The 144,179-nt window shown below is 36.8% G+C and overlaps 1 protein-coding gene and 1 pseudogene across 1 annotated transcript; one reads left to right on the forward strand and one right to left on the reverse strand.

Moving 5' to 3' along the window:
• Positions 1–1,986: 1,986 nt before the first annotated feature.
• Positions 1,987–115,521, reverse strand: CDKL5 (cyclin dependent kinase like 5). The gene is made up of 17 exons (XM_008065469.1): positions 115,295–115,521; positions 112,258–112,292; positions 65,354–65,399; positions 54,572–54,708; positions 49,795–49,915; positions 47,815–47,874; positions 44,156–44,246; positions 40,546–40,735; positions 34,637–34,717; positions 31,115–31,266; positions 24,957–25,923; positions 21,274–21,375; positions 20,883–20,988; positions 18,010–18,133; positions 10,995–11,094; positions 5,226–5,345; positions 1,987–2,373 (listed from the first exon to the last, which is right to left on the reverse strand). The coding sequence occupies exons 1-17, from the start codon at positions 115,356–115,358 to the stop codon at positions 1,987–1,989; spliced, it is 2,883 nt and encodes a 960-aa protein (XP_008063660.1). The 5' UTR covers positions 115,359–115,521.
• A 28,031-nt stretch (positions 115,522–143,552) lies between these two features.
• On the forward strand, positions 143,553–143,981 carry LOC103267897 (annotated as a pseudogene).
• The last annotated feature ends 198 nt before the right edge of the window (positions 143,982–144,179 follow it).

Consider the following 144,179-nt stretch of genomic DNA (forward strand, 5'->3'; position numbering starts at 1 on the left):
TGATAGTACCCAGTTGAGTTTCATTTCAGTGTCTACTATACTTATTAAAATTAAATAAAAAGCACCTTAAAATTACCTCTATATATAATCGATACACATCATTATAGTATTTATGTAAAATGCAATATGCACACGATTTAAGCTTCAAAGAAACTAGGACCTTTTTCTTTATAATCTTCATAATCATCAGAGCTATGATTCTCAACATCTTGGAGGACGGTTAGTAGTAACTTGGCACATTTCAATGATTGACTCTCAGAATTTGGGGACAAGTAGTAAGTACTGAGGAGTTACCTCTTTGGGGGGCGGGAGGTACCCTTAAAAGTATTATTGCTAAGAGACTATTTCCAAAAACCTAATACTACTGATAGATGATGGTGTCCAAGTGACTTCTTTCAAGGATGGTCCAGAAAACATTGGGTATAACACTTGTTGGCCAAAGGCCTTGATGATACGCAGGAGTAACCTGGGAGTTGAAAGAGATCAAATGAGGGGAAGACAGTCCTGTTCTGATCAGGTGTGTGTGTGTGTGTGTGTGTGTGTGTGTGTGTGTGTGTGTGTACACATGTGTGCAAGATAAACTTCTATAAATGGACAGTCCCAGGAAGAAAAAATGGATAGAACAGTTTTCTCTACATCTGGAATTGCTCCAAGGAGTCTTTTAAATATAGTATTGGAAAGAGAAATAACAAAAAAGCATTTAGAAATAGAAATGCCACATGTGTATCTCACACTCCACCAGCCAAGAGTCTCTAGGATAGTGGACAGTATTCAGGAGTATAGAGCTGGTTTGCAAGATCTGCAGACAGGTGCCTCTTATGACTTAACAAGGAATGTTCACTGGCAAATCTTTGGTCTACGCTCTACACTAATGCTAGGGAAGAGCACACATTCGTTCTACAAAGACCCATGAGCAACACCTCAATCTATTCTCCCCTCGTGTGCAAGTAACATCCCTGGACACAAACAGGAGCCAAGTGTGTGAGGACGGAAACCAGGCCTGCTGGAATTCTCACTGGCTTATCCGACTTTCTTCCCCTGCAGGTTTGGAAACAGATGCTGCATTTCATCTGCTACCAAGGATCATGTCTAGAGGCTACTGCTGGGGCCTAAAAGTTGAGCAAGGTTCATACTGTTACAGTCACATATAGCCACAATTCAACTCCCTTTATTAGAAGTATAATACTCACTTCATATCACAAATGTATAAAAATATGGCAGATAGTGTCATAACGATACTTTCTTTAAATGAATATATTTATAAAACAGACAGATATTTACCATATATATATATTTATATATAGAATAAAATACTCCTGATGCAATATATAAATGTTACTGTTTAGTTTTTATAGAAACTACTGTAGCTGTCCCACTGCTTCACAATGTTTCAAACAGCTCAAAATAACTTTACATTATAACATAAAAGGTATGATTATAACAGTACAATATTAATTATAAATAAATGTTACAAATCCTATCAAATATGGAAGTTTAGAAAACAATTTAAGACATACAGTTCATCTGCTAACCCTTCAAAGGGATACTCTTAGATTACATAAACCCCACATTTAGTCTAGGCAGAAAAAAATATGTGGTAAGGGCATTGGTCAACACGACTTTTCTATCCCTTGCAGTGCCAGGACACATCCCGGCGTTCCCAAGTTCAAGAGAGATTGCACTAAAGCTGGAATGTAAGGGGGAGAAACTGGCAAGAATTTCTTCTTCTTCAATGGCACACTCTATCCATTCTCACACAAGACCTGTGGGGAGTGGCGATCCCTAAGGAACTCCTGTGGCTCTAACATCCCTGACTAGCATTTGTGGCCGTGAGGAACCTGGCGGCCCCACACATACAATATTGCACACACCTTCATAAAGCTGAAAATACTGGCTTACCACCCTGGCCTCAGCCCATTCCCCAACCCATCCCACCCCTCTCAATTGGCTTGCCCACCCACCCATCCCCCTCCCTCACCAGCAAAATTACAAGGCTGTCTCTTTTAAATCGTTCAGATTTGGCATTCGTGAGCGATTGGTTCTGTTATAGGGGTGCCCATTTGGCCCACTCTTGGCACCCAGCTGTTCAGAGTAGGAAGGCCCCTCTGTGGCACTCCTGGTCACAGAGGACACATGCCAACCAGGATCCATCTGACCTGGCAGCTGGAGGGCTGGCCTGCCCTTTGGTGTGGGCTCCTGCCGGATGTTGCTGCTTCCACCAGAGGCCTGGCTCAGAGGGTGAATCCGAATTTCTGAGAAGTTGTTTTTGGCTTGTTGAGCTGTTAAGGGTTGGAAGCGGGGATCTGAGGAAGCCGGGTGGTTTGAGGCTGAAGAGAGATGTAACAGCTTGCGCAGTGATTTTAATGGCTGGCTCTGAAAGAAAGGATAAGAACACAAGTAGGATTTAAGTTAGAGTAGATCATAAAACTGGGAGGAAATGGCCCTCAGATCTGAGATGACTGGATGTGGGGGGGTGCTAGCATGTGGGAGGAGGTGCTAGTCCAGCCCTATCTGTTCTTGGGTTTTCTTCAAACAAGACTATAGTTATTGTTCTCCAATGTCAAAGCCCAGAAATCTAGAGAAGACATTTAGACCTGGTATGGTGGCTGACCGGAGGCCAAGGCTCCTTCTACCTGGCTGCATCCTATCTTTCCAGGGTGTCTCATGCTTCAACCAGCAAGAAGAAGGAAAAAAAAAACAAAAGAAGGGATACTCCTCTTCACTTTGAGAAGACTTCCCAAAGGCTTCACAGAATGCTTTCATTTATATTTCGCCAACTAGAACTTAGACACGCAGTCATATCTAGGTATAAGAGAAGCTAGAAAAACATAATGTTTTAGTCAGGGAGCAAGGTACTCCACTAACAATTATATAGTCCTTTCTGTTATCATCTCCCTGATTTTCCCTCTCTCTTGATATTGCAAAATTCAAATGTTCCCTTGCTGCACTTTCACTTTTTCGTTTTTTTTTTTTTTTTTGTGAAGGGGGGTAAAGTTTGGACATTAAACATGCAACCACAGAGAAACACATAAAACCCCTACAGAATCCAAAAAACAATTCATTCACAGGCTTCAGTTCCTAACTTGGGCTCACAGCAGCTCTGCCTGCATGTCTGTCCACTGTGTCGCTGCTGGCCAAAGGCCCAACAGGGTGCTGATTGCAAAGGGAGACTAGCTTTAAGGCAGAAGGCAAGGTTTTAGAAGTGGTCTGCCCCTCGCTGGTCAACTACTCTCGGGTAACGCCTGAGTCTTAGGCTACTCAATAGTGAAAGGTGACTAACTCTCCTCTTCCTCTGCCTCCGTCTCTGAAGAGGGATAGAAAGCACTTGGAAGTTCACAGCCAATCACTACTGCTGGAGTCTGTGGGCTACAACCCAAGTCTTGGGGGCACATCTGAGGCCAGTCCTCAGAGTACCCTTATTCTTGAGTGTCATGGTATAAGAGATACACATCTAAGGATTCAGCAAAGTTTGAATAAAATGTTGAATATCTTGGCTGGGCACGGTGGTTCAGCCTGTAATCCCAGCACTTTGGGAGGCAGAGGTGAGAGGATTGCCTGAGCCCGGGGTTTTGAGACCAGCCTGGGCAACTTAGTGAGACCTCATCTCTGTAATAAATCACAAAAACTAGACGGGCGTGGCGGCATGCATCTGTAGTTCCAGCTACTTGGAAGGCTGAGGTGGAAGGATCGCCTAAGCCCAGCAGGTCATGGCAGGCTGCGGTGGCTGTGAGCATGCCACTGCACTCCAGCCTGGGCGACAAGAGTGAGACTCCAACTCAAAAAGTATTGAAGATCTCAAGGAAACATTACAAAATTTGAAGGAAAAGGAACAAGAGCATTGAAACCCAAGGTAAACAGCTTCAGAATTGACTCAGGTAGATATTGCTTTTAGGAAAGTATTCTCTACTGCCACTCCAAAATCTTTCCAAGAAAGCTCTGTGGTCAGTACAGGAGGTAGCATTATACACTGTACACTGTATGTGCTCAAAAGTGGTTTCTTTGTTTTTTTTATTAAATTGGCATAATAACACGAGATTCCTGGTGATTTTTACAGCCCTGATTACAATAATCTGAATTCAGCTAGAGATATATATAAAGTTACTCAAAAAGTGTTTCTTGGAAAAAGAAAATGTTTCACAAAGTTCTAAAGCCCTGCACAAGTGTTCTTTTTGTTTCTTTCAATTGGGAATAGAGAATCAGGCCCTTACTCATAGACTTGTGTCCTTAGTTTGGATACATATCCAATAGACTTAGATACCTGGTTCTCTATGTCCCCTCCACCACACCCCCAGCCTATATTATGGTAGAAGCAGAAGATATAAATGGTTGATTGGTCATATATAATGGAAATTTGGAGACCTCCTACAAGTAGCTCTAAGTTAAAGACAGTGAACAGAAAACCTATAAAAAATAGCCAGCGATCTGCACTCTCCCCCTGCCCTACCCAGTCACAGAATTCTGTGGTCACTTATAGGCACAAGTAATCCTACAGCCTCAAAATTCATATTGCCAGAATTTATAGCACAGAGGAATAACGGATTTATCAAATACTGAATATGAGGAAAAAATAAGGTAGATTATGTTACCATGCTCATTATGGGCTACTTGTTTACAGAAGATAAACCTCAGTTACCTGAAAAATTTACTGATTCAGTTTCTGCTTATTCCTCCATTAGAGCACATAAACATGACTACACAATACTATTTAATATGTAGTTCTTAATGCAACTGTTTGCCTATTTCCTGTCAAAAACAGTATGGGTTTCAGAAGTTGAAATATTGTTCCAAGAAAGCTTATAATACTTATCTTTTAAGACCCAAGTTGTAAGCTGCTACATTTAACAAAACCTTAACCTTTCACCATCTTTGTTTATCCTGTCTGACATTTTATGACATGCCTTACCTTTTACTATAAATTAGGGTTCTTTACAAATCTTCTGTCTCTCCTGACCTGTAGAATATTTGTGGGCTGGGACTATATCTTCTTCATCCTCCCAGCTACATGAAGGCTAATGAAAGCTTGCTTTTATCCCAGTAGGACATGTATCACTGAAGCAAGATTAATCCTGACTCCCAAGATGTATCTGATATTAGTGAGGGTCTATTTTAGGGAGGCTCTTAGCCTTGCTGTAAAATTGGGAGGGGAAGTTTCCTCTACCTTGCTCTCTCCTCAGGACAGTCACTAGAAAGTCAAAGAGTCTAGGAGTGGTGAAGGCTCCACTCACTTGGGTCTGCAGATCTGAGATCTTCTCAGGACGCCACTCCTTTGGTCTGCTGCTCGGAGTGCTAGAAGAATGAATGGCTTTCTGCAATGTCAGAAGATCAGGGCCATCAGAATTGGGCACCTAGAACAAAATATGGACAAAGATTCAATAAGCACACCAATAAGCCTAATTAAGATATGCAACTACACTCGAGGAGAATCAACCCAAAAAGCAAATCAAACCAAACCAAAACTCAACCCCCCCAAAAAAACAATAAAAAGAAACCAAATCTCTCCGAATGCTCACAATGCAAGTGATGCTAGTTAAATTCTTCTGCCCTCTTAATAATTTTCCCTACATTAGGAAAAATTGGCAGATGTCATGCAGCTCTGTTAAAACCTCAACCCTTTAAGCATTCCCATGCTGTTAGTTTTAGTCGCTGTAAGAGAGAGCAGTTAAATCGGGGTGTACCAGGAATTGCTGTCGTATCCTCATTTCATATTGCAGTTAGGTTATGAACCAGTTCAATAAAACAAAATTTTTTCCCACTGGGAAAATGATCCAAACACTGTATTTGATGGTGTCAAAGAGGTCTAGTAGGTTTTCAAGGATAGCAAAGTGGGATAGTATGGTTTGGAATTATATTGCCAAACCATTGCCCAGTAAATCTTGGTCTAGCATTACACACTAGGAAAATGCTGGAAATCTGTGCCACAAATTCCATATGAATGCAACTGGTCTGTTCTCTGGGTTTAGTGAATGCAGGGGGAATAATGTCAAATGCCCAGCAAAAGTTCTGGCCTTAAACTAAGTGACCAGCAAGAGCTAGAGCCAAGCAAGGAAAGAGCAAGTCACCAACTGAGGCTGTGTGTGTTTTTTTTTTCCCCATGAAGCCTACTAGCTCATTCAATTTGGTCAATTCAACTTGGCTTCCAAAAAACAAACTGCCAACAAAGTGTTAACAAACTCTGTGAGCCAAATGCAAAGATGCTTGTTAACTGTAAATGCTAACAGAATTATTTACAGGAAATATGGGATTTTATGAATGCTGTCTGTCAATAACTGTCTAATCGGACAATACAATTTTAATAGACTTTATGCTTTAACCTCCTTAACTAATTCAGAAAATCTAACTGGCAAACAATTACTATCCCAGTGAATTTATGGAACTGGCTCAGGTACTTAACTAGCATAAAGAGAATATGACCCCATGAAAATAAGACATGCTGTTGTCATCAGTAAAACAAGTTTACTGGAGCAGTTTTCAGGGCTACCATACATAAAATTGGGTACCATGGGTGGAGTGACTACAGGAAGCTTTTTCAAAGAAGAACTATGCTTTAAATGATTCTTTGAATTAAAAAGAGGAAAGAGGGATTTCTTGATGCTTGGATTCTCCCCGTTGGTGGAATCTGTCTGCAATATAAGATACAAATAAACTAATTGCAAAAAAAAAAAAAAAAAGAAGACGGTGCTTTTATTGAAACTACCAGTCCTGGAAGTCTTCAAATGGCTAAATATTAACAGTCACTGAAAAAAATCTCTGTGCTGTTCATCTACAGAGGATCTGTGTCATTTCTCACCTGGATATGAAGATGTCAATAATGCAAATTCAAGACAAACACAAACTTCTAAGTATATACCATGTGATCATGATCAATACCTTTGTCTAGAGACCTGCAGACATCTACTCACATTAGGCTTATAAAACAGTAAGAAGTTATTATCAGAAATATTATTATTATAAAGAATTGTGTTTAAAGAGCTATTGTTGAACTTCAAACTTCCTAATTGCTAAAGAGGATTTTAGCAACTAAAAAAAATCTACCATGTAATTTGCTTATTAGGAAAAAGAAAAAAGATACTGGAAATGCTTTTAAATTGTCAACTCTTGAACCAGAAAAATATCACTAGGAAGAGGAATATCACTGTGGTGGAATACTAATGTTGAGTAAGAAGCCTTGTTCTACGCCATTAGAAATATTACCCAATGGAAAATATCTGGTGCAATTCAGAATACTGGCTTTCAAAGGGAAGACACAGAAATTTCAATCTTTAAATTGAAGCATCACCACAAGTTGATATACTATCTAGGATACAATTTACCAAGTTGGCAAAGTCACCATATGCTCTTAGGGCTTATGTAACTCTGGATATGTAACTGAAGCCAGATTTCTCAAGGCAGCTTCCAGATTTGCTTGAGTCAAAGCAGGCACTTTGACAATACAGAATTATTTTTTGGCATCACTTTTCCCTGTTTTGGATATCTCAATCGTCAGGGAACAAGAACATATATGAAGGCGCTCAGATCATCTTTTAGGGGTGTGTGTATGAAGACATTTGAGCAAAACATCCCCTAGATGCTCCTATTCCAATGACGGGAACCCTAGGGAAGAGTTTTACCCGCATTGCTAAAAACCCAGAAGAAAGCTCCTAGAGGGTCTCCATAGAGGTGGGCCTGGGGTATAGGATAAGCCTGCGCTTGGTGTTTAGGAGAACCCAGTTCTGGTTTTTCCAGGTGACTGTGTAACTTTGGGCAGGTCACAACTTGCTTGGGCTCAGTTCCTATATTAGTGAAATTTAAAAATTAAACTAGATTTAGAATCCACCTTGGCTTAAAAATGTCACGCTTTGGCCGGGCTCGGTGGCTCAGCCTGTAATTCCATCACTTTGGGAGGCAGAGATGAGTGCATTGCCGAGCCCACGTGTTTGAACCAGCCTGGGCAACTTGGCGAGACCTCGTCGCTACAATAAAAAAATTAGCCAGGCATGGTAGTGCGCACTTGTAGTTCTGGCTACTTGGAAGGCTGAGGGCGGAAGAATCGCCAGGGTCTAGCAGGTCGACACTGGGGTGGCCATGAGTGTGCCACTGTACTCCAGCCTAGGCGACAGAGTGAGACTCTAACTCAAAAAAAAAAGTCACGCTTCACTATGTGCACTGAGCATCAGCTTTTAATTTTTTTGAAATCTTATGCAAAAGGCTACAATGCCTTAATTCTTTCAAAGCTTGTTTTATTTAAGTTTCTTTCTGCTGAGTACTAGACAGTGAAAAGTAATTAAGTTTAAATATGTTTAAACGCTTATTCAAAGAAGGCAGAGTTAACCCAATGCCAGGCTTAGGAGCCTGATGTCTGGCAGGTGTACTGAGTGCTCTTTGGAAATCATAAAGCCCTTAATATTTTTTTCTTTTAATTAAAAATTGCAGAGGTACAAACAACTTTTGGTATTAAAGGCTTAAGGCATTATGGCCTATACAGAGATATTTTGCAGTTACTTTATATCTCAAAAAGGAAATTTATTAAAACCAAATAAAATGTTTAAGTGGAGAAGATGTTAGAGAATAGCAGTTTGCCTATTTACCATAATCCTATCCTATTTAAATATTTGAAATTTAAACTAAATACTGAATAACAAAGTCAGTCACTCAACATGTATATACTCTACTCATGCCACAGTTGAATGTTGGTCTAAGGCAGATAGACATCAAAATCTAAATCTATATAACAAAATATCTTCAATTCCTTCATTCTCCCTAACCGCTTAATTACCCCACAATGGTTATAAACCTGTGTTTAAGAACAAAAGTCACAAAATAAAAATAACAATGGTCAGGAGGAAGTAGCTGAAGTTTAATGTTTATGATAGATAAATACGTTCTATGGATGATAATTAAAGCTTTATTTTATTAACACTTTAAAATATTCTAAACATCTCTAATTTAAATCAGGTCTATTTGTTCATCCAGTCTATGTCACAATTGTAGTAATAATATTTAGACAGAGTGGCATTTTGATTTGACATTCCTCTTTAAGTGAGCTTCAGTAAGAGATACAGGCAGCTTTTTTTTTTTTTTAATGAACATTTCAGGAATATTGTGAAGCAATTAGAATGAAGATAATGATAATAAAACTTGTGTAGTAACATACATATTGTGTGTGTGTGCATGTGTGTGTGTGTGTGTGTGTGTGTGTGTGTGTGTGTGTGTGTGTAGATAGAGATAGATAAGCTATGAAAAGTCAGAAGAGGGCAACCACTTCAGGTCCCCTCCCACTGTGGAAACTTTTCTGTCCTCTCAAGAAATTCTATTTTCTAAAAAAAAAAAAAAAGAAAGAAAGAAAAAAAGAAAAAAAGGAAAGAAAAACCAGAATAAGCTGGGTGTGGTGGCTCATACTTGTAATCCCAGCACTTTGGGAGGCCGAAGCAAGAGGATTGCTTGAGCCCAGGAGTTTGAGATCAGCCTAGGCAATACAGTCAGATCTCGTCTCCACATACACACCTACACAAGAATTAGCCAGGTGTGGTGGTGCACACCTATAGTTCCAGCTACTCAGGAGGCTGAGGCCTGAGCCCAGGAGGTTGAGGGTGGTGAGCTATGATTATGCCACTACACTCCAGCTTGGGCAACAGAATGAGATTCCAACAACAACAAAAAGCCAGAATATAAATTTATACTAGAAGAAGTATTAGTACTTAAAATAAACTTAAGAAAACACACACACACACAAACATACACACATACACACAAATACATACACACATCCCCTTCGTTTCATAAATATATGCATAGGCTAAAATACTAGGGAGAAATATACCAAAATCCTAGGTAGGGTGGTAAGATTAAAAATGATCTTTTTATTTTTCTATAATGAGCTCATATTTATTTTATAATTAAATGCATGTACTTAACAAACAAGCGAGTGAAAGACTGATCTAGCAAGGTAACCTAGAGAGGTTTTGTTAATATTTCTAGAACATCTGTGAGATAAAAATCCTCACTTTGGGTTATTATATCCTTTGTTATCATCATCTATCTAATCTACTTTCCATTGAGTCATAATCTTAGAATTTTCATAATGGAAAGGGCCTCAGAAATACTGCATCTAATCTATTCATTTTACAGATAAAAATCAGTGAAGTCCATCTGAACAGGCCATTTTGATTATCAAATAAATGAGAGTAAATCACATACAAAGTAAAATTAGAAACAAAATCATTTAAAATGGCTAACTAAATCTTGTCTTGTCTTGAAGGTATCATAAAGCAAAAGGCAAAAGGTGTCATTTGCGTGAAGAATTGCTGCTGTTGCTGTCCTGGAGGCCTGGTTTCCCCATGCCTTCTCACATCACTAACTGGCAGAATCCTTGCTTGGGTGGTTCAGTGAAGTGACACAAGGTCCCGTAGAGCCAGCCCTATGTTCAGACAGAGAGCTCCCAGGAGATAAGGCGCATTCCGTCCCACATTGTGATCAAAAGGCAAACATGTTTTCTTTCTAAAGTAAGCCCTGAAACCCCAGATATAATCTTTGTGACTAAACAGCCCAGAAACGCACCTGTCAACACGGGAATTCTAAAACCAGCCATGGGAGAATAAGAAATGATGGTTATTTATGAATTTCAAGATTTAAATGTAAACTAAAACCACTTTCTAAGTTTTCACATATCTTTAAACCCCCAGAGAGAAACAAAATCCTGCATCTTCAAAGTTTTTACACGAATATAAATCCACGCAGATAAGAAGTATATTGAGAAAGGCTTAAAGTGTTCTTTCTCATCCAAATTAAATTTCTTCTATTTCTGGAGAGTCTGTTGAATCTAGAAAAGGCTCAGTGAGAGAAAAGGATAGTTGTATAGAATTTTAGAAAGAGACATAATAAATACAAAGCACATACATGTCAAGTCTCAATAAGAAAATAATTAACGTTGATAGTCATGTACAAAGTGAAAAGTATCCATAGAATAATGCAGAAATATATGTCATGTCATTATATAGAAAAGTCGGCCATCTACTTACTGTTTGAGATTTCTTCTTTTTCTTTTTCATTGACCTGAAAAAACCTTGTTTCTCCTTCTCCTTGAGTTGCTCAGAATGACTAATATTTTCAGGACTTTTCCTAAATGAGAAGACAGTTTTATCATATTGATCTTTCAATCATTCTCCTGCCATTGTGTGACAAATATAATGAAGACTGAAAATGCATGACACCAGGTTCAAATAGCCACAAAGAATCAAGTACGTGGGTAAAGATCCTCTAAAAAAGCACAGGAGGAACTGAATCTAATCAACCATAGTTAATGATTATTCTTTGACACAGGCTCACTCAAAATAGCAACTTGATATGTAACTGTGCTGCAAGACCATTTTCATGCTGTTGAAACCTCAGAATTCAAGATTCCAAAAAGTACATGGCTTAAAGGATGCTTTTTCTGTAACCCTCCAAGAGAAAGAGCAGAAACATGTGCAATACTTTCATTTTTCTATTTACATTTTTAAAACCAGCTCAACAAATTTATTATTAGTTGCTACGATGCTGAACATAAAATCAATGCTGCTACAGAAACATTATAAATAAAAGTAAAAATTGCCTGAAACTGGAAAAATCCTATTAAACCTTTTATCTATTTATTAAAACTAAATAAAAAAAGAGTTGAGGAAAAAATTTAAATAAGATGAATGCTTTAATACAAAGCACTCATGAAGAAAAATGCTTCTAACTGAAAATACTGACATTAAGCTTAATACCACTGATACCACCAGATATTTTAATAAAAACAGAAGATATTAAAAGACAGGAAACAGGACATCTTGGCCTCAACAAGTTGGCTATTTGTATGTTAAAAGAGGACTTATATTGCCTAATTTGACTTACAACCCTCAAAAAGCAATTCAATTGGTATTATTAAAAAATAACAGTCCATGGACCCTATTTTAAATTTGAATATCTCTATGAATGTGAAAAGTCATTTTCTAAAATGACTGGATTTCTTCATATTAGCTATTCCCTAATCAAGAGTGGTAGAAACATTAAAAGTGACAGTTTATTCATATTTATAGTTTTAGAATACTCAACAGTGATAAAGTTACTTGCATACCTAAGAAAATACGAGCAAAGCAGCATCCTCTCTTTATCTGATCAAATATGTGTGAAGACAGAAAACATCTATATAAACTATTACAGATACACATGACAGAAAATACCATGAAGCTATTAAAAATAAAACACATCTTCAAAAAACATTTACCAATAGGAAGGAATATTCAAACTACAACATTAAGTGAAGCAGCAGGATTCAAAATCTTCTACATGGCACGAGTCCGAAAGTAAAAAGCAAAGTATATATGTCTGTATATACATGCAATTTATAAAAGACAGGGAAAAAAATCTTAATAGCTATCATATCTGGGTAGTAATTTTCAACAACAAATATGTATTATAGACAAAAAAAATAGGTTTTACAAACCCACAAAATTTATTTTAAAAACTAAAAACTGAAGATCAAAGACAGCAGGGGAAAAGAGTCAGGGAGGGGAGAGAGAGAAAAAAAAAGCAGGAAGTAAAACCAAGACAGCTTGAAGGAGCAATGATCATTTCTTCTTAACTGCTTAGCTTAAAACTTAATGGGAATACAATGGAAGTAAAAACATGTACTGAAGGTCCAAGTTTCCTGCAACTCATTAGGACTTGCAATTTTAAACATCACTGAGAGAGTTTCAAGTTCTGAAGTAATAAAAGTTTTGCAATGCAACACAACCAATAAAACAACTAGTGTTGGAACTCAGAATGATACATTTGCAATTGTGAAAGCTAGAAAACTTCAGATGTGATAGGGTGAGAATGGAATGGTGAAAACTTAACAGATTCTTTAAATGCAGTGTTGTACTGTTGGGAGAAACATTCTCATGTCAATGACAGACTGGGCTTAGGCCTCTGGGAATTGGTCAGTTTGTTATGACAAGTACTTTTGGGATTAAGGAGTGGAAACACTCTTGTATGGGGCCTAAAGACAAACAGCCCTAAACTCAACTCCAGGTCACAGCATGCAGTCACTTGAGGAAACCTGGAATCACAAAAGCAAGACTCCAGATCAAAAGGAACCTCAGAGAATATCTAGTCAAACCGGCAATACTATTTTTAATTTTCTGTAATTTTTAATGTTCTGTAACTTCTAGAATTATATGTTTATGATACAGCTTATGCCCTTCCACCTTGGTGTCTGCAAATAGCCTAGAAGTGCAACAGAATATTCAGATTAACAGGTAGAAGTTTTCACCAATCAGAATGAAAGCTTGAGGAAATACCAAAGATGAGATGAGTTGAGAGTAAAGTACTTTCTGCCAATCCAGCAAATTTTTAAGCGGAACATGTTGATCATGACTGTAATCTCAGAACATACATGGGCATTACTATAAGAATGTTAATGCTGGCACAAGAGGAAATGAAGCCTTGAGACACCAGTCCTAGGAGGAAGTGAGATCCTGCATGGGAAGAGGAAAGTATACTCAGGATGAAATGGAGAATAATATGAAAGTGAGAGGCTGGGAAGGAGAAGGTAATGAATGGAGGAGGAGCAGGAAAACAGCTTAGTGTCTGCACTTTGTATGTTGCAGTGTTGGGTCCCCAAGACATAGCGAAGATGGGCCAAAAACCCTCTGCAGGGGCTCAAGAGGCACTGTACAAACTAGAACCCAGGTGGGGATGGAGGAAAGAGGACATTTTCAAGCTGAGGCTGAGTTGAGGTGGTCAGGCTTAGATCAAGGCAGGGAAATATCCCCGAAGCCAAAAGAAAAAAGGAAATATATTACCCTTGATCCAAAAGATGAAAGCTAGGAGTAAACCATGTGTTTGCATCACTGAAGAAAAAGGGAAGGAAGTTAGAGAAAAGAAAAAAGAGAGGGAGACAGAAAAAAACAAAGCAAAGGAGAAGCTATCCAGAAACATACATATACAGATAATTAACAGAAACACAGAAGGGAGAAAAGTCTCAGAGAGAGAGAGAGAGAGAAACTGGAGGGAACAAAGGCACTTGAAAAGCAGTGTGTTGTACAAAGGAATGAAGAATGAGCCTTGCATGTTGAAAAATGGCACTGAGCCAAATCGGTAAGAGTACACGAAGCAGGGCATTTCTCTCATCTGTGAGTTATGGCCCCTGTGACTTCAACTGGAACAGACAGCAGCTCTGTGTTGAGTGGGGTAAAGAAGAATAGCATAGGAGAAGGGTATGTGGGGGTTCACATCAATCTCAGAAACAGAAGCTTTAAGAAGGAGCAGCATCCATTCAGCTGGCACATTATCCAGGGCAGCAGTTCTGATCAAAATAGTACAGGAGAGGGGGATGGGACAAAGGACGAACAGGCGCCTTCCTGCAGTCACAGGACTCTAACATTTATCTCACACAGCAGCCATTTGCATAAGGGGTCAAGGCAAGAGAGAATTCCAAAGACTCACCTAAATAAAGAAAGGACTGAAAAAGAACAAGAAAACTCTGAAATAAAATAAAATGGAAAAAAACACAATAAAACCAAAGCCTAATTCTCAAAAATGATGCATATATAGATAAGTCCCTGATAAGAAAGTACAAAAAAGAGGGAGATACACCCAACATATTGTACTAGGTGTGAGAATGAGAAAGTTGATATGATTTATAGAGGATAACAAAATAATTATATTCAGCTATTGGTCAATTACTTGAAATCAGAATAAATGATTGCTTAAAAGCAAAAAAAAAAAAGAAAGGAATTAAAACCAACTCAAAGTCAACCAACCTTTACTGAGTACTTTGTATGTGCCAGGCCCTGTGTTAGGTGTTAAAGATACAGAGAAAAGTCTGACCTCATTCAAGCTGCTCACAGACTCATTGAGGGGGTGGGGGACAGGACAGATATTTGACAGCTAGGGCATAAGGAGGCAACAGGGCCAGACTTATGGGGCTTTAGTATAATCCCTCTGGGAGCAGCATGGAAGTGAGCTGAAGAGGTGAGGGGCATTACGCTGTGACACTTTCCCTGCCACTTCCCCCTCCCTGGCAGCGTGACTCTTGTGTGAGAAAAGAAAGACAGTAATTGTGCGAGTTATAATGACAAGCACTAATGGGTACCAATATATTCACAACTTTATAAGAAAAAAAAAGACTGGGATTATGCAAGTGAGTTACAGCAATTCTTTGCTTATCTTAACTAGTGGGATTTCTAAGTAATTTGGTTTACAAATAGTGTCAATTTTTAACCCAATTTTGACAGCAGTCTTTCTAAATATATTTATACACCTCATCTTTTTAAGCAACGTAGAAGCTGCCTATGTATAAACATACATTCTACACAGCTATCTATGATATACATGATTTTCCCACTGGGGGCCCAAGGAAAGGCAGAAATGCCCACTTCTCTCTACAGCTATTGCTCAGGATCATTCTCCTTCTACACACTGTATTGTTACATGGGACTATTTCTTGTCCTGACAACCTCAATGCCACCTGCTAGAACTAGCTGGGTATAAAAGAAGAATAAACAGGCTCTGAATGAGGGTGGGGGTGGAGGTGTTATCCTATTAGTAAAGATGATGAATCCAACTGCATTCACTCTGTTTTTCTTGTTCTGAGATATTTTGGCTTATCTCCCAGTTCTTAAGTGGGTTCTAGATAGCTGAGATGGCCAGAATAACAGCACTGGATATTATAATATCTATTTATTACTGTAAATATGACATAGTGGCTTAATTTTTCCATTGAGAGAAATGTGTACACTGTATACATATTCTCTTCTCAAAGGAAATTTGAAGTGCTACTATCAATGAGAAACACAGTGCCCTTAAGTTAGTGATAATTTAAGAACACAATTCACCATTACCATAAGGCTCTTTCATGTTTTTGCAATGTGCACTTCTCTCACCTATGAAGAACATGATGAACCAATTAGAGATGTTGTTCAAGAAAAAAGATCAAGACAAGTTTAACTAACAACTTAGAATAAGCTAGATGTGACACAAGAAGGAGACATGTCATAGCAGTGTTATTATAAGGGGGGTAAGTAGGAGCAAAAGAATAGAGCCAATTCATCACTGGCAATTAATTCCTGAACTCCCTCAAGTCTTGAACAGCAATACTAGAGTAAGGACGAACTGATGAAGACTCAGCTAAAGTTCACCATCCCTCTGAACATGTGGCTCTGATTCTTTTTTAACAAAACTATTTTCAGGTTTCTATATATATATCTATGTCTAAACAAGTTCTACTCGAACTAATTATCAAAAGATAGAAACAACACATTACTAATACTGTCTAGCCCACGTTTAGATTAATTTTGGTCTGCCTGCCTACCTCATTTTCACAGCACTAATGTTATCTGGAATTGATACTCTTTGAACTGATGCTCATTATGCAATGACCAAGAGAAAACCAACTCCTTCTGTACTTCTGTATTCTCACAATTTAGACACTATTCTCATGAGTTTGTTAAAGTCACACCTGAAAATGGTCAACACTGGTAACTAAAAGAAGTTGTACCTGTGCTCTTTGGTTAATGCATAGTAGACCTTTCTTACATACAAGGGAGCATAAAACAGTCACATACAGCAAGACGGCACTGAAGTTTGTCAGCAAAGTTAAGTGGAGGGAAAACAACTGACAAGTCATATTCAAGTTAGATGACATTAATAATAATAACTGCAGCCACTAACATTAATGAGCCCTTATGGAGCCAGGCATTGTTCTAGGTGTTTTTTATGTATTATCTCAATTATCACATGAGCCCTAGGAGGAGGTTCTATTATTCTTGGCCCTATTTTACACACGAGGAAACACAGGGACAAAGTCACAGGCCTAGAAGTTGTCATCAGTCAAGATATCCTATTTCCAAAGTCTAAACTCTTAGTCACTAATGTAAAGACTGTCTAATTTTATAAATAAGGCAATGGATATAAAGTGTGCTTATATAGGAAAAGTATATTTACAGCTTTTAAAAAGTCATTTTAACTATTGTTTTAAAAATAATTAAGTAAATTTCACTATAAGGCATAACACTGAAACCTTGACATAACCCTGCCAACAGGGTTCAAATTATAAAGCCACATAGAGTCAGGAGTACTGACATAAAGCCCTTCTGTTACTTCTGGCAACAAACACCAGAGTTAGACTTTTGGATGAACTGGTCTTATTTTAAATTTGGTGCATTACAGCGATGTCTCATTTTATTCTCTTGGTGGAGAACTTAATAAGGTTCTATGAAGTACATATATACATTCTTTACATTTAGATTCTGGACAGTCTTTTGGGCAATTGAGAATAAAAAGTCTACATTATTGTCATTTTTAAAAAGTTTTTACTCCCCAGACAGATTTGCTAACAGAACTTGATAACACTGTAATTTTCTCCCTAAATTTTTATTAGGTATGACATAAAAAGATAAAAAAAAAAGTTGCCACATCATCTTATCCTCACACTACAATTATGCTTTTATGGCATCATAAAGGGCTGCTCCCTTTTTTCTGTCTTTTTACCCCGAGTGAAAGCCAGGTATTATAGAGGTGAAAACCACAAACTTTGGAGTCAGAGTGCATTTAGGTCTGAATCCTGGCTCCCTCATCCATGTTACTGACTGTCCAGCACAAAAAGCAAGTTCCTTGACTTTTCTAAACTTCAGTTTCCTATCTGTAGAATGGCAATAGCCCCTACTTCAAAGGGCAATTGTGAGAACTGACTGAGACAATGCACATGAGTGCAAAGCAAAGTGTGCATGGTTCAGTGTCAACAAAAGAAGGAGGCTGCACAAGTCACCATTCATGTCAGAACAAAATAGAAGATGTATCAGTTATTTAATGATCCAAAAGACTTTTTTCTATTACATAATATTTGATATAAATACTGAACCTGAAAAAAATTATCAATAATAACAAATCAAATTTTCCTTATTCAATACTTTTTCTTGAGAAAGACCTAGCAGGAGAAAGAATGTAACAAAGTTCATCCAGACTTTCTTTGAACTCTCAAATTTACAATTAGAAAAAAGAAGAGTAAAAACAAACCAAAATACTCACCACGGATCGAATGCTGGTTGTCTTTTTGAATGGTTAGTTCCAGAACTGCTCTCTGATGGTAGGGAAGAAACCCTAGTTGACACATTATTTTCATGGAAAGAGTTGTCTGGACGTGGAGATGGTACTGAATAAAGAAAAAGCAAGTCACTGATACACTCTTTTGGTCAAAGCCTTTTCTCTTTCTAACACAAATAAAACTAATAAACAGGCAAGTAAATATCCTCATCTATCTGCCCTTCACATAATTTTTTCTGTTCTTCTCCCTACAGCTTAGGACACTAACCTACAAGGGTTAGTTAACACCAGGCAATACATATTCAAGTCAGAAACCTGATCACCTGAAGAATATTGTAGGGTATTTTCAAGTATGAATCTCATAGCCTCTGCCACGGTTTTGACATTCTTTGAAGTCAAGGCTTTCTTATCATAGACCAACTATGTAAAACCTATTCTTAGCATGAGTGCTGGGATCTACAAACTACAGTTTAAGCCTTGACATTTGAGAGGCAGCATCACTCTTATTTTTAAACTAAATGACAAAGAATTTTGGTTATTTCTACAATACTATTATATTCTCTATTTTTTTCAAGAATGAGCAGAAAGATAAAATATAACGTATATGAGTAAATACTTTTCTAATTTTGGGAGGTGGTGGTTACTAAGTTTTCTGTCAATTTCTAAGCTTGGTCATAATCAAAATATATTGCAAATTAATCACAAAAGGAACACACAGACTGTATATAAAGATAAATGACACCACTTCACTTGACTCTTGACCACTAGAAGTGAAAACAGAAAGCTTTCTGGAAACATCTGTCATTTCAATGATACCACTAAAGCTCCCTTTGACTTATGACAGATGTCTCTAGCTGTTTTCTCTAGTTAAATATTTTTCTTCTATTTCTGAACTTTTTAAAATTAAAATGTTCTGTGAGTCAAAGCCTGAATTGAATTATGAGGTAGACAAATAAGGTGCTTCTCTGACATTAACCAATTTAATTTATTGGCAATAAAAATGAAACTGTTTCCAGATGTAAAAACTAATTTAAATCTCCATTAGCATTTTACATTCATGTATATTCTCCACACATCTATAGAAATATGGTGCATTTTGGAGGTATATGTATGTACATTGATAGAAGAAAAGGCTTTTGTTCATGCACACTATAATATTTCTGTTTTAATGACCTTTAATCTGAATTAAAAGTTTATTCTCATAAGATTCTACAGTAATCATGGTATCAGGAAAAAAACTGCATTAAAAGACACATTCAATGCCTTATGCTTTTTCCATAGGTGGAACTGGAAGGGAATAGGGTAGCCTAATCATTCAATATATATTTAGTCCTAAATAACACTTCTATGCATTTATTTAGCTGAGGTTCCTAACTAAAATGACCAAGCCATTCTCCATGCCTCCTCCCACCAGATTTCTGCCCCTTTCCAGCTGTCCTCCTAAAACAACAGAAATAGTGGGAAGTCAGGTAGCATGGGCGTTGGAGGCCGTAGAAGGCTTTGTGAGGCTGAGTCTCCCGAGCCCAGGTCCTTGCTGCTCATTTCCTCACCAGGATGCCAGGGTTTCACAAGGGTTCTACAGTCTATTACTGCATAGATACTAAAAGGGGTTGCTTTTCTCTATTAATGTCTCCTAAGTTCATACAACCCCCAAAGCATCTGTTTTAGGTGTCTGTTAAATACCAAAGTATACTTTTAAGGATGCACAAATACACTTGAAACTTTCCTTTAATCCAATCAACAAATATCTATGAAATTGCCAGGCAGTGTGCTAGTCAATGAAAATAAAAAGAAGAAAAGATGGGGGGAACACCTCATCAACAAGGGTACCTACATAATGACCATTTGTATACCTGACCTTGTATTGTATCCTACATTTTTAAAATTAAAAAAAAAGAAAAGATGACAAGAACTCAGTATCTATGAGGGACTTGCAAACTTGTGAGACAGAACTGCAGACAAAGAATCAGTGCAATGTGGTCAGTGTTATAAAAGAGTCATAGACAAGGTACCACAGGCAGAAAAGAGAAAGAAACGCTTCATTTCAGCTGGTGTGGGCAGGGAAGACATTTGTACACTGGAGAGGACCTTAAAGAAAGGGACAGAAACAAGCTGTCCTGACAGGGGGAGGAGTGCATTTCAGGCCGGAGGAGGGCACAGCTTGTGTAAGCCACAGCACCAGAGAGACTTGAGGGAAGGGAATGACTGAAGAGAATGGCAAGGGCCAAATCACAGAAAGTCTGGAATGCCATCCTAGGGAATTCAGATTTTGTCTTGAGGGCCATTGGGAAGCCACCAAAGGACTCTCAACAGATAAGAGACAGGGAGTTGGGGAGGGGGCAACGGAATGCCTTGCTCTATCCATTTTCCCTGTAGTACTTGCTATGTATACTGCTCTATATAATTATGATGTTTATTGTCAGTCTCCTCCTGAGAACATGAGCTCCATACAAGGGTAGAAATCTTTGGCTGTCTTGTTCACTGACATGTTCTAAGTTAGAAAAGTGCCAGACACACAGGTAACATTAATAAATATTTTATGGTTAGATCGAATGAATGAATAGTATGGTCAGAACACAGCTTCAGAAGGATCATACCAGTGCCTGTTTTGATGGGTCCTTGGAGATAGACAAACCAGCTAAAAAGATATTCAAAGAGCCTAAGTCAGAAGCCAGAAGGGCCTGAAATTAGACAGTAGGACCAGAAGCAGGGAGAACTACTGGCAGGAGACCGTGTAGGCGAGAATGCTGCTAGCCTGAAGTCAGTGAAAGCAGTGAGCACCTAGTGGAGGGCATGGTCTTGGGCTAGAGATGAAGGAGGAAGGAAGAGACCATGGTGAATGCCAGGGGCGGGCTTACCTCTATAAAAGCTACCAACTCTCCTTGGAACAGGATCATTGTATAGATGTCTATTTTCTTTGGGGGCTGTGCCATCATCAGAGTGTGGGTCATGATACACTCCACCCTGAGGCAGGAAACAAGTTTATTAAAGTGAAACCATAGACTGATGACAATGTCACCTACGAACTTAGAATAGTGCCTAATCGATCTATAACTTACTTAATGATCTTTTAAAAAGAAACTCAGGATTATGCCATGATGAAAACTACTTACTTTTTAAGCCAGTTCAACTTATTTGTGGAGGATCGGGTATAAATAAATTTTAAAAGCTAGGCTGTAATAATGCTGAAGAAACAATCTTTACAGACACATTTTATCATGATATGTAGGAACTTGGAAGAATTTAGACCTCAGACTTTTGACGAGTGTGGAATGAAGAGGTGCCTTCTCGGGAGGACTCTTTGACAGATGATCTTGCCACAGTCATCTCTGGAGGGAGCTGTTCTCCAGGCTGGAAGTCAAATTGAAAAAGGATTTATAAGAGCATCCCTGTTACTAGGGTTGAAAATCATCATAGTCTTTTATTTGGTATAAATAGGACCTTACCCAGCTAAAATAAAAAATGTTAGTTGGCTAAACAAATTGTCCCATAAAAGATGAATGTCCCATCTGATAAATGTAAAATTTTACACAGATGGAAAGTAAAATTTTCATTAAAGTTAAGGCAAGCAGGGAATAAATTAGTCTGAAAATAGTTCAATTAATTATTAAAACAAAAAAATTACTTTTCTAAGATCTAGAGAGTCATGGTTCTGAGTAGCACTCTGATTAGGGATTCTATTAGTTAATGCAATATTTCTCCAGCAGACTTTAGGCTGAGTACTCCAAAAAGAACAGTGCAGATCCAAAATTATATTTCATGAAGGACTTATATGGCTGACTTAGATGAAAAATAGATGATTTTTTTAATGTATCAAGGAATAGAATAAGTCCTCTTAATAATTTTTACCTTAAAATCCCCTAACTACTACAGTTTATGTGCTTAAATTCCTGTCTTCATCTTCTCTAAGATAACAGCACTTAGGTTTCTCATATTTTCTTAAGTATAATCATGAAAGTACTCATCTCCAGAGATGCTACTACCACATCTCTCTCTCAAGGACGTGAGTCACAAGCTAAGAGCAGCATTCAGTTCATAATGGTGTTCACTGAGGGGAAAAAATGTAGCTTTTTCTACCATTAGGAAAAAAGATTGAGGAACAAAATTACCAAGTCATCAGGAGAAGTTAGCTGCATTGTGTGTTTGTATATTATGCACAGAAAAGAGTATTACCTCAAATATATGTGATATATATATACCATTTTATTTAAAGTTTAGTAAGATTCTTTCTCCTCCTCACTCTCCAAATGTACTCTGAGAATTCTGGGCAGGAATTCACCCAATGCAGCCTTTGGACAAATCTCATTTGCCCCTTTCCACCTATATTGTTTACAAAAGGCCTCTAGAAAAGTATTTCAAGAAAACAAATTATTAACTTCTAACCTAAACTTAGTAAGAATCCCCCTGCTTTTGAAGGTAGTCACAGTGTTTTGCATGAGAGTGATTCCCAAGATTCATTCACAGTTTTAATTACTACTTTTCAAGACTTCTGCCACCTTTGTGCCTTTAAACTTGTACTTTCTTGAAACTTGGCACTGTACCTCCTGAACTGGACTTCAAATTCAGTAATAGTCAGATCTATGCTAAGCCCACCGTAGTTGTTTATAATTAGCTTGTGACCACTATGTTCACAAAGATCCTTTTTCTGGAATTTTCAGGGCAGTCGTGAAAGTGCTCATCTCCAGAGATGCTACCACTATATCTCTCTCTCAAGGATGTGAGTCACAAGCTAAGAGCAGTACTCAGTCCATAATGGTGTTCACTGAGCGGAAAAATGTAGCATTTTCTACATTTTGTTCTTTTTCTAAGTTAGACAGCTTTTTGTTTTTCTTCTCTGTTTTACACTATGTGTAAAGCTAGCAAACCTTGTGTAGTTTTGACCTTGATCTCCTGTCTATGGGCAGCTGCTATCTCCTGCCTATGGGCAGCTCTATAAAGCCTCTAGAGGTTCTCTTCTCTTTAGAGTGACTCCTTAAGGGCTCCTCTGACCATTCCTATGACTACACTTACGACCTTTGAAAATGAGCATCTCCTGCCCTCTCCTCTCACCTGGGTGCTAGACTGTCTTTTCAGCCTCTCAGAGTATACCTCTGATTAGAGGTCCAACATAACTACAAAACTAACATGTCAGCAAAACATGGTGGAAAGAGACTGGTCTCAGAACCTGGAGATGGCCTCATAATCCCAGCTCCACCCTAAACCAGCTGGGTAAACTTGGGGAGTCTCACCCAACTTCTCTGAGCCTCAGGCTGCTCATCTAGGAAATGAAGAAGTTGAATTAGGTGACTTGAAAAATCCTTTCTTTCATTCCAAAAAAGAGCTCCCAGAAAAGAAACCTTGCAATCCTCCCTTTTCCTGTATTTAACCCTTTAATGTACAAGTCTTGTTATATCTACTTCTGAGGAGTAGAAGATCCACTCTTGGTTTTCCCACACACTGATTTAATCTGGAACATACTCTCCTCACCTCACCCATGGATTATTGCAAAAGTCACTTCAAGTCTTGCATTTTTCACTCCAGCAAAATGGAACATGGTGCAAGTCCAGAAACATACCATGCTATTTCATGACTACCGTCTTCCTTCTTACAATGTTCTTTTCTTCCCTCTCTTCAAGCCTCTTTCCTGACATCATCACTTTCTTCCCAGCCCTCCTTCTGTTCTGATGCCACCTCCTCTGGGAGCCTCCCACAACCCCCCCACCCCACCTGGACTGTGAGGCACCTCTTTCCCTTCAGCACACAAGCATGCCTTAACACTGGCAGCCGGAATGCAATCTCATAGTATCAGAATGACCTATCTGTTGGCAAGTGTCTCTTGCCAGCCTGTATACTCTGGAGTACTGGCATCCTATTATTCTCATCCTTCTAACCAGAGTCTCTCCTGGTGCTTAGCTCAGGACACACCTGAACACATTTTTAATCTTCAGCCATTATCTATACATCTTAGCCCAGAGCAAGACTTTCAGTTGTCCTAAAGCCACTTCTAACTGCTCCTGCTTACAATGACTTCTCCTCATTCTCAACTCCTTTTTACATCCAGTGCTATATTAATTCAGGTCTTAATTATTTCATTGTTATCATGTATCATTTAATCTTCCCTGAGAACAGATAAATTTTTCAAGGGCAAGAACTCTCTCAGACTCTTTTGAGAGTCTAGATATTGAACACCAGCAAAGATAAGGGGTCTAATATCTAAATAACAGCCTCCACCATCACAGAAACAGCAGCAATAACTAAAATTTGTAAGATACTTATTTTGTACTAGCTACTGGGCACAGGGCTTTATACAGGAAATCATGAAAATACTATTTTAAAAACATGTTCGATATAAGAATGCTAATTCTTTTAAGCAAGTTAGTGTCAGTTCCAGATTCTGATGATCAATAAGATGGAGAAAGCATTATGCTAAAAATACTGCCTTAAGAATATAAAATAACCCAAAAGATTGAAAATTAACATTTATCCTGGCCTGAAGTTAAATTATCTATAGTTTTGGATACATAAAAATTCAGTTAAGATATTGAGTAAGATATTAGTGGAAGGTTTTGATTTAAGCAAATGTGGCTTGGAGAGATTAGAGAAAATACCCATGAATTCACACTAAATTTTGAGAAAATGAAAAACTAACCTATATTATATTGCTGATAAATTCTATAGTAAATCTAAACAGGATTCTCTCAGCAAAAATATGCCAGAAAGGAATATTTAAGAAAGGAAATAGATTATTAAAAACAAATGTTTGAGTCCTCTTGAGTACTCAACAGTTTATCTAGATGTTTTAAATATTAGGCCAAATATACTTCCCTAAATACATCCTATCAAGAAAAGCATGACCACCTGCAGTAGGGAAAGTTGCAGAATGACCCTATTCACATCCCCATATTACCTTCCCCTGATGAGCCACCAGATCTGGTTAAGGTGCTTAACTGTACCTGGGGTGACAAGAGTTGTAGGCTGTTGGCTCTGGCTGCCATCCCTTGCCCTATGTTCAAGCTTCCATCCAAGCCTTTGGCTCTCACTTTGTCCCGGGTCACATACATAGAATGCCTATGAGGACGTTGCTGAGAAGAGAAGGGGCTGGTGTAGCCCAGACCATAAGAAAAGGATTCATGAGGTGCAGATAATGAATGGGAATGGCTGCTGTCCATGTGCTCGGGCAGCTTCAACTCCTCCATCGTTTTAGAATGTCTGGTTGTGGTTCGGCGTGAGTCCAGCGTGCCCTCATTCCGGTTATTTCTACCTGAAGGGCTGAGCAAAGTTCTTGAGTCGCTGTGCCTGGTGGGAGTAGGGCTGGTGGGAGAGTTCAAGTCCAAGCAGCTGGATGGGAAATACCTACTGGTATTGGACTCTGTGATTTGGACCCTGGCTTCGGAAAGGTTGCTCACAGACTTGGAGTCACTCAGTGCCCCATGGCTTTTGGCCTTGGTCCTGTAGGAGGGACTCCTAGAGGACTGGGGAATGGTGTCAATATAGCTATGCCGACTCTGTTTTTCATTAGGCTGTAATGTCCCAGCTTTGCTCTGAGAGCTTTCCATAAATGAGTGGCGGTTCTGCTGAGATCTGCTGCTTGACTTGAGGTACTTTGTGCCCGGGCCTTCCGAAGGCTTTGGGTCAATATTAAAATCAAACTCTGTTTTTGACTTGGCTTCTTTTGGGCTGAGAAGGTGTGGTATGTTATTATTGGTGAGATCTTTGCTGGTAGGCCCAGGCTGGGTGCTTGCTTGGTAGGTTTTGGTATGCATTGGACTAAGAGTAGCTCCAGCAAGGTTTCCATTTAGAAAGCTTTCATTGGCAGGGAGACCTTCGTCAGCCCGGGGTAGGCCTATACTCAGGTTCTGGATGTCCTTGCTATTAGATCTGTGATGAGACTGCAAAGCAGAACTTTTGCTGGCTTGGTTTCTATGTTAAAACAAAAGAAGTGTATCAGTTTCCCTCAAAAGCAGACATGCAAAAAGTATCATGTTAAAAGAAAAAAGAACATACTTAAAACACCTCAAAGACTAAAAACATTAACTCTCTCAAGCATGTACCTACCAATAACAAGTAACCTATGAATAAGAATTAAGTTTCTTAGACCAAGTCACTCTGCAACAAAGCACTGCCATTGATGAAGTTTTTCTGGTATCCTTAAATACTCAGCTAACTTGCTGTCAACACAGTTTCTAACTGATAATCTGGTAAAACATGCTTTCACTATGTTGGTACTCATAAGTATCTGTCACAGAACTTCTGCTAAGAAGAAGACAGCTGAGCTATAGACAAACTCTTTATGATTGTTATCTGCTTGAATGTCAGAAGACATCATTTAGACTTGAAGGTTACTGTGTTCCTTGAACTTCACTTTTATTTGTAAAACTTGTAGCCTGACAGAGATAATTACTCATAGCACATATGCACACACATCATTTTTTCTTTTGTCTTTATCCTATATAGTTAAAGAATGGTAATTCTAATAATGTGCTAAAATAAAAGAAAATGACACTCTAAAAAGAAATGTAAACTATCCAGCAAGGCTGGCTGGAAAATGTGATGATCAATGTTTACGTTTTGGAGTAGTGGCAGTTACTTGGGGCTCTTCAGATATCTCCTTGTACACAAAACAGAATGCGTCACTAATTGTTCAGATATCTCCATTTATACTTAAATAGAAGTCTTGTACTATATTGGATCACAGGGATCTGAAAGTTAATTTCTCTCCAAAAGACAATTTATTCTCTTTTTCATTTCACATTTCATTATCGCAAACTGACTGAAGTTTTCTTTAGGACTTAAAGCTTCATTTCCTGCTTGGTTGAAAATACAAAATATAAGCCGGGCTCAGTGGCTCAGCCTGTAATCCCGCGCCTTGGGAGGCTGAGGTGAGTGGATTGCCTGAGCCCGCGGGTTCGAGACCCGCCTGGGCAACTTGGCGAGATCTCATCTCTACAATAAATCAAAATGAGCCGGGTGTGGTAGCGCGCACCTGTAGTTCCAGCTACTTGGAAGGCTGAGGCGGAAGGATCGCTGGAGCCCAGCAGGTCGAGGCTGCGGTGGCCGGGAGTGGCCACTGCACTCCAGTCTGGGTGACAGAGTGAGACTCCAACTCAAAAAAAAAAAAGAAAAGAAAATACAAAACATAAATCAAGAAGAGAACCTTGCCCTCTATTTGAAAGTTGAAACTGATACCATAGCAAGGTCAGTTTGTTCTATCGTATCTATTGAAAGGCCCAAATTATAGCTTGGGATAGACTAGGATGTTTAAATAATGAATAATGATTTACACAATTCTCTTTTTACTACGCATTCATAAAATTTTGCTGCAATTATTGCTATTGCTAAAGATGGTTTGATTTGGGAGAGTTTTGTTCTCATCACATACTAATTGGAAGAAAAGTCACTGTTTTTTCCCACGTAGCGTGGTAATCTGTGAAACTATGCCTTCCCATTTTCCCTATGAGAATCTGTATGCTCAGGTATCATAATGTAAGGGCCCTTTTCCTATCCTACCTTTTAAGACAGCAGACAGTAATCTCTGCCAGAAAGCTACCTGAGAATGTTAAAAAATACCTGATATCAAGCAAGCCTGTAGCAGTGTGGCAGGCCTCATCTCCTAAATGTATTCACTAAACTTTTCCATTAGGGCATTAGAATTGTAGCATTAAATAAAGATACTTAAGTATGAGCTAACTAAATGGCAAATCCCAGACCTGGAAAGAAATTACAAAGAAAGAAATGTTAGGTTTCACTTTCTGTTAAACGATGTCAATAGAATCTATTCCCAGATCCCCAGATCAATAAAGTCCCTGTATCCTAAAGACTTCAGGTTTTAAACCATTAGAGTTGTTTTTCAAATTATATCTTGGTAACTAAAATATCTTAGCGACTTTGCAAACCTAAATGATGATAAGACAGTCTCACCCACAAATAGATCTAAGTGTTCTGGATAGTCTCCATTTGCCCAACTCTCAATCCATCTTCCACCTGCTCTGCCCAGCCCTGGGCCTCAGGAGCCCAATGCTGCAGACTGTCACTCAGCCTTCCTTGCTGGGTAGCTTCTGGTTGGGCTTAGCAGTTGAAGGTATCACAGGAGAAGAGGGGAAAGAGGCCAGGGGATGGCTTCTCTACTCCTTCCTGGCATCAGCGCCCTGACTCAGATCACAGCTGTGTCCCTCTAGATGATAGCTTCCACAGAATGGGTCCTTCCTGCCCAGCTCCAGCTCTCTGGACTCTTAAAACCCCATTTCCTACCCTTTCCCCTTTAGGTCTAGAGCTAGTAATGGCAGAGAGATAACACGTGCAGATACTGGGAAATGTCCTAAGCTCACGGGGACTAGAAAGGGACAGACAACAGAGAAGACAGCTGCTAGAGCTTTTGGAACTCTTAGAAACACCACTATCAATGTAAGCAGAAACCTACACATGATCTTAGGAAGAACATATTCAGTGCAATGTAAGAGACAATTTCTAACATGAAAAGGGAGGCTATAATGTTAAGGTAGAAACATTTGTTAAAGCTTTAGCTTTTCTGTAAATGTACAAAGAGCCTAAACTGCTATTCTGAGCATTTCTGTCTCAGGATTAATTGGAAACTACTGAGCTTTACACATCATTTCTATGTAGAAAGGGTATAATACTATCTTCAAATATAGGAGCTCTGCCAAAGCACAACAATAAAAGACAGCTTTCAAAATTCCATAGATCTCTTTGACACACAACTGTAAGGAGCCTGCGTTAAACCATCAATCACTTAAAAAATTTTTATATACAAACCCTTCTTAAATGGTTGGCAGGATGGGTAGATAGACAGATAATGTATTTAAAGTAAGTTTAAAAGCAAATGTCAAAGGCACATAGCTACATTTTAATGGGGAAGGCTGGTGAAGCAGGTCTGGGGAGAGTGGCAGTGTGGGACAGCTGAAGCCCCATCACACCATGTCTAAGGTGAGCAGAACCTCAGGTGATCCAGAAGCAGACAGGCACGGAACTAAGTAATGCAAGAGTACACACAGTGCCTCTCCTCTAGAGAAAAAAAATGGAAGACAGGGTGTGTGTATGTGTGTGTGTGTCCAGGGACAAGGCTGGACATAGCAACCAGTGTGATATGGTGCTATAAGCATCTCTAAAATGATCTCAAGAAGTCTGAGGGAGCCATAGTCTATACATAGATTCAAGCTAGAATCAATGTCCCTAACAAGCAAAGCTTCCTTCCATGGAGTAAGTATGACCATAGACAAGTGTGGAGTGAAAACCCTCAGATGCATATAAAATGAGGTAAGATCATTCCTAGAGAAAATTTAGGTTTTTTCCTTTAATATATTCAATGCAATGTCAAGATCTGAATATGAATTCTTCCACAGACTTTTGATTTACTTATAATTTCTATTCTTATCTACTTCAAACTGCAATTTAGGAGGACTCATCAAAGGCCCATACATATAATATCCTCTGTACCCCCTGAAAACACCACAGCCCAAGGAGGGCTTTAGGTTCCTATTGGTTAACTCCAAGAACTCTCTCAAGTGAGTCACTAGAAGACAAGCCCACAGGCCCCCTTTCACATAGGGGTTATACCACTAATCACTTATCAGTCTACTGAACTTTATACCATTGGGGTGATTTTTTATTGTAAATGTAAACTAGAGGAGCCAATGGCAATTAAGGTAGAAGGAAGGCTGAGGCGGAAGGATCACCGGAGCCCAGCAGGTCGAGGCTGCGGTGGCCGGGAGTGGCCATTGCACTCCAGTCTGGGCGACAGAGTGAGATTCCAACTCAAAAAAAAAAAAAAAAGAGAGAGAAAGAAAAAAAGGTAGAAGGGAGACAAAACCACATGAACTGGGAGTAACCCCAAAGACGACACAGGAATAATTTGAACCTCCTAAATGCAAAGAAGCAACCAAGTGATGACTACTATTCCTGACTTAGTGTACTCGTATGGAAATCAACAACAAGCAAACAACAACGCCAGCTAAGAATGGTCTAGAAGATGTGAGAAGATGTGAGGGAAAACAATAATTGAAACCAGTCATTTTCAAGAAGAGTAAACAGATCTAAAACACAACCACACTATCGCAATTAAAAAGAGCAAATATAGGATAAATGGTTATCACTAATTTATGAATGCTCTTCTAGACTCAAAAGTACCACATCTTGAGCTTTCAAACTTCAATTTATTAAGAACAATTGTTCTATATGGAGGAAAAATTTGGGGGGAAGGAAAGAAACTTTATATTAAAAAAGCTTCATATTAAGAATTACTGTTTTCTAATTTCTCTTCTAACAGTAGATAAGAGGAACTATTTCCTATCTCCCATCATTTAACAACCTTGATCACATAACAAGGCCAGCTTCTTGGAAAATGAAAGAAGACAAGGAGATCATGACTAGAATACTGTCCTCCTGTGGATGCAGCCAACAGAATTAGGGATTGCTAGACCTGAAAGACAACCTGATTGTATGGTCTAATTCTGTGTGTGCGCATACGTGTGTGTGTGTGTGTGTGTGTGTGTGTGTGTCTGTCTAAGGAAATACATTTTTTTAAGATTATGCTGAAAAGTCATATATAAAAAGCACCAGTTTTAATCACTGACTTTACTATTTCTATATTTTTATTCTTATAAATAACTAATTTCTCAAGTCAACGATTAAAAGACAAGAACAACAAAACACAAGAACCTTCTTTAGAGCCATACCTAGTTGGTTCAGCCACAAAGATTATCCTAGGAACATTCCCACATCCCTGTGTTTGGCATCCTCTCGGTCCAGGAATCCTATTGCCCTCACCCCTCTTTCTTCCTCCAGGCATCACCCTTGGGTTCCATTTACACAGAATCTTCTAGCTCTTGAGGATGCAAATCCCCTTAGTTGCTAACTCATTGCTACCTTTCCCAGAGAATGTATAGATTTCCATAATATACTTGTTAAAGATAAAGTCTTTAAGACCCACACAACTCCTTAATTGTGGTTCTGAATCATGCAATAAGCATAAGGAAGATATTTTTGAATAAAGAGGGCTTTCCTTCTTTTCTCTAATTACATCATTTAAGCAGCCACCTCCTCCACCTACTTGTAAGACCAACACTGCATCTGTATCTCCTTAAAAGGGAATATTTACCTATTAGACAATGTGCTGCTTTCCACATGGTAAGGTTTTCTTTTTGCTGACCTTGAAGGAGAACGATCCAGAAGTCTCTGGGTTTGAAATGTAGGGTGATTCAAACACTGCTCTGTCAAGTATCTGTCAGCTGGATCCAACTTCAGTAAATTCTTAGGTAATAAAAGTTTAGGATCGGAAAGAACATTACAAAGTCAAATTTGAATTCTAATAAAAAACCTTATTTTTTTCCTTATAAAAGAAATACATGGTCATTGCAGAATATCAAGCAAAAAACAGTTTAGGAAAATACAAAAAAAGATTATCTAAATCATCTATAATCTCATCATTGTCCTCTTAGTATATATTATCCCAGCTCTTTTTTGAATGTCATATATACATAGTTTCTTCTATAAAATATAGTTTATTTTATACACACAAGTTTGTATCTTGCACTTTTCATTTACCAATCAAAAACATTTAAAAAAAAGTAATTTACAATCTTAAAATGTATTTTTAGCTGTGCATGGTGGCTCAGCCTATAATCCTAGTGCTTCGGGAGGTTCAGGTAGGAGGACTGCTTGAGGCCAGGAGTTCGAGACCAGCCTGGGCAGCATAGTGAGACTCTCATCTCTATAAAAGTAAAAATAAAAAATAGTCAGGCATGGTGACATGTGCCTGTAGCCCCAGCTACTTGGGAGTCCAAGGTGGGAGGATCACTTGGGCCCAAAAGTCTAAGGCTGCAGTGAACTATAATCATACCACTGTACTCCAGCCTGGATGACAGAATGAGACCCCGTCTCTCTGTCTCTCTCTCTCTATATATATATGTTATGTATGTGTGTGTGTGTGTGTGTGTATCCAAGTACTTTAAATTTAGAGATGAGGTCTTGCGCCCTGTCACCCAGGCTGGTCTCAAACTCCTGGGCTCAAGCAATTCTCCTACCTCAGCCTCCCAAAGTGCTAAGATTATAGGTATGAGCCACCAAGTCCAGTCAATGAATATATTTTTTAATAAGCATATATTCAATGAAAGACTACACATTCTTCATCATTCTTCAACTTTCATCTTTCTCTTTGTCCCCCAGATTTCCAGTTCCCCTCTCTGGAGGCAGACTAGGTTTCTTGTGCACCCTTTTATAGGTATTCCATACATATCTTTGTCTGTTCTTTTATTTTACCCATATACTAGTGTACACACAATTGTTTGCATTTAGCTTTCTTCCCACATGACATAAGATCTTAAGAGATCATTGCGTATTAGTAAAGTGACTCAACTCTATGGATGTACCCTAGTTTATTTTTAGCAATCTCTAATGATAAACATTCAGATTGTTTCCCTTCTTTTATTATTATGAACAATGCAGCAATGAATAATTTTACATGTTTTTTAATAACTATATAGAAGTTTGTAGTATGGCTATACTATGACTTACTTAACCAGGCTCCTACTGCTGGACATTTAAATGGCAGCCATGTTTCACTATTATAATTAATGTAAGATAAGATGGCCATTTTAGGGACTTATATGTGGACAAAATTATCAAGACAGCTTTAGAGAATGGCAAAGAGAAGACTTCTTCATGAAAGGATAGTTGGTGCTTTTCATTGCTCAAATTCATTTTCAAAAATAATTAAAAAGACAAAAGGAATGATTCTATTTATATAACATTCAATAGTAACAAGGCAGTTTTAACCTTTGGTGATAGAAGTCAGAACTGTGGTTTCTGGAGGTGGGAAGGGGCAGGAGCATGAAGCCTGGAAGTGGTCTTACAGAGGCTACCGGAGTGTTAATAATTTTCTATATCTTGATCTGGGTAGGATTACACGAATGTTGTTTATATTAGAAAAATTAAGTGAGATATAGACATAATTTGTACACCTTCTGAATGTACATTTTAATAAAAATATTTACTTAATGCTAAAGAAATCTGATGGCAAATACATTAAATAAATAAGAATTAGAATGTTTAACTTCCAAACTCATAGAAGTGCAGAAACACTCAGGATATCTTTCTACTTTTATATGTGCTAGCTTTTAATTGGGCACCATGCTGATACTTGGCAGTTATATTTGGTAATGAATTAACAAAAATGTTCAGTTGTTTTTAACTAAAGAAAGACAAAAGGGTCTGGGTGCAGTGGCTCATGCCTGTGACCCCAGCACTTTGGCCAAGGTGGGAGGATCACTTGAGGCCAGGAGTTCAAGATCAACCTAAGCAACATAGCAAGATCCTGTCTCTACTTAAAAAAAAAAAAAAGACAACAGACAGAAATCATAAACTTGTGTTAATTCCATTTTAAAAGTTACCAAAGTATTAAGGCCCTGCTCAGTAAGTACTGACTGCGTCAAAGAGTGTATTGACAAAACCTACCTGATATAAGTGATCATTTATGCCTAATTAAATTGAAAGAGCTTTGAGGGATCTTTTTGGGGATAGCATTTCTCAATCTGTGTTCAGAAGAACACTAGTGCTTTAGAGTTTTATAAAAAACAATATTCAGTATTTAATTAAATTTGGGAAATTTTGGTTGAGACAGAGATATTTCTTTACTGTGGGATTTCTGAAAGCCTTTATAGGTTAATGAATGTTGTGAATCTCTAGAAAAGGTTATATGGTATGTGGCCTTTCCCAAATGTCAAACCCCTCTCCCCCACATCTTCCCCCACACCTATTTACACTGTGTTCCCTGGAACACAGACTAACACAGTTTGAAGCATAGCAAAGTTCTGAGATTGTTACTTAGAAATTTCCAGCTGTGCTAACTATGCCTTTTAAAGGCTTTGTGCACAGTGTAACCTCTGCTGATTTTGATGGCTGACTGAATGGGCATAAAATAAAATGATTCATTAACAAGTCATTTTTTTGTAGGTCTACTATCAAATGACCAACACTTGCTTATGCACTTTCCAAATGCAGTGAAAGCTGGAGAAATATAAAAAATAGTTCTCACTCAAAGGGAAGGCTGACTGTTTACTGGGGCAGAAAAACTTGCATAAAAAAATTTGAGAATGTTTTTGTAGTCCAGAGCACGAAGACTTCTGGACAGGAAAGCTAGTATGAGGAAAAACACTCAGGCCGCAGAGGTAGCCAGAAAGAGTCTAGGAGAGAAGAGGCCAAATTAGAAAAAGAGAAGTATTACATTCACTGATCAAATCTGTGTAGCCTATAGGAAGACTCAAATACCATGGAAAAAAATTATAGAATTTCTTATCCTTCAAAATTCATTTTAAGATTTCTTTTAAAACCTTATGACTGAGCAGCTCTTGAGTGCTAACACAGACTTTTTTTATTCTGTTCATTTTAGGAATGCATTTTAGAGATCTTGTGGTCCTATCTAGAAGAAATGTGACAATATCAGATTATGTCATGATTTTAAATAAATTACATGCCTTTTAATATGATTTAGTCTCCCATTATTCACCATTATATATCTTTTAACCAAAATTTAATTCATAAAAGCAGGCTATGGTCACATGTAGACACAAAAGAAATCACAAACCAAAAGACATCTTAGACAGACAACATCTACTTGTCCTACCTTCATCAGGTCAAGTAGAACACTATTTAAAATGCCAAGGTATCTTCTCTCCAATGACTGAGGATGGTTAACAGCTGGAAACTGTAAGAATAACAGAATAGGAAGGTTAGCATTTGGGGAAGGATATGCACTCGCATGTGCTTGTGAGTGTTGCAGAAGGGAGCAGACGAGAAATTATGGCCCTAGTACCAATCTAAGTCAAATTATTATTTGTTCATTATTGTTGTCTATGTACTTTAGGTATGAAATAATAGAGCTGGGTGTTAAAGAACAAGAAAACTCACAAGTGAAAGATGATACTTAAATCTAGGTAGACAAAATTGAGACAAGTAAAACACACTAAAATATAAAAATTCAAAGCTGTATTTATAGTTTGTAGAACATTGTCTGCTTATACAGATGATTCAGTTTTAATACAGTGTATACAGAATTTGACTGCTTACACAGAAAATTCTTAATTACTGACAGTAACTAGGGGACCAGGAGAAGGGATACAATAATATATCATAGAATTCTTATACCTTTTTCACAACAACATATTTACTCTTGAAAATAGAGAAGAAAAGAGAAAAGGGCAGCAAGCAGACAAGATCTAAAAGGTCATGAAGCAGAAAGAGTGAATTTAGATACACGCTCTATTATTGCTTTTAACATACTCTTATAGTGACCTGTTTTCAAATCCTTCCTTTCTGTAAGTTGGGACAGATGACAAACATAGGCTCCTAGATATAACAAATCTATTTTTAAATAAATTGAGGGAAAGAGGTCAAGTTTATTTAGATATTCTGTCCTTTTCTCTGCCAACTCACATTTTGCAGTATCTCCGTGGATGTAAAAGCACTAGGTAATATGACTGGCAGTGCCTAATGCCATGTATTCGCTTCCAAATGTGAGGGCTAGTCTGCTTCAATATATATTTCCTTTATAGCAACATAAAAGTGCTTCAGAGTACTGAAATCCCTAAACATGTTAAACAAGTGGATGGGAGGACTAACTATGCAGTAGATTTTCAAAAAAGGTACTTAAAGAGTGATGATGACATCATCTCCATAGCAGGAGAGACAATACGGGTTAAAACCTAATCCTTCCTCTTAAATCTGCTATCTGGTTGGGAAGGCAATCATACACAATATTAAACTGTGTAGACATAAATTCAAATGGAAACTTAGAGAAAGGAGAGATCAAGGTGGTTTACAGCTGTAGGAAAAAAAAATAGGCAATACCGGGGTTTTGAAAGATAAGAATATGAAAACAGAGAAAATTAGGACAGTACCTTCCAGATAGAAGAGTAGAAGAAATAACATGAACTTAATTATGATTTTGCACAGGCAATAACCTAAAACTGATTTCTGAGGGAAGTGATGCAATGTGAGGCATTTTAGATATTATTATTATTCTTATTTTAGAGATGAAGAAGGTGACAATCAGAAAGTTCAAATAACTGGTTCAAGGAAGGTTACATAATTAAAAAGCTGTAGACCTAGTATTTGCACCCAGTCCTGTGATCCAAACCTACACTCTTTCTAAACCTAGGTGCCTCTCCTAAGGGAAATACAGAGGTTCCTTTTGAAGTTACTAGAGCATTAAATATCAGCCTGAAGAGAAACACGCCTACCATGCTGTGATGAAAGACCCTATACCTATATATTTTAAATAAATTTTGCTTATGAGGTCTATCTTATGCTACCAGATACTTCCCCCCTTTTTTTCTTTTTCTAGGAGTTACATTTCATTGATAAGAAAATTAATGCTGAAAGTCAAATAGTATTAGAAATAATTACATCAAAAAATGACTGGCGAATTCCTAACATAAAAATTAATTTATATGCTTTTGAATGAGATCTACCATTCTGAGAAAATTCAACAAATAACCAAAATTCAAGCACAGAAGTTTAAAGTATATCCCAATCTGTAGTTTATTTTGTTTTTTTCTTAATCACTTGGCCAATATGATACAATGAGAGTGCCCCTTTACTGAGCACTATGTCTGGGCACTTTACATACAACATTTCATCCTGAAACCAACCCAGTCAGGCAATACTTTTGTTATCATTTTGCACAAGAAGAAACAGGCAAAGGATGGTAAAATAACTTCCCAAGGTCATTCAAAGTGGTATGCATGCAACTAGGCTTTGAACCCCAAAGTCTAACTCCAGAGTCCATGTCCTATACTATGGGGCACCAATTGTTTTTTTTCCAAATAATGCAAACCATTAGAGCAAAACTTTGTGGATTTTCCAATCTCTACACAACTGAATCCAAATGCACACCACAGTGGACTGGTTACTGGTGAATTGTGGTTCACAGCAGATGCAGTTTGCATACCCTATGTGCTTAGCTAGGTCACAGACATTTTCAAGTAATATCATAAAAGAAAACTTTTCCCTCAAAAGATGTTAAGTCTCCAAAGAGATTAAACTAATATAGTTAAAACACCACAAACACTTTCAGACTAAAATGTAAAAAGATTTATGAAAGTCAATGTGTCATGGAGGCAGCAATTTTCCTGAAGGATATTTATAATTAGCAGCACCATATGCTGGCTAACATTTTACAGATAATATTGTTTGGTGAGAAAGACAGAAAAAACAGGACTATAGACAAATGAGAAAACGATGTCCTTCATGTGGCCTATCTAATCTAAATGTTACTCATTCTTCAATATCCAGTTCAAGTTTCAAATGCTCCAAGAAGTCTTCTCTTAATGAATCCCCAACTATGACTTCTAACTTTTCACAATGTTTGGCACTTTCATGGCCACATTGAGATATATTAGAAAACAGTGCAATACTGTAAATAACATAGTATTTTTTATATACTACATTTTCTTATACATTGTATTGTTTTCTAATTATTTCATGGATAAAAATCTTAATTATCCACCTAGTTTGTAATTTATTAAGAACAAGTATCATGTTAAATCTGCTTATACTCTCTTCAGAAAATCCAGCATACAGCCTCATTAACCAGGCCAAGAACATGTTAGCCAGCAGACCAGGTTTAATGTTCCAGTATTTACTGTCAAAATCCTGAGGTCAAATATTTAATCATTCAATACTATTCAACCTAGCAGGCACTATTCTAGGTGTGACACAAATATAATGGTGAACACAAAAGTTCATTTCCTCAAGTAATTCATTAGTCCGGTGATGATACATATTTGAAAATAGCTAGTCAAAAGAGAATGCAATGGGTGCTGCAAAAGAGGTATGACCAGAGTGCTACAGGAGCTCAGAAGGGGGAGTAACCTTTTAGAGTCCCATGGAGAGACGACATCTAGCCTGAGTCTGAGGGAGGGAGAAGGAGGAGAAGAAAGTAGAGTGAGTATTGGGAGCATTATAAAAATAGAAATGCAGACTATAGAAGTAACACATCAAGGAAATGGTGAGGGGGATGGGAGGTGGGGGATGGCTAGAGGGCTATAAGCAAGGAGTTTTAGTGCTACCTGAAGAAGTTTACACTTTATCTGCAATCCCATAGAGGTTTGCGGATACAATTAAATTAAACAAAAAAGATACAATTAATTGTGTAATTTGAGAAATTTGAAAAGACTGAAGTGAAGAGAGAAAGTTTAATACACAATGGAATATTATGCAGCCATAAAAAAGAACAAAATCATGAATTTCACAGCAACCCGGATGGAATTAGAATTTATAATACTGAGGGATCTCTCACAGAAACAAAGATCTGAGTATCACATGTTCTCAATCATAAGTAGACCTTGAACAACTATCATAATACTATAAGAAAAGGATTGACAGTGGCAGGAAACTATGGGGTGGGACAGAGAGGGGAAGGGAGGTGGGATTAACGGTAGTCAATATCTGTCTGGTGATGGTGGGGGCCACATCTCATCAACAACGGTACCTGCACAATGCATATTTGTATACCTAACCCTTAAATGTACCCCACAATTTTAAAATAAAAAAATTTGAAAAGACTGAAGTGAAGAGAGAACATATTTTTTATTTTAACATATTTTTTAAAATAAAAAATATGTTAAAAAAAAGAGATCGGTCTGGGGTGGTAGTTAACAATTAAGTAAAGGTGACGGGTGAAAGAAGCATGAGAGATGGAGAGAAAGAAAACATAGTTGAGTTTGAATGCTGATAATACAGATGGGTTCAATCACTTCTCAAATATTTAGTGAGTGTCTACTAGATGTGCTAGGTTCTATGTTAGATGCTGGAAAAACAGTGATAAAACAGATGATTTTTGTCCTTGAGAAACATATTCTAGTGAGGGAGGACTAGATAGTTAATAATTAACAAGTAAACAAATAGACAATTTCATACTGTGGTAAGTGCTATGACAGAAAAAACGGTGCTACGGGGGAAAGCAACTAGAAAGGAGGTGGGGGTTTTACACTGGGTGACCAGAAGGAAGAGGTATTCTTTGAGTGGAGATATACAGAATGAGGAGGGACCACATAAGGGAAGCATCTTCCCAGGGTAAGAAGCCACAAGTCCCAAATCTGTGAAACTGGAAAAACTTTGAAACGCTTATAGAAGCCAAAGAACAAGAAAGGCAAGTATGGTGAGAATTAAGGAGAGAAAGGGGAGTATGAGATAGGTATGAGATAAGGTCAGGAAAACAGAAGGTCCTGGATCAGGCAAGAACTCATAAAGACTATGGCAAGGAGTTTAGACGGATTCTCAGTGAAAGGAATTTATTAGTTATAACTATATATCTAAATATAATAGATTTTCCTTTCTTCTAGGCTAAGGAAAAGTCCAATTTACTGTCATATTTTCAGCATCTACTATGACAAATGTTCAGAAATGTCAAGCTAACCTGCTGGACCACACGTGCAGTTTGCACCCTAATTAATGGTCATATTTGACACATTTTTGGCTTACAAAAGCAAAAATAAAAGGAGAAAAGACAAACTTGATACTGATTTGGAAGAGAGAAAACAGGAAAGAGATAAAAGAGACTGTGTGTTCCCACTATCCATTCATTTTGTCCACATTCACTGAGCCTAGCAGGAGCCAGGACTATTGGGCACTCAGGTATGAACAAGTGGCAGTTTCCAAAGGGAAATTAATTGAGGGCCAGAACGTAAAAGAAAAAAACAAAGTGCTTTGAAAATGGCACGGTAACATGGTTTGAGGATTATGCATTTCAGAGAAAGAAAGAAAGTGGTGGTGAGATTATTTTATAGCTCCCACAATGACTAGCAATGGACATATTGTCCCAAAACAGTGGATGAAAACTAAAAAAGTCACTTTTGGGGTAGATGAAAGACAGAAGCAACCTATAATTCACTGAGCACTCCAATAAGGGGGCTTTGCAAGTTATATGCTCCTTATTTGGGGAAAGTTTATACTTTCTAAGGCACTTTTTAACATATTCTCAGAAAACAAGTATTGTTCAAAGTTAGCAAGTTTAGGAAAGGTTGCCCAAGACAATACACCAGTTTGAAAAGAAGATTTGATGTTTCATTGTCAATGGATAGGAAATATCTGCTAGAACAAGAACCTTTAAATCTGTGGAATGCAGGTATTCATGGCACTTCTCAAGTCACTACAAATATGTTTGCTCAAATATGCAGCAGCCATTCATACATTTTGTATATTTTGAGGATACTTAATATTTTAGATAAAGAAACAGTATAAGATAATAAAAGTTTAGAGTATAAGAACGTAAATGCTAAAAAAGATTTTGAAAAATTGGAACTTACAAATTAGAAAAAAATAAAGCAGCTCTCATTTTCAAATTCGAATCACTTTTAAAATCCACACATACTATATAAGATTTAAAAATAACATGTTATAGTGGGGATTATAAAGAGTGCAATGGGAAAGGGAATAGTATTCAAAGGATAGTTTAGCATTCTATTGTGCAATGAACAATTATTTAAATATTGTAGTATTGATTTCACTTTGAGTTTGAGTAAAACTTCTTACCCGGAGCCCATGGAAACGAGGATTACTGTAGAAGAGCTTCATCTGCTCAGATGGAAGTGGTCCTAGCACCTTCTGAATTGTAAAAAGTTGGTCAATTTCACTTTCTCCAGGAAATAAAGGCTGCCCATCGCTAAGCTCTCCAAGAATACAGCCCACTGACCACATGTCTACAGATTTTCCATAGGGGGCTCTGAAAAGCAAAGGAAGACATTATATTGGCAACTGAAGAAATACAATGCTTTAATAGTTTACAAATTATTTTAAACAGATTCATGATTTCAAGCATATTTGTGTATTTAAGCAATTTAAAAGTTTCATGTAAAAAAATGGTGAGGCTGAAAAAAAGGAATTATGGATATCCAAGTAAAACTTTAGAACACAAGTGAATAAATCTATGCTAATAAAGCTATCAGTTTAATAAATAACAATTTTGTTAGTATACATTAATTTTAAATCTATTCACAGCTGGGTATTCCTTAAATATGAATGGCTTAATAATCCCTAACACAGTGCACATATCTGATGAGTAACACTTCACTTGGGGAATGGAATGCTCCCCCAAAATGTATTTTCTAGGTAATTATCCTTTAGCTCTCTAAATGTCAGAAAGTTATACTTATCCATTTTTGCTGACTTACGTATCTTCTTAAATAACAAATGCTGACTATTATTTAACCTTTGATTAATTAGCATCACAATTTCTAATAGCTAAGACTGTGCTAAGCTCCACTGTATTATTTACTTGAATATATGTGTACCCTATTCATGCAGGGCTTTATGATAGCTATTTCCCTCAAAGCATGTTTTCACTTTACTTAGGGGTTTATAGTACTCTTCTAGGGTGTGAGTTTACCAGACGGCTTTAGGAATGTTGCTTTTATTAATAAATGAAGACTGTACATGAAAATTTAGCTATCTCCAAAACAGTTCTGTATCTACACCCCCACATGAAAGATCAAATAAGCAACCATATAGTATATATCTGTGTGCATGTGTATGTATATATATGTTTCAAACATAAATGATCCAAGCCTTAAGAAGGGACAGACAAATAAAATATCTGAAAAAGAATACAGAATGAAATTTTGGAATGCCAAAATGACATATAAGTAAAACAAAATTTGTAAACTAAAGCACTGTTAATATTATATAGAATACATTTCTAAGATAACAAATCATTGCAATAATAAGTCAATATTTCATTTATCAAATTTCCTTCCCACAAAAACCTAAGAACCATATGAGGAAACTTCATTTAGACCTTTTTGGTTAAGTTTATTGGGGGAGGGAAAGATACTGATCTTTCTTTCATATCTGTTTGAGAGAGAGAGCGTTTGTTTCACACTGTTAGATAGAGAAATCTATGGAAAATCCTCACATACCCACTACAAGCTATTTTTCTTCTGTCATCTTATTTGAATAATTTATACCGCTGGAATGGTTTTAAATGTCAAGGACAAAGCCTTGAGAATGTATAAAATGTAAATTCTTAATGTATAACCAAATATCAACTGATTTCAATGAAATTTTTATACAAATAACATGGTTCTTCAACTAGTACTTGACAATCACTTCACTGGCAATATTCAATTTAGCTCTAATTTAGTTGCACAGTCCCCACCTACTTTTAGCAGCTACCACACACCTCTAAACATAATTTCAGTTTTTCTATAGGTATATTAGGCAACAAATACTCTCTGAAGATTCACAATAAGGCAGTACTCAAAATGAACTCCTTGGGGCCATCTTATAGACAAAACCAAATTATAAGGAGTCCTTCTCCTATACTTGGGTCATTGATAGGGTTCTAATCACTTCTTCACTGGTAAACAGTGTCTAGTAAATTCAAATTCTAATCTTCTCCAAAGAAAATAGACTATGCATCCCAGTGTGTCTAAAAGATACACAGAAGAAACATAAGAAAATCAATCCTAATTTCAAGATTAAAAATAAGCAAAGAAATTCTAAACTCTGTCCACACAATCAAAGGGATAATAAAGTGACTAATCACTATTTGTTTCTCAAGCTAAAGCAAGCTTTTGATTTTCAAAAAAGCAAAGCATTCAATAACTGATGCCAACAATTCTTATAAGCTCTAGGTCAGCAATGAATCAAGAATTATCACCAGATGGTTGGTAGACACTGGGGAATGAATAGCTGTATCAAATTAAACCCTCAGCGAGTAACTTATACATATCGTTATCATGCATCAGACGAAATACAGAAATTTATATTGCTATTAAAAATGTTTCTTAGGAATTAAATTCTTCATGTTCCCCAGATACATATATGGCACACTAAAGAGATGAAACCTATAATTTGTGCATTTGTCATCATTACCACTATGTCTAATTTTATCTGTAGAGTGTGACTTCTTTCTCCATTTTTGGATGGTCCCAAAGAAAGAAATATAATATAGAGAAAATAAGACAATACTACAACTAAAATACCACACACTCTGTGTAATTAGTATTACTGTCTTTTGAAAGATTCCAAGCAAAGCCTGAAAGATAGTAAAGCCAAAAGCTGTAACTTTGAAAGAGAAATAATTCATGTTGGCAAAACATTTCAGTGCTAGTAATACTTTAAAGAACAACTAGGGTAGGTAGAGAATTACTAATGAAACTATGTGATGGAGATCAGGACTACAGTTTCCTTCTTAGGCTCTAAAGTTAAAATGTACTAAAAAGAAAAGAAGAACCTTTATCAGAAGACCTTTTTCTAGTGTTAACAGAAGAATGAAAGGGCATTGAAAGTGTAAGGGTGTGCACAAAGTAGAGGGATATAGTTGTTACTGAGAAAATCATTAAGGCAGTGCTAGTTTGAATAGCCATTATCACCAAACAGGATTTACATTCTTCAGAAGAAAAATGGCAATCTGTTCAATATTTACTCCATGTGTCTGGCAAATTGGCTGGACATAGGAGATACCTGATAAGTATTGGATGAATGAACAAAGGAATGGATAAGCCAGAATGTCAAACTGTGTTGGTATTCATATTCTTAATGCAGAAAATAATTAGCAAAGATGGCTACAATAATTTCTTCTATTTTGGCATGCATATCACTTTGTAACATGGCTCTGCCACTTCTCCCATCAAGAGGTGGGATTTTTCCATACCTTGAATCAGGGCTTGCCATGTAACATGTTTTGGCCAGTGAAGCAACAGCTATGCAAACAAAGGCTTAAAAAGTACTGTTGCTTTGAGGCTTACCCACTTATAGCATTATCACACAAAGAAACTTGGACTAGCCTACTAGAGGATAAGTTCTCATGGATCAGTGATTGCCCATCCTGGCTGAGGCCCCCTAAACTAATCAGCCCCCAAATGATCTGCCAGCTGACTGTAGCTGAGTGACCCCAACACAACAGCAGAACCATCCAGCTGAACTCAAATAGCTGATTCCCCTAAATTGCTGACACCCAGAATTGTGAGCAAGTAAGATGGTGCTTGTTTCATACCATTAAGTTTTTAGGTGGTTTGTTACACTGCAATGTGTAACTGACATTTAATTAACTAAAGTCCTATTTTCCATAGTTGATCTCAAAGCCAGTGATATAGGATCAGTATACAATTAGAAGTCATTCCATTTTGAGAAGGTAACTCACCCAAGCAAGAGTTCTGGGGAACGATACCACCTGGTAGCCACATACTCTGTGTAATTGGCATTATTGCCTTCTGATAGATTCCGAGCAAAGCCTGAAAGAAAGCCCAAAGCTGTAACTTTAAAAAAGAATTAATTATTCACGTTGGCAAAACATTTTTCAGTGCTTATAATACTTTAAAGAACATCAAAAGAACATAATGACTTATTGTTTGGGCTGTTTATTAATACTATTCTTGTTACCTTAAAAAGTTAACAGAGTGCTCATATGTCAGGTAAAATATATACAGTGTATTTACTGCAAACCCAATCTGTCTCCTATACTAAAGAAATCCATGTTTACAAAGTCACCCCATGCTTTTCTAACCATTCAAATACTTTTAAATCAGCTCTCCTAATAAATGCAGAACTCAGCAACAAGATAAAGTTCCCTCAAGAGATAGAAGTCAAAGTTAAACTATCATACTGTAGATGGTCATTAATTCTACTATGTGGGCCTTACATAGTATTTGAAATATGTATTATTGCTGAGCAGTTCTAGCCATTATGTAAACAGCTAACAGTGGGTAATGATGGAAACAAAGCAGGCCAAAATCATTATCACCTCCTAATAATTCAGAAGCATATTAAGGGTTTCTCAATTACTTTATAGACACTACAACAACTTTTTCCCCTTATCTTTTCAAAAGGTTTTGGGGCCACTGCATAGCAACAAAATAAGGCAGCAGGATAAGTTTACTACCCATTTAACTCACCAAATACAATATAGGTTTATTGTGAATAGTTACAGAGAACCAGAACATTAAAATTAAGGGTAAAAATTAAGATGTCAGTTTTGAAAGGTAGAAAATAGTGTTTCTTAAAATGAAACAGTAAAAAATAAAAATGACAGCACAAAACAAAAGCTCTAGCTTCAGTTAGTCGCTATTTCTTCGAAGACACACTTCGAAGAAATATCTGTATTTTTGAATGGAGCTCTTCAAGTCAGACAAAGGAGTTGCATGACCTGGGAGGGAAAGCAATTAAGAAGTCCTTGCTGGGGATGCACAGGGTACAGAATGCCACATACAGTGCACTGCAGGAGGAACTTTCTTACCATCTAAAATATGAAATAGTCTTTTCCTTGAGAAATAATGCCAGACCAGGAGCAGTCTTTTCCTACTATTATCCATTCTACAGGTATTTCTTTTGTATTTATAACTTGCTTTACAACTTCAGTAATTTTGGAGCTTAAACAAATCAGCAACACATAGAATCATATACGTATAGTAGATGGTGGATGAGGTGCATAAAGTCTCAGTTTTGGGTGGTAATCACTATTATGGGTAGGAAATCAGAAATAGATGCTGATCCTGAAAATCATAAAGCTAAGAAAATGCTAAAAATGCCAAGGTAAAAATCTTTTAGATACAGTATTCAATATTTCCTTTTTATTCTTCCTAAACACTTCTTTAAAATTTTAGGATACAGGAAAATTCTGCGTCACAATACTCCTCATTATAAAGTATGGAGAAAATCAAGTCCTTTCAAATATTTTTTCTCAGACAAGCAGGTTGATTATAATAGGGAGATGGGATTAATGGTAGTAAATATCTGTCTGGGGACGGGGAGACACCTCTTATCAACAACGGTGGCTGAACGAAGCATATTTGTATACCTAACCCTTAGCTGTACCCCACAATATCATAATAAAAATATTGATTATGAAAAAAAAAGAAAATATTGAGTGAAAATCGTTATACATGCTTTCAATAGCTACCCTGGACAAAATGAGCCACTCTACAAAGAAAATTCTTACAATGCTTGTATTCTCACTTGTGCAATTCATCTCTTATATACTAATCTAATCTAACTTTTGCTTATGATAAAGATTTTTAGTTATATGTGGAGATTTACATTGCATTTGTGATTTGAATATATATGAAAACAATTTTAAATTAAGCTCTTATTTTTCAGAATACAGATTAGTTAAAACTACAATTTTATTTTATTTTATTTATTTATTCATTGATTGATTGATTGAGTTGGCGTCTCGTTCTGTCCCCAGACTGGAGTGAAATGGCCACTCCCAGTCACCGCAGCCTCGACCTGCTGGGCTCCGGTGATCCTTCCGCCTCAGCCTTCCGAGTAGCTGGAACTACAGGCGCGCGTTACCAAGCCCAGCTGATTTTTTGATTTATTGTAGAGATGAGGTCTTGTCAAGTTGCCCAGGCGGGTCTTGAACCCGCGGGCTTGGGCAATCCACTCACCTCGGCCTCCCAAAGTGCTGGGATTACAGGCTGAGCCACCGAGCCTGGCCAAAACTACAATTTTAAAAAGTGACCCGTGGCCCTAACTTATTATTTTAAAACTTTTCTAAATTATTTTGATTTAAATGTTTAACAGCACTTAATACAGAATTATGTATATGGGAGACAATACACAATTTTCTACTAGGAGAGGTACAACTCAAAATCATCTCTATACGTTCAATCAAGAGTGGAAATATTATACATTACTTACTTATCTCATTAACTGAACAATTAGAGGGAGCAAATGAAAATGTTCTAAAAATGTCTTTTAACTTTACAGATACATAACTATTGCATATACAAAATACATGTATTTATATAGATGACATATTTTTAGCATTTATAATTAAATCTAGAACAATTTCTATCAACATTTAAAATAGGTACTTTTTATCCTGCTCAAACCAGAAGGCCATAGTGGTATCAACAGTTTTAAAGAGAACCTTAGATAATTCATCCAGAAAATTATTTTTGTGGCATCATTACCTGTGCTGCTTATGAATACATGGACATGCATGTATTTGTCTTGAATTTTTTTTTTTTTTTTTGAGTTGGAGTCTCACTCTGTCGCCCAGACTGGAGTGCAGTGGCCGCTCCCGGCCACTGCAGCCTTGACCTGCTGGGCTCCGGCGATCCTTCCGCCTCAGCCTTCCAAGTAGGTGGAAGTACAGGTGCGCACTACCACACCCGGCTAATTTTTTGATTTATTGTAGACACGAGGTCTTGCCAAGTTGCCCAGGCGGGTCTCGAACCTGCGGGCTCAAGCAATTCACTCACCTCAGCCTCCCAAAACGTGGGATTACAGGCTGAGCCACCGAGACCGGCCGAATTAATTCTTATTGAACAAATACTGTGTGATAATTTTTAAAAACTAGCAGACAATATTCTGCAGAGCAAAAAGAGTGTAGTACTTTTCCAGCAATCTATTTTTTTTTTTTTTTTGAGTTGGAGTCTCACTCTGTTGCCCAGACTGGAGTGCAGTGGCCGCTCCCGGCCACCGCAGCCTCGACCTGCTGGGCCCCGGCGATCCTTTCGCCTCAGCCTTCTGAGTAGCCGGAATTACAGGCATGCGCTACCACGCCCAGCTGATTTTTTGATTTATTGTAGAGATGAGGTCTCGCTGCCCAGGCGGGCCTCGAACCCGCGGGCTCAGGCAATCCACTCACCTCAGCCTCCCAAAGGCGTGGGATTACAGGCTGAGCCACCGAACCCGGCTCAGCAATCTATTTTCAACATACAATCCATTAAAATGTTGCCCTGCTAATTTAAGTCAAAATATAAAAAATTACTTTTAATATACCTATAAATGCTACCTATGTGTTATATCAAATTAATTCTGTAAGTACCAGGAATTGATTTCTTTTTAACTTACCAAAGTCGCACAATTTCAGAACATCATTGTGGCTGATTAAAAGATTTTCTGGCTTTATATCTAGAGTATCAAGATTAAAAAACAATGAGTAAAAATGATCTGTATTCTTCTGATTGACACTGTGAGATCACTGTAACAGCATCTAATTATAAGTATCTACAGTAATTTGAATAGAAAACTGTGGCAGCAAAAAGAATTACTCATTTCATACTGATACATGAACGTTTCAATTAATTTCTTTTTGAGAAATATGCACACCACAATTTCAAAAACAAATTTTTCTCTTTAAATCTTAAAAAAATAATTAGATCTCTGTAAGAAATTTAAGAATGATTAAACCTAGGCCAACACATCTCAATAACTATTATCACTTCATAAAATGCTAATCATAAAAATCTTTGGAGACAGAATACAAAATAGCTATACCCACAAGATACCTTAAAAATATATATGAGAATAAGTAGCTACCATTATAGTTACTGGAGGAAAAATATAAGATATGCTTTCTGTTATGGTTTTCCATGTAATTTCTAAATTTATCTCTTTCTTGTGGTTCACAATTATCAATGCCTAATGTTGAAGCTACACTAGATGAGTCAAGTTAAGATTTCTAATTTTTTCCCATGGATCTTTTGAAGATGTGATGGGAGTTGAGTAGAAATTCACAGAAAATGCAGTTGAGTTCTCCCCTTGGGAAGCCTCTCACAATTCTATTTTGAGAGTATAGTACCCATCATATGGTAGAGGTGCAAATGGAGAAAGGGCAGTGGTAGTGAAATCTGTAGACTTCAGAATCATTGTTTTTACCATGAATTCACAACCACAAATTCACTACACACTTAAGTAAATGACAGTGCCATGATGGAAATGCAGCTGGCTCAGCTCCTTATTAATATACTCAAACTGTAGTATAGACTGTTATTAGAATCATTACACTAGATACTTCATGTCCAATCAACCTGGAGAGCTATCCATGCCACCAACAACCTTGATAAGGTAATTGCTATGAGAGTCAAATGCAAGAGAAGTAGAAACTTTCTCTAAAAATAATAGAAGTTGGGGCATTTTTCATAATGACCATACTTTCAAGCTATTCTTACAGTGAGACTATTTTAAAAGTGAGATCCTTGTGTGCCGGTATAGGTAAATTAAAATGTAGCATTCTTTTATCTAATAAATTCAGAGACAAAAAGTGGAAACTATAATATTTTCAGATAAACATCTTTTAGTTCATTATTGTATCAATTTGTGCCTTCCTCCTTAAAACTCCACAATGCAAGAAAGATTATCAGAAGATCAATGGTATAGAGTTCTAGATGATGCTGAGCAAGTAATTTCCCTTTTATTGCTATAAACCACCTTCTTCATAGTAGTAAAAGACAAAACAAAACAGCTTATGGGAGTGTAATTATGGCCTTTATACAAGGTTAATCACACCTGCAAACTGCGGGCAACAGGCACTTTTCACTAACACGTAGGGAAAATCAGGAGGTGAGAATACATACTGGAGACTGTTGGTGTAAGAGGGGATGAGATGAGTGCCAATGGGGGCCAGTGACTTAGGGACCACCTATCAAGCCTGGTTCAGAGTTGTTCCACATTACCTGATCTACCAGCAGGACTGAATAGCATTAAAGATCAACCCTCTGCTCTCTCCCACCCCAACTAAAGAACACGTCAAAGTTCACATCCTTTGAGTTCTCTCATATCAGTAGGCGTTTCTACCGTTGAGAGTAGATCTGGTTATACAAAGAGATTTCACCACAATATTCAAATAAATTTGTAATCCATTCTTTTGGCGATACAAAAGGCAATTTGGAGAGCAAACGACTTATCTATTGTACTTTCAAAATGCACTTAATTTAAATGGAAATGTCAAAGCTTATGGAAATATCCTTAAGACAGTAATATGTGAAATATTTTGTTAATTTTATTTAATATGTTCTTTAATATTTTCCATTTCAAAAGTCTCAAACTCACCTCTATGAACTATATCATTCTTATGGCACCAGTGGATAGCTTTGATTAGTTGGTAGATATAGCTCTTTACTTTTTCAGGTGGAACCCCATTTGGCATTTCTTCCAGCAATTCAAGCATATTCTAAAAATTAAAGTCATTAATTTCCAAAATTAGGCAGGGCCATAAATTAAGTATTAACAATTTGAAAAAACATCTCAGATAATCCATCCTATACATAGCATGTGCTTTGCTTTCCATCTACAATTTTTCTCATGTTGAATTAGGATACTGCATTAAATCAAGTCTTTCTTTTATGAGAAATCCCATTTTTACTACTACCCAGTGCTGCCACAAATAATAACTTTGTGTACTTTTCACTCCCCCTAAAGCTTTTCAGGTATAATTTTTGAATAATTTGAAGGAAAAAGCAATACACAGTAGATATATAACATGGTAATGTATAAAGGGAGGAAACAGTCATCAATAGAACGTTGCAATAAAATCAAGCCATGAAAATATTTCTGGAACATCTGTGTAATATTCTTAAAAGAAAAAAAGAAAAAGATCTCTAAGATGAGAAATGATCAATATGCATAGTACAAAAATAAGGGTGGTCTAGAGAATACTGCTGAAGTAAAAACTCATAGATCCTAAATAATTTCAAAAACCTTAGTTTGGAGTCAGAGACCATTTTAAACAAAAATTCTGCAGCCATACCTCCCTGAAAGTGCCTGATCTCATCTAAATAAAATTCATGAAAATTTTGTATTACGTAGAAACTCTAGTTAGTCAGTCTCCACTGGATTTCCAGATTAATCAAACAATCTCCATTCCCTTTGTAGAGCACGAGTAAGGCCCACAGCACATCTATAGCTTATTGCTTGTAGGCAACCATCCAAGACAGAAGTTTTCAAAGTGTGACCTATGGATCTATGGGATTTCAGACCTTGCAGAGGGTCCATGAAGTCAAAACGATATTCATAACAACATTCAGATGTTTGCCATTTTCACTGTGTTGGCATTTACACTGACTGTACAAAGTAACAATGAGTAAAACTGCTGTTACTTTAGCATGAAACAAGGTAATGAATTTTTAATCCAATTAAAGTCAAAAAAAGGAAAAAAACAAAAAACCCAGCAGTTTTAGTTAAGGATGCCCTTGATGAAGCAGTAAAAAATATTACTTTTACTAAATTTCAATACTTGAGTACATGTCTTTTTTTTGGAGTCTTACTCTGTCGCCCTGCCTGGAGTGCAGTGGCCACTCCCGGCCACCGCAGCCTCGACCTGCTGGGCTCTGGCGATCCTTCTGCCTCAGCCTTCCAAGTAGCTGGAACTACAGGCCTGTGCTACCACACCCGGCTAGTTTTTGATTTATTGTAGAGATGAGGTCTTGCCAAGTTGCCCAGGCGGGTCTCGAACCTGTGGGCTCAGGCAATCCACTCACCTCAGCCTCCCAAAGGCACGGGATTACAGGCTGAGCCACCGAGCCTGGCTGAGTACATGTCTTTTTAAGAATCTACATGATAAAATGAAGAATCCAATAAAACCCTTCTGCTGCATACATATGTGCCATCTGGACAACTGGTTGTCTTAAAGAAAAGCACTGGGATGATTGAGATGCAAGCTGAACTAGTGTTTTATGAAACATCATTTTTTACTTGAAAGAATAAGTGACATACAAACTTATTTAGGTTAACATGTAATAAGCTTATTGTTGCTTTTTTTAAATGTATTAATAAATATTTTTGTATTACTCAGTTTTGACTTCTAATATGAAAAACATTAATAGATAAAATACACATAAATAAAAAGCTCTTGGGGTCTCAATACTTTTCAGGTATAAAGGAGTCCTAAGACCAAAAAGTTAGACTTCATGCTCTAATAAAGCCCCACAATTTTGCTCCCACCAGTCAAGAATAAGTTCCATTTATTCACATACCAATTTATAACAGATGTGCTTATTTTAATATAATTAAATATCATATAAACCAATGAAATAATAATTTTTAAAGGAGTTATTTTTTATAAGAAAAAGTTGAAAACTTTAGAAAAGCTAAAGGAAAGCTGCTAAACAATATTGCCATCTAGTCAAATGTGAGTGAGACAAATATAAAACACTGGCAAGGGATGAGAGCTAGTGGTGATAAACATATATATGTATATATATATATATATATATATATATATATATATATATATGGATTTTGCAATGTGACTGCCTTCAATCAGAAGAACAATACACAAAAGGCCTTGACCCTATCTCCCAGGCCAGAATACAGCGGCACAATCATAGCTCTCTGCAGTCTCAAACTCCTGGGCTCAAGAAGTCCTCCCACCTCAGCCTCCCTAGTAGCTGAGATTACAGGTGTCTAACACTACGCCTGAATAATTTTTTTAAAAATTCTGTTGTAGAGCTGGGGCCTTGCTATATTGCCCAGGTTGGTCTAGAACTCCTGGCTTCAAATGATCCTCTTACCTTGGCCGCCTAAAGAACTGGGATTACAAGTGTAAGCCAACGTGATTAACTTTAATTGTCTTTTTGAAATAATGGATGCGTAGGAGGTATCAAATGCACAGGAAGAGTAGGAGGGCTTTGTAATATAGAAAACAAATGGTATATCTCATTTCATATTCCACTCTAAATTCCTCAGGGGCAGAGATACTGTCCCCCAGTATCCGTTCTTCCTTTACTCCTCAGGAATACAACTTTCAAGTGGTGGCTTAGCTGTCTAGAACAAAGAGCACAATTTCCCTTCTACCTCACTGTTAGTGTGGCCATGCAACTATATCCGGACCAATGGGATATGACAGCTGGAACTCTATCCTGATCTTAAGGACAAGGGCCACATCTCAGGTGTGGTGGAGCAGAGATGCTATACTAATCCTGTACTGCCTACCTTTGCATTTGTACATGAAGGAAAAAGAAACTTCTATTTTGTTTAAGCCACTGTAATCCTGGGTCTCTGTTACCAAACCTCTACCCCTTAGAGCATCTTTCTCCTTGCCCTCCTGATACTCACTGTCAATTTTTCGGCACCACCATTAATGGGCAGGTATGAAAGTCATCTTCTACCTAAGAACCACAGGGGCAGGGGAAGAATCTCAGGCGAGAGGGCCAGAAGACTGGAGTTCTGGTAGCAGCTCTGCCACTTATTAGCAGAGGGACCACAGATATTTCCTCTCCCAGTGAGGAAACAGATATACAGAAGTAATTTCTCTATTTGTTATACTAAATTTTCATTAATCATGAACAATCACCATAAGTAGAACAGAAATTTTAAAAAAGATAAACTAAAATAGATCTGTCAAAATGTTATTATTTGGCAGTGAAAACTGCAAATTGGGTGATGATTTGTGACAACTAAAAAATAAACAGCAGCCGGGCATGATGGTATGTGCCTGTAGTCCTAGATACTCGGGAGGCTGAGTCCAGGAGTTTGAGGCTGCAGTGAGCTATGATCGTGCCTGTGAACAGCCACTGTACTCCAGCTTACACAACACAGTAAGAACTCATCTCTTAAAATTTCTTAAAAATTAAAATAAAAAAATAAAGAGCATCTGATTTCCCCTCGGATCCTAGTATAGCAATCCCTTTTTTTAAAAAAAAATAACTTAAAAAAAATCAACGTTGAGTTTTACTTTGGTAGAAAAGGTACCTTAGGGGAATACCCAAATCGACACAGAAAAAGAAACTTAAAACAGATTTTGGGAAAGGAACATAAAAGCAGTAGTTTAAAACTGCAAAGAGCCTTCTAGTAATTTTTCAAGTTTTTCTAGTAATGAAATTACACTATATATATATTTAGAAAACTAATTTGTAAAGACTGAATGAATTCAAAGACACATTACTGGTTGGTCTGTCATCTTGGCAAACTGCTTTACATTTGGTAATGAAAATAATGATGCTCTGTCATTTATGGTATAGCCAGCACCTGGGCATGGCCTTACAATAAACATAAAACTCTCCCATTTCAATCTTCTTTAGATAGCATAGGAATCTGCAGGAACCACCTATTTACTCATCAAGGAAAATGGCACCAATGTCTTCTACTATTGTCAGGGTGCTTATTTGTTTAAGTTCTTGATCGTAACCAATTGTTGTAGGTCAGTTGCTCTCTAGAAATTCCTATGCACACATTATTGATTACTGTAACATACATTTGCCCTTAGGTCATGTCATTAAAATTGTCAGTAACAAGTTGACCATTTTTAAAAAGTACTAAGGCAAGTGTGTAGACAACTCAAAAAATGAACGCTTTTCTTCCTTTCCCCGTATTTCCAGTCCCTTACTTGTGGTCTCATCTACAGCCTTAAGCTTCCCTCAAATAAAGCCAAAGCACTGACAGTTCACAAAGGCAGCTTCATGAGGCTGCTCATTCACCACGCTAAGTCTGACTCAGATACCAGCCTATGCTTGCATGATGTCTTACACATCCTCTACCAGCCTGTACCATCACTGTCAATTCACCCATTTCTCCCTCAGAGTCCTGGTTTAGGTTTAATTAAGACAAATCATGTCTAAAAATTACTTGTTGGACATAGAATTTAAGACTTCAGAGGCCAAATCAGTATATTGCTTAAACTTAAGATTATCTCTGTATAGTTAAACTGTACAAAATTCTTAAATATTTTTCAGAACTTCTAATGATTATGAATAATACTTTCATTTAAAGTCCTCAGATTATGAGTACATTGATAAGTTACACTAGATAATAGGACTTTCTTCAATAATGTCAGAAACAGTCCTAAATAAAAGATTCAGGCAAATCTCCACGCTGGCAATTAATGACTTACTTTTTCAACATACTCAAAAACCAAGTACAATTTCCCCCTTCGACGAAAGGCTTCCTTCAGCTCCACAATGTTTTCCTGCTTGAGAGTACGAAGCATTTTAAGCTCTCGCAAAGTCGTTTCCTTGACTTCTTCATTTTCTAGAATGTAAACAATGGTAAAGAGAATAAAACTAAAGCTTTCAAAGAATTCTGGAACACTGAAAACATTCCAACTTCACCTTCCACTCTGAGTACTTATGCATAAGAAGTCCAAGAATGGGATATTAAATAGCATATTTTCCTGTTGAAAGGATCAAGAATAAGAAAATTAAAGAGGAAAAGGTTTACTTGAGCAGCACAAACTTGATTTTCTGCTTATATTTTCTTATACTTCTTTTATTGCTAAGTTTATGTGTAAAAACAAACACAAATACAACACGAATCTGTTGTCATTTAACTCTAACACTCTACTCTAGGCAAGGAGAAATTTAAAAGAGTCATAAAGAATCAAACATATCAGTGTGCAGAGGCACCTCTATGCAACCAGCATCTGTCGTAGTTGATATTTTTAAGGCTGGCCTGAAGTTTTGGCTTAAAAGAACATTTTATTCTTCAGGCTGCAGTTGAGTCACCTCAGTGAGCAGAGGTCATGCACCAGGCATCTGTGATGCAGCTCCTAGCCAAGTTGCAGGGAATTCTAAGAGTATCTGATCTTCTCTCTGAACAGCAGCTGCTGTAGGTTCCTGCTGTCCTCCTGTGGCATGTCCATCTGTCCATCCCAGATGGTGTAGCTGTTCGAGATGAAGAATTTACACTGCACCAACATACCCTCTTCCATACCATCAACTTCACTCATGATAACCTCCACAGTCATGGAGGAAGGACAGAAGTTACATTAACTCTAACGAATCAATTGGCAGGGGAGTAGGGAGGATAACATTTTATTTTAAATGAGTTTTTTAAATGATAGCTTTAGAGGGAGCTGGGAAATTCTAACTACCATATTACCGTGGCATATGGTATATGTTATATGTATGTACCAGGATACAGGGTCATAATTCCTCATCTATAATTCCAAAATCCAAAAACCAGTCTAAAAACAGAAAGGTTTTTCTAAGTTTGTGGTAAATTTACTTAGAGGCAAAACCTGAACTGACATGAGATTACTTTATAGCCTTTATTTATCCCATCTAATATGAACATTCACATATTGTGCTACAGAAATACTAGTTGATAACTGGGTGCTATGTAACATGCTATATTTCCATTCTAAGATCCAAAAGTTATGAATCTTAAAAGACATCTGGTCCCAAGGTTTTGGGTAAGACCAAGAATCCTAGCTTGAGAGTTATGTGACCCTCAGGTTCAAGCATGTCTTCAAGTCTGACAGGGAAGAAAACAGAGTTTTGGAGATAGGAGCAAGGAAGACTCATGTGCCTTCTAGGAAGACATGCTTTCTAATCAAGGTACACAAGAGGAAAAAAGGTTGTATGGAGTCCAGAGGGAGAGGAAAGATTCTAAATGCAGTGCCAGGAAGATGTCCTCAGATTATTTTCTATCCCAGCCCCTTCTCCCAACCCACATTCAAACTGAATACAAAGAGAAGGGACTGTCCCGGTGCAGTAGCTCACACCTATAATTCCAGTGCTTTGGGAGGCTAGGGTGGGAGGATCACTTGAGGCCAGGAGTTCAAGGCTGCAATGAGCTATAATAGTGATTGGGCTATTGCACCCCAGCTTGAGGGACAGAGTGAGACCCTGACTCAAAAATGGGAGGGAAGGGGACTCTAATAAAAGCAGGGGCTAGCACCAGTGTATCTGTAACAAACTGGAAGCATAAAGTCTTTGTGAACTAGCTATGTACGTGAAGTATCTTACTTCAGCCAGAAAGCTGTTGGAGGATGCTGGAGCACAGATTAGGAAAGCAGAGAGAGAGATACTGCCTATCAGAAGACAAAGACCAGCAGCAGTAAAGGCCGACAGTGGCATGAGCAGTAAGCCAACTCAGATTACATCAGGGAGGTCAACTGGAAACTGGGTACCGACAGGGAAAGGAATATGACAGTGGATGCTACCTGGCTGTGAGGGAATGTCTGAGATTCAATCAGTGGACTTCTTGAAGTATCTTAGAGGATTTTGAGGGGACAAGGTCCAGCTCTTCTGCAAACTGGGGCTGAGACAGAGAAGTGAAGCATGACTGTTAGAATGCTATGGTAGGCCCAGCTGCTGAAGCCGAGGGAATACCACCAGTTTCCTCGAGAGGGTAGATCAGGAACCTGCTTCTTATATCCCCTCTGAGTTCCTCTCAAGGTTGAGGTAATCAACCTAAAAACCATCTATCTCTAAAAGATAGAATAACCCAGAGATCTCAATAAATGATCTAATAAGAAACTAATTCAACAAGAGACGGTACACACTGTTGACTTATGACCTGATCCCTGTCTGCCTTTCCGTCCCTATTTCATGCCCCTCTCCCCCTCCCTCACCTTATTCTTTCAGTTACCAAAGTAGCTCCCAACTATATTTTTCACCCTTAGGGCCTTTCCACTTGTTCCTTCTGCCCAGAACACTCAGTCTACTACCCATGCTCTTTCTAGGGCTGGCGCCCTCAGGTTTTAGCTTAAATGTCACTCCCTCAGAGCCTTTCCTACACCACTAAAGCAAGTAGGCCCCATCTACATTATTCCTTAGCACAATACTCTGGACTGTTCTTTTATAGGACTTGTCACCATTGTTCTTGACATATTTGTTTGCTTACGGGCATACCATCTGTGTAGCCACCCCTGCTAAATTAAGAGCTCTTGGAGGACAGGACTAAGTTCTTCCATTCAACAGCATATACCCAACCAAAGAGAGGTGATCAACAAATTCTGCCTACATGAATGCTTCACCTGGGGCCATGAGGAAATCTTTGCTCATATATGGCTAGCTGTTCCTTGCTTCAGATGTAAGGGGAAGCAACAACGGGATGGCAAAAAATAGGTACTTTGCCCTCTCAGTTTTCAGTTCGGCGCTGTCAATCTTCTCTCTCAAGAACTTTGAAGGGGGCTGCTTGTCAGGGAGTAAGACACCTTTACTTTCCCCATTCACCTCTGCCTCTGGTTGTGTTCTACAATATGTTGATTATTTAACATGGAGGATCCAGAACTGACAGTACTCAGGGACAAGAACACGAACACACACACACACACAACACACACACACAAAATCATTAAGAACATCCATAAACTAAGCTGGAGTGGGGCACAAATAATTGTTGCAACACAGTCGCTAAGTAAATACAGCTGATGTATCTTCCCTAATCAAATGCCTGGTGAATTCTTGGCACTGGAAAAACAACTGAAAAAAAAGCGCTTTGTATTATTACCAACTTGTGGCAGTTTCACTTTGCTAATGGATAAAGCCACCTCAGAATGGTTGAATCAAAATGGTTTGGATAGAAGGAACACTGGACTGGGACTAAGGAGATCCAGATTTTAGACTCAACTAACCACGTGACATGTAAGCCACTTAACTTTTCATCAATAAAATAAATAAATGCCCTCTACCTCCCAAAAATTCGATGGCCTTTTCCAAATATAATCATCTATGATTTCTCTTCATTAAAATCTCATTATAAGCCTAAACCTCGTGGAACTTTGGTACTTTGTTATATACACAGTATCCAAATCTATACTGACTACACTTAACAATGGTTATAGAAAGTAAATGACTCTTCAAGAAGCAGCTCACAAAACCACCTAGCATGTAGTGCCAAAACAACCTCATTTGACATCTTTTTTAAGGAAATAAAAGCTTCTCTACTTTATGCCAGTCATAGGTATTAAAAATTAAGGTAAACACTTGAGCACTAATGAATGGGAATAGGCAGGAAGTGAATTCCCTATGTGCAAGCAAAATGTGTACTCTTCATTCCTTAGTACATTCTATAATTTTGTTTTGCTAAGTACTTTTAAGGTTCCTGGCCTGCCCTGAACTTTATGATAAAAATTGTGGCACTGAATTATCAGACAATGGAAAAAAGAACGGCACATTCCACTTATACAGACTTTTCAAAGGTTCAGAAAATAACAAAGTACTTCCATGAGGCAGTTTTGAAAAGGTTGTAGCACAGTCCACTGAAATGAGCACAAAATTCGCTGCCATCTAGTTGAAATAATCCTTGTAGATTCTTTATCTAGGCTAGGTCCTCTGGTTTACAAACGAAGGAACCAAGTTAAGAAAGGATAACTAACTTTCTTAGGGCGAGTGAACCAAAGTTCATAGTCTACCTCATAGTCTGAGCAGAATACAGGGACATAGGTGGAATGGTACAATACAGTGAGTTTTGGAAAATAAGTCACAACATTCAGGTTCAGGTACTACTACTCTGCTATTGTTTAGCTGAGGGGCAAAGTAGCATATTATGGGTGGAAGAAAAACTCAGTGATGATCCTCGGTCTTTATTTTAGCTGCAGTTAATCACATGCAAGCTGTACAACTTTGGGCTTTGGGTTTATCATATGTAAATTGGGGCTGGGGTTATACTGGCTTATTCTGAAGGTCTAAGAGTCGATACTTCCACACGATACCTGCTTATGTGCATGCTGACTGACCTTGCTATCAGTTACCACTGAGGGGATCTAGTTGAATACATGATCAACTCTGACAATGTTACGTGCAGATATATATAAAGCCCACTGAGTGAGGACTAAATGGCAGGGCAGAAAAAAGACATTAAGTAGAAACAAACCCAAAGCTGTCCTACTTCTAAGCTTACCAGTAAGGCAAGTTAATACGCCTAAAAATCAAGAGCGATTCACTAAAGTAAAAGAGAACAATTTTTAAAAAGAAAGTTTATAGGAGATTAAGAAGAGCAAAGGAGATTCAAAGATAAGTGATAAAAAGAGAAAAATCTAAAGAGCAGAAACTCTATTGTAACTCTATTTTTAAAGAACTGTGGGCTTGGAAAAGAAATCCAGGAATAGTTATAACCTACTTTATGAAATCACAAACCTGATGTTTTTGTATAGCCAAAGAAGCTCCCCTCCCCCAGATGGACCTTTATACAGAAATCCTGAAAAAGAAAAGTCAACCCATCCTTGTTCAAAACCACGGGGTTACCATACTTGTGTCTGGTTGCCCTGATTGAAAAAGGAACATCAACAGTAAGGCAATTAATGTGGCTGAGGGGATTCGAATGCTGATGCTATTGTTATATACACCAAAAAAGATGAAGACTTTCTAATCTTCAGAGATGAAGAGCAGATAAAAGCACAGTAGAAATTTATTAAATGATGGAAGGTACAAAATGGTCATCAAATCCTCGAAAAATCTCTGAAATCTGAAAGATATCCACTTTGGATATGGTAAGAAACTGTGGCAAAATCATGACTTGGCAGAATGCTTAAGCTCAGTTAATCAAATTCTTTCTTTAATCAGGAGTTGGAATTTTGTTTTAAGGCCTCTCTTACAGAGAAGTCAGGCTCTTGAACTTAAGGGCTCAGATTATAAATTCTCATTTTGTACCATTATATAAAACAGGAGACCAGAGTATCCCTGATACAGAGATCAGTAGAACTTTCAGATGTATGGGTAAAAATAAGAATGAAATAAATTAGAGGACAGAATAGATGATCAATTAAACAGTTTCCAATAATTAAGAAGGGTAAATATGTCCATTCCAAGAGAAAAATAATTCTCTGTAGAAAACATAAGCAGAACATGAAATGCAAGCAATTCTATCTGATATAAAAAAAGAGATAAAACCTAAATTCCATCTGAAATGAGGACTGCTGCACAGTTCCCTGGAGTCAGACTGCTTGCTATGCACCAAGACCCAGTGACAAGTAGAAAGGATCCCTTCCCATCCCATCATCTGTATATTCAAGGAAAGATGGGAAGTCCAAAAAGTAAAAGATGATTAAAATGTTTGCAAAAAAAAAAAAAAATAAATCTAGACAGCAGGTTCTCCTAAAGGTTGAACAGGCAATATTTTTAATGTTTGCTGATTCAAAACTATGTAGTCTAAATTGGTACCTTTGGATTATTTAATAAATTAAGATCAGAAACTTGTACATGTATGTGTGAGAATGATAATTCAATAGTGATAGAAAATTCTCATTCAAATAGCATATCTCATTGTACATGATAGGCACCTCGGCCTGCTGGGCTCCGGCGAACCTTCTGCCTCAGCCTTCTGAGTAGCCAGAATTACAGGCATGCACTACCACGCCCGGCTGATTTTTTGATTTATTGTAGAGATGAGGTCTCACTGTCCAGGTAGGTCTCGAACCCGCGGGCCTAGGCAATCCACTCACCTCAGCCTCTCAAAGGTGCGGGATTACAGGCTGAGCCACTGAGCCCGGCTTAAAAAAAAAAAAAAAATTCTTTAACTGATATTCCAAATTTATGATTAAGTATCAAGAAGCAAAAGTCATCAAAACAAGAAAAAATTAAGTAGTGAAGTAATCTCGAAAAACTGTCATCCCTCAAACATTCTTCTCTTTATCTCCTGTTTATCTCCTTTTTGATGCCTAACTTAGGATGTCAAAGTTTTCGGGAAGAATCACAGGCAAAGATGCTAATAAGTGATCTGATAGAATTATATCAGTTAACAACTGGAGAATAAGGACCTGAAAAAGATGAAGACAGAAAGACAGGAGTATAAAAAAAAACAAAGAGAAAACTGACAAAGTCTTTTATTTATTTATTTTGAGTAAGGGTCCCCCTCTTTTGCCCAGGCTGGAGTGCAGTAGCATGATCACTGCTCACCACAGCCTCGACCTCCTGAGCTCAGGCAATCCTCCTGCCTCAGCCTCCTGAGTAGCTGGAACTACAGTTGTGTACCACAACCCCTGGACAATTTTTTTTTTTCTTTTTGGTAGAGACGAGGTCTCACAATATTGCCCAGGCTGGTCTTAAACTCCTAGGCTCTAGTAATTCTCCTGCCCAGACCCCCCCAAAGTGCTCGGATTACAGGTGTAAGCCATCATTCCCAGCCCTTCTGTATATTTTTTAATAACCCTCTTTTTAGTGTAAAGTTGTTCATTGGCCTAGCCTACAATTTTACTGTAAAAATTGTTCCTCCTTCCAAAAAGGTAACACTTGATTCTTTCTTCTAAGTAATAGCACATTAGTTGGTATTATAACCTGAATTGTGTTAACTATAAATTTATTTTCATAATATTAGTTTCATTTTACCAACTTTTATTCTCTATAAACTTTTGGTTCCCATTTTAAATAGTAATTTATTATCCTGGGATAATAAGGACCTCTTGAACTAAATTGTGGTCTACCTTAAAATGTAGTTTCAAAAACATTATACACAAAATTGTGGATACATATGAATTTAACAAGAAAGGAGAATATTAGCATAATCTTTTAAAGCTACCAGAAGGTAATATATACTCCCACAAAATATCTCTTGATACCATAAGTGGAGAATACAGACAAGACAGTCCCCTACTTACAATGGTTTGACTTACAATTTTTTTACTTTATGATGGTGTGAAAGCTATACACATTCGGGAGAAACTGTACTTCAAGTGGAAACTGGACTTTGGGTACCCATACAACCATTCTGCTTTTACTTTCAGTAAAGTATTCAATAAACTACATGAGATATTCAACATTTTATTATAAAATAGGCTTTATATTAGATGATTTTGCCCAATTGTAGGCTAATGGAAGTGTCCTGAGCACGTTTAAGATAGGTTAGGCTAAGCTATGCTGTTCAGTAGGTTGGTGTATTAAATACATTTTTGACTTAAGATATTTTCAACTTATGTAGGTTTTATTAGGATGTAGGCCCATCATAAGTCAAGAAACATCTGTACTGGATTAGCTTGAACATGGATCAGACCAAGTACAGATCCCCTTTCATTTTAACAAAGTTTTTATAGGATTACTTCATTATCTTCACAAATAATTAAAACATTAGATTGGGAATAATCACTATTATAATAACAAAAGAATATTTTGAGAGTAACTAATAACAGATTAATAAGAGCTACATGACAATAAGGGCAATGTTATCATGGTACTATTTTTATTATAACTGGTTGAAATTTATGATAATAAACCAATTGGGAATTAAATGGTTTATATAGGGGTTGAATGGGCACCCTCAGCTGCATGAGACTATCTATGTACACTTTACACTCCAAAAGGGTTGTTCACCACACACGTATCCTCCTTTCTTTCCATTAAGCAGGACACTACCCCAGCAGGAAGAAAAAGGTAAAGGCAGGAAAAAGAGTACTAGATCTCCCAGAGAGAATTGTAAACAGTAGGAAAGTGGGTCTATAATAGGATGAATAATTGGATATATATTCAGATTCTATCATAGAAATATTTTGGAAGTGTCCCTCTAGAAGTATGTATAGGCGTACATAGATGTGCATTGACAGGGCAGGGTGGGTGATAAGGCGACATGCCTGTGAGGAATGGTGAATGATAATGGTCTGGCAGAGATGAAGGGAGAGCAGATTCATGTTTTGTTGGCTCAATGAAACAAGAGCAGATCAAATGTTTCCCATGTTTAGACAATGCATGCCCTCTTGAATGCCACAGCTAAAAACAATCTCTCTCACCTCAAAATGATCCAGGTTCCATGTCTGCACTCAGGCATGATATTCTACTCCATTTTATTGTTACTTATTTACAAGTCTTAATTCTACTAAGTCATAAGCTTCTTGGAAGTATCCACACCTAAGTTATCTTCACAGCTCTTATAGCACCTGGTTTAGTGCTCAAATAATTTCAATGGATATACTATTGATTGCCACCCTGAAGGTATCTTAAAACAGGTAAAAATACATCATATAATTGAAGCTAATTATATAATAATTGGTATGCATAGGATAGAGATTGTAAAGACTAGGACTATGGTATTTAGTTTTTTTAAAAAAGCAATGGTATACATGGCCTAGATTGCACTCCTTTTTAAAAACTTAATGACAGCTATTATTTTTGGTGGTAAATGATGCTTTTCAATGTACCCTGCAAGATGAATACACAGTCAGTAGTCTTTATACCATGTACAGGTTGTGCTTTGATCTGCTATTGCAACCATTCTTTTTAGGAGATCATCCATTTGTCTCTTGGCCACCTGACGTTAGCCCAAAATCACTGCTCAAAGAGCTCATTTCCGCCGGGCTTGGTGGCTCAGCCTGTAATCCTGCGCTTTGGGAGGCTGAGGTGAGTGGATTGCCTGAGCCCGCGGGTTCGAGACCCGCCTGGGCAACATGGTGAGATCTCATCTCTACCATAAATCAAAAAATCAGCTGGGTGTGGTAGTGCGTGCCTGTAATTCTGGCTACTCGGAAGGCTGAGGCAGAAGGATTGCCAGAGCCCAGTGGGTCGAGGCTGCAGTGGCTGCGAGCAGCCACTGCACTCCAGTCTGGGCAACAGAGTGAGACTCCAATCCCCCCCCCCAAAAAAAAAGAGCTCATTTCCAATGGTTTCATAGTGGGTTGGCCTGGGGTTACTGCTTACTGTTAGACCACAAGTATACCATTTGATGTAATTTTTCCCCCAGAACAAGCAAAAAGCATTTACCATTTGCCTTCCCTTTAAGGCTATCCACACAATAGCTGCTAAAGTTCCTAGCTGATATGCGTGTTCCATATAACCAGCACATCAGAGATAGATGACATCAAATACTACTGTATCTGTCCTGGGACTTTTTTGTTAGCAAGTCCTTTCTGTTATTTAATGTTTGCTGAGTCTCTGAGGTAAGGGTGATGAAACTGTTCATAAATATAGAAGCTAGTGTCTTGCACTACTTAGTAAATGTGTGCCGATGAAGGTACGCTATGACTGCTATTTCCATACCTCTGATTAGATATCAAGGCTGATGCTATATTGATACCCTTTACTGTGAGACCACTGTTTTTCAAATGGTAGGCTGTGGCGCATTAGAGGTGAAATAAATCTACTTGATGCCACAATAGGCATTTATATAAATGTATGTGAACAGGAGAGAACAGAAAGTAGAGAACCTTACATTCATATAATAAATGTGATACTTTTATATCAGTTACATATAGTTGAGCATGTGTGTAGACACTGGGTTAGAATATAAAATATATTTCTACTGTGAGTCACTATCCAAAAAAGTTTGAAAAAATGTTGCCCAAAGTTCCTTAAGGTCCACGTGTATTTTTGTGGTCAGTTTCTCTACTTGGCTATCATTGGATGGCCAACAGTCTGGATCTTAAAACGAACAAATACCGAAATGCTTTGTTTTAAACTTTCTTGCCTAGCATAGGGTAATTTTAATACTCTGTGGGAAATGGTCTAGAAGTGGGAAGAAGGCTTCCAAGTAGGGTATTTCTTCCTGAAAAGCTTTTATTCTCCCAATGAGTTATTCTAAATATAAAAACAGTCCCTCAATACTGTCTACCACTTATCCTTGTATTTCTAACTCTTACTAGGAGCCAAGGATCACAGTAACCAATATTGAAACCTTTTACACAGTACTTGCTACTTATATGAACCCATAGAAGTATTTACTTCAGATCAATTTTTTATTTTAACAATATTTAGAAACAGGATAGATAACACGATAGATTTCCAATGATGACTGTACCTTAAAATATAAGATGAATTTTCTAATATCATGAGATCTTAGAAGATTCACATAGAAGGAACCAAAAGTTTCAAAGCAAAGTATGGTAAGAAATAAGTTATATTCATTTTCTGAGACTGTGACTTTAAAATCTCAGGAACAGACAGGATCTAAGCAGCTAGATACCACCTCTTCCACACTCTATTTATAAAAACTTATACAGAAGAAAAAATATATATGTATGTATATATACCTTCACTGTCCTTGAATTTCTTGATCGCCACAATTTCATGTGTTTCCTGCAAAGGAAAAGAGGCAAAAGGAAAGTCATTCTCCAGTATTTTTCCAATTGGGGATCCCAATTGCCTGAGGATATCTCCTAGGACAGAGTAGCAAGAACCCAGAGAGCAAAAAACAGATCATCCTACCACCCCCTCATTTCTTGGTTTCAAAATTCTTTCTTACTACCTTGTAGACATTTGTCAAGGAAAGAAAGAAAGGGGAGGGGTGGGGAGCAAAGAACAGATATGGTGATATAATATGGATAAATGATAAATCAGAAGTGACAATGTCTTGAGGTTACTCAAAAGTGCCAGGATGAGTGGTATAAAACACATTTTAATTGGGCTTCTAAGACCAAGAAAAGGCCTCCACAATATATAGTAGTTGCTGGTAGCAGAACACCTCTCCAAGTCACTTGCCTTTTTCTAACATATCTAGTTTTCACCAGCTCTTCCCTTTTGATGGTCATTGCAAATACAAAGTGAGATAAACATTCTATCCCCAGTTACCAATCATTACCTTGTCTCTACCAGTATTTATCTCTTTTGAACAGAAGTAGTAGAGAGAATCCTATTTTAAACTAAAATATAAAAATCTTTTGTTGTTTTGTTTTTGGTTGGGGAGAAGAAAATAAGGGCTGGAAAGGAAATGGAAATGCTAAGAACTAAGTACCACTAAATTATGGTCAGGTGCATTGGCTATGCCTGTAATTCCAACATTTTGGGAGACCGAGGCAAGAGGATCACTTGAGTTCAGGAGTTCGAGACCAGTCTGGGCAACATAGAAAGACCCTGTCGCTACAAAAAATTTAAAAATTAGCCAGTCATTGTGGCATGTACCTATAGTCCCAAGTACTTGGGACGCTGAAACAGAAGGACCACCTGAAGCCCAGAAGGTCAAAGCCGCAGTGAGCCTTGATCATGCCACTCTAGCCTAGGTGACAGAGTGAGACCCAGATTTTAAAAAAAAAATGTGGTCTACAAAAGGAATTTAAAAGTTTCTGGAAAAATAATTACTACAAATTCTTCAAAGCCAGCCTGTCAGATGAAGTCTTCTGAATGACTCAAACATGCTCTTCTTTTACTCTAAGTGGGTACACTTACAGATACAATCTTTTAATAAAGCATTGTCCTTGCATCAAAACAAAGACTTTATAATTGGACACAATACCGGGCAATAACCAACAGGGTACAAATCATTAACTTATTAAAAGTATAAGCTTTTCTCCTAAGTCCTTTTCGTAAACAAAGGGAAGAGGGAGGGAAGAAAAAGACAATCTTAATCTTTATACTAAAAGACAAACTCTGAGTCCTAACTGTACATCAAACACTTTCTGTTTACCATCTGCCCATCAGTAAAATATCAGCTTTCATATTTGTGTTATAGGAAAAAAATTATGTGAAAAGTGTTATCAACTATTGAGAAAAAAGATACATCTTATATGTTTATGATTTTGTTTTTAATGGAGGAATAGATAGAATTGTAGGGTACAGACAACTTTTAGGATACAACTTATTTGTACATTAGTGACTCCTCTGACTTAAAGAAAGCAGTCTTTCAGGTACTTTCTGATGTTGTAACTGCTTTATTATTGAGAAGAAAGAACTGCCAATTCCAAATGATGTAGGCGATTATCACCCAGAATATTAGCCCAGGTAGTACAAGGGTGATTATTCTATATATGCTACTCTCTCATAATACACTGCTATCATTTTCTTACTCTGCTCGTTTTGAAGTGGCTCTGAGGCAACCAAAAAACAGAATAACTGAAAGAAAAAACTCTACCAGGAACTTTCTCTTGCTTTGCTCACAGCACAAAGAAAGGGGTAGCATGACGTGCTTCCAGGAAGAGAGTAAAATTGTTCACATTTCAAATGAACATTGTTCCAGTGTTCCATTCTATATTCCACTCTAACTGAAAAGAGTCCCACATACATTCACTTTATTGTATCCTAAGTGTTAAAACTTTGTCAGATTTTATAAAAGATCTTACTCAGTTCAAAACTGTCTACTGACATGACAACAAATTTAAATCTATAACTAGCACACTTATACCATCTTAAAGAGATTAGCTATTTTTCTAGTATCTCATAAATAGAGTTTTCTGTGTAAAACAGGTGACAAAAATAAAATTATTATTTTTGTATCCTTTCAACAATACCATGGAAATCTTTTTCCAACACTCTCTACCCCCCTTTTGTCTCTCAATATGATTTATGTATTTACTTAAAGAATGAAGTCAAACAGTTTCCCACATAAAACCAATTCAATGTTTAGTGGAAAGCACATGCAATTAAGAGAAGATGCTGGAAAGAAGTTTAACATTTCACTTGCATTCAAACTGCTTATAAAAATAATACAAACTCATTATAGAAATACAAAAATAATATAAAGGATATAAAAAGAGTATAACAAGACATAAAAAATTATTAACCCTTGCTAACATTCTGGCATATTTTCTTCCAGTAAATTTTTCTCAAATTGGAATACTAACATTCCATATCTTATCAAATACTGCTTTTTTTTTTCTTATTTTAAAGACATAGGGTACAACTCAGGATTAGGTATACAAATGGACACTGTACAGGTAAAGTCTGGGCCTCCCTCTGGGCCCCACTTTGCCTGGTTTGAGATCAAGTACCCTTATTGATGTTGTGCCCCGCACCACTCTGGCAGTATCCCACTACTGGCGATTCCTTTCTTATATTATTATGGTAAATGTTCAGGGTCTGCTTATGAGTGAGAACATGTGGTACTCTGTTCTTTGTTTCTGTGATAGATCACTAGAGTATTGTAGATTCTAAATCCATCCAAGTTGCTTATTGCATTTGACATTATATAAGCAACATTTTTATCTGTCATTATATGATTTTTAAAACTACCTTTCTTGGGGGGGGGGGTTGGAGTCTTACTCTGTCACCCAGGCTAGAGTACAGTGGCATTCACATGGTCACCCCAGCATCGACCTGCTGGGCTCCAGTGATCCTTCCATTTCAGCCTTCTAAGTAGCCAGAACTGCAGGCGTGCACTACCACACCCGGTTAATTTTTGATTTATTGTAGAGACGAACTCTTGCCAAGTTGCCCGTGCTGGTCTCGAACCTGCAGGCTCAGGAAATCCACTCACCTCAGCCTCCCAAAGTGCTGGGATTACAGGCTGAGCCACAAGCCCCACCATTTTTAATGGTGGCTATTTAACCAGTCTATCATTGAACATACTTCAACATCTATAAGTGAAATGAAAGGTTCAAAGGGTATGAATGTTAAAGGCTCCTAATACATGCTGCCAAACCGACATAAAAAAATATATCATGTCACAGTTTCCTTCTGCAGTGTATGAGAATATACAATACAAGAGTATCATATATTGCCAGGACAAAATATAATCATTTAAAAAATCTTTAAAATTCAATGAGATTACAGAAGTTTTCTTCTATCAACTGATAAGTGAAATGAGACCCACTAGGATTAGTATTTTTCTTACTGATTCATGGATAAGAACTTATTGCCAAATTCTGTTACAAATATCTTTCCCATGTTGTTGTGATCACTGAACTACTTAGGGTTTTGCTGTTGTTGAATATAAATTATTGCACAGTCAAATGTATTGATATGGGCCTTTGTAATTATGTTCACTGCTTTTGTACTCAAAGTCCTTACTTAGCCTGAGTATGGTTAATATTCACTCGCATTTATGCATGTCTATATTTTAATGATTTATTTTCTTACATTTCTATCTACTTGCAATTTATCTAATATACAAAATGCTAAGGGAATCTAGATTTACATAATTTCTAAATGTTGAACCAATTTTCCCAATATCCTTTACCATAAGTGTTTAGTTCTTTGTTATATCTTATCATCCTTACATATATATTCTAGATTTGCTTTCAGAGCTTTCTAGTTCACTCTAGCCTAGTCTAGTATAGGCTATTGATCTGTTCTTAAGCCAGAACCAATTTAAATTACTGTGACTTTGAACTGTTTTAAATTAATCTGTGGTATAGACAGATGATTCCTCTTATACCATTTTGTTAAATACATTTTTGAGAATAGGCTTTGGCTGTTAAATTTAATTTATAATTATATACATATGAGCTACTATATTTCATTTATATTTGTTTATATATTCAATTGGCTTCATTGTTTACCATCAGCCCTTTTCTCCTATGGTTCATACATATTTAAAGTGATTGATTTGCATTAATTTTTCTGCTCAGCTAAAGAGCATCTTTGGATGATTTTCTGAGAAGTATCCTCTTTTCCAAGTCTTTGCATATCTGAACATTCTCATACATGTATGGCAACTTGGCAGGCACAGAATTCTTGGGAAGGCAACCTTTCATTCTTCAAGGTCCCTGTAAACTGATGTGCAATGTAAAGTCCTAGAAAATGCCATTCACATCACAGATACAGTAGTCTGTATGCTTAGTAAAGCAACTTGAAAGCAGATTGGAGTAAGGTATCTTGTTGTAACCAAATACATATACTAATAGACTTTTCCAAGAAGAAGAAAGTTAAGGGCCTAAAAAGAATGCCTGCCATTTTCCAACATAAAGTATACTAACATCACATAAGAAACCAATAACCTGATGGTCTCTGGTATTTAGCATTGTAGAAAAGAAATGTGAAGCCAATTTGGTTTTTGTTTCAGTGTAGACAACTTTTTTTATACCTAAATAAATTTCCTTTTCCTTGAAATAAAAATTTAAAATTATCAGAATACATCTCGATGAGTGTGTGAGAGAGTGTCTGTGGATGTGTATATTTTTTAAGTATTACCTGGACATTGATGAAATTAGAAGAGTCTTCTTATAGCAACCTTAAATGTTTCTACTTCTATTTTTCTTTTCTTTTTTTTGCAATGCTTTATATAAGGTTCTAGGGATATAGCAGTGAACAAAATAGAAACATATATGTGTCTTCATGCAACTTATATTGTAGTGAGAAAAGCAGTGAAGAGATAAGTAGAATATATACTATATTACATGGTGATCAATACTAAGGAGAAAAATATACTAGGGAAGGGGATTAGTGTTTGATAAAGGATAGACTGAGGAAATTTTAGACAGGGAAGTCAAACATGCTTTATGAAGAATAACAATGAGAAGCAGATAAAGCAATCGGCCAAAGGTCACTTCTCAGAAAGGTCTTTTATAGAGTCTGTGACTTATTTGAGAAAGAAGTCCATGTTCAGTTGTTATCCAATGTGTACTGTGAGTTAAGCCTTTAGCATCCAAAGGTGAATTAGAGTTTGTGCTTTCCTTCACATCACAGTTACTCCTATTTTTCTAGCATTTTCCACCACAAACGTTACAACTTTTAGGTTGGACTTTCATAACTGCTCACTATGCTTTGTTCACTATTGCATCATTAGCACCTAGAACAGCAGGCACATAGTAGGTGTTCAATACATGTTTAATAAATGAACAATTAATGAGTGAATTATTCAAAAGTGCTACATAATTTTGTTCTTTGCTTTCTCCATTTTAGCTCTATCTTCTTTCCTCATCTCAGCCAACTTTTGCATTTTTTTTTACCTTCTTTAAGCTTATTCTCTCTCTAGAGGTCATATCCTCCTGGCTCTCTTTCAGGAGACTAAGCAGATGTCTTAACTTCATCTGCATGTTACAAAAAAAGTCATTTTCAGAACCATATGTTGCTTCTAAATCTTCAGAGCAATGTTTTCGTTATCTTCCCATGTCCTTTCACAGTGTTTTCTCCTCCACCACCACCCCCTTTTAAACTCATGCTTGCTAAGATGAAAAGAGATCCACCACGACCGGCATTTGGCAGAAAAAAGGGTAGTTTAATTTTTCAGCCATCTGAACTTCAAATGCAGACTGATGTACCCCCAGCCTGATTTCAAAACTTAATCACTAGCACACAGCCTTCTCATCGGGGTTGGCTGGTCTGAGGTTAAACTGCCTGGGCAGGGTTCTCTGAATAAGCCAGAGGAGCACACACCACTGGCTGTTTACCACGTAGCACAATCGAGACCACGTTTCCCAGCATGGCCTGCTCCCACCCCTCTACCTTCACCATACTTTTCCATGGGGGACTCTAGGATGCTTCAATCTTCTTCCAATTCTTCTTTACTTCTTGCCTTACTGTATCTAGGGTGTTTCAGTCTCTGAAAAGTTCTGGAAACACAGATGCTAACATGGGTTAGTGAAGGACTGAGAACTCCAGGAGGGTCAGATTACAGTTACCTCAGTGAGATGGCTGCTTGGTTTTCAGCCCCTGTGAGCATGAATCCAAGACTTTTCCTACTCCCTAGGATATATTTTGCCCAATATGGGTCCATAAAATAGCATAAATAGCACAATGTTCAAGATTATGCTTTCAATCAATTCCTGCTAATGAAATAAACTCTCCCTGGACTTTGCTGATAATCTTCGATGTTTAGTTTCTTAATTTGCAGAACTGTTACGAGTTTCTGGTTTTGTTTTTAAATATCTTCATGGGTATTTAATGGAGAGGTAGGAGGTAATACATCAAGCTTTATCACTTGTTCTGCCACCACCCTGAGATGCTATATATAAGTGTAGACAAAGAAGAAAAATATATGAAAAATAACTGAAAAACTTGTGTTTTGAATTTAATTTATTCACAAAAGCATACCATTGCCCCCACAACGTCTGCAACAGAATGTCACCAGCTGTAGTTAGCAAGACAGACATAGTTTGCTACTTGTTTCAGTGTCTTACTTTGTTTAAATGATGAGGCAGTTAAAAGCTAACATTTTAAGCAATAAACTAAGAATGTGATAAAATATCAGTAATCCATTAATAATAAGTTCATGCCCCATCCTTAATTCTACCTCAAAATTAGAATTACGTCATACACTTTGGAAGATAGGCAACTTTTAAAGTTTCCTGAGTTGTACTACTATCTCCATGAGTGAACAAACTATATCAAGGCATCTAACATTTTCCAGAATATACTTCCTCAGCTGAAAAAAAAAATCAGAAAAAGAATAAAATGTTGTAAGTAGTAACAAATATAAATATCTGGAGGGCCTACAGTTCTTCCTGTAGTTTCAATCACTAAACAACCATATTGGAAAGAGACATTTGTAACCATAAACACACTCTTCTTACTGATTATCTAAAGTTTCAGGTCTGTTTTATTCCCAGTATTAACTGTTCCTTACTTAAGAATCTGGCAAAGCAACTAATTGGTATTAACAGTCACAAAATTTACTAATTTATTTAAAAATATAGTTATGTAACTTAATTATGCTCCAGAACAGTGACTTCTTTAAACTGACCATGCACTGTTATAAGGAAGAGGAGTCATTGTTTTTTAAATGTTTTGTTCTCTCAGTTAAAATATTCAACATGTATCATGAAACTGAACAGAACTAAATGTTGATTCTATTTTATTTTACCACTCACAAATTAAGCCATTTCAAGGGTTGTAACAGTCATCCCTCAGAATCCCACAGGGGACTGGTTCAGAGCACCAAGCATACCAAAATCTGTGAGTGCTTACGTCCCTGGTATAAAACAGTGTTGTATTTTCATATAACCTACACACATCCTCTTGTATACTTTAAATCGCCTCTAGATTACTTATAATACCTAATGCAATGTCAATGCTATGCAAATAGTGGTTATACTGTATTATTTCTTTTTATTACTTTTATTGTTGCATCTTTAAATTGTTTTCTGCTTTACTGAACATTTTCAGTCTCTCCATTGGTTGAATCTGTGGATGTGGAAGTCTGACTGTAGTGTACAATTCATTCTCTAATTGCTTTGAGGAAGTCCTTCTTTGGGAGAAATTCATTATTTCTTCATTTAAATAGCAGGGAATACAACTTGATAACTAAAAAAGTTTAAATATGTCTGTTGATGTTTTACATGCAAATGTCCCAACTATCTAACTGCTTTCACACACTGACATGCTCCTTCAGCAGAAGCAAAACTCTACAAAAAAACATAGAAACAATTACTTTATAAATTGGTAAGGCATCTGAAAATGTAAGCTTTATTATAGGTTATTATTTTTAAGTACCTATAAATAATGGTAGGCCCACACTAAGTGCATCCCATGGATTATCTCATTTAATACTCAAATCATCACTCTGAGGAGGATCTTATCATGCCCATTTTACAGATGAGGATACTGAGTTTTAATGAGGTTATGTAACTTGCCCTAAGATCACACAGTTAAGACATAGTAGAGCTGTGATTTCAAATCCAGGAAGACTAATTCTGGATGCCATTTCTCAACCATGATCATGCTATACTGCCTTTGTAAGTTGTATGTAAATTTGCTGTGGAAAAGGAGATTCTGAAACACATGTACATATATATATATATACACACACACACACACACACAGACACAAACACACCCCCGCTGAGAAGGAATGCTAGCACCAATGAACACTTCCAAATAGTTTTTGAATAATATCTGCTACAATATTTATACATGTAAAAGTATATGCAAATATTCAATTAGTTCTATTTTCATCTTTATTCTTTTATTTTATAGAAACCATCTAAAATAACTTAGGTCAAAATTATTTATTTTTCATTTTGAGTAAAATTATAAAATGAGAATACATTCAAGCACAAGATACATTCCACGGCAGGTAGATTATAACAGAGGTAATATGCATGTGTCAAGTACCACAGAAATGTAAAATATTATCTATGATACTCAATGATAAAAGTGGGACTTTTCCAATAAACTCCTTAGAGATCTTGACCTGTATTATTTATTATCTGAAAACTACCATAATTTGTCAATACTAAGGCTTAAATTTAAGTACTGCTAAATTTAAGTATTTCAGATCAAATCAGGAAGGAAGCAATCTATAGCAAAGAAGGGGAGCATTTCAATCAGTCAACTAACAAATGTCTACTGGGCCTCTGCTTTATGTAAGGTTTTCTGTTACATCCTGTGTTTGACATAAGAGTGAATGAAGTTGTCTCAGATACATAGAAGTTTACAACCTAGTAGGTAATAATGCATGACTGTAAGTTAAAAATGCAGTATAAAAGCTAAAAAGTATAACAAATGTTACAAAACATGCCAAAGGAGTTCAAAAAAGAGCATGCAGATATACAGAAAATCTATACATTCTTTTCAGATTTAACAGGTGATAACATTTTGGCTTTCCCTTGCCTTATGAAATATAAAACATCATAAATAAAGCTTCATTCATTCTTATTCCCAACCCCCAGAGGTAATTTCTTGAAGTTTATAAGTAGCATTTCTCACACATATTTTTATTACTACAAATGAGTTTATCCATATATAATTTCATTATTGTTTTGTGCATTAAAATCATGTGACTAGCATGTTATTGTACATATCTTTTTGCAGCAGTTTTTTTTTTTTTTTAAACACCACAATGTGTATCTGAGATGGAAAACTAAATTTAGTTCAATGGTCTCACCTATGGGTGACTGTGCTCCCCTCTATGATATCTGGGGAATCTTTTGGTTATCACATAAGGGGAAGCCTTCTAGCACGTAGTGAGTAGACACTAGGGGTCCTGGTCAACCTTCTACAGTGCACAGGACAGTCCCTACAACAAAGAAATCCAGCCCCAAATGTTAACAGCACTGAGGGTGAGAAGTTCTGCTCTTGTCAACTCATTTTAACTGGCTTGTGGTATTACCCTATAAATATTCCTCCTTAAAAATGTGAGATTGATCACTTGTTGAAGAGATCAGGTAAAGCTTTATTGAGAGGACGAATATACTATGAGAGCAAATTTCAATTAAAAAAGAGATGAGTAAAATATCACTTCTCCAAAAAGTATTAAAACTATTAATCATGGCAATAAACTGTCTACATTCACCTCATTTTCATAAAACAATGATTAGTTTTATAATAATATTTGCAATACGGCACCAATAAAATATTATACAGTGAAATATACGAAAAGATATACTAAAAACATATTATTTCCCTTTTGTGATAAAAATTTAGGGATGCTTTTTATTTGACCAAAAACAATTTAGTGGAGTCCCACTAGCTATACCAATAGCTGGCAAAACTGCTATTAAGGTTCGCATTATGGAGCTATTATCACAGGAAACATTGATATAAGTTCTAGGCTATTCATAATTTGAATTAAGTTGAATAAAAGAATACTTTAAGGAAAATCTTACATTTTAAAAAGCATTACAGGCTGGGCTCGGTGGCTCAGCCTGTAATCTCAGCACTTTGGGAGGCCGAGGCAAGTGGATTGCCTGAGCTTGTGGGTTCGAGACCAGTCCAGGAAACTTGGCAAGACCTCGTCTCTACAATAAAAAATCAACAATAAAAAAAAGAAAGAAACTAGCCGGGCCTTGTAGCGCACACCTGTAATTCTGGCTACTTGAAAGGCTGAGGTGGGAGGGATCGCTGGAGCCCAGCAGGTCGATGCTGGGGTGGTCCTGAGTATGCCATTGCGCTCCAGCTTGGGCGATGGAGTGAGATCCCAACTCAAAAAAAAAAAGAAGCATTACGAGAAAACCTCACAATGCATTTACTTCATGCTTAGCCTCTACAAAGAGGATGGTCTTAGGAAATCATAATCAAAAACTTAGCTGGGCATGGTGGCACACGCCCGTAGTTCTAGCTACTATTAAGGCTGAGGTAAAAGGATCGCCTGAGCCCAGGAAGTCAAGACTGCAGTGAGTTGTGATCATGTCACTGTACTCTAGCCTGGGCAATAGAGATCCCAACTCAAAATTTAAGACAAAGGAAGACGTGAGGAGTAGAGGAGTGGGAGCTTACAAAGAAAGAGGCTTTATATAGGAAACAACTGCCTGCAAGCCAAGTGAGTGATAAAATTCCTACACAATAGTCTATTTTCTCAGTTATTTCCATCAAGGCATAAAACCCCTTCCACTCTCTCTGAGCTAGATCTTCTCTCCATGAATCTTTTATTGAGATGTAAAATGAGAATATATGAATGTAAAATATTTAGACAGAATCCCTGTTTCTGCATTCTCCCTAACTAAACCTGGGCCAATATCTCAGTGAACACCAGCCAAAAATTTAGGATCCTTCTTGGCATCTTCCTTGTCTACACCCCCAAATCTATCCAGTCTATCACCAAGGGCTGTTGGGTTTTGCCTCCTACATATTTTTCCAATTGGTCCACTGTTCTTCTGTATCTGAATGCTCCCATCCCGGGCCTTGCACTCTCACCTGGAACTCTGCCTCACCATGGAACCCTTCTAATATGTTCACCCCCTTGGCAACCAGGCTCTTCATTTGGAAATGAAAATCTGATTTTATGCTCCACCATTCCCCTTAAAACTCTCTCCAATCTCCACTGACCTAATGACTACATCGCATCTCCAGCCTTCCCCCCACTACCTGGGTCTTGCTTGCTGAGTCCTAGCCCTCCTCATCACACTTTGCTGCCTTAGGGCCTGTTCTCTTTGCAAGTTTTGCCCTCCTCTGCCCCACTCAATGCTCCATCTCCCCCCAGATCCTGGCTAATCCTCACTTCCTCAAGAGCCTTCCTACAGCCCCTTGATGAGATCTGAAAGCCCATATGTTCTCTTAGCAAATGCCTCTTGTTCAGAACTTGCCATCGAAGTTCCACCTTTACAGATTTACATGACTACTTGATCAAGGTCTGATTCTATCACTAGTCTGCAAGTGCAGTTGAGAAATAAACATATGAATGGTCCAAAAAATGTGCTCAGCAAGAAAGAGGAAGAGTTGGTGCAAATGTTTTATTGTATTTCATTGCCAATTCAAAACATATATCCTGCTGACCTGGTATGTCCTTGTTTTGGACATCATTTACCAATTCTACCACAGTTTAATCGAGAAACATTTTTCTCTGCCATAATTTTAAAAATAAAAAAGATATTCCTTGGGAAAAAAGACATTTCTTGGTATATAAGGAAAAACAAGCAAACCAAGAATACAGAATACAAACATACACATTTCAGTTTTTTTAAGGACACTATGTTGCCTATGAGAAATATCAGAATAGATCTGTTCTTCTATGCTTTAGAAAGTTGAAAAAACGAAGATAATATAAGGGAACAAAGTATAAGACCCTTCAGAACTTCATGTGGCCTTCTCCAGAAGTCCTTTACTAGGCAGGAATGTGAATTAGCTCTTAAAGTACAGAAAGAATTATACTGTCTTGACTTAAAAGCCTCTTTTGCTGTTCAGCTACTCTGGCCTCCTGCAGATTTTTAAATGCACTGCAAAAATCACTACTATTTTCTTTCTGTCAAAATTTTTTTTCCTACCATTGCTATAAAATGGCTGCATTTACTAGGTTACCAATATTTATCAGAGTTCACTAAATTTAAACATTTTATTGATATTTATTGATGTATTTCTCTACCAGAAACAATAAAATGCTTTTTCTTTTACTGTCATCTTTATTGCAATCTGTGACAAAGCTAGTAAAATTTCCTGCAGTATGGCAAAAAGTAAAATAAAAAGAGACAATACATAACTACTAATATCTCACATTTGTATGGTCTGAGACATTCTCAGTGACAGAATACACTGGAAGCTGACTAATACCTATGTTGCTTAGAATGCTACGTAGTAACCTCATTGCCAAATCCTCAGACCACTGAAATTTCCATAGTACTTAGAATAAAGTCTTGAACTGTTTTTATTTGCACATTAAAAGTCAGGGTATCCAGTAAGGTTATGTGGCTTGGGGCCACCTAGATGGCTAACATTTGAGCACCACAAATGTAAGAACAAAATCCACATAAAAGTCTCGGACCACTTAATTGATAAATGCAAACAAACCCACATACCCAGAAATCCTCTGTAAGTACTTCTGATATAGTCCAGTACAACTGTTATAGTGGATCAGCATTAACCTGAAAGGACATTGGCTGATAATGCCAAAGGATGAACTAAGGGGACTAGTTCACACAGAACTATACACTAGAAATAGGTGTATCTTATTGTATATAAGTAGGTACATTTTTGCATATATATTATACTTCAATAAGACTGATTTAAAATGAATCACTTAAAAATTCACCTCATAGTTACAGGCTAATATAAACTTACTACCCTATGTTCATATTATAGACTGAGTAATCAATAAAATTTTCAAAAAGTAAAATGTAGTTATCAAGATGAAAAATGAAGCATCCATAGAACAATTTTCCTTAACCCCTCTGGCAGAGCAAATGCCATCTTTTTTCAATAGAGAGAAGCAGGTGAACTTTTAAAGTGACCTAACTTCATATTGATAGATCCTAGAACATTTGATTTTCATAGAATCCACACTTTCATACATAGATGCCCTCAAATCACCATATCTACACCAAAGTCACACTGTAGTATGTCAGCAAATGAATGAAAATGTTGAAGACTGCATGGTGGTGATGTCCCATTTCAGTTTAGTAATATTAACCCTCATGTCTATACTACAGTTATTGTGCAATTGTGTCACTATTTCATTTTGCTCTTATAACAATAAGATAATGAGAAAATGAAAATTTTACTTCTAGTGATCCAGCAATTGAAACCAAGATGGCACTAATTAGGTATGCCAAATGTAAGCAATCTATAACCTCAATCAGATAATCATTGGACTTAAGCTATGTTCAATTGTGAATGAAGAGTACAAAATTAAAATGCTCAAAATATATTCTCAAAAACTATCTTGCTGTGACAGGAACACTAATTTATAGCACCCTGAACTTAACCTATGCCAAGAAAATGCAGCTTTTAAATTGAACCTTGCTTTTCTAGCTCCCACCTTGATTTTAACTTGCATTCTATGGTAGCTCAGTTCCTTCTGGTTTATAGTCTCATTCAGGTAAATGCTCAGTTTTTCTGATTTTCTTCCTGCTTCTACCAAGATAGCAGCTGGGTGTACAAATGTGAGTGGGGTTATAGAACGTCCCTGTAGTAAGATAGGCGCTCCAATACAAGGCTCCTTTATAGGCCTGGACCCTGGACATTGGCCTGATGCTGCTGTCAGATTCCATGGAGGCTGCAGCCTCAGGCATGCTGTCTTGGTCCAAGGGTCTAGCTCAGTTGGTTTGGCTCCCTCCCAGCTTTCACTAATGCTAAAGACACCCAGACTGCTTAATCTTATTTACACTCAAGACCTGGCTGCCAACCATAGTGTTGGTATCAGCTTGCTCCTCAACACAGTTTCCCCACTGACAGGTTCACTGGCTCTCAACCCAGCTACCTGGGGTTTGCAGTAAGTCTGGGATTCCTTAGAAGCCACTCCAAGCTGAAGGAGGCTTGGAGTCTTCTTTGCCATCTAACTACAACATGATACATTTTCTTCTGCTGCCACTGCTTACGTGGCGATGAGGCAACCTTGCAAGGCAGTTTCTTCCTTGAGTCCCAAAAGGGGGTTGGGGCATAAGCTTCCTTCATTTTTGGCTTTACCCTCAACCTATGTACCCCCTAAAAACAGAATTTCAGTTCCTTAAGGTGGATGAGGGGGTATATCAAGACATATATACAAGGGGGGACTCAGAAAAAACCCAGAATTATCTTTTGGAGGTCGGGTCCCGTGTAGTACATTCGGAATTTGTACTGCTGGATCAAATAGTCAATCAAAGTTTTTATCTGGAAGTTTTGAGAAAGTTGCATCACGATTTGTGGAAGAAATGTCCCGAGTTGTGGCAAACAGGTGACTGGTTCTTCCACCATGACAATGCACCTGCCCACACACTGCTCTGAGTTTTCAACAGTTTTGACCCAAAACCAACATGACCCCCATACCCCACCCTCCCTATTCACCTGACCTTGCTTGAAAAACTTTTTTTTTGTTTCCCTGGATGAAGAAAGTCCTCAAAAGGTAATGTTTTGCAGCTGTAGAAGAGGTGAAACAAAAAACAGCAGAAGCACTAAAAGGCATCAAAACTGACAAATTCAAAAACTGTTTTGAGCAGTGGAAAAAGCATCTCAATAGGTGTACTGCATCAAACGCAGAGTACTTTGGAGGTGACTGAAATTTAAACATGTAAGAATAAATACACAATTTTTTATAAATTCCATATTTTGCCCCCCACTCCCCATACCTAACCGCTTGCCTGCTCTAACACTGCCTCTTCTCTCCACATTTCTTTGACACCTAAATGGGCTGTCTTTCACTTCTTCTTTAATACTCAAAGGAATTTCCCCTACAAAGTGGCATTTATCCTCCTCTCTTTCCTGGGCCAAGATGGACGAAAGGGTCAGAAGAGAAAAACCAATCTACTGACCAAAGATCAATTAGGTATTCCAAAAATACTATCCCCGCTAAATATGTAAATATTTAGCAACAGTGATATTGGGGGGGGAGCCTAAAATTGTACACTGACAATCAGTATGAAATACATGGTCCAAATGAAGAGAAAAATCTATTGTTCTGTTGAACTAGTGATAGTCCCAGCTTGCTACAGATTCCTTTATTGAGGGAGACTATGCCTTTCTCTTGACCAATTGCTCCAGTAAGTTATGTAGATACCATCTAAGTCAGCATATTTATTTTTGCAGTTATTTGTGGGTAAACAACGTGTAGATAGCTCCCAATAGCAAACTGATAACAGAGAAAGTTGCTCACTGCTTCTAGGAGCCCTAATAGAAACCAGGCCCATGAGTATATAGTCACACCTTCCGCCTAAGTTAAAGACACCTGAGATAAAATGGTTCTTAAATCAGTGCTCAGTAAAAAAATGTTTGATCTGTTTTTGCTTTTATTCATCAACACATTCATAAACTGTGCAAGCAAGTATATAAAGTCTATAAGTCTTGATTTTTGGCAAATACAATAACCTAATTTTGAATTTTCCTTTAACATAAGAAAGTGAGAATACTGAAATCTGGTAAATAAAGCCAATATACCAATATTTAATTTGTTCTAATTCAAGAGAAATGTGGTTGTTTTAGGACAGGTTCACGCTTAACAAAACTCTGAAGTTGAAAAAAACCCCAGAAATTACATTCTGCATAAGGACTTCAGGATAACTAGGCACAAGGTCTTCAGGTACACAATCATAACACTGCTAAGATGTGAAAAACTGTGAATATAGCAAGAGAAAACTTAGAAATTCCCTATTCAAACAACTGCACTGAAGTACCTTTAGGGACCCTGTGATTGCGCTTACTGACAGCTATGTTCACACAGAAGCAGACAAGAAAATAGGACAATCAAAATTAAAAAAAAATTCCAAGTCACTGCTTTTTGCCATAATGGTACTCACACAGAAAACCGAAAAATTCGTCTAGCATAGGTAGTAACTTCTTTTCCTAAAATTTTATTTTCAAAGTATCTAGTTAATTTAGTGAAAATCCTTTATGTCTTATTATGCACTCTGGGGAAAACTAGAAAATGCCAGACTTACTTTCTCTTACCACAGAAAAAGAAGAGTATCAAATATAAATCAGCAGCCTATATTATTTTTCAAAGAGCCATGTCTAGTTTGTCTTTATTTCCAAGTGCCCAGCATTTTATCTTATCTATGCTAGGTAAATCATAAAATGTCTGCTGAATTGAACAATATTGAACTATATTGTCACACAGGCCTGGAAGAGAAACCATTTACCACCATCGCATAAGGAAGCCTGATGACCTATACATGCCACCATGAGCACTAAAGCAAAAGGAGGAAGAGACAAAGCTCCCAAAAGTGGCAGTGCCCTTGAAACAACAGTGGCATGTACATGTCAAGCAATTTCAATGTTTCAAGATAATTACCCAAAGAACACTGTAAATCTGAATAAAATTTTTGTGTCTGGTTACTTGATGTCAAGAACATCACTGAAGCATTCGAATTAAAATCTTCTTCAAATAACATTCTCTAAAGTCCTCAGTGAGATAATCAGTTTTGCCCATTATAGATATTTAAAATATACTTAGCTGTCAGTCATAGAAATTCAGGAAAATAATGATGTATTACATATCATGCAGCCTGGTGGTTTTCCAAGGCTTTCAGGATAAAGTTCCAATTCTATGTTTTATCACCCAACTTTTAAGGAAAAGCTCCCTTGTTCATGTCACACCTAATCATTTGCAGTTTCTCCACTAAGGCTTCACACGTACTTGCTTTTATCTGCTCATACTCTGCCTCAAGCATTCATTCTTTCTTCACTCACTCATTTATTCAATTAACAAACATTTTCCAGGCTTCTACTATGTGACAGGCATTGAACTAAGCACTGGGGACACAGAGGTTTCATTCTGGAGGGAGAACACACATAATAAACTTACGTTCTGGAGGGAAGAGACACATAATAAACAAGTATCAGAACAAGAAGATAATGGTAACTGCTGTAAAGAAAGAAAAACAGGACAATTCGACAGAGTATCTGTTTGGGTAGAGTACCTGAGGAGGTGATGCTTTAGTTTTGCTTAAATGACAAGAAGCCAGTCTTCCTATTTCTAGTTCCCTCCTTCAGGAACCACTGCAGTAAACACATCCCTCTCCCCACTTGTTTTGTGTACTCCTCTTTTGTGATCCCTAACACCCCATCCACATCTCCAGCAAAGCACTTACCACAACTGTATTGGAATCTATGACTTGCCATGTGGCCTCATTTCTCAGACCAGAGAGTAAGATCTGTGAGAGTGGGGGCCTCATTTAACTCTGTGCTCCTAGGACCTAGCAGAAAGGTCTTCCAAAAGGATGGGATGGATGTGTTAGGCAGTTTAGCTGTTCTAAGTATCTCTGATGAAACTTAATCAAGAAGAAATGAGGCAAGTGACGTACTGGGCAAATAAATGAGATATGTAACTAAAAACATGGCAGAAAGTAAAGACTGAAATATTATCTTGTTAAAAGAACCAACCACCTGAGTTTTGCAATGGATGCCCCATTTTTTAAACATTTTCATTCTCTGACAGCCTATGAACTCCTCCAGAGCAGAGAACACACCTCAATCACTGTGCTGTCATGAGTCTTTCCCTTCCAGAATGTGGGCACTATATAATCACTGATCATGCCCTTCTCATCCTCTATCCCAAACATCCAACAGGACTCACTACAGTAGGTGCTTTAACAAATGTCTGTTTAATGAATTAATTTGAAGCTTTAAAGCTCACTCCTGTGATTTCTCTTGAGCTAGAACTAACAAAGAATCATTTTATATCAACAAAATGTATTCCAATGGCATAGAAGATAAATCAATATGAATTTGAAAAAATATCTGTTTCAGCTAAGTCACATTGTGGCTATGGGCCTATGGAAATTTAAGAGCCAATAGTATGAAAAATGCAAATTAATGGAGAAATTATACATTATTCCTAACAAAACATGGCAGAAAGTTTATATTCACACTGTGTTTACAAAGACTAGGACAAATATTAAGATTACAGTATCATTTACAAAGAATATGTATGTAAATGAAACTTATAATAGATGCGCATAATCAGAAATAATCTGGTTAATTTTTTCTATTGAACCCTAAACAGCCAAACAAAAAAGCAGATTTCTAACAAAATCATTGTTTCCTACATATAGAAACAAACCCAAAAAATGGATTATTAGAGGGCTATACTCCAAGCAGTTGCAAATGTAAGCTATATACTGGTTATCTTTCATACTCCTGTTGCCAAATCTATGTGATTTAATGAACAAGAAAACAAAAACTGTTTGTAAGTAGAAAAATTCTTTAGTAACATTTGTGTGACACCTTTTAAACGCACTTCTTTCAGATACATCAATATTGATTTCAAAAAATAATAAAAAAGCCAAGTGAAACTCAAAGGTTGTCACACCTCCAAAAGAAGGGTAAGAACTTCAGTTCTAGAGCCAGGCTGCCTGGATTTGATTGAATCCGGTCTCTACCGTCTACTACATGAGTGGCCTTAGGTAAGTTACTTAATTTCTCTGAGTCTTAATTTTCTCTCTGAGAAAATCAGGTTTAATAATGTAACTTAGATTCCTGAAGTTGCTATTAGGATTAAAGGAGCAGATACAAGTGAAATGCTCAGAAAGACATGAGTTAAATGTTATCACCATTATCATCACCACCACCACCACCATCATCAAGGAGAAAGTTCAAAATGTTCCACTTTGGGGCATTATCAAATCACCAAAAGTAAGTTTCCAAAGGAACTCGGAGAACATGGGGTTGTGTCCCTGAGGTCTACCTTCTCCTGCCTCTGGGGAGAACTAACAGTCCTTACTGTTATAAAGCCCAGACTCACGATGGCAGTAGAGCTGCAATAGATCAATGAATGTCAAAGAGAGCTGGAGTTCCTCCAGGACTGAAGGATGTTCCAGGACTAGGAGGATCACGGAGCTACAGCTTCTACAAGAGGCAGAGGAGTGTCCAGGACTTTTGACAGTAGCGGTACATGCAGAGATTCCTCTTGTCTGATGGCTAAGCACCAGAGCCTAGAGAATTGGAGCGAGGGAAGCACTGCCCACTAGATAGCAGCTCCAGGCAAAGCGTTTAATAGTAACCAGAGTAACATGTAATGGCAACCAAGATAACAAGACACTAAGCGTCAGGTCCCTTCCCCATTTGCCTGTTAGCACTTAAACCAAAGAAGGCTTATATCAACCAGTGGGAGGGGATGTGCTCCAATAATACTAATACACAGGTAGTATGGAGCTAGATTGACTTTAAATAAAGAATTGTGAATGTTTTCCACCTGACTGTCATGGGGAAAACTAAAATTTTACAGGTCTATGAACTCTATAAAACTGTGAGGTATTTGAAAGTAAGGACTATGTCTCAGTCCTATCTATAGTCCTAAGGGTCAATCACAGTGACTGACACATAGTATATTTGGAGAATAAATTAATGTTACCATTGTATAATATGTTGCTTACAGAATTTATTTTAGAATTTTCATTATACATTAAACACGCAAAGCAGATTTCTGGTTCTGGTCAAGATGAGTAGCTCCAGTGTTTCCAGATCCTTCTTAAAACTAAAAATCTCTGGACATAATGCACAAACATGCATAGGAAGACAAGATGGAAATAAGGCAGCAGACTGCCTAGGGAATTCAGCATTTGAGGAACAACATAGCAGTGAGTTCCCTGGGTTTCCTTATTGTCTGCCGTACATCCCCAACAGAGTGCTGCAGAAGCCTTCAACCTGGAACCAGCAACAGACAAATACTAAACCACTCCAAGAAAAGCCTATTCCCCCAGCCAAAAGACCCAGAAAAGGGTGGATTAACAACCCAAAATCTTTTTGGCAATAGCTGCCTTACTCCGGAAAAACACCAATGGAAAAAAACTGCACCACCACCCTACTGAGGTTTCAGTGGGGCCAACTGAGAAGACATTCTTACACACATATACACACCCTGAGAAAGCAGATTGCCAATTCCTTGCATGGTGGGGTCAGTGGGACTGACGAGGGAGCTGATGAATAAAAGCATAACTTTGCAGAGATGGTATCAGTGGGGCCAAGAAAGAGTTGAACACTCACGTCCATCCTGCCCTCATCCTACACTCAACAGGACTGCTACCTGCTTAAACACACACACACACACACACACACACACACACACAGAGAAAACATTAAATAGACCCAGAGTCTCTCAATGTCTGAAATGACCAGGATGCAATTTTTAAAAAAATCAATCATCATATCAGGAACCATGAAAATCACAACTTGAACAAAAGAAGAAAATTAAGACACATCAACACTGAGATGAGGCAGATGTTGAAATTATCTGACAAGGATTTTAAAGCAACCTTAATAAAATTACTTCAACAAAGAACCCAGAAGAGCCCATGGGAAGACAAAAAATAGCCCCATCAAAAGCCTACTCTCTCTAGCTAAAGGATCAGGAAAGGCGCAGTTTAGTAAGACAGAGATCATTTACAATAACCGCTCTATTCCAAATGAATGAAACAGTGAGCGGTGGTCTATTGGGGGAGCTGGAATTCCCACCAACACCAAGTAGTAACAAGGAGCCCCTCTCCAGTGGGTTCCAAAGAAGGTGAAAAACATCTATCCCTGCCTAGCATACCTCCCCCTCCCTTTTCAGAACAGTATCATAGAAGGCCAGGTAAAACAGAAGATTAAAAAAGATCCAATGCCTAATGACATAATATCCAAAAATGTCCAGGTTTCAACAGAAAGTTACCCATCATACTAAAAATCAGAAAACATGCAGGAAAAAACTATCAAAAGATACCAATAGAGATTACAGAGATGTCAGAATCACCAGACAAAAAATTTAAAGCTGCCATCATACAAACTATTCAAAGCAATTGCAAACACACTTAAACCAAATAAAAAATATAGGAACACTCAGCAAAAAGAGAAATTTTATGAATTAAAAAATACAGTATAATAACCAATATAAAACTTAATGAACGGACTAAACAACAGAATGGAGAAGACAGAGAAAAGAATCAGTGAACTTAAATTTAGAATAGAAATTACCCAATCTTAACAACAGAGAGGAAACAGATGGGAAAAGTGAACAGAGACTCAGGGACATGTGGAACGATAACAAAAGACCTAATATTCATGTCACTGGAGTCTCAGAAGGATAGGACAAACAGAGTAGTACTAAAAAACATTCAAGGAAATAATACCTGAAGAGTTCTAAATTTAGCAAAAGACGTAAGCTACAGATTCAAGAAGCTGAACAAACTCCAAACAGAATAAACCCAAAGAAATCCCTGCCAAGACACATCATAGTCAAAAACCAAAGACCAGCACCTTATCTATAAGAGGAAAACAATCTGAATGACACTGCATTCTCAACAGAAACCATAGAGACCAAAAGGAAGTGGCATAAGAATTTTCAAGTGCTAAAAGAAAAGAATTATCAATTGGAAATTCTGTATCAAGCAAAAATAACCTTCAGGAATGAAGGTGAAATAAAAACTTTCTCAGATGAAGGAAAACAAAGAGAAGAAGTTGCTTGCAAACCTACCCTTAGAGAATGATTAAAGGAAGTTTTCTAAATAGAAACTAAATGATAACTGAAGAAGCTTAGAACATAAGAAAAAAGTATCAGAATTGGTTATTAAAAAAAAGGTACCTAAGACTATGCTTTTTCTTAAGAGTTTCATAAATCAGATTTGATGGTTGAAACAGAAATTATAAATCATAACGCCATCTGACACGGTGCTCAATGTATGTAGAGGAAATATTTAAGACATATATTTAAAAAGTGGGGAGGGTAGAAGGACCTAAATGAAAACAAGTTTTCTACACTTCACTTGAATAGTGACAATAACACTGATAATAGATTGTGATAAGTTACAAATGTATGTTAGGTCAATGACTAAGAACACAATACAAACTGATATACTCTAAGCCAGGCATGGTGGCTCATGCCTGTAATCCCAGCACTTTGGGAGGTGGATTCCAAATAACTGCCTGAGTCCAGAGGTTCAAGACCAGCCTGGGCAACTTGGCGAGGCCTCATCTCTACAATAAATAAAAAAAATTAGCCAGGCATGGTGGTATGTGCCTGTAGTTCCAGCTACTGGGAAGGCTGAGGTGAAAGGATCGCCTGAGCCCAGCAGGTCAAAGCTGCAGTGGCCATGGTTGTGTCACCGCACTCCAGCCTGGGCAACAGTGAGACTCCTAATAAAAAAACAAACAAAAAACTAATATACTATAAAGCAACATAAATAAGATAGCACCCTAAACATTCCTGACAATGAAAGAAAAGAAAAAAAAAGAAAATGAAACCAACAGAGTCTCATTTCTAATAATCCATGGGCCAAGTGTGGTGGTTCATGCCTGTACTCTCAGCATTTTGGGAGGCTGAAGTGGGAAGTTTGCTTGAGCCCAGGGGTTTGAAAACAGCATGAACAACATAGTAAGAACTCAACTCTGCAAAAATAAAAATAAAAAAATTAGCCAGGTGGGTGGTGCACAACTATAGTCTTAGCAAGTAGGGAGGCTGAGGTAGAAGGATCGCCTGAACCCAGGAGGTTAAGGCAATGGTGAGATGAGCATGCCACTGCATACCAGCCTGGTGACACAGTGAGACAGTGACAAGAAGGAAAGGAGGGAGGGAGGGAAGGAGGGAAAGAGTGGTATCTAGAGAAATATGAGAGAGAAAAAGCCCTTACTTATACATCACCTAACAGAACTTTTATTCAGAATTGAAATTATTTTAGTCAACCACTTTTTTTTTTTTTTTTTTTTTTTTAGTCAACCTCTTTAACCACTTGGGCTCAGTGGGAGGCCCAAACTTCACCTGCATGATAACCACTTATGTACCTAACCCTGAATTGCACCCCATATCTTTAAAATAAAAAAATACTAAAACCTTCTTAATATAGTCACTGCAATTCCAGTTCCATTTTATGGTTATGAAATAAAATTTATTGATTTATTTACTTAAATAAATAAATAAATCCATGGGTCAAAGAAGTGATCTCAAAAACATTATTTTCATAGAACATAATGAAAATGAAAAGAAAACATAACAAAATATGTGGGATACAGCTCAAGCAACACAGAGAGGGAAATTTATAGCATTAAATGTATACATTACCCTGAATCAGAAATAAATAAAAATAGAAATAAAAAATAAATGTATACATTAAAAAGAGGAAAGGCCTCAAATCAATAAGATAAATTTTTATCTCAAGACTAGAAAAAGAAAATAAAACCAATCAAGAAGGAAATAATAAAGATAAAAGCAGAAGTCAATGAAATTGAAAACTAGAAAACAATTGAGAAAAATAATAAAGCAAAAAGCTGATTCCTCCAAAAGATCAATAAAATTGATAAGCTTCTAGCAAGACTGATAAAGACAAAAATAATTAATACCAGTAATGAAACAAGAGAGATCTCTACTAATCCTACAGTCACTGAAAATAAATAAACACTACAAGCTCTATACTCACAAATTTGACAACTTAGAATGGGCCAATTCCGTGAAAATCAAACTACTAAAACTCAACCAAGATGAAATAAACTTACATAGTTCTATAATTATTATAGAAATTGAATTAGTAATCATAAAGTTTCCAATAAAAAATCTGCAGGTTTAGATGAGTTTACTGGAGAAATGTACAAAACACTTACAGCAGAATTAATAGCAATCTTACACAGTATCTTTCAGAAGTTAGAAGAAGAGCAGGAAACCAAAAAAACAGAGCTGCACAAATTTGCCAAACTGATCTTTGACTGCAAAAGGAACTCAATAGAGGGAGAACATACTTTTCAGCAAATGGTGCTGGGACAACTAGATATCTGTGGGTAGGTCTTTGGTCTATATCTCACACCTTGTACAAAAACTAACTCAAAATTGATCATGGGCTTAAACGCAAAATGTAAATTTATAAAACTTTTAGAAACAAGTATAAGAGAAAATCTTTACAATCTAGGGCTAGGCAGAGTTTTCAGACCTGCCACCAAAAATACAAGTCATAGAAGAAAATAACTAATGTGACCTTTCCAAAATTAAATTTTTTTTCTCTGTGAAAGGCACTGGTAAACGTAATTAATAAAACAAGCTAAAATCTGGGAGAAAATATTTTCAAACATATCCAACAAATGACTTAAATCTGGAATATACAAAGAACTTAAACTCAATAGTAATAAAATAATCCAATTCAAAAATGGAAAAAAGGCACAGATATTTCACTGAAGAAGATACACAAATGCCAAATAAGCATTTGAAAGATGTTGGCCAGGCTCAGTGGCTCAGCCTGTAATTCCGTGCTTTGGGAGGCTGAGGTGAGTGGACTGCCTGAGCCGGTGGGTTCGAGACCCTCCTGCGCAACTTGGCGAGACCTCATCTCTACAATAAATCAAAAATTAGCCGGGCGTGGTAGCGCGTGCCTGTAGTTCCAGCTACTTGGAAGGCTGAGGCAGAAGGATCACTGGAGCCCAGCAGGTCGGGTCAAGGCTGCGGTGGCCGGGAGCGGCCACTGCACTCCAGTCTGGGTAATGAGACTGTATGAGCTGGAGTGAGACTCCAACTCAAAAAAGAAAAAAAAGAAAAAAAAAAAAAGAAAGATGTTCAAGATTTTTAGTAATAAGAAAAATGGAAATTTACACTACAATATGATCACCTATATACCTCTTAGAATGGATAAAATAAAAATAAAGAAATAGTGACAATACCAAATACTAAGGAGTATGTAAAAAAATCACTCATACATTGCAGATGAGAATGTAAAATTATATAACCACTCTGGAAAAGAATACAACAGTTTCTTACAAAGCTAAACATTCATTTACCATACAACCCAGTAATTGCACTCTTGGACACTTAACCCAGAGAAATGAAAACTCATATTCACAAAAAACCTGTACATGAATGTCCATAGCAGCTTTATTTGTAATAGCCCCAAACAGGAAACAACCTAAAGATCCTTCGACAGGTAGTCCAACTGTGGTACCTCTATACTATGGAATACTACCCGACAATAACAACAAACTATTAGCTCACACAAAAACTTGGGTGAATCTGAAGGAATTTATGCTGAATTTGAAAAAAAAATATCTCAAAATGGGATAATACTGTATCATCCAATTTAAATAGCATTCTTAAAAATGACAAAATTAAGAAGATGAAGTACAGATTAGTGGTTGCCAGGAGTTATTGAGAGGGGAAGGAAAGGAAATGGCTATGGTTATAAAAAGCAGTACAAGAGATATTTGTGATAAACTTGTTCTATATCTTGACTATGGTGAATGCACAAATCTACACAAGTGATAAAATTATACATAACTGACCACATACAAACTGAGTGGACGTAAAATTGGTGAAATCTGAATAAAGTCGACAGATTATATCAATGTCAATTTTTTGGTTATGATATTATACCATAATTATGTAACACATTACTACTACTAGGAGAAACTAGTTGAAGGGTATAAGGAATCTTATTTTTACAACTACATGTGAATCTATAATTATCTCAAAATAAAAAGTTTAAGGGAAATAAAGCAAACTATAAGTGAAAATGAATGCAAAACAGGAAGAGAAGATGGCAGTGTCCAATCCAAGGTTTCAAAAGTTTTGTCATGCCCAATAGGTACACACATCTCATTAGTAAATAACTGTGATTATTCTTCGTGCTCACAAAAGGGTGTGTGAAAAGGAAATCTAAAAGACTCATAATTTAACCAAGAGGCTGGTTTTTTCAAATGAGAGTTTAAACCACCAGGGAAAGATACTGTGGAGTGACAGGTTTAATGTTTAAGTTGTCCCCATCTTCTCTTCTCCCCGTGCTTTGGAGTGAGAAAAAGCTTCTGATGAATAGTGGATTAGTTAAAAGAAGAAGCTACAGTTTTTTGTACTTCTGAAAGTAGTGAGTATATCTGTGATCTTGCTACATATAATTAAAGAGATTAATTTGCAGCAACTTGGATGGATTTAGAGTCCATCATACTCAGTTATCTAGCACAGAAACAAAGAACTGAGTACCACATGTTCTCACTCATAAGTGGACCCTGAACATTTATCATAATCCTACATGAAGGGAATTGGCAGTAGTAAGACACTGTTGGGGGGGAGACACATAATACTAAGTTATCTGATTCCAAAATAGGTGAAGTGAGGACCAATGGGAGGCCCAAATTTCACCTGTGTGATGACCACTTATGTACCTAACCCTGAATTGTACCCCACATCTTTAAAATAAAAAAATACTAAAACCTTCTTAATAAAGTCACTGCAATTACATTTCTAAAATTCTGATTCTAGTGTACTTTGCTTAAATTAAGATATACTAATGGAGAGTTGAAAGGGCTAGGAAAGATCAATGTAACTAGAAGTGCTACAAAAGGCAGACATGCAGGTTGTTCTCTTAAAACTTTATTGGATAAAGAACACTCTCTAGAACATATATGATGGACTAAACATACATTACATGCAATGATCAAATGTTAAGCAAGTTGGCATTTCTCGTTGTACAAAACTGGTAATGTAGCTGCTATGCAAAAACAAAAAGTATCATGCTCAGCATTTTCACCAATCATCTGTGATGAGCTTTAACAAAAGCATTTGAGGAAACTTAGATTTCTTTAACATACATTTTAAACAAATTAGTTACAGGGTGCTACTCAAACCTCTTTTAACCTTTCTTGCTTTCCAAATAAAATCTTAGTACAAACATAAAAAATGCTGGTCATTTCAAAAGACAAACCCATCACAGAATCCAAAGTCTGGATTGACGTAGGGCAACACCAAGAAATATCATTTACTGCCAAACTCATGTAGGCACATTTAATCATCCAGCTCTTAGCATTTCCTTAGTTTCTCACATTAGTGAGTACTGTTCACAGCATTAAAATTCTATCAGTCAAGGATTATTTATTACATTTGGGAAAATCATTCATATCAGCAATAGCATCACTGTTATAATCTATAAAAGAGAGAAAAAAATCTGTTAATCATAATTAACAGAACCAGAATTCATAATAGGATACATGGAAGGGGAGGAACATTTTAGAGAAAATAATATACTTTACTCTCTCAGTAGAAATCATGCAATATAAATATTATTGTGAACCATATCACAAAATCCATGAGAAAAGTTCAATTTGAAAATGATGTGTGTGTTATTTTATAATCTATGCTCATGAGTTTATATTGCATTTGTTTGTATTAATACACAACAAATACCACTCTTTCACATAAGCTGAGTATGTGAAAATGTGAAAGAGTGGTATCTAGGGAAGTGTATAGGACAGAAAAAGCCCTTACTTATACATCACCTAATAGAACTTTTATTCATAATTTAAATTATTTTAGTCAACCACTTCAAATACTAACAAGTACCTCCATTAGTCCCTCTTACTCCAGCCTTCTATCCCAGACATCCCCCAAAGGAACCCTGGGAGGCTAATGTCTTTGTGCCTGCTAAGTCTCATGACAGGCTTTTCAATACCAACTTCACTGGAGCAAAAGTACACTTTCTATTGCACCTTCCTTCTTTTGAACAATTGAGCGGAATCATGTTTTCAAGTGTGCATTGCGATCTCTAGGTGATCAGGCTGTTGCTGGCATGACTGCTGGCCTACCATGGCTAGTACCCAGTAGCTAGGTTTTGGGGGTTTTTTGTTGTTTTGTTTTGTTATTTTTTTAGAATTCTGCTTATCAGCAAGGAAATCAAAAGGCTATGCATGTTGAGTTAGAGATGGCACTTCCTGCCTGCCCCATTCATTCTTGCCATGCACTGTAACGCACAGTTTTGCTCATTTTCTTGTTTGTTATACCTGCAGAAGGAAGAATTATTTCTTCCTCCAAGAACTACCTTGTTCCCAGGAGGAGACATGGTAGAGAGAGGACCAGTTAGTTGAGGAGCCATTGGAGGTGTTCTGGAGACCTGTTTTATCACTCTCTTGATTATTTACATGATCCTTAATGCTCTTAAATAAGACAAAGTATAACTCAATGATATTCAAGGCAAGAGATATCAAGGAGCCAACCAGCATGAAGATGATGAAGAAGCTCTTCTCTGGGGGGCGAGAAAGGAAGCAGTCTACCTGATGTGGGCAGGAGTCTTGTTTGCAAGTATAAACTGTTCTTAGGCGGAATCCATGGACCTACCACTGGACCAGCAGGAAGGCCACTTCAAAGGTAAGACTTGAAGATAATACTGAAGGTACAGGTTTGCAGGAAGCCCCTTGCATTTTCACCTTACTATACTCTTCAACACCATAACTGAACTTCTTTATTTCAATTTTCTACAAGTATATCTCTACACTGACACCATCAGTTTGGGCAATTTTGAGTTATTCCACTTGCTTGTTCAACCTCTTTTCACATCACATGGAACACATGTGCCAGGTACAAAAGTGTGGGCACAGACACAAATAATATCTGCAGAACCTGGAAGTGCACATGAGAAATTGGGAAAGACTGGTCATAGCAGACATTTTCACAACCAGGCCATCAACAAAAGGCAAACTGCTCATCATTCCAGGCTGACTCAACTGCAGTCCCAGGAGAATTCAGAAAATGAAAAGGACTAGGAGCCACACCTTCCCTCCAGTTGTGGAGTAGACTTGAACTTTGCCCAGGAGTAGGCCTAAGGCACTCCAGTCATTCATGTTGACTGTTTGCTGCTCTTTTGCTTAAAAGGAGTGAAGTAGGAACGCCAACTAATTGCACTCCTTGGACAATGAAGTAAAGTGAAAAAGTAAGCTAAAGCAATTAAAACTTTTTGTCTAAAGTTCAAAAGTTCACTACTGTTTGGTACCTTCCTCACTCCTTCTCCCTAATGAAAGAAAATTGCTGACACCGTATAGAAGTTTATGTAGATTCATATATCTATAAGGATGTACATATATCTATCATGGGACAAGTTACATCAATGGGAAAACAGAATAGACAAATTTAAAGTCTTCAATTCCAGAATAATGCAATCCACAAAAATAATGACTCAACAACAGAAACTGAATTAACAACTCATACTCATGTACTGACTGATTCATCTTCAGAAGAATTAGGGCCAACATCCCCCAAATAGATAATAATATTCATTAAACCACTATTTACTTAGAGCCTGCTAGGTACCAGATACTTTAATATTAGGCACTGGTTCCCATTGGTGAGTAAAACAGAATTCCTGTACTTGTGGAGTTCACAACAAACTAGGGGAAACAGATAATTAAAAATGCAGTATTTTGCTAAATCTAAGACAACCAATTGTAAGATAAATCATTATTTTACTTAACATTCAGCAAGGAATCATGGCACCTAGTATTAAGATGTATCCTAATTTCAGAAATGTAAGGAAAAATGTGTATCTTAGAATGAAGAAAAAAGGCAGAACAAATGAATATATAACTAAAAGTTTAAGAAAGTGCCAAGAAGAAAACAGATAAGAAGCACTGACAGAGGATAACACATGGAAACCCAGACCAGACAGGATAGCATCAGTCAGGCCGAGAGTGAGAAAACTGTTGCATGTAAAGAAGCAGCATGTACAAAGATCTTAAGGGGGAAGAACTCACTGTGCTCAAGGAATTAAAAGGCAAGCAGTGAAGTCACCAGGTACTTGGCAAAGGAAGAGGTAGCGCAGCCTGAGACTGATGTCATAGGGACGCTACCTCAGGCGTTCACTTGGCAGCAGCAGAGAAGCCCAGGGACAGAAAGCGAGATTATACAATACTGTGAAGCTGGGCAAAATTGAGGCCATGGGAGAAATTATGAATTGCTATTCAGGAGCTCTAGGGGATAGTGGAAGGGTTGGGAAAGAATGGATCAGGTTGAGGAATGTACTGAGCAGTACAAGGACGAGTATCCTGTGCTAATGAAAGGCCAGTGAGTTTTGGTGGTGACAAAAAGTGAAAGAAGTGTCAAGAACAATGGGGCTGATCCTGAGAGTCTCTGGGGGAAGGAACAGGCAATCAGTCCTGATGCTGTGGTAATAAATGCTTTTGGTGAATGAAATGGCATTTTCCATGGGTAGCTGCCAGCTCAGTTAGCATAAAGTAGCAAGATCAGGACAAAAAAGGAGCTGACGCTTCCTCCTCATATGGGAACTGGAGGTCAAGTCCCTGCCAACTGGAGTCCCAATTTAAATATTTATTTACTGAATATAAACCATCTATCTTCAGTTAAACTGTTAGCATATAGAAGCTTTTTTGTTAAGACTGTATTACTGATACACTGCACTCATTCTTACCAATTTCTTCTGGGATATTGTTATAACACATGAAGAGTTTTTTTTTTTTCCAGGAAGAACAACACTGATAGCACCCACTAATCTGCCGAGGGGGATGGAACTTTGCATGGTATATAACTCTTAAGCATGCCACTACTGAAGACCTACTAGTCTTTATCCATTTCCTCTCTATAGCCCTTATTTCTGTATAAGAAAGGTCTCTAAGCAAAAGCATAGTGAAGTTTTTGCCTATAATTCAGAGTGTGCTAGACAAATAGATCTTATCTTAAAATGAACCACAGCTAACTGATTATATGCCAAAATATTATTATTATTTTTTTTGAGTTGGAGTCTCACTCTGTATAATTATTTTCAAACAAATACTTTTAGTATAGCAAATCATTTTAAAAACAAATTTTATTTAGTATATTAAAATAATATTCATAATAGTTAACATTTTAATTCTCCCTCTTCAAAAGAAAACTTTAATTCCCAAAGACAGATATTTATTTTAAGCAAATGGTAAAATTAAAAGAAAAAATATTTCTTAAGTATGTGAATTTGTCAACTAATAAGCAGTCTGAAATATCATATAGCTAATTTGTTTCTAAGCTCAGTGGCTGTCCCTCACAGTAGATACAGGGAGAAAAATAAACTTAAAACGACTCCTAAAAATTAACAAAATCTACCATGTCTCAAACATTTGAGGTTGGTTACAACTATTATCCAAGGATGAGAACCGAAGCCTCCCCAAAAGAAAATTTTTAGCAAGTAATCAAATTATAAGACTTTAAAGTATACAAAGTACTTTCTCAGTTGCTTCAAAACACATTTTAGCCAAATTGATCTCTATCTCACAGATTCTTAAAGTAATACTATTAAGCTAAAGTCACCAAGATCTACAGCTTATAATTAATACATTCTTCAAGGTTAATTGAAAATATACCTTTGGCAGCATAAGAGTTCTTCTGCATTTATCTCATTAGTTTTTCAAATTTAAACAGTGCATAGTCTCTAGAGATTTCAAAGTGCCTTAGAAAATTGAGTTACTTCTTCAGAAACAAGTAGGTGAAATAATGAAGCAAAGAATCCTAGAACCACTTTAGCATGATTTATAGGAAGTACCTGATCTAAAAAAAATGCTGTAGGGGAAAAAGAAAATAAACAGGTATGATAATTATAAGTTAATTTAGGGTAAAGTTACTAGCAATGTGCAAGAACTATAGAAGTTCTTAAGTTTTCCAAATATTTTGTTTTGAAAAAGCTCTCACTAAGCACATGAAAATACAGAGATCTGAAATTCAAAGGGATGAAAATAACTATGAGTGAATCATCTCAGCTAAGCAAATGGTTCACAGGAAAGTTAAAAACCTCTTGCTGAATATTATTTTTAAACTGGACGAGATAATTCCAATTTTAAAATGTAAACGTAGAACTTCCAGTTTCAGTTCTACCACATACAGCGCTTGGGTATTATCATTCCTGTCCTTACCAAAAAAAAAAAAAAAAAAAACCCAAACCCTAACAATTGAAAATCAGCAACTTTTCTTAGTCCTGTCAGGGAATTAAGGTCAGAGGGCAAACCAACTTCCTGAAAACTAGAGACAGTCAAAGATTGAGAAGCACATCTAATATCAGCTTACGTGGAGCAGAAGGCACCAGAGTTATCCACTGGAAAATTCAAATGATAGAGTTGATAAAGGCTAAGTGAGACTAGCCCACAAATGAGAACTCTTGGGGACCCAAACTTAGGAGGTCCTCTACACTCATGTGGCTTTACCTCCAGGAATCTCATCAAGGTTCTGATTGTGAAGATCCAAGAAAAAGCTCCTCCCCTTTTATGTAAGAGGAAAGGAAAAGTAACCATATACCCAGGGGTAAGATCCAATAAAAATATCCTGTTCTTGAGGATTGGCAGTAGTGGGAAACTGCCAGGGGAGGGAGGGTGCGAGATTGGCAGTAGTGGGAAACTGTCAGGGGAGGTGGCGGGAGGGGGGGCACACCTCACCAACAAGAGTACCTGCATAATGAACATTTGTATACCTAACCCTGAATTGTACTCCACATCTTTAAAATGAAATTAAAAAATTAAATATATCCTCTCCTTTTCACAGGGAGAGGGGAAAAGCAACCATTCTGAAATATGCTCAGGGGAAAAGTAAAAGTTTTGAAATAAGCTAAGAATGTTCTTTATAACTAAGGTCAACACTCTAGAGAAAATTTACCAGAGCCTTATGTTTCCTGGGAGAAAGGAAATAAGCCAAATACAGCCCCCCTAGCCTTCCTGTTTCACTTAACAGAAGAAAAAAAGGGATAGGGGAAGAGGGTTAAGAAACACTTCTGAAGGTTGTAGCCAAGGACTTAGGCCCAACAAATGACTGAGATTACAGAATGCTTTCCCTTCTCCATATCCTTTCCATCATGTCAACAGGGCTTCAGTACAGTAATAGAGGAAACTGAAGCCTCTGGCAGCTACACCTACAACATTAAACATGGCCCAATTTCTAGCTAGATTAACACGAAACTTTACACTATTACTTAATACAGCATATCCAGCTTAAAAACACACACTCACACACACACACAAGGCACGCAAAAAGTCAAAAACAAAACGAAACTAAAACAAAAAAAAACCCCACAATCTGAAGAGACAAAATAAGCATCAGAACCAGATTCAGATATGGCACAGACTTGGGAATTAACAGATAGGGAATGTAAAATATCTATGGTTGACATGTTAAGGACTCTAGCCAGGTATGGTGGCTCACACCTGTAATCCCAGCACTTTGGGAAGCCGAGGTGGGAGGACTGCTTGAGCACAGGAGTTCAAGACGAATCTAGGCAATGTAGTGAGACCATGTTTCTACAGAAAATGAAAAAAATTAATCAGGCATGGTGGTATGTACCTATAGTCCCAGCTACTCAGGAGGCCGAGGTGGAAGGATCACCTAGGTCCAGGAGGTCAAGGCTGCAGTAAGCTGTGACTGTGCTACTGTACCCAGCCTAGGCAACAGAGTGAAACCTTAACTCCAAAAATAAAAAATAAAAAAAAAAAATGTTAAGGACTCTAATGGAAAAAGTAGACAACATGCAAGAACAGATGGATAATGTAAGCATGCACAATTCTAAGAAAGAATTAAGAGAAAATGCTAGAATTCAAAATAACTAATAAAAATAAAGAATGTCTTTAATGAACTCATCAGTAAATTGGACATAGCTAAGGAAAGAATCAGTGGGCTTTCAGCTATGCTGATAGAAACTTCCCAAATTAAAATGCAAAGAGAAAAAAGAATTTTAAAAAGCAGAATAGACTATTTAAGATTATGGGAAATTTTTAAAAAATATAACATATGTACAATTGGAATACCAGAAGGAGAAAAATAAATATTTGAAAAAATAATGGCAAAGAATCTTTCAAAATTGATGGCACTGACTACATATCCTAGAAGTTCAGAGAACATGAAGCAGAATAAATATCAAAAAATCTTCACCTAAGCATATCATATTCAAACTACAGAAAACCAAACAAAGAGAAAATTGTGAGGGGGGAAACAGAGGAGGGAAAACTTACCTATAGGAAACAAGGATAAGAATTACATCTGACTTCTTGCCAGGAATCATGCAAGTAAGACAGTAAGTGAAATATTTATAAAATGTTGGAAAAAAATATCTACCTAGAAGTTATTCATTGAATTTATCCTTCAAAGCTGAAGGAGAGTTTCAAAGATAAACAAAAACTGAGTGAATTTGTTATCAGTAGGCATGCCCTTTAAAAATGTTTAAAATAATTCTTCAAAGAGAAGGAAAAATGATATAGGTAAGAAATTGGGTTCAGATGTGGTGGTGGCTCCCACCTGTAAACCCAGCACTTTGGGAGGCTGAGGCATGCGAATTGCTTGAGTCCAGGAGTTTGAGACCAGTCTAGGGAGCATAGGAAAACCTTGTCTCTATTTAAAAAAAAAAACCCAAAACAAAAAAACAAACAAAAAAACCGAGCATGGTGGTGCGTGCCTGTGGTACCAGCTACTTGGGATGCTGAGGTGGAAGGATCACCTAAGCCCAGGAGGTAGAGGCTGCCGTGAGTCATGATCGTTGTGATCATGCCACTGTACTCCAGCCTGGGAAAAGAGTGAGATCCCAACTCAAAAAAAGAAGAAGAAAGAAGGGAAACTGGGATCTACAAAAAGAAAAGCAGCACATCAGAGAAGAAATAAATGAAGTTAAAATGAAATCTATTTTTCTTATTCTTAATAGACAACTGTTCAAAAAAATGACAGTAACAATTTATTCACTGATACAAGTAAGTGAAATGAATAGCAGCAATTTGTTACAAGGGATGAGAGACAGGAATTTAAAAATTCTAGTGAAAGGCACCCGTACTATCCAAGAAGCAGTATACAGTTACATGAAAGTGGACTCAGACAAGTTGTACATGTACACTGCAAACTCTAGGGCAATGACTATTAAAAAAAAAAAAAAGGCCAGGCTCGGTGGCTCAGCCTGTAATCCCATGCTTTGGGAGGCCGAGGTGAGTGAATTGCCTGAGCCCGCGGGTTTGAGACCTGCCTGGGCAACTTGGTGAGATCTCATCTCTACAATAAATAAAAAAAAAATAGCCAGACATGGTAGCAAACACCTGTAGTTTCAGCTATTTGGAAGGTTGAGGTGGAAAGATTGCTGGAGCCCAGCAGGTCGAGGCTGCAGTGGCCAGGAGTGTGCCACTGCACTCCAGTCTGGGCGACAGAGTGAGACTCCAACTCAAAAAAAAAAAAAAAAAAAGCTGAGCATGGTGGCTCAAGTCTGGAATCTCAGCACTTTGGGAGGTTGAGGCGAGCGAACTGCCTGAGGCTGCATGTTCAAGACCAGCCTGGGCAACATGGTGAGACCTCGTCTCTACAATAAATCAAAAAATTAGCCGGATGTGGTAGTGTGCACCTGTAGTTCTGGCTACTTGGAAGGCTGAGGCGGAAAGATGGCTGGAGCCCAGCAGGTTGACACTAGGGTGGCTGTGAGCATGCCACTGCACTCCAGCCTGGGCAACGGAGTGGGACTCCAACTCAAAAAAAAAATAGTCGGGCGTAGTGGCTCATGTCTGTAATTCCAGTATTTTGGGAAGCCAAAGAAGGAGGACTGCTTGAGCCCAGGAGTTTGAGATTAGCCTGGGCAACATAGCAAGTCCACATCTCTTAAAAAATGTTTAAAAAAATGCCAGGCATAGTGGCATGCACCTGTAGTCCCAGCTATTTGGGAGGCTGAAGAGGGAGACTTGCTTGAGTCCAGGAGGTGGAGGATGTGACAGAATGGGACCTTGACTCAAAAAAAGAAATTAGAAGTATAGTAGACATTCTAAAACAGGAGAGAAAACGGAATTATATAAAATGGTCAGTTAAAACCAAAGAAGGCAGAATAGCCAACCCAATACTGAAGAAGAAAAATAAAGTGAGAAAACTGATACACCTGACTTTAAGACTTACCTTGAAGCTACAGTAATCAAGACAGCACGATACGGGTGAAGAATAGACACATAGATAAATATAACCAAACAGAGCACAAAAATAGACTCAACACAAATACAGTCATTGGATCTTTGACAAAGGAGCAGAGGCAATCCAATGGAGAAAGCAGTCTTTTCAACAAATGGTGCTAGATGTCCATATGCAAAAGAAAGAATCTAGACACAGATCTTATAAGTTTCACAAAAATTAACTCAAAATGGATCACAGACCTAAATTTAAATACAAAATTATAAGACTTCCAGAAGAGAACCTAGAAAATCTAGGTGACCTTGAGTTTGGTGATGAATTTTTGGATGCAACACCAAAAGGACTGTTTGAGAAAGGAAAAACTGTGAAGTTGAACTTCGTTAAAATTAAAAACTTCTGCTCTGCTAAACATGCCATTAAAAGAATGAAAGAATATGCCACAGACTGGAAGAAAGCATGTACAAAGCACATATCTGGAGTGTTACCACTAAAAATGGCAAAATAGGGAAATCTAGGACTTTGTCCCTCCACAGAAACAACTAATGAGCTAGAAAAACGTATCAGAATCAATTTTTTCAGAACTCTGCAACTACTCAAAAATTTACAATAACCAGGGCAAGACTTGGGGAAGGAGGCAGCTCCTTTGTGCTAATGCTGTGTATTTTAAACTACCCATCTACTATCCCTCACATACCATATCCACGGCAGATGAGGAGACTAGAATAGAAGGCAACTTCCTCAACCTGATAAAGGACATTTATGAAAAACCCACAAGTGACATAATGCATACTCAATGGTAATAGACTGAAAGCATTCCTCCCTAGATCAGAAACAAGAAAAGCACATCTACTTTCACCACTTCTATTCAACACAGTACTGTAAGTTCTAGCCAGAGCAATTAGGCAAGAAAAAGAAATAAAAGGTGTCCAACTCAGAAATGAATAAGTAAAACTATCCCTAGACATAGATGATATATATATATACATAGAAAAGTCTACAGAATCCACATCAAAAAAACTATTAGAACAAATTTATCGAAGCTGCAACATACAAGATCAAAACACATAAACCAGTATGACCCAAAATACTGAACATGTAATTATCATATGACCCAGCAATCATACTCCTAGGATTTATCTAAAATAATTGAAAACAAGGACTCAGAAACTTGTATATTGATAACTATAGCAGCATTATTCACAACAGTCAAAGGTGTAAACAATCCAAGTGTCCACCAACAAATGAATGGATAAACAAAATGTAGTATATACATACATTGGAATATTTTTTAGCCATATAAAGGAATGAAGTTCTGATACATGAGACATCATGGATGAATGTTGAAAACACCAGGCTAAGTGAAAGACACTAGATATAAAAGGACAAATATTATAATATGCAAGTTACATGAAATATCTCAAATAGGCAAAAATCATAGAGACAAAATAGATTAGAAGTTACTAGTACTGGGGTTGTAGGAATTAAAGAGTTATTGCTTAATTGATACAGAATTTGTATGAGATAATAAAAAAATGGGAAATAGTGGTGATGGTTACACAATATTGTGAATACAATTTATGCCTCTGAACTGTACTCTTAAAAATAGTTAAAATGCCCAGGTGCAGTGGCTCACACCTATAATCCCAGCACTTTGGGAGACAGAGGCAAGAGGACTGCCTGAGCCCAATGGGTCCAAGACCAGCCTGGGCAACTTGAAGAGATGTCGTCTCTATAACAAATCAAAAAATTAGCCAGGCATGGTGGTATGTGCCTATTGTTCCAGCTACTTGGAAGGCTGAGGCAGAAGGATCACTTGAACCCAGCAGCTCTAGAGGGTGCTACTTAGCTCATGAGCATGCTACTGCACTCCAGATCACATGACAGACCGAGACTCCAATTCAAAATAAAAAGTTAAAATGGCATATTTTATATTACATAGATATTTTACCACAATAAAAAATAGTAACATTTCTATATACTAACAATGAACATTCCAAAAAAGAAATTAATAGTAAGCAATTTCATTTGCAGTGGCATCAAAATGAATAAAATACCTAGGAATAAATCTAACCAAAGACTGAAAGACAAATATCCCGAAAACTACAAAATATTACTAAAATAGAAGTTAAAGAAAACAAATAATTAGAAAGGTCTCATGTTCATGAACTGGAAGAATTTATAGCTAGGATAACAATACCACCCAAAGCAATCTACAGAGTTAATATAATCCCTATCAAAATTCAAAAAGCTTTTTTCCCAGAAATTAAAAAAAGCCAAATCTCAAATTCATATGGAATTGCAAAGAGCCTCTAATAGGTGAAATAGTGTTGAGAAACAGCAAAGTTGGAGGGCTCACATCTTCCAATTTCAAAATTTACTACAAATTGATAGTAATCAAAACAGAAGTACAGCATAAACATAGGCACATAGCCCAATAGAACAAAACTGAGATTCCACAAATAAACCCACATGTCTATGGCCAACTGATTTCCAACAAAGGTGCCAACTCAGTAAATGTGGAAAGAATTATCTCTTCAACAAATGGTGCTGGGATAACTGGATATTCACATGCAAAAGAAGGAAGTTAGAACCCTATTTCACACCATATGCAAAAATGATACAAATGTTATGAGAAATTACTTAATGGGTACAATGTACAGTATTTAGGTGATGGTTACACAAAAAGCCCAGACGTTATTGCTACACAATAAATCTATGTAACAAAATGACACTTTTACTCCTTCAATTTGTACAAATAAAAATAAATTTCATGAAAATGCTTAAAAAATTGTAGAAACATTAACTCAAAATGGATCAATGACCTAATAAAGATAAGAGCGAAAACTATACTACTATACTATTAAGAATAAAACATAGAGGTAAACTTCATGACCTTAGATTTGGCAATGGTTTCAAAAACATGAGTAAGAAAAAACAGACAAGTGAGGCTTCATAAAAACGTAAAACTATGTGCATCACCATAGTTTCAACTATGCCATTTGGGGAAGTTTCTAGGATTTTGGGCCCTCTAACACTCAGAGGTAAACAGAGGTTCTCACTACACCAATCTCATTCAGTCATTAGCTAACAGTGCTCATTCTGTTCTTATCTTTGTGACAGTCCTCTTACAGGGTTTTAGAAAATGCCCCACCCCCATTACTGACATAAGTTTTTCCTAAGCAGGCTTCAATGAAGAATTTATTGAAAAAAGGGAAAGGTTTCACACTATACTACCATTTTCTTTCAAATTTACCTCTCAAACTATATTTTAAGCTTCCTGACAATAGAACACATCTTTATATTTGCTAATTAATTCATATTAGACTAAATTCCTCAAAAGTGAGAATTACACCTTACTGATTTTTGTAGAGCCAGTGTTTCGCTAAATGCCTGATATTTTGTAGGCATTCAATAGACTTTTTTTCTTACACAGATATTTGGTTGAATTTTGCTTTATAATGCCATGCCTAGAACACAGTGCTTTAAGTACAGGAGGTAGTAAAAAAATAGCTGATTTTTAAAAAATTAAAATGCTTTAGTATATGAAAAAAATCTTTAAGAAATACTAAAGTTCAAAAGTATTATAGAATATGAACTATATCTCCTAACTATATAGTATTTCAGGGTTTGGTTACTTTTTATATAGGAAAAGATCACCATGCACTACTTTCTACTCAATGTTTTCAACAAGTAATAAGGAACCATGCTTAACTACTTAGGAGTATTCACTATAAGGGCATTTGTTAATCAGTGACTATATACTTCAGGCCTATATTTGTAAAAATTGGTCAACACTCATTTTTGTTCATGAAGTTTTTGAAGAAAAGCAGCATTAAAGAACTAGTATAAATCACATAAGCACAGATGTTTATCAGAGCCTAATGAAATTACTCATCTTAAGAAGGCATAGAAAGAATGCTCTCTTCTTTGAACTAATTAAATTTTTATGATTAGCATAAAAGGGACTTTAATGTCAAACTACAAATGTACAATAAATGATAACACTGACTTAAATTAAAGAACTGAAAAAATAAAGGGTACAGTAGAAAGTTGTTGAAGAGCAGCAGGGACTCAGTCCCTGTGGAGGGTATCAAAGATAATCCCAAGGATTCCAATGTAGTAAACTGGAAAAGCATTCCAGCCAACTCATCCTCCAGATGAGCAGGGGAAATGATTTAGAAACCAAGATATCGTAAAGAGGTAAAAGTTTTCTGTGTAGACAGAGCTAGTACTGGCTAATTTTACTATGACCATTCCCTCTCCCATTTATTAAAAAACTAATATACAAAAAATTAAATCCAGATTGGCATGATAAAGGTAAAGGCATTCAGGAAGACTGCAAAGGCCCCAAATTATTCTAATTCCCTAAATAGGTCAGACCAGCCTGAAGGTGACACATGAGCCATTATTCTTTTTATTGATGAAAAGACAATAGAGATACGGATAGTTTTTCCTATACCAACAGTCTAGCTAAATCTGAAATACCCAATATTATAATACAAATAAGTAGAATTTTGGTAAGACTTTTTTAGTGTTCCAGAGACTATTTTACAAATAATTGGATCAGCAACAAAAACCAGGTCAAGAGCAGAAACCACACAGAAGTAATGGTTCTATATGAGTGCCTCTCTAAGAGGAAACAGAAGATCTATTTTTCCCCATTAATGATTCCTGCTTTCTTTTATCCTGACCTGAAGTCCACTTTAACATTGGCATCTCATTAATCTCCATAACCTGCAGTAAATTAATGTCATTTAAAAGAGAATTACTTAAAAATTATTATATTGAAAATAATCAATACTGAAATATTTCTAATTTCTTACAATACTTATTAAAACACCCAAGCCTTTCTATAATTTTTTAAATGCTAGAAATTTTGCACCCTCATCTTAGTTCTATTTAAGCAAGGAGGAAAGTAATGAGGAAGTAAACAATATAATCCCATATATGCCATTTTTCATTGTTGCCTTATCTCTTTAATTTTGTTTTTAAAAATTTAATTCACACGCAAGACCTAAAACTAAAAGTTAAAGGAAAATGTTTATTTTATTTAATACGGAAAAAACTTAAAGTTTATTTTGTTTTAGTAGAAAATAACTGTATGGTTTTTAGATGGCAGTCATTTGCCCAAGGCGAATATATTCCCAAATAACTACAGATAATGTTATATTAGTGATCATTTATTGACTTTTCCTCAACTATTTTCTTAAAAGTTTGCTTGTTTGTTTTTAAATTATTATTTTTATCTAAAGCAGGATTTATTTATTTATTTATTTTATTTTTTTGAGTTGGAGTCTCACTCGATCGCCCAGACTGGAGTGCAGTGGCCGCTCCCCGCCACCGCAGCCTCACCTGCTGAGCTCCAGCTATCCTTCCGCCTCAGCCTTCCAAGTAGCCTGAATTACAGGCATGCGCTACCACGCCCAGCTGCTTTTTTGATTTATTGTAGAGATGAGGTCTCGCTGCCCAGGCGGGTCTCGAACTTGCCGTCTCAGGCAATCCACTCACCTCAGCCTCCCAAAGGCGTGGGATTACAGGCTGAGCCACCGAGCCCGGCTTAAAGCAGAATTTATTGAGAGGACAGAAAAGCTCCCACAGTGGGAGGGGACCGGAAGGGGTTGCCCTTGTTTTTTTAAAGTAGCCAAATTCTCTTCAGCTTTTTTATGGAAAGACAAAATTAATCTGAAAAAGAATCAGTAATTCACAATGTATAATACTTGCTAAAAATGAAGCCTATGGCAAAAGATAAACTGTGACAATTAAGAAATAATAAATAGCCAAGAATGCCTTTTAAAAGAGTAGGACGGTAACTAGTGAAATTTAATCAAGTCTATTCTTCCTACTACTACTTCCTACTATTCTCAATCTCAATTTCTCAGCTCTCAAAACAAAAATTTTCTCTATACTCTTCTTAAAATCTTGCAATCTGGCATTCAACACATCATTTCACTTAAATAGGTCATTAACAAATGGCATTGTTAAATGAAATGCATTTGTTCATCCCTCAATCCTCATTACCTTGGATCTTTTTATGAATTTTTACACTGTGGGCGAATACTATTTTTAAAAATCTTTCTTCCTTGCTTTCAAGAGGTCTGCCTACTTCCTCCTTTCAGTCTTACAATTCTAAACATCGCCTTCACTCTGCTCTGTACTGCTTCTTGGGAAGTCCATTTCATTTCATAGTTCCATCTCATGTTCAACTTAGCTATTTTTGGAGTGAGATCAAAGCCTAGTTTCACCACTTATCAGTCACATGACCTTGGACCTATTACACAGACCTTCTGTGACTCAGTCTTCTCATTTGTCAAACGAGGATAAAAGCAGGGTTGTTCTGGGAACTGAGACATCTAGTAGTATCTAGTACATGGTAGATGCTCAATGTGTGGTATTTATTAATATTAGGTTTTATATTCTACTGGCATTTTTATTCTTTATTATTAAAGCCAAACTCATTATTTCTCCCCCAAAATCCGCACCTTTTATAAGTTTTCCAGTTAGATACCAAAAGTTCTTCTAGTTTACCATATTCAAATCTTTGGGATCATGTTTGATCCCTCAATGAGGATCACGTCCCTACTATCCATAAAAGATCTCTACTGCATTCTTCATTTTTGGTTCTCTAATTTAAGTCAATATTATTATTTATTGAACGCTTATAGACTGTATCCCAATATTGGATGTTCACGGCTTTATACAACTAGCTATCTCAATGGCATATATCATCTACTACTTCAAAACAAACAAAAACTTCTCATAAGTCAACAACCACAAGAAAAGAACCCTCCAGTCTCTGTCAGCTGCACAACCTCTCTTTCCTCAAGTTCTAACTGAATCTCCCTATTTCAACCCCATTTAATTCTCTCTACCCCTATCTTGTTGTGAGCATGACCTTTTGGGGTTTCTGCCAGGAAAAACATGCCTCCTATCTCAAAATAGGCAGGCAAATAAAAAGATAATCAAGAATGCATATCTTTAGGGTAAAGGTCCAAACCAGAACTTCTTTCAAATGTAAGTAGTCATAAGGAGTCATAAAAAGAAGCTTAATAGTTACTGCTAATAGTTTTCATATACATGCAAAGATGTTTATACAATAATAAACAAAAGTTGTCAAAAGAGTGCAAGCTATATGTTTTTCTTTTTTAATTGGTAGCATTTATTTCAGTAAATTAAGAAGTATGGTCTTTGTCCTGGATTAGCCCATCATCATTTTGTATGTACGAAAGGAAAAATATGCCTGTTGATAAGCATGACCTGTTAATTCTTGCCAACAGTACACAGATTAAAACAGTGACTTTCATTCAAACTAGTTCAAATATAAAATATAAATAAAATATAAAACTATTTAATTATATATACACTTACAGCCAACCTTTTAAAAAAGATACCCTATTTATGCATAAGTAGTCACACAGACCTGATTTACACATTTTATAAGCATTTCACTAAATTTTTTAAAGGTATGCAAAATATATTGGGTGATTATTTTGAACTATAGCACAGTTTCACAGTAATTCATTTGTTTGTTCCTAAAGCATATATCTTACCAGAAGCATTAAATTCTCCATTTTTGGAGAATGGAATATAGATTTGAAGGTCTGATTTTAGCTGCAAAAAGGATATACTATAACAAGTCTAATGACTAACCAGTTGCAGATTCTAAAAAGAGTTTTATCTTACTCTGAGATAGGCGCTCATTTACGCTTTAAATTTTCCATACAATGATATATTTTTCAATGTATGAAAGGAAAAAGCAACAATACTTATAGAGCTGGTCTGTGAGTCTCTCATTTAGTGAAGGACAGGAAAAAGAGAAATTTTTTAGAGGCATCTTATTTGCTGTAACCTCACTAGTTATTTTTAAGTATCTAGTTTTCTATCTCTTCAGTCAGGTCACTTATGAGGGCAAGGAAACTATGGCTTATTTACCCTTTTAACTCCAAGTGCCCTATACATGGCCATTAAAAATCAGAGTTCACATTCAGAGTTGGTTTCCCAAGAGCAGAGATGTGCATTCTCATCTACTTTCACTCTGGGCCCATCTTGCTGGCACTAATAGTGTGCGTTATGAGTGCCAGGTACATGTAGCAACCATATTTCAACCAAGTAAATGGAAAGATAAAACAATATATTCAACTATCAAACGTTCTTCTTACATAAAAGGCAGAAGAAAGACAAGGTCAAAGGAAAGTACAAGGAAAAGTACAACAAAGACTGGGAAAAAACATTTGGACTATTTGCATTATATATATATATCAGACATATGTATATGTGTAATACATATGTATGCATGTGTGTGTATATGTGAGATACATACATACCTAAGAAATTCTTGGGTTTTAAAACTCAAGACTAGGATTAAGAACTGAAGCTTCCATTTGCTATTTTATATAAATATAGCCATAGCATAAGATGAAGTGTTTTGTTCAGAAAAGAATTCAATGTAACTTGGAAACTAATAGTCTATTTCCCCCAAGTAACAGCCCCACCCAGGAATTTTTTTAAGCTTCAGAAACTTATAACTAAAGGCAACTCAGTAAAAGCAAAGCATTTCATTAGGGAGCTTTACATTTCTTTAATTTCAAACTGCAGTATTGTTTCATAACAAGGTATCCAAAGTGCTAAATTTATTTTGATTATATTTAATTTATTGTTTTAAATTCTTAGTCATCCTTAATCAAGAACCAATAGTATTCCAATCATTTTTGAGATTTTTTAAATTTTTTTTTTTGAGTTGGAGTCTCACTCAGTCACCCAGACTGGAGTGCAGTGGCTGCTCCCGGCCACCGCAGCCTCAACCTGCTAGGCTCCGGTGATCCTTCCGCCTCAGACTTCCAAGTGGCTGGAACTACAGGTGCGCACTACCACACCCGGCTAATTTTTTTTTATTTATTGTAGAAATGAGGTCTCGCCAACTTGCCCAGGCAGGTCTCGAACCCGCGGGCTCAGGCAATTCACTCACCTCAGCCTCCCAAAGCGCGGGATTACAGGTTGAGCCACCAAGCCCGGCTGAGAATTTTTTTTTTTTAAGAGACAGAGGCTTGCTCTGTCATTCAGGCTGGAGTGCAGTAGCACAATCATAGCTCACTGTAGCTCAAGCAATCCTCCTGCCTCAGCCTCTTGAGTAGCTAAGACTACAGGTGTATGCCACAACATCCAGGTAATTTTAAATTTTATTTTAAAAATATTTTTGAAGAGACAGAATCTCAGTCCAGGCTAGTCTTGAACTCCCAGTCTCAAGTGATTCTCCTACCTCGGCCTCCCAAAGTGTGAGCCACCACCTCCTACTCATTTTTTAATAATTTGCTGGCAAAGAAGTCTTCAGATAACTATTATTAACATAAAATACTCCAAATACCCAGTTTCAAGAATAATAGAAAAGCCATTGCACCGAAGTAAAGGATCTGTGATTTAAAGCACAGAAATATATCATCTGTCATTAAGCCTTAAACCCAAAAGGGAGGTAGTATTTTGTACAATAGGAAAGGAAAAGCAAACATGCAAATTATATCAATGTTATTTATGTATGTATACACATACATATACATAAACCTATATATTAACAAATGATAGACTCAAGAGTTTAAATATTTTGGGTTAAATTGCTAAGCTCATCCCAGACATAAATTATATAAAATATCACACAAGAAACCTAAAACCTTGGTCTTAACAAATTATACGCAAAAGAATGAAGCTAAATAGTAATACTCAGAATATGTATAGCATAAAAGAAAAATATTTACGCTAATGTTTGAAACTGTTATAGTTTCAACATTTGCCATGTTTAAGTTACTCTGTAAGTAAAACATGCTCATCACTGAACAACAACTATGGAAACTTCAAGTAACTTTCCTGAATAATTTGTGATTATTATCATAGTCAAACTATAATAAGATTCATTTCAAGGGTGACCAACTAAAGTCAGTAATCATAATCCTACCCTATTTGCTCGTAAGTACTTGAACATAAATCAAATTTGTCATTATCTCACTTTCTTCTTCCCATCCTACCACCTTTCTCTTTTCCCATTAGGCAATTTTTTTACGTGTACAGTCATGCATCACTTAACAGGGATATGTTCTGAGAAATGCATCATTAAGCGAGTTTATCATTGTATAAACATGAAGCATATTTACATGAATATGGATGGTATAGCCTACTGCACACCTGGGTTAATGGTGAGTATTAACCTATTGCTCCTAGGCTGAAAATCTGTATAGAATGTTACTTCACTGAGCACTATAGGCAATAGTATTATATGTGTCTCTGAACATATCTAAACATAGGAAAGGCACATTAAAAATACATATTATAATCTTATGGGACCACTATCGTATATACTGTCCACTGTTGACTTAAACGTTGTTATGAAGTATATGGCATAAGTTAGTTTAAAAAAATAGCACGATTGCAAAGCGCTAAGGACTACTTACCATGATCAAGCTTATGCAAAAGTAATCTCTTTTTGTCTGGGTATCATATTAACTCTACTTCATTAAGTATCGTTATTATAACCAGACAATTTTCATTACAGGTTGAGATTCTCTAATCTAAAAATCCAGAATCCAAAACTTTTAGAGCACTGATATGATGCCACAAGTAGAAAATTCCACACATAAGTACTTAACACAAACTTTATTTACATAATTATTATTTTAAATATTGTATAAAATTAACTTCAGGTTATATGTATAAGGTGTATATGAAATATAAGTGAATGTCATGTTTAGGCTTGGGTGCCAACCCTAAGATATCTCATTATGCATATGCAGATATTCCAAAATTAAGAATACTTTTGGTCCCAAGGATTGAGATAAGGAATACTCAACCTGTACATGCACATAAACAGAACTGCATGCATTGGTTTCAAAACAGTTAAACATATACAGCTATTTTCCTTTTTAAAACTATTACTTGCCTTGTGTCTGCATTTAAGTACAACTCCATAGGCTCCTATAATAAAAAAGAAGTAAACAATCAAGGGCATGTATACAAACTACACCTCTTAAAGTAATCAAAGTTCTGCTATACTTACATTGCCTACCAGTTTTATAATAACAATTCATAAAATTACAGCATTCTATAGCAACAATGCAATAAACCACATAAAAACAGATAATGGATATTTTATTATATATTTATTATAAATAAGTTGTCTCCCCCAAGTATTTTTTAAAAGTTTCTCTTTTTAAAGAAAATTTCACTTGAGACATTTATAATTTAGGTTTACACATTTGTAGAGACAAGATTTGGTCATAAGAACTTTGAGAGAACATGAAAATTAACTCAAAAGGTTCTAGGAAACTTAAAACTTAAGAGCTAATGATACCCCAATAATAAGCTCAAGCACAGAGCCTACCAAATATTGTATCTGTCTTAGGAGAACATTTAAATCTTCCTCTAGGATACTAGAATGTCTCTTGTGTACTGGCAACACAGTACAGGCCTCAGTATCACAATTAATTAGTAGGAATTGTTACAGGCACTTCCACTGTCTTTGGTGTATTTTGATGAGACTCATCACTACCTTTCAGATTACTTATCATATTATCTATGTGATAAACTTTTCCTTAGAGGAAGAACACAGGGTTAACAGGAAGGGACTCAGGACACTGAGGTTAAAGTTAACGTGTCAAAAATCTAATTAAGAGAATCAAAATGTAATTAATATATGACAACTGAGCTTCGTAGAAACGTCAAGAACATTGACATCAGCAGACAAACAAAGCCTTCATGCATCTATGAGAAGGGGACTTCAGGGAGACAAAATTAGGAAATGTGTCTCCAACAGAGTCTAGTGGCCCTGAACAAGTCACCCTAATTTTGTAAATGATAGATGAATCTTATTATCATAGTTAGGGTGGAACCAGCCATTGTAACCCTCTAACTTAACTCCACAATAACCAGGTAATTATCCAATCCTCATTTAACTATTCATGATCAGGTTTTCTATGGGGTAGAAAATGCATTGACTAGTCTACAGGAATGTGACATTTGCTTGACAGATTCTTACATACTTAAAATATAAGGGGGGGAACCCCAAAAAACAATTTTTTTTTTGAGGGAGGGCCCCTTGTAGTACAGACTTCCCCTGCTAGGAATCCATCGGAATCAGTGTACCAGCTAGAGTCGTTGTGAGAGGCTGCGTTCGGCTTCAATAAAACTTTTTTGGACATTCTTTCAGTGCGTTTGCCCATTTTATGACGGGTGATTACGAGCAAACCTGCTCACACTGTACTGAGTGTTCAGCAATTTTTGCCCCAAAATGGCATGACCCCATCCTCACTCTTCCTATTCACCCGATCTCACCCTGAGCTACTTCGCTTTTTTTATGTTGTTGTGTTTTCCCGGATGAAAAAAGTCTTCAAAGAGAAACATTTTGCCAACGTGGAAGAGGTGAAACAAACAACAGAAGCACTAAAAAGCATCAAAATGGACAAGCTCAAAAACTGTTTTGAGCAGTGGGAAAAGTGTCTCAACAGGTGTACTGCATCAAAGGGAGAACACTTTGAAGGTGACTGAAGTTTAAACATGTAAGAACAAATACACAATTTTTTTATAAATAAATGACTGTTTATTTTGGGTCCCCCTTGTATATGCATTTCTTTGCCAAAAATCATGTGAGGTGGTTTCCAAATTTAAAAATATACAGTGATGATGGCTCTGATTACAACTTAAACTAATACTCTGCTATATATAAACAGTTTAGTAATTTTGGATCAATCCCTGAGAAGATGATCACCTATGAGTATACTGAGAAAAAGAATGTTACAATTCAGAAAAACTTAGGTCTAGAATCTGGGACATCCGAATCTTGTACCCTATGTGCTAACCTTCTCTAGTCATCAGCTTTACTAATTGCAATACCTTTGAAAAATAAACAAAAAAGGCAGCTATTATAGAGCAGACAGTAGGTAAGACATTGAGAACGAACTTTTACCTAATTAATATCAATGAAAAAATGGAAAAGGAGTTGATCAGCAAAGGAAGGAAGACTCATTTTTCTATGATTTCAATTTCAGTCCTTGAAATAAGCACTCAATGATAATAGTTCTCTATTTTAATTGTTTCTATGTATTTGAAAAGGAATTACCAACTTAATATTACAATAGGTAAATTTTTAAGACTTTTGTTAGAAATTCAAAATTCATTTGAAAGTTCAGAGATATGAAATTTTTTAACATTGCTTTAAAGATATAACTGCTAAGAAATCATAATTATAGTCACTTATCCTTTGTTAACAGAATCATTTATCAAAATTTCTATAAAGTTATCCTTGAGAAAAAAATTACTAAGCAGAAACAATAAGGAATGATGACCATTCTAGGAGTCACCTTATGAAAAATGAATTACCATATTTCATCAAATCAAGGATATCATTGGTTATAAGCATTATTTTCTGTACTATGAAGAAAGAGAAAACGCTGCTATTAAACCATGACATGCTATTGATTATAAGGTACATTCTGATTTCAAAGATGTTAAAATATGACCAAATTGTGTGCCTCGGAATTTATCAAATGTGGTTTGTCATTTTCAAAGAAACAGAAGCATTTTGTTCATTTATTTATCATGTATTAAGTAAAATCTAGCATATACAAATAAATTTTAAGTTATTCAAAATATGCCCAGCTGTTATAAAAGTAAAATGTTACCAAGAAAAAGAAATGTAAACTAAAGAAACCACGATTGTTAATAAAGAGAATGAAATGAAGCCAGTTTTAAGAAATCTTTGATTTATTCAACTTTAAAGGGCTTTTAACTGCTATTAACTTTTGATTGGAGAGTAAGATTCAAATAGTTTAAGAGTAATTTTATTTTTAATATTTTCCTCTTAGATACACATCTGAATTGATATAGGTTAAATTAATAGGATGTGAATTAGTAACTTTTGTAGTGGTAAGTATAACTGTACATTGCTCAAAAATTCAAGGAATGCAAATATTCCAACTTACCTTCACCTACAACCCCAAGGATCTCAAATTTATTCATCACATTACCAATGTTAGGAATCTTCATGAAGACAAACTCCTCTTTTGATGCAAGCCACAGAACATGGCACCAAAAAAGGAACTTCCAAGAAAGTTGTGCAGTAAGTAGGAAAAAAAATGTCCAAAGGAAGAAATTCGCACTGGTTGGCAGGAAGTTTCACATATTTGTTCTGATCATGAAGCATTAAATGGTAACCTGAAAAAATAAACACAATTAAAAACCGTAAGTTTTACACTGAAGTACTCTAATAACTTATCATACCTTTCTGAATAGTTCTTTTAAATCCATTTAATGTTTTATATGTTTAAAAAGAAGAAGAAAAAGAACCAATAATAGGAGGGAATAACTCAACATGGAACAAACACATACAACCAAATAAGCCTATGTTTGAAATGAATACATTGAAGGGGACCAGGGCAAAATAATCAACCACAATAACTTTGAAAACAGTATTTTGCCGGGCTCGGTGGCTCAGCCTGTAATCCCGCGCCTTTGGGAGGCTGAGGTGAGTGGATTGCCTGAGCCTGTAGGTTCGAGACCCGCCTGGGCAGCGAGACCTCATCTCTACAATAAATCAAAAAATCAGCCGGGCATGGTAGCGCATGCCTGTAATTCCGGCTACTTGGAAGGCTGAGGTGGAAGGATCGCCGGAGCCCAGCAGGTCGAGGTTGCGGTGGCCAGGAGCGGCCACTGCACTCCAATCTGGGCGACAGAGTGAGACTCCAACTCAAAAAAAAAAAAAAAAAAAGAAAACAGTATTTTAACTATCTACTCTCCTCAAGCTAAAATCAAAAAGAAATATAAACAAATACTACATTCTACTTAGATATTTGCTTTTACACAATGACATGAAAATTCTTTATGTATATTCTAATCTAGGATTGAGCACATAAGTCAATATATCATAAATAATGAGACCTTAGTTTCTTGTTCTCATAAAAGGGAGTTAACAAATATGAAAAGGGGGAAGGCTTGGAGTAGGAGTTAACAAAATAAGTTCAGTTTTTACTATATAACCCTGTAGAAATAGATATTAATGTGTATGTAAATATATACACTCACATATATTCCCCAGCTCTGTCTGATGAGAAGGCCTAGAAACAATGATACCTCAGTAGCCATGAGCATAGCTGGTGCTCCAAAAAAGGAATCAAGAGGTCCTGGGATAAATGGCTGATTCCAAGGCTAGGGCAGAAAAAAACAATAGGAGCCTAGGCTATATTCCTATGGTGCCAAAAAGTAAGGAAATGTTCAAAGAATGATAAGGTACATCAAAAGGACACAGGAGCCAGCATGAAGTGACTCCCACTGGCTAATGGGGACTATCTGAGCAACAAAATAAAAAAGGATAGTATCAGATTATAACCCATTTTTTCTTAAAAAAGGGAAAATTCCTTACTGACACAAATAAATAAATGGAAGAGAAGGGAAAGCTCTTTTGTAGAGTATAATTTCAAATAATAAATGCAGTAATAGTGTTAGAAAATCACCATTTGACAATTACTCTGGTAATAATTATTTCAGGCAAGTATCATCAATATATGCTAAAACGAGTGGTTGAAAGTTTTATGGAAAACAGGATATTAAGTGCTCCCAAAGTATCTCCCCAAAAGATACCTATTAATTACAAAGGGAAAAACAGTAATTTTATAGTGAAGAAGACTGCTAGACACCACCTTAATTAAATGATCAAAGTTAACATCATCAATAAGAGGACAAACCAACATTATATGCCTCTTGATAGGATGGACCACGTCACCACTGTGGCATTCCTGCCAGAAATGTAAAACCTGAGCCTAACCACAAACAGCAACTGACAAGCCTGAGCTGAGGGACATTTTACTAAATAACTGCCCTGCATTCTTTGAAAATGTCAAGGTTGTGAAAAACAAGGAACAACTGAGTAACCTAATTGTCCCAGTTAAAGAAGGTAAAAGGACATGATAACTAAATACAATGCATCATCCTGAATTAGATCCTGATCATGGATAAAAAAAACCATTTTTTTCCTTTGCTACAAGGGATAACAGATAAAATTCAAATGTTTACAGACTAGATAACAGTACTGTTAGCAATGGTAATTTTCTGATTTTGATAATAATACTGTACTGTGGTTATATAAAGCAATGCTCTTATTTTTAAGAAACAGCACCATAGCTTTAAAAGGGGCATCATGTTTGCAACTTAAACCATTGAGGAAAAAATTACGTTTGAGTTTGGGGGAAGAGGAGAGAGAGGATGATAAAGTAAACAGAGTAAAATGTTAACATCTGAAGAATCTGGGTCAAGGGTATAGTGAACAGTAAGTTATTTGTACTATTTTTGCAACTTTTCTCTAAAACTGAAATATTTTCAAAATAAGTTCTTTTGTTTCAAAAAATTTATCCTATCTCTAAAAAAAAAAAATAACATATCTTGATAAAGGTACCTGACAAAAAGCTACAACAAAAAGCTGCAAACATCATTCATTTTTTTTTCTTGAGTCAGAGTCTTACTCTGTCACCCAGGCAGGAGTGCAGTGGCATGCTCCCGGCCACCGCAGCCTTGACCTGCTGGGCTCAGGTGATCCTTCTGCTTCAGCCTGCCAAGTAGCTGGAACTACAGGTGTCTGCCACCACACCCAGCTAATTTTTTTATTTTACTGTAGAGATAAGGTCTCACCAAGTTGCCCAGGCTGGTCTCGAACCCGTGGGCTGGGATTTTATAAGCGTAAGCAACATCATTCTTAAATGTGAAATATGGATAACTCTCTTTCGGGTCCCCTCCCCTGGCTGCTGGAAGATTTTCTGTCTTCTAGTAAATATCTACTTACTCAAAAAAAAAAAAAAAAAAGAATGTGAAATATTAGACACAGTCCCTTTAATTGTTAGTAGTGGGAAACTGCCGGGTGGAAGGGGGCGGGATTGGCAGTAGTGGGAACCTGCTGGGGCAGGGGGAAGGGGACACACCTCATCAAGGGTACCTGTATAATGAACATTTGAATACCTAAACCTGAATTGTACCCCACATCTTCAAAATAAAAAATCTTAAAAAAGAAATATTAGACACAGTCCCTTTAAAGAATATAACTATTCTTATACTACTAATATTTATTAACATTCTCATTAAACTTCCAGGTGAGTTCTAGCAAGCCCAGCAAAATAAGAAAAAAAAAATGAATAAAATCTATAGAGTTGGAATCGGGGGAAGAATTTGCAGATATTATTATCTACACCGAAAACTCAAAGGAATTCACAATCAAATTATTAGAATAATTAGTATTTGTAGGCCAGGTGTGTTAGCTCGCATCTGTAATCCTGGCACTTTGTGAGGCCAAGGCAGGAGGACTGCTTAAGCCCAGGAGTTCGAGACTAGCCTGGGCAACATAGCAAGACCTCATCTCTACAAAAAGTAAAAAAAAATTAGCCAGGCATGGTGGTGTGTACTTGCAGTCCCAGCTACTTGAGAGGCTGAGGTGGAAGGATTGCCTGGCCCAGGAAGTCGAGTTTGCAGTGACCTATGACTATGACACTGTATTCCAGCCTTGGAAACAGAGTAAGACCTCGACCCAAAAAAAAAAAATTATTAGTGTTTGGCAAGGTATCCAAACTACGTTCAACATACAAATATCAACTACATTTGTAAGCATAAGAAACATAAAATGTAATTTTTAAAAATCACATTTACAGTAATAACACAAAAGTAAAGCACTTGGGATTTACCAAAACAAAAGCTCCCTATTCAAATATATATAACTGTCCTCAAAGGCATAAAGAAGACCTGTAATCCCAGCACTTTGGGAGGCTGAGGTGAGTGGATTGCCTGAGCCCGCGGGTTCGAGACCCGCCTGGGCAACTTGGCAAGACCTCATCTCTACAATAAAATCAAAATATTAGCCGGGTGTGGTAGCGCATGCCTGTAGTTCCAGCTACGTGGAAGGCTGAGGAGGAAGGATCGCAGAGCCCAGCAGATCGAGGCTGCGGTAGTTGGGAGCGTGCCACAGCCCCCCAACTCAAAAAAAAAAAAAAAAAAGAAAGAAAGAAAACCTAAACAAATTGAGTTACTCAAATTTTACGGCTAGGAAGATTCAATATTATAATGATGTCAATTCTTTCCATATTAATCTATGTAGTCAGTGCAATTTCAATCAATATCTCAACAAAGTTTTCTAAATAATTAAGACAAGCTGGTTTTAAAATATATATGGAAGAGCAGGGTTCCAAGTAGAAGCAACACCCTCCTACTATAAGAATGAGGAGAAAAGAATGATAAGAAAAGTAAGAAGGCGTCACCTCGAGGGCAGGGTCTGACAGGATACCCTACTGGATATATTGAGGATTATAACAGAGCTATGGAAATTAGACAGGATGGTTTTGGTGCAGAGATAGACAAATTAGCCAATGGAACAAATATGAGAGCCCAGACAGACCATACTTCAATATCACTACAGCTTCCTACAGTTCTGACAGGAGTCAGAATAGTTCTTTAGGACAAATCAGATCACGTCAGTTTTCACTTCCTTCTAATGGCCCTAGCCCTAGCCCTAGCCCTAACCCTAACCCTAACCCTCTCATTAATAGTAAAAGCCAAAGTCCACATAAGCCATGGGCCTTGACTTCCCCTCTTTGCATATCATCTCCTACTAGTCTCTCCGTTGGCAAGTTTCACTCCAACCGCACTGACCTCCTTTTGCTATACTTCTTTAGAAAACTTTATTTCAATAAAATCACAAATTTTTAAGAGTGCTGTGACATTTAGAGAAAATTATGTCACAATTTGAGAAGAAATATTTACTCCACTCATTAGGCAAATAAGTACTGACTGCCTCCCATGTTTCAAGAAATGGGTAAATAAGACACACAAGACATTTTGTCTTATTTACAAGGACAAGATAAGGAAGGTCCTTGCTCTTACAGAACTGCACATTGCTGTGGGAGAAAAAACACAAGATTATTATCAGATACTGATACATGTTATGAGGAAAGGAAAAAAGATTAATACTGGGCTAGGAAGGGCTTCTCTAAAAAAGTAACATTTGAGCTAAGATTACAATGACAAGGAGCCAGACATATGAGGATCTAAGTCAGTCACATTCCAGATAAAAGATGCTCAGAGTGTTTCTGAGAATGAATCATTCTTTCATTTTCTGTGGCTGGTTTGGAAGAACACCCAGGGAACATTTAAATATTTTACTCTCTGCCGATAATTGTATGGCTCATTTCAAAGGAAACTTGAGACAAAAATTAATCATTCCCACTAAAAAGGCTCAGCACCCAAAACGCTCTGTATATAAGTGTATATATAAAGAACAGTTGGTTCCATCTATTTTCTGTGGCAATCAAAACTGAGTAATGTAAACCAGGAATCAGAATTTAAATATGGGTGAATACATAACATAGGTGTCAAGAACAGTCTTTTTAACTACTAGTATTCATAATGAGGGAAAAAATATGCCAAATTGGATTTAGCTGAAATTTTATACAATCTTTAAAATTTTTTACACTGATCTTTAAAATAACAAAGACAAAAATTCAGACACTTTAGCTTCTGGTAATAACATACTATCTATCTAGGATGAAATATCTTTGAGGACCAATGCTGGAGGAAACACTTTTTAAAAACTGCTTAAAAGCCCCCAAACACTTAACAAAATTGTGAAGAATTACCTGGCTAAAATCAAGGCAAAATAATAAAATACAGAGATATCATCCAAACCACCCAAAACCATTTTAGCCCTTCTGATATTTGAAGATTCAGAAAATGAAAAGAAAAACAAGACTGATCCTAAAATCCTTATGATCAAGGAGCACAAAAGACAAAGCCAAGGGTGTTTCAAAAGGAGAAAGTTTGTTAACAATAATTTATATATATTTCAAAATAACTAAAAGAATAGAATTGAAAGGTTCACAACACAAATAAATGATAAATGCTTGAGGCGATGGATATCCCAATTACCTTGATTTGATAATTACACTGTATCAAATATCACATATACTCCACAAATATATACAACTATCTATAATAATTAAAAAAAATTTTTAGAAAAAGGAGAAAGTCTGATAAACTACCTCTCATTTGAAGTTGAAACCCCAAAGAGCTACACTTCCAGGATTAAAAAAAATACACACACACAGAAATAAACTAGCCCTTGGACAGACTTGAATTGTAGCTATATGTCATCTGGGTGATCTACATAAAACCTCTAACCATACCTTGGATTAAGGTGGTCCCACATTCAGATTGGTAGTGCTATCAGTTGTTCAGGTGAAGCAAAGAAAAAAAAGCAACTCCCTGAAGGAAAATGGTATCAATCTAGGCCTCAAAATATTACTACAGATAAGTTCTCATTTACAGTGTACAGTGTGTATTCAATGATGGCCAAATACACTAAGTAAGATACCACAAACAAGAACCAATAGAAACAACTCAAAAAGAAAATGACCCAGAAAGTCTTGTAATATTAAAATGATCAGAAACAGTCTACAAAACAACTATAGGGTTGCACTAATATAACCAAGGGCTGAACATTTTGACAGAATTGAAAAGGTCCAGAATATGAGAGACCAAACTGGAAAAATAAATTAGAATGTTAGAGCGAATAACAGAAAAAGAATTCAATGAAAAAACAAAATAGCAGGATATAGAACATTTTGAACGTGTTTTTAAATCATGGGCAAAGGAACATATAAACTGTAGCAAAGAACTGCACAATACCTTTTTTTTCCCTCAAGCACACACACATTTGCAAAAATTCATCATATACTAGATCATATCACAATTCAAAACAAATTACATGGATTGCAGGCAAAGGATGTTCTCTCTCCACACAAAGTATGTAAGAAATCAATCACAAAAGAAATAATTAGAAAATATTCATATGGAAGCTAGGCACAGTGACTCAAGCCTGTAATCCCAGTACTTTGGGAGGCAGAGGCGAGAGGATTGTCTGAGCCCAGAGGTTCGAGACCTTGTCTCTACAATAAATCAAAAAATCAGTAGTTCCAGTTACGTAGAAGGCCAAGGCGGAAGGATCACCTGAGCCCAGCAGGCTACGGTGGCCATAGTGTGCCACTGCACTCCAGCCTAGGTGACAGAGTAAGACTCCAACTCAAAAGAAAAAGAAAATATTCATATGTCTAAAAATAAATCCATTCCCAAAATATTCCATGTCAAAGAAGTCATAATAGACACTTAAAATAATAAAAATACAAATGTATGGGAAGAAGCTAAAGCAATTCTTAAGGAGGAAACAGGATCTTACATGCATACATCAAAAATACAAAAAACTGAAAATTAATGAATTAAGCATCAATCGCAAGAGGTTAAAAAAAGAGCCACAAACTAAATCCAATAAAAATATAAAGAAAGAAATAAGAGCAAAATTTCATGAAAGAAAACACACAAACAAAAACATCCAAAGTACAGAGCTGGATCTTGGAAACTAATGTTAGACCTCATCAAGAAAAGAGAGACAACTCAGCCCAGCAGACAGATTGATTTCAGCCTAATGATATCCTGAGCAGAGAACCTAGTCATACCGGGTCAGACTGACCTGCAGAACTGTGAGCAATATGTGGGAACAGTTTTAAATGTCTGAACTTGTAACTTGTTATATACAGAAAATAGGTACAAGAGCATCTTTACATTTATATACAGTTTAAAAACAGGCAAAGCTGAACTATAAGCTATATTAAATATGCACATGTAAGTGGCAAATCTATTAAGTTATCAGAAAGTGCTTATTGTAAAAATCAGGATATTAATTACCTCTAGGGAGGAACTGATAAAAGATACATAGAAGAGCTTTCTGGGACACTATTTCTACTTCTTGACGAGAGATGGCTAAATAGACATTCACTTATAATTATCCACTAGCGTGTATATTTATGTTTTATGTATTTCTATGTTGTTATATTCTGCAATAAAACAAGTGTTTATGGATTCAGAATATTTCTGATTATCACATCATATATACCAGGGGGAACCCCCAAAAAACTGGGATTATTTTTTGGAGGGTAGGCCCCTTGTAGTACAGGTTTCCCCCACTAGTCAAATGTTCTAGGAACCCATCAGCATTGGTGTACCAACAAGCATTGTTGTGAGGCTGCCTTCAGCTTCACTCAATTCTTTTTTGGAGGTTCTTTCAATGCATTTGCCCATCTCATGATGGGTGACTTATGAGCACACCTGCCCACACCACGCTGAGTATTCAGCAGTTTTGACCAAAAATGGCATGACTCCCATGCCCCACCCTCCCTATTTACCTTATCTCACCCAAGTGACTTTTTTTTGTTTCCCCGGATGAAAAAAGTCCTCAAAGGGAAATGTTTTGCCAATGTGGAAGAGGTAGAACAAAAAAACGGCAGAAGCACTAAAAGGCATCAAAACTGAGGAGTTCAAAAACTATTTTGAGCAGTAGAAAAAGTGTCTCAATAGGTGTACTACATCAAATAGAGAGTACTTTGAGGATGACCAAAGTTTAAACATGTAAGAATATACAATTATTGGCCGGGCTCGGTAGCTCAGTCTGTAATCCCAGCGCTTTGGGAGGTCGAGGTGAGTGGATCGCCTGAGTTCGCGGGTTCGAGATCCCCCTGGGCAACTTGGCGAGACCTCATCTCTACAATAAATAATAAAAAAAAAAAACTAGCTGGACATGGTAGCGTGCGCCTGTAGTTCCAGCTACTTGGAAGGCTGAGGCAGGATTGCCGGAGCCCAGCAGGTCGAGGCTGCAGTGGCCAGGAGCGGCCACTGCACTCCAGTCTGGGCAACAGAGTGAGACTCCAACTCAAAAAAAAAGAGAAAGAAAGTGGTAAATAAAATAATGGGAAGTTCATGTGTGGACTAAAATAAGTGTTGGATTCTGACTTAAAGCCTGCCACCAGATGCAGCTGTACAACTGAAATACATTAACTCACTTGCCACTCACTGATAGAGTTTTGATATGAGTCTGCAAATAACTGATTTATTATTGTTTCTGTGCAGTCAAACCTCACTGCTAATGTCAATCTGTATTGGCAGCAGCTTCCCAATGCTAGCATCACTGCCCCAGCTCCACCTCAGATCATCAGGCATTAGATTCTCATAAGGAGCACGCAATCTAGATCCCTCGCATGCACAGTTCACAATAGGGTTCATGCTCCTATGAGAATCTAACGCTGCCGCTGATCTGACGGGAGGCAGAGCTCAGGTGGTAACAGGAGGGGCTATAAGTACAGATGAAGCTTCACTCCCTTGCACACTGCTCACTTCCTGCTGTGCGACCGAGTTCCTAACAGGCCAGGACCAATACCACCCCCGCAACCCCCTGCTCTAAGATACCTTCCAATGTGAAGATTCTAAGTCTCTCAAAAACTGAATTTTTGATTACTAACCATTAACTATGTAAACAAATAACTGAATGCATTTTAAAGCAGATGTCTCATACTAAGAAATACACCTAGAATTAAGCAATCTTGCCTCTGCATTGTAATGTAGGTACCTTACTGACAGAAATGTAGATTTATAATTTATTTCATAGAGTATTAGTATTGAATTTAAGATCTGCTTGGACCTTGAATGTTTCCTTTGTTGCTAAAATTATAATCTTCATCTCCATGGGTCTTTTCTTCTTCCCAAAGAGTACAAAATCAGTTGAGTCATGAGTTTTGTTTTTGTTTCCTGGCATTGTTTTTACACAAATAAATGAGAGATCCATTTTGTCACTGAAAATTGCACAGAAATACATTTGGCACATGACTAAACATCTGTCATAATAGGAGAGTTACAATGGCTTGAAAGCTTCTTAAAATTCAGGATCCATGTATAGAAGAAAACCAGTACCATGGAAAGCACAGCCCTGTGAAAACACTCTCATTAATTACTCTCTTGTAGAGATTCTCCATGTTGAATACAGGCAAGGAAATAATGTGCTCCGAAGTTTTCTTCCTAAGTGGGACAATCTGACACATAATTAATAGGATCATTATTTTGCTTTATTCTCCAATAGTGGAAAGTAATTTATCAATCCATCCTCCATAATTCATTTTCCATTATTAAATCAAACAGATACTTGTGTGTCATGAGTTACACACAATTTACCAGCAGAAAAATTTTAAACTACCAAACATGTAGCTTGCCACCTCACCCTTGATGCTTGATAATGCAGTAGCAGACACATTTCTTTCTACAAGGTAGGAAATCTAGTATCAACCCAATGTATCTCCTACCAAGTACTTGACACTTCTAGCACTGCCAATCCTACTAAACTCCCAGCCTTTCCAAATAATGAGGGCCTTGGAGTTCTGACCAAAAAACAGCTAAAATGGAATAAGAAAAATTCAGAGTTCATACTAATACTGTACTATTTAAGATAGTCAATTGATTAAAAAGCTTTTGAAGACCTGCATGAAAATATAAGGATCAACTTTAACAGGATTTCTATGCGATGATATTCTCTGAATTCCAAATTCTAAATAAAACTGAATTTAAAATAAACTTACAGGAATTTGGGACCACCTAGATTTTGCTGGATTGATGTAGATCAGAAATAAATTATGATCCAAGTTATTGTCCTCTAAGAAGAATAGCCTTCAAGTGAAAAAGGATGGAAGGAATTGTCCAAGGCTATTGAAGAATACCTACAGGCCTTAAATAAACTCAAGACCATTGGCATAGATAAATTTAATGTCTGAAATGCTTTAAGACTTTCAAGATGAGATTGCTGAAATTTAGCAGTCTTGGAAAAGTTGCAGGGCAAAGAAGATGATAACAAAGACTGGCCAAGAGCAACTGTAGTCACATTTTCCAAAAAGAGTAAAACAGTACATTCTGTAAGTAAATTCTACACCCAAGAATTTATAATTAAGCAATCTTTCAATAAACATCGTAAGAGCTAACCATATGCCAGGTAGTGTGATAGCCTCTGGGGACATAACAATATCTCAAGGAGTTTAATCAAGAAATCACACAGTAGGTGTAAAACAGTAAATATTAATGCCATGAAAAAGAGACATATGGTCCTAGAAGGGCTAATGACAGGAGTTTCCTAACTAATTAAAGAGAGTTAACTCTTTCAGAGAAACAATGGATTAACTGAGAACTGTGGGCTAATTAAATATAAACTTACAGAGGACGGGTGCTCCAAGAGAGACTTATGCAAAAGGCTCAAGTCAGAAAGGAACATGACAGACACAAGAGACACAAAAGATGACAAGGGAGGGGGTTCCATAGCCTAGTACAAGGTGAGGCTGGAGAAATAGCAGGTTAGGCTATTTTAAGTAGCATACTTTTTTTTTTTTCTTTTTGAGTTGGAGTCTCACTCTGTCGCCCAGGCTGGTGTGCAGTGTCACGCTCACAGCTACTGTAGCCTCAACCTGCTGGGCTCAAGCGATTCTTCCGTCTCAGTCTTCCAAGTAGCTGGAACTACAGGCATATGGCACCACATCTGACTAATTTTTTTGATTTATTGTAGAGACATGGTCTCACCAAGTTGCCCAGGCTGATCTTGAATCCCTGGGTTCAGGCAATCCTCTCCACTCAGCCTCCCAAAGTGCTGGGATTGCAGGCATGAAATACTGTGCTCAGTCAAGTAGCATAATCTCTATCCTGGGACATAAGCCACTGGAAGGTTCTGAACAAGAATGGAGGGGTAGATTCAGGGGTGATATAATAATCGGATGATCTGTATTTTGAAAATATCATATAAGCTACAGAGAATGGCTCAGTGCCTGGAAGGGGAGATGTTGGTTAAAAGGGCAGAACAGCTAGAAAGCCATCATCACAATGATCCAGGGGAAAGATAAGGACAAGATGGACTAAATTGGTGGTTATAAAGGGAAATGAATAGATTCCAGAGATGTCTGGAGGGGAAGTCAATACCTCTAAGAATTAGAGACAGGGAGTGAGGGAAAAAGGAATCAAGGATAACTTTTTTTTTTTTTTAAGTTGGAGTCTCACTCTGTCGCCCAGACTGGAGTGCAGTGGCCACTTCCAGCCACCGCAGCCTCGACTTGCTGGGCTCCGGATAACTTCTTAGTTGTGGCTTGGGTTATGAGTAGGGACATAAGAGTTGCTGTTTCTTGATGTGAGGAAGACAAGGGAGTAAAACCAAAATTCCATTTTGGCCATGTTAAGGTTGAGGTTAGATATCCATAAAAATGAAAAAGACACACACCAAAGGGAAAACAAATGAAAACCCGAGGAAAAGAATCTGCAACTTATATCACAAGGAGTTAATATCCTAATACACAGAAGGTTCCTACTGCTCACTAAGGGCAAAAATCCCATTTTTATTTTGTATTTATTTTATTTATTTTGAGTTGTATTTTTTTTTACACAATGGAATATTACACAGCCATAAAGAAGAACAAAATCATGAACTTCACAGCAACCTGGATGCAATTAGAGTCTATAATACTGAGTGATCTTTCACAGAAACAAAGAACTGGGTATCACATGTTCTCACTCATAAGTGGACCTTGAACAACTATTGTAATACTATAAGAAAAGGATTGACAGTAGCAGGAAACTGTGGGGGGGGGTGATGGGGAGGTGGGAGTGACAGTAGTGGAAATCTGCCTGGGGAAGGGGGAACACACCTCATCAACAAGGGTACCTGCACAATGAATATTTGTATACCTAACCCTGAATTGTACTCCACAATTTAAAAATAAAAAAATTTAAAAGTCAAAAAAATAAAGACATGGGGTACAATTCAGTATTAGGTATACAAGTGATCATCTTACAGGTAAAGTTTGGGTCTCCCTTTGGTCCCCATTTTGCTTGATTTGAGATCAGGTACCCTTATTGATGCTATGTGCTCCCCCTCCCCCCCACAGCAGTTTCTGGCTACTGCCAATCCCTTTCTTATAGTATTATGGTAAATATTCAGGGTCTGCTTATGAGTATTAAAGTGGGCAAACTGGGCCAGGCGCAGAGGCTCACAACCTGTAATTCCAGCACTTTGGGAAGCCAAGACAAGCAGATTGCTTGAGCACAGGAGTTCAAGACCAGCCTGGATAACATAGCAATACCTCGTCTCTACAAAATATTAAAAAATTAGCTGGATGTGGTGATGAGTACCTATATTACCAGCTACTCAAGAGACCAAGGTGGAAGAATTGCCTGAGCCCAGGAAGTCTAGGCTGCAGTGAATATGATCATGCCACTGCATTCCAGCCTGGGTGACAGAGATCTCAATTCAAAAACAATAAAATTTAAAATAAACACATAATAAAAATGGAAGATTAAAACTACACAGATATACAATTTTTCAGATTAGCAAAGATCAAAAATAACATACCATGTTGATGAGAGTATGCAGGAATTAAGCTCGCTCATACGCTACTGATGGGAACATATATTGATACAATTTTTTGGAGGCCCATTTGACAATATCTTTCAAAACTAAAACTAAACATATTCTAATGGCACAGCAATTACATTTCTAGGAATTTATCCTCAGAAACACATACACACACACATAAACACAGTGCACACATAACGTAACATTGCAACATTGTAAAAACAAAAGAATGAAAACAGCCTAAATACATATCAACAGGGGCCTGGCTAAATGAATTATGGTACATTCAATTAAATATTTTAAGCTAAATGAATTATGGTACATTCAATTAAATATTTTAAGGAGATAGAAGTAATATATGTATATGTAGTACTCTAATACAGTATTTCACAAATTTGACTATGTTATTTTCCAATAAATTAAAACTATGCTTAAAACTGTATTTTAATTAAATACTATTTATAACTTTTTTTACACTGTGGTTCTACATAAGATTATATTTTTAAAGTGGGGTTATTGTTACTTAAAATTTTTGAAAATCAACTAATTGAAAAGTACAAAAGTACATGGTAGAAGTTATTGGTCCTGAAGACATCAAGCAATTTCTTTTTTTTTTGTTTGTTTTTAAGTTGGAGTCTCACTCTGTCACCCAGGCTGGAGGGGAATGGCATGCTCACAGCTCACCACAGCCTCAAATTTCTGGGGTTCAGGTAATACTTCTGCCTCAGCCTCTCGAGTAGCTGGGACAACAGGCATATGCCACCATGCCCAGTTAATTTTTTGACTTTTTTTTTTAGTAGAGATGAAGTCTCACTATGTTGCCCAGGCTGGTCTCGAACTCCTAGGCTCAAGTAATCCTCTTGCCTTGGCCTCCCAAAGTGCTTAGGATTACAGGCATGAGCCACTACACCTGGCCAACATCAAGTTATTTTAAACACTGTCAATGACATGGAAAACTTACAAAGGCTGCTTGCAGGCTAAACAGTGTTGATACTTTGACAAATTGAACCTTCTTATCAAGTCTCCAGACTCCTGGTCCTTGTAGTTGTAGACTGGACATTTCATGACAAAGATTGTAAAACCCAGTTTTTTCTCACAAAGCCAAAGTGTCAGATTTATGGTTCACGCTGACAACTTTTGTTTCTTCAATTAAAAAGATCATCCTCTGCTAGATGATCTCTGAGGTCCCTTCTAGCTTTCAAGTTCCAGAAGTTCATTTCTAAACAGTTGGACCCCTTCAAATGGAAAATTAGCACCAAAAGACTCAATAAATAAATGTCAATTCATAAGGAACCGACAAAAACTATACACAGCCTTCCCTTTTCTCTTTTCATTATGGTTCCAAATCACTTACCATGCTAAGTTTCTGGAGCAATTGAGTAAAATCATTTTGGAACACAGGAAGGAACAGAGTGATTACCTTTCGGCATATTTCAGAAAAACAGCAAAACCAGAGGGGAACCACTGCTGGCCAAACAGCTGGTGATTAAGCTAGTCCTGTGAGGACCACTTATGTTAAAGGAAAAAACAAATAGTAATAATGACAAGACAGTAGCAACTTTGCAAGGTATGGAGAGGAAGTCTGGGATATTTTCCAAATGTTTTGGGAGGAAGTTACTTTTATTTACAGATATATTCTTGTCCTATTTAAAATACAGATGAAACTGAAGAAAAATCAAGCTGAAAACCGTGCGCTTCCTCAGTTATTTGTGTTGCTGACTTTAGAAGGGTAAGTAAAATTACTTTGATCAAACAAAATAATAGTAAAAAATACAAGTGCTTTCATCAAGGTCATTAATTGATGATAAAAGCATTCAATAAAATTCAAAAGAGATTTGAGCACCTGACAAATAATAATGATTTAATATGTTTTTAAAAAAAGGTACATGGTTCTTTCCCTCAAGGAGATTACAATTAAAACACACATATATGGTTAAGAGCACTTTTGAGTAACAGCTCTCCCACACACTAACCTAACACTGAGCTGCGCAGTCTCTTGAAGGCTTGATTTGTTTCTATGTTCTCGTAAGCTGGAGACACATGTGGCTACGGGAGGGTTCCCCCCACCAACTGCAAGTTGGTATCTTTTCCAACACCAGTTCTCAATTCTGACACTAGGGTGTTCACAGGTTTAAGGGCTCAGTCCCACAAGACTGCCTTCACTTCAGATGCCAATTATAAGTTCCTGGTCACCAGGCTACACAAGCTATGGTCCAATTTGGCTACAAATTCAGGGGTTTCCACAACCCCCTCTCCATAATTCACTAGCATGACTCACAGAACTCAAGGAAATACTCTACACATGTTTACTACCAGTTTCTTATAAAGCACACAACTCAGGAATAGCCAAATGGAAGAATAGGACAAGGTATCAGGGGTGGGGGAAGAGTTTCTGTGCCTTCAAGGGGTACAACACCCTCTCAGTACCACCTCTATGTGCTTGGCAACCCACAAGTTCCAGAGCACTGTCACTTAAGGTTTCATTACATAGGTATGGTTGATTAAATCACTGGCCATTGGTGATCGAAAAATCTCCTTACCTTTTTCCCTCCCTGAAGTTCTGGGGTGAGGTTGAAAGGTCCAACCCTCTCAACATGCCTCTATCTTTCTGGTGACCAGGCCCCATCTGAAGCTCTTTAGGTGGCATCTAGCTGGTATCATTGTATTAGCATACAAAGACACTCTTATCACACAGGATGCTCAAAGGATTTTAGAAGCTCTGTGCCAGGAATGAGGACTAAGGCCCAATATAAATTTTTATTATACTACACTATCCCATTGAGTTCGTGTGAGGATCAATGAACTACTACACACATTAAACATTCAGTAGTCCTTAACACATAGTACGTGTCCAGTAGTATTCTTGTATCATGGTAATACTAACAAGAAATGTAGCATTTACTGTGAATTACATAAAAAGCTGTGAATCATGGCACTCCCAATATATGGCAGAATGACAAACAATTTTGAATTTCCAGATTTAATAAATTCAGTTGAAAATCCTTAACTCTTAGCTTGCCATGAGTTGGAAATGTCTGTATTGCTCTTGATGGTTTATTAGGGGACTCCAAAGGCAATACCTCTACCACCACTATATAGTGGGCTAGTTCAGTCGCTATGACATGGTGGGGGTTTGGGCAGAGAGGAGTGGTAGTAGAGACTTTGTCCCTAAAGTACAGAATTAAATATTTCTAATGTTGGATTTCTCAAAAAGTTCACTTAAATCTCAATTATAAGTTTACTTCCAGTGCCTGAAGTCTTCAAATGAAAAACAGAATTCTATAACCCTGATTTAAATAAACCTACAACTACATCATATTCTTACATTGCTCTTCCTTGATTATTTTATGTTGTGGAACATTTAACATTTTAATGTCCTAATGCGTATTTCCAAAAGATGGAAATTTTTAATCCTCTTCCCAGTTACAGAAAAACCTTAAACCTATAGTCACTTTAGTATACTTCCCTCTTCAAATATACTATTAAATAAAGTCTTGTTGCAATTCATCTCAACTTTTTAGGTTTCATAATTTCACTGTCAATCCAGTCTTTGAGAGGTGCTTTTTTTTTTGTTTTCCCAGACTAGAATTCCCATTTCCTCTAATGTTCCATAATAGAATTAAGTAACATTTGAATTTTAAAAGGTCAGTTAGCAGAAAAATACCACTTAGTTTTATCATCTTAATATCAGATCAAAAGAGCTCAAACAAATCATTTCATTTTCCACATTAGTATAGCTATGAAGTGGTCTGAAGGTTAAAAAGTTCCCATTTTTAAAATTAAATACACATATGAAAATATAACTATATTACCCAGGTTAATAGATCCCAGTCTTAAGGTCTCAATCCTCAAGGTACATACTCTTTTCTTCTCTCCCATGAGTGCCCCATAGCTTTGGAAACATTCACCTCTACTCTCTCTACGGATTTGATACAACTTTAAGAATGTAGTTTCTAGAATATTCGAGTCTGAAAGGAGATGGTAATTTTCTAGTCCATCTCCTGAATCCAGTGTACCAATCGACTCTATATCTTCTTCAACCAAGTTTGAACAAAGTGATGTAAAACTTGGTACTCAAGAAAACCCAACTAACTCCAACTTCAGACGGTTTTAATTGTTAGAAAATGCTTCCTCACCTGAAATCTGCAAAGCCACTTCTACCTCTCTGTAGGGCAACACACAGTGACAACCTGAGCACACCCTAGATATGGCCCCAAGCAGAGGGTTGAAGCCCAGGGAGGGGCCCAAGCAGTGGCCAATCCCAGATGTCCCCTTCCCCTCAGGCTCCATGCCTGGACATGCAGGTCATGCTGAGGTCCTGGGTGAAGTACTTCCCCCACCTGCTGACCACAACTTGCAGCTATGCACAACGTTCTTGAGCACTTCCTTGAGGCAGGTGGCCCTCCAGCTGGTTCAGACCAGATGAGACACACCTGAATCAAGGTCCATAACCTTTAGTTACCTTTAGTTCACCTTTAGTTCAAAAAATTCCACCGCTAGACAGAAATCACAGCCATTTTGTGTACAATGTATGAAGTATGTTCTCAACCACACCTGCACACTAGAGACCCAACCTTTTTACTCTTAACCCCACATGTTGCCCCACATAAAATGCTATATAACCTGTGTGCCTTTTATAACTAGGAGCAGTTTTTTTCCTGTCTAGCCAGCCACTCTTGAAATTCCAAGTCTTGTCCTTTGTCTCTGAGTCATTTTTTCAGCCTCTCAGACACAGTGCCTTCCCTTTTGGGGTCTTTGGGGGTCCAGCACCACACTCTCCAAACCTTAGTTTACTTATCAGTAAAGTGAAGAAGTCCTAAAATCTCAGTAATCATTAAAGCACTAAGAGTCTAAGATCTACTCCATACATTTTCAACAAACATGTACTGAAAATACATTATGGCAGGCCTGCTGCTCATATACACAATATTTAGCCTGACCACAATTGTTATCTACAGTCAGTTCTACCACTTAAGACAGGGAAAAACAAGAAAATTAACTAGTCTTTCTTTTCCTCTTATGCTCTAAGACATTCAGAGATTTTTTTTTTTTTTTTTTTAGGAATTAGAAAAAAATAAGTAGAATCTTGAGACCAGATAAAGAGAGAGTGAATAAAGTAGCGAATAAGAAGAAATCTTTGCCAGGCATGATGACTCACACTGTAATCCCAGCACTTTGGGAGGCAGAGGCAAGAGGATTGCCTGAGTTCAGGGGTTCAAGACCTGCCTGGGCAACTGGCGAGATCTCGTCTCTACAATAAATAAAAATTATCCAGGCATGGTGGCATATGCCTGTGGTTCCAGTTACTTGGAAGGATGAGATGGAAGGATCACCTGATCCCAGCAGGTCGAGGCTGCAGTGGTCATGAGCATGCCACTGCACTCCAGCCTGGATGACAAGAGTAAAACTCCGACTCAAGGAAAAAAAAAAAAAAAGATGTTTTCATCCATAAAGTAATTCACAATTTACTCATTCAAGAAAATAATAATCAAGCACCTATTTGGTAAATGTGAGTGATACATTTTCCCAAAAAGGTTTCAATAAGATGCCTTGGTTGAAATAAACCAATCATGTCAAAAATTTACTAAATTTTATGCAAGTGTTTTTTTGCAAAAAAATTCTAAAAATGATAATCACAGTATATATTCAATCCTTTAAAATGGATCACAAAAGGAAACTTCAGTACTCTCATAATGCCATCTATGATACCAAAATAGCTAGAATGAAAAGACTTAATTTCCTAATTTCATAATCAAGTTAAAGCTATGTGCCATTGAGCCTGACCTTCATGCAAGCAAAAAACTGAGAAAGTAAAAAAAAAAAAAAAATTGAAAATTAAAAGATAGACATGTCAGTATAAGTCTGGATCAGGCATTTTAAATGCAAGTATAAATCATGTAACAGGTTGTAAGTTCCAGCTACTAGTGCTGAATCAGACAGAACAAAGTCTTCCTGTTATGATGTGAAGAGTTATTTGAAAAGCAGAAAAAGTTATTAACTTCTACTTGGAAAACCAAGGAAAATTTCCTTGAAGAAATGACATCTGAATTCATTCTTGAGATAAGAAGTTTAGTAGATAAAACAGGTATTAGTTGATAAAACAGCATATTATGAAAAGCTTGTACAATCACAAGGGGAAAAAAGTATTTGGAGAATACAAGTAATTTAGCTTATCTGAAATCTAAGGCAAAGGTCCAGGAATGGCAAGAAACAAGGCACAGACTAAATCATGAAAGGTCTTATATATACCATACAAAGGAGTCTAGGTTCTGCGGCAGACTAGTGGTTTTCAAATATTGCCCTGAATAACTCAAGGGACTTTTTGAGAAAGAAACACAAGCAGTGTTCCCACATTCCCATTTGACTCCAACTAGACATCAGAGTTGTACTCTCTCTAAATGTTTAAAAAAATCTAATTTATACATTGTTTTCCCTAGTTAAAAAAAGAATAGTAGCACCAAAATGGTCATGCTCAAGTTCCAACTCATCAAACTGAAACTTAAGTTGTTACTTGTAAGATTTGACCTTCTGAGAAATCAGGAGAAAGGTGATAGCCAAATCACATTAAATCAACAAGATTCTCTAAAGGAAAGTAGACTTAAAATGACCAATCCACTATTTGATCCTTAGGCCTGTTTTCCATCAATTTTTTCTGCCTATAAAACTCACTCTTGTTTAGTTCATTGGAGTCGCTTCTATTTTTTAGACTTGATCCTGATCATCAATCACTAATAAAAGCCAATCAGATCTTTGAAACTCAATTTGTTGAAATTTTTTTTTTGACATCCTATATTTGAAGAAAGGATTCAACTGCTTTACAAGAAGTTTGAAGGCTACTGCCATAAACAACAAGAAATCAAGAGAAGTTCATAGTTGAGTACTTTATCAGTGTTATATTTCAGAAAAGTCACCATGGTGGCAGGAAGAGAGTTAGGGTGGAGACACTAGTAAGACAGCTACTAATTCACAGAGGCTAAAAATTAAATGATGAAAACCTAAAATAAAAGAGCAACAGTGAGAACAAAGAAAGGCAGACTATACTCAAAAGACACAGTGACAATTTAAAAATAGTTGATGAATGAAAAATAGAAAACTCCAGATAGTTCTAAAATTTCTGCCTTGACTATTGGGTATATCAGGACACTACTAACTGAAACTGAGAGCACAGAAGAAGCATATGGGAAACAATATTACATAATTGACAACTATGGGGTCTTTATTTGTTATTTATTATGTGAGATTTTACACTGTACAATATGGAGATATCATAGTAGCTGAATGAATACAAAGTTAAACCTTAAGTCAACAGTAAAGAACATAAGCCATATAAATTGAGAATATGAAAAATTCAGATTTAACTTAACTTAATTTCCAATTGAAAGGCAATTCATGAAAAATATAATCTGCTCTAAAGGTAAAATTGCCTGTCATGTATTTTCAGGCTCCACAACGGAAAGTCACTTTTCAGATTAATTCATTACAATCACATCCTTGTAGAATCCTTGGGGAAAATGCCTTGTAAAGAGATTCATGGAATCATGGCATTTTGATCTACCCAAAGACAGAAACTTTGGAATCATCTGGACCAATGGTTCTAAAACAATTTGGAATAAAAGTTCAGTTTGTTTGTTGGTTTATTTTTTCAATCCCTTGTGAACTGTATTGCAAAATACAATAAAAAATAATGTAGTGATGGTATAAAAGTTACTAAACTCATACTCACTTTTGAAATATTTTTACAAAAATAAATTTAATACTTTTTAGATTCAATATTTTAAACATTAAAAGAATCCAGATAATTCATAACCCAAACAGGAATTCACTGACGCCTACAGAAAGAAAACAAAATTTTAAACACATAGCCATTATTTTCAGGAAAAATCCATGACTTATCCTTTTTACACTAAGATTACTATATCACTTTCCTATCAAACATTGTTAATTTCTCACTACCTACCAAAAAAAGTCCAAACTCATAGGCCCTGATGTCAAGGAAAATAGCTAAAAACACCTCTTTCACTTGCTCACTCATTCAGTTACTTCTCAAATACCTGTTGAATGCCTATTAAGTAGGTGAGGTAACATCTCATCTGACCTTATTTTACAGATAGGGATGACTTAATCTGAAATTAAGTGTAACCTTTGGCAACTGCTCATTCTTGTGAATTTAACTATAATCTTTGGAAATCATTCACTTGCCCCCTATAAGAATCCTTGGCTCCAAACCATTTGCATACTCATCAACACCTAGAACAAACTTTGCAATTCCCTACTTCTGTACCTTCATTTGTTCAGATCATTTCTCCAACTCTAATCTCAGTCTTTGCTGGCTGAAATGTTAGCCACCATTTTAAAACAAGTGAATTATATTTGTCCTCTCTGTCCAGTCAGAAGTTATTCTCCAAAAACTCTGGGGTTTTTTCTTTAGTTTCTTAGGATTAATTAATCAATTCTCATGATTATAAAGTATAAAGGACAGTCTATAAATTCTTATATTCAGCACTTACATGACATTCATCACATACTTCAACATTTTTTGTTTGTATACATAATCTATTTCCTTTAGGTGAATCACAATTTCCTTGAAACTAGAAACCATATCTCTACAGTATCCTAGACCATGCTTATAAAACAGGCACTCAAAATAATTTTTTTTTCTTTCTAGAGCCAAGTAGATAAATTCAACTCAGGTACTCTCAAACTTTCATGTTGGGGTGGGAAGAAGAGGAAGTCACTTTTATTTTCTTTCCTATCAAATCATTTTATGAAGTATTATTTTATTAAACTTTGCATGTCAACTCTTTTCTGCCTATTAACTGAGGGAAAACATAACAGTAATCCACATTTCCAAAATAAAGATACAGGGAAAGGAAAGAAATGGGCTTGGGATAAACTATTCTAACAATTCATAAATAATTGAGAGCTGAATATTCATATTATAACAGTAACTGACAGAAAATGAACTTGTAAGCAATATTACTGTCAATTATTATCTGTATAGATTATCCATAGCACATTTTACTTTATACTTCCACAGTACCAACTAATTTACTTGTGTTTTTAATTCCACACAAATGACATGTAAGGTACTTTGAGATGCAAACCATCATTTTTTTGTTCAGGGAATCATAAAGGCTAAGAGTCAGAGTAAACCCTACACAATTATTATAGCAAAGAACAAACAGAGCTCATATCCAGGTTTCCAAATCAGCTTCTGAGGAGCAGCGATGCTCTGGCTTGACTGAAGGACTCTCTCCATTCACAACAGTAGGTGGGAAAATTAGATAGCCTCCTGGTGACCATAGAGCCTGCTTCTCAACAAATCATTTTCCTTGAAATCACTCCTAGTTTACTTAATCAAAGACACAGGATTCAATGCTTTAAAGAAACACACATACATTCCAAATTTAAATATTGTTTGTTAGCTGCTGTTTTCAATTGTTCAGGCTAATAAACTCTAAAAAAATTTTAAAGTGACTTTTTAGTTTGTACACTTTGATACGGTATCCTTAGAAGATGAAAAATCATTATTTCAACAATCCAAGACAAATTAAGATGATGAGCAATCGGTCCCAGTGTACTGCTTGTTGACACAAACCCTTCCTCTGCCTGGACTCCTCTTTCTAGTCTTCTGAGAATACTGACTCATCTGGTGTCATCCCCTGCTAACTCTGCAATCAGGAGAAAGTTACTTAACCTCTTTAAGCCTACTTCCTCATTCACCCAAGAGGAACTGATACCACCTACTTAAAGGCTAATAGGGAGGATTCACAATTTTATAAATAAAGCCTCTGATGCATAGTAGCCACATAATAAAGAATAACTATTATTACTAATTAAATAATAACACTAATGAAACACAATAGATGATTGAAATAAGGCTAATACCTTTAGAAAGTGGGATTTATCATCTCAATTATGAGCCTGCACTAAAGATATCTCTCACTGACTGTATAAATGAAACATTTTCATTGTGCCAAGGGCAAATAAAAACCCAAAAAACAAGGATTGACAAATTGAAGAGCATCTAGAAGCAGAACTGCTGAGGTTATTTGTCTGAAGGAAATCAAAGCATTTGGATTGGAGGAAAAGCAAATGTGCTTTAATTATCTTTAGCCTTACATTTCATAAACGACACCACAGAAACAATACACACAGAAAAGGGATGGTTAGAAGACTACAAATGGATGTATTCTGCCTGAGCTATGGAAAATAAAATGAGGCTTCATTCTCAAAAGATAAAACACAGAGAAAAGAGTTGAGTTAGAGTCTAAATTCTAAAGAAATATTGTGTTACCAGTAACTATCAAATGTAGAAAACATGAGGCAATAAAGAATATTATTTACAAAAGACAAAATATATTTTCCTAACAATGTTTCTATAAGTAATACTTTATTCCAACAAAATTAAAACAAAGAGAAGCATTTCTAGAATGGCAGTATGAGGAGCTCTGTGTGGACCCTCTCTCCTCAGTGAAATAATCTTAACTGGTAAAAAGCATAAAAAAAAAATCTTTACAGTCTCCCGAATTTGTCCAAGGGACATATGGCAAATGCAAAAGTATTTATTCAAGAAAATCTACTGAATCTTGGTAAGAACAGTAAGTCTATAGCATCTGAGCCAGGATCCATTTTCTTTATCCTCCCATGTACCCACCTCTAGCTCTAAGCCTAGTGAGTGTAGCAAGACAAAAGTTTCTCCCCAGAAGCGATAGGCTGCCAGCATTTGACATCCCCTGCCACTTCCCCAACCACATTCCATGGTACAGTAATGCTATTCCAGACAAGCAGAGTTGAAGAGCTCCCTGCCTCCACCTAGCCCTCATTCACAGGGCAATAGCTCTGCCCCAGGCAAGGAAAGCTGGGAATACTAGAAATGGAACCAAATGTAAATTCTAGGATAGAAAAGTAAATAACCAAAATGAAAGATTAACTAGCACCCACCTAGCACCCAGATCCTGGTTTCTAATACCATTCTCCAATTAAAGGAACCAGGGTAAAATGGCTGAATCTAGGACTGGGGTTAAAAAAAAAAAAAAAAGTACAGGATGATCTGGGAGCATCTTGTAGTGCCAGAAAGTATTTTTGTTTGTGTTGTTAAAAAGAGGTTATGTCAAGTGTACCTGATGCCAAACCAGGTGAAGTAGGGACCAAAGTGAGGCCCAAACTTTACCTGTACAATGACCACTTGTATACTTAACCCTGAATTCTACCTCACACCATTAAAATAATTTTTTTTTAAAAAAAGAGGCTATGTCAAAGTGGCACTGGAGCTAACTGAAATGGTTCCTAATAGTCAAAGCAAGAACAATTTCAGCAACAAAATAAAGAAGTACTGAATTTTGATTATGATCCAGAATATAAAATATAAATATCCATGAGTCCATGATATAAAAAAAGTTAATAAGTAAATGGGAGAGAGTGAACATATATCCTATGCAGAAGAATTCCAAATAGCTTATGTAGATACCCCATCTTCAATGAAATGAAGCATAACTCTGCACTCGTTAAATATAGACTGTATATTGTGACTTTCTATCAAAGAAGACATTATAGAAAGAGGAAAAAAGAGTAGTTTTACCATAGAGAAACCTGACAAACAGTACCTCAATCAGGTGATTAAGGTCAACATGAATAGTGATAAGCATGTTTATAGCATGTGCCCTTGATATGATGAGATGAAAATGGGACTCTCAAAAACCCACAACTCCAGTCTAATCACAAGAAAAACATCAGACAAATCCCAATTAAGGTATATTCTACAAAACACCTAACCAGTATTACTTAAAACTGTTAAGGTCATCAAAAACACAGAAGTCTAAGAATCTGTAACAGCTAAGAGGAAACTAAAGAGACATGATAATTAAATGTAATATGGTATCCTAGATTGGATCCTGTGACAGAAAAAAAGAAATTGGATAAAAACTGAGAAAATTTGAATAAAGCACGGACTTTAAATAAGAATATCAGTAATCAATAATCACCATCAATATTGGTTTATATTATAATGACTGTACCATACAAATGTAAGATGTTAATAAGAGGGAAAATTGGGTGTGGAGTATATAAGAACTCTCTCTATTATCTTTGAAATGTTTCTGTAAACCAAAAACTATTCTAAATCATGAAGTTTATTTTTTAACACTCATTAGAGGAGGTCAACAGATTTCAGCTGGCAGAAGAAAGAATCGTTGAACTTGAAAATAGACTAATTGATAGAGATTATGCAATCTAAAAACCACAAAAAGTATTGAAGAAAGATTAACAGAATCTCAGGGAAATATGAGATACCATAAAGCAGACTGCAATGGTTAATTTTGTGTGTCAACTTAATGGACCAGAGGGTCCTCAGATATTTGGTTAAATATTATTCAAAGTGTATCTGGGAGGATGTATCTGAATGAGATTCACATATGAATTGCTTGAGTAAAGCAGATTATGGATAGGTTCACTCGATCTGCTGAAGGCCTAAATACAATAAAAGGCTAAACAAGAGAGAATTCTTTCTCTCTGCCCAATAGTCTAGTCTTCAATCTGGAACACTGATCTCCTGCCTTCAGACTCAGATTGGAACTTATACTATTAGCTACCCTGGTTCTCAGGCCTTCATACTGTATTCCTTTGGACTTCCTGGCCTCCATAATCATGTGAGTCAATTCTTTATTTTAGAAAACTACGTACGTGTGTGTGTGTGTGTGTGTGTGTGTGTGTGTGTGTGTGTGTGTGTGTGTGTCCATCCCCTACTGACTCTGTTTCTTCTCTGGAGAGCCAGCACTAATACACACAACAATATACATGCAATGTTAGTACCAGAGGAGAAGAGAGAAACAGAAAAAAATACTGAAGAAATAGTGCCTGAAAACTTCTTAAATTTGATGAAAAAATGTATGTACACATCCAAGAAGTTCAACAAACTCCAAGCAAGATAAATACAAAGTGATTCACATCCAGATACAGCATAGTCAAAATGTTGAAAGACAGAGAAAACCTTGAAAGTAGCAAGAGAAAAACAATCCATCACATACAAAGAATTCTCAATCAGATTAATAGCTGACTTCTGATCAGAAACAATAGAAGCTAGAGGGCAGTAGGATGACACATTCAAAGTGCTGAAAGAAAAGAAAAACTGTGAATCAAGAATCTCATATCCAACAAAACTATGTTTCAAAAGTTATGGTAAAATACAGACATTCTTAAATAAAAACTTGAGAGAATTCATTGCCAGAAGATCCACTTTACAAAAAATACTAAAGAAGTTTTTCCTGCTAAAAACAAGTGACACTAGACAGTAATGTAAATCCACATAATTTTTTGAAAAGGGCCACTAAAGCACAAAGGAGGTAGGTGGGAGTAAAGCTATATTAGTGTAAGGAAATAACAGCAGATGGTAACACACATTCACAGGAAGGAATGAAGAGAACCAAAAATGGTAAATAAGAAGGTTAATATAACAAATGACAAATATATACTTGCTCTTCTTTATTCTCCTAGCTTCTCTAAAAGACAAAATTACATAGCTATAATGTTAACAACATATTCAGGTTTTAACATATATAGACATTATATATATAAATATACATCCATATATATATATATATATATAGCCCAAAATGGAAGAGAGAATACAGTCATACAGAAGTAATGTTTCTATATCTCACTAGAATAAAGTTAGCATAAGTCTGAAGTAGATTCTAATAAGAATGTTTATGGTAAGCTCTAAAGGAACCACTAAGAATATAACTCAATACAATAATGAAAAAAAATCATTAAAGGAATTTAAATGTTACACTTGGAAATATTTCCTTAATACAAAAGAAAACAGTAAGGGAGATACACAAACAGATAAAAAAATATATATAGGAAACAAAAAGCAAAATAAAAGATGTAAATCCAACCATATCAATAACTATATTAAATGTGAATGAATTAAATAATCCAGTCAAAAGGCAAAGATTGTAAGATTGGATTAAAAAAGGCCCAATTACATGCTGTGCAAGGAGTAAATTTTACATTCAAAAACACAAATACAGTAAGTCTCCTAAATACAAACCTTCAAGTTGTAAACTTTCAAAGATGTGAACCACTCATGTCCATCTTGCCCTCCATTTCCTATTGCTGGCAATCCTTCAGCTCTCCCATCTCTCACCTCCTCTCCCTCCCCTAGTCAGTAACTCTTCTTGCCTGTTCACTTGATGCCAGCCCCTGTATGCCAGCTGTTGTACTGTACTACTGTATTTTCTAGGTACTGTACTGCAAGATGAAAAGTATTTTACTTTTTGCATATTTTATGTATTATTTGTGTGAAAAGTATTATAAACTTATTATAGCATAGTACTATATAGCCAATCATGTTAGTTGGGTACCTAGGCTAACTTGTTAGACTTATGAACAAATTGGACTCTCAAAATAGAACTCAATACCACATAAGGAGACTTACTGTAAGTTGAAAGTGAAAGCACAGATAAAGATATACATGCATAAGAGAGCTGGCATGACTATATTAAATTCAGACAAAATAGATGTTATTTTATGTTAAGACAAAAAGTTTTAGGTAAAAGCTAATAAAATTTGAACAAAATATGGACTTTATTAATAATCACTAATCAATAACCAGCAATTGGTAATCAAAAATCAATTACTAAAAATAAAGAAGGGCATCTTATAATGATAAGAATCAATCCATCAGGAAGGTGCAAAAATTACAAACATATATGGACCTGTTGAGAGAGTCTACAAAGTACATAAATACTGAGCCATAGAAATAAGAAAATTTGGATGAGCACAGCAAGAAATAGATAAGGGATCAACTGCAGAGAAAACACTCAAGTAACCTATTCTGAGCAAGATGGCGGACTGGTGGTGAGGCCCGGTCGAGGGATGTATATTGATATTCCTTGAAGCAGAACATAAGAGCAACTTCTCTTCAGAACATCTTTTTTCTCATCACCTGATCCACCATGGCCGAAGCAGCAGTAAAGTGGGTGATGGCAAAGAGGTCTGTCTTAAAGCATTTATTTCCAACCCAAAATGAAGCTTTATATTGTGTCTGTCATAAGTCTATGTACTCTCCTCTACCAGATGACTATAACTGCAAAGTCGAGCTTGCACTGACGTCTGATGGCAGGACGATAGTGTGCTACCACCCTTCTGTGGACATTCCGTACAAACACACGAGACCTATCCCTCGACCTGATCCTGTGCATAATAATGAAGAGGCACATGATCAAGTGCTGAAAGCCAGGTTAGAGGAAAAAGGCAGACATCTTGAGCAGGGACCCATGATAGAGCAGCTGAGCAAGATGTTCTTCACCACCAAGCACTGCTGGTATCCACGGGGACAGTATCACAGACGTCATATGAAACTGAACCCTCCAAAAGACAAATGATCCTGAGGGTCTTGGGAGTCACAACAAAGGCACCCACTTGCTGTTGAGAGAGTACAGCCTGGTGCATTCACTCATGTGGTATAGAGTAAAGTAGTAACAATAAATGTCTTTCATGTAAAAAAAAAAAAAAAAAAGAAACCTATTCTTTGTTCAAGCATGAATGCTTAACTCTGATTTTAAGCTTTATTGATCAATATA

Source organism: Carlito syrichta, unplaced genomic scaffold, assembly GCF_000164805.1.
Source record: "Carlito syrichta isolate Samal-C Ts95f unplaced genomic scaffold, Tarsius_syrichta-2.0.1 Scaffold308488, whole genome shotgun sequence".
NCBI lineage: Eukaryota > Metazoa > Chordata > Mammalia > Primates > Tarsiidae > Carlito > Carlito syrichta.

Coding starts and splice junctions, on each gene's coding strand:
- CDKL5 (XM_008065469.1), bottom strand. CDS start 115,358: ATGAAGATTCCTAACATTGGTAATGTGATGAATAAATTTGAGATCCTT. Junction 112,293..115,294: donor CCTTGGGGTTGTAGGTGAAG/GTAAGTTGGAAT, acceptor TTTTTATTATAG/GAGCCTATGGAGTTGTACTT. Junction 40,736..44,155: donor TCCCCAGAACTCTTGCTTGG/GTGAGTTACCTT, acceptor TTTGCTTTTCAG/AGCCCCCTATGGAAAATCTG.